Source organism: Sceloporus undulatus, chromosome 1 (genome assembly GCF_019175285.1).
Source record: "Sceloporus undulatus isolate JIND9_A2432 ecotype Alabama chromosome 1, SceUnd_v1.1, whole genome shotgun sequence".
Taxonomy (NCBI): domain Eukaryota; kingdom Metazoa; phylum Chordata; class Lepidosauria; order Squamata; family Phrynosomatidae; genus Sceloporus; species Sceloporus undulatus.
The window spans coordinates 156651067-156779668 of record NC_056522.1 but is presented as its reverse complement, the minus strand read 5'-3'; the positions used below and the strand labels follow the sequence as shown (position 1 = coordinate 156779668).

The 128602-nt window shown below is 40.6% G+C and overlaps 5 protein-coding genes across 11 annotated transcripts in view; 3 read left to right on the top strand and 2 right to left on the bottom strand.

Moving 5' to 3' along the window:
* Nucleotides 1-18782: 18782 nt before the first annotated feature.
* Nucleotides 18783-40041, bottom strand: RNASEH2B (ribonuclease H2 subunit B). 6 transcript variants are annotated; one of them, XM_042446323.1, is made up of 12 exons: nucleotides 39886-40040; nucleotides 38059-38130; nucleotides 36013-36120; nucleotides 32969-33045; nucleotides 31916-32033; nucleotides 31287-31351; nucleotides 29375-29480; nucleotides 28591-28672; nucleotides 27354-27396; nucleotides 23783-23863; nucleotides 22443-22504; nucleotides 21778-21864 (listed from the first exon to the last, which is right to left on the bottom strand). In XM_042446323.1, the coding sequence occupies exons 1-11, from the start codon at nucleotides 39965-39967 to the stop codon at nucleotides 22457-22459; spliced, it is 882 nt and encodes a 293-aa protein (XP_042302257.1). In that variant the 5' UTR covers nucleotides 39968-40040; the 3' UTR covers nucleotides 21778-21864; nucleotides 22443-22456. The 6 variants fall into 6 exon arrangements, 4 of the variants coding, with proteins under 4 accessions (XP_042302258.1, XP_042302256.1, XP_042302257.1 ...); XR_006101516.1 differs by lacking the exons at nucleotides 21778-21864; nucleotides 22443-22504; nucleotides 23783-23863 and adding exons at nucleotides 18785-19797; nucleotides 19916-20041; XM_042446322.1 differs by lacking the exon at nucleotides 22443-22504 and having other exon boundaries at nucleotides 21350-21864.
* Nucleotides 40042-41292: 1251 nt separating this feature from the next.
* SF3B6 (splicing factor 3b subunit 6) lies at nucleotides 41293-48362 on the top strand. The gene is made up of 4 exons (XM_042446436.1): nucleotides 41293-41459; nucleotides 43842-43960; nucleotides 45349-45487; nucleotides 47136-48362. Exons 1-4 carry the CDS (start codon nucleotides 41430-41432, stop codon nucleotides 47223-47225), a joined length of 378 nt encoding a protein of 125 aa, XP_042302370.1. The 5' UTR covers nucleotides 41293-41429; the 3' UTR covers nucleotides 47226-48362.
* Nucleotides 48363-50556: 2194 nt separating this feature from the next.
* Nucleotides 50557-77787, bottom strand: FKBP1B (FKBP prolyl isomerase 1B). 2 transcript variants are annotated; one of them, XM_042446740.1, is made up of 4 exons: nucleotides 77692-77787; nucleotides 71497-71544; nucleotides 52711-52823; nucleotides 50557-51249 (listed from the first exon to the last, which is right to left on the bottom strand). In XM_042446740.1, exons 1-4 carry the CDS (start codon nucleotides 77726-77728, stop codon nucleotides 51121-51123), a joined length of 327 nt encoding a protein of 108 aa, XP_042302674.1. In that variant the 5' UTR covers nucleotides 77729-77787; the 3' UTR covers nucleotides 50557-51120. The 2 variants fall into 2 exon arrangements, with proteins under 2 accessions (XP_042302674.1, XP_042302675.1); XM_042446741.1 differs by lacking the exons at nucleotides 71497-71544; nucleotides 77692-77787 and adding an exon at nucleotides 60205-60339.
* Nucleotides 77788-86546: 8759 nt separating this feature from the next.
* Nucleotides 86547-116667, top strand: LOC121919782 (WD repeat and coiled-coil-containing protein-like). The gene is made up of 3 exons (XM_042446687.1): nucleotides 86547-88451; nucleotides 106394-106514; nucleotides 116152-116667. Exons 1-3 carry the CDS (start codon nucleotides 86547-86549, stop codon nucleotides 116316-116318), a joined length of 2193 nt encoding a protein of 730 aa, XP_042302621.1. The 3' UTR covers nucleotides 116319-116667.
* A 9242-nt stretch (nucleotides 116668-125909) lies between these two features.
* Nucleotides 125910-128602, top strand: part of LOC121935602 (WD repeat and coiled-coil-containing protein-like) — a 14324-nt gene continuing 11631 nt past the window's right edge. The window contains exons 1-2 of the mRNA XM_042477310.1: nucleotides 125910-126086; nucleotides 127664-127789. The gene's annotated coding sequence lies outside the window, so the exon portion shown is untranslated. The remainder of the gene's footprint in view (nucleotides 126087-127663; nucleotides 127790-128602) is intronic.

Sequence of the window (128602 nt, the reverse complement as noted above, 5' to 3'; positions counted from 1 at the left end):
ACTAAAGATGGATAGGATGCGGCTATTCCAACCATTAGTACTGTAGCCACAAAAGATTATGGTGCATTTAGCCATTTCTGCCAAATTGCAGAGCAAGTGTACATTTTTAAAAAAAGGTTCGGGAGCACTCTGACTTGAGGGCCACTGGGACCACCCCAATTCGATCCAAGATGGCTCCCATATCCCCAACATTTCATCACAGATGGGAAAAGCAAGGCACATGTGGACAAACCAACACCAGAAGGTGGTGAGGATGGCCAGGTTTTTTAGGGAAGATTACACAAGCTAGGAAGGGCACAGCAGTTTGCTTTGCTTCAGTCTCCTGAGGCAAAAAACGAACACCCTCCGCAACATATCTCTCTCCTCCCATTGAGTTCGACGAATACAAACTCCTTGAAAGTCACTGTTGCCAAACCAAGAGACTGAGTAGAAGAGAGGAAAGTGGGAGGAGGAAAGAGAAACTGGACATTATCAAAGCCCTGAAAAGTGGGGGACAAGGGATTGACCAGGACGATTCTCTGCCAAATTGGGACAGTATGTTCTCTACTTGCTTTCATGAGCTGCCCCACAGTGACACAAATTAAACATAGTCAGGATGTCACAACTCACCAAAGAGTTGTTGTGTGCGACAGCCTCTTTCTCTGGAGCCCAACCCCTCGCTTGGCCTCTGTTTTGGCCATTAGGTGGGCGCGGCGGTGTGGTGTGTGTGTGTCCTGGTGGCCCTGCCTTGGGTCTCTTTTCAGCAATATGCCCAAAGCTGTGTACAATGAGCCGGAGGAAAGTTCCTAGAAAAGAGACTAGGTGGCTTGAATTTTGTCAAGAACCCTGCATCATTCAAGACACAGAGAAGAGCAGCTGCTGGTGAGATACGCAGGTGACATATGCCTCCTTTTGCGCAAGGCAGAATGGGCATCCCCTTCCTCCTCTGTCACCAAACAAGCCCCCTGTACATACATAGATCACTGCAGCTCCCCTACACACGATACTCCATGTTAAACGCTTTTGATGTTGCTATGTTACGCAGCACGTAAGGAAAACACTTAACGTATGGTGCAGAAGTCTCCACCTTGACTGTAGTCAGTAGCGTGTAGCTGGAGAAACACTGGTCGCTTTCTCAATGAGCAAAGAGACACGAGACTCCTCCTCCTCCAGATGAGTCTTTTATCATAAAGAAGCGTCCACTGTGTACAACACTATATAAATCGACCCATCCACCATCCAACCCAGTACAACCCCTTTGAGGAGCACAACGGTTTCACTCTTCCTCAGTGACAGTTGAAGAATGACAGTTGACGGTTCCATCAACATTCCAATGATGCACTGTTTAAATGCTGACAACATGTAACTGCCACTGAGCTGTCAATTGTCACAACAGCTCCACCTAGTGCCTGGCCCATCCATGTCACCCTCAACTGTTTCCCATGGTCCTGACCTCCCATACCTTGTGAGAGTGGGTGGGGGATCAGGGGATGGGAATTGGAGAGGACCCTGCTATGTTCCCAGTAGCTTAGATGTGAAATGAGTGAATCATCTCTGAAACTTCCAGAGGTCCCAGTAGCCCTGAGAGGAAAATGCCTCCCATTTTGATTCTGGCTAGAGAAACACAGCTGGATGCTTCTCCCATCCCCTCAACAACCCACACTCTCATCAGGCATGGAATGACAGTGCGGGATTCTTCCACAATTCCAATTTTTTTCATTTTGTTCCTCGCTAATTTCACATCTTTTTTAAACCTCTCCCTTATTTGACAATAAAGATACCAGTGACACTAGGCCAGATTTTTAAGTTCTTCGTGTGTTTTTACCTTATTCTAGCTATGGCCTAAATTATATTGTTTATTATATTTTATATTATTTTGAAAGGATTCAAGACAAACTGATCTCAAAGGCAGTAGCTTTTTGCTTGCTGACAGAATGTAAAGTTTATTTCCTGGACTGAATTCTGAAGTGATGAAATAATATTTGGATGAACCATGTGCTTTCCTCCCCTTTTGCTTAGTCACTCTCTGGATGAGGGCTATTTTCTATTCCAGGTGACCTTTGCAGATGTGGCAGTATATTTCACCAAAGAGGAATGGAATCTGTTGACGAATAAACAAAAGCTTTTGTACAATTATGTAATGATGGACAATTATGAGAATGTGGCTTCTGTAGGTAAGGAACTGAATCTGTTGCTCTTTCTATAAAGACTGGAGTCCCTTTCATACTATATTATTATGTCGCTATGGTTCCACTAGAATTATAGAATCATAGAGTTGGAATAGAGCACAAGGGCCATCCAGTTCAACCTCCTTCTGCCATGCAGGAATACACATTCAAATCACCCCCAAGAGATGGCCATCCAGCCTCTTTTTAAAGACCTCCAAAGAAGAGGACTCCACCAAACTCTAAGGGAGTATATTCCACTGTCAAAGAGCTCTTACTGTCACAAAGTTCCTCCTAATGTTTAGGTGGAACCTCTTTCCCTGTGGCTTGCATCCATTGTCATGTCTCCTTTTCTCTGTAGCATCAAAAAGTAAGCCTGCTCATTGCGCAACATGACACCCTTTCAAATATTTAAACATGGGTATCATATCCACTCTTTATCCTCTTTTCTCCAGGCTAAACATAACCACCTCTCTAAGCTGTTCCTCATAGAGCTTGATGGTTTCCAGACCCTTCACCACTTTGGTTGCCCTCCTTTGCACATGCTCCAATTTGTCAACATACTTTTTTAATTGTGGGGCCCAGACCTGGACACAGGATTATTCCAAGCGAGGCCTGACCAAAGCAGAACAGAGTGGCACTATTACTTCCCTTGATCTAGAAACTATTCTTGTATTGATGCAGCCTAGAATCACATGGGCCTTTGTAGCTGCCGCATCACACTGTTGGCCCATGTTCAACTTGTGATCTACTAGGAGTCCTAGAGCCCTTTCAAGCATAGTTTAATTGTGATAGCAACATCCTGTAGAATATTTGAATCTGTAGTTCAGTGGGGCATTATTGCTCTCCAGTTTCTAAGGATTCTAATTACCCCATCATAAACTGCCAATTCTAGGATTTTGTGGAAAGAAGCCATGGAGATTAATGCTTTTCACACCCAAAATGGTAGTCAGCACATCTCTGATCAAGTTTCCTACCTTTTTTGCCCCCTCTTCCATCCTTTTAAGGCTCTGGAGAGTCTTCTTGGGGGAAAGACCTTCCTTGGTCCTGCAATGGCTCAGAGAGGGCCCAACAGTGGCAAAATGGGCTCCACTTCCCCAAAGGGATGCTGTGGGATGTTAAGGGGCACAATATTATTTCATCTCCCCCCCCCAGCGAATACAATGTGGGGTTGCCCCTGAGATCTCCTCCAAACCCCATCAGTAGCCCATGCCTGTCATATAGAGGTTTTAAGGCTGTTTTAAGGCTGCTCCCTGGTGCTTGACCCTCACCAAAACTGGAGTCCAGGTCCCAGCCCCCTTGCTCTGCCTTTGCCAATGAGTTATTTGTATATTGATTATCCTGCCTTTCTCACCAAATGGGCCTAAAAGGGATGTCATACTGAGGAGGGAGCTAGCTTGTTTTCAGCTGCTCCAGAGACTAGGACCCAGAGCAATGGATGCAAGCCACAGGAAAAGAGATTCCTCCTCAACATTTGGAAGAACTTCCTCTTTTAAAAAAAAGAAAATTTTAATTATTAAAATTCCATAAACAAACATACAACAAAAACATACATATGTCTTACACTAATCACATTTAAATAAAAACAAGCACAAGAAACTTCCTTTCCTTTACAGTGATTATTTCTGGTCTCCAGTTACACTGGCTAATATGACCTTCATATTTCCCCTTTTTCTTGTCATCTCTTTGACTATATCCTACGTGAGGATATAGTCCCTCTTTTGTATTTCTAATTTGTTCTCTTACCATGATATATTTCCTGGCATCTCCTTTTATCCTTTTAATTTTAGGTACAGTAGTTCTCATTTGTTGTTGACTAATGCACAGATTTCATTTTTCAAAAGCTATTACACCATTCAGACCACTCTCTGTTTTCAGATGGTTAATGACTGGTTGCCATTCTATTCTGTATTTTAACATGTCAGCTTATCTAGTTCCATAATCTCATAGAGTTTCAAGAGCCATTCTTGTACTGTCAATTCATCCTTCCTTTTCCATTTTTTAGCAATTATAAATCTTGCAGCGGTTAATAAATAAAACATGATTTTCCCGTATTTTTTCCCCACATCGTCTTGCAAGATACCTAATAGAAATATTTTAGGGTCCATCTCAATCGTAATATTTAACATTATTTCCAGTTCTTTATGTATTTTTTCCCAGAATTTCTTAACCCGGTGACATTCCCACCACATATGAAACATATTACCTAAACTTTTATTACAATTCCAACAATCACCTTTACTGTTTTTATATATTTTAGATACTTTCTCTGGTGTCAAGTACCATCTAAATTGTATCTTATAGTATTGTTCTCTTATTCCGTAGCTTAAGGTATGTTTAATCCTTTTTTTCCCAATTTTGTCCCCATTCTTCCAGTAATATAGGCTGTCCCAAATCTCTTGCCCAATTTATCATATATTGTTTGATGGGTTCAGATTCCATTTCTATACTTAACAGTATTTTATAAAGTTTAGAAATAGTATGTTGGTTTTCTGGAATTAACACTTTCTCAAGCTCTGTTTCCTCCTTCTCAATTTGAAACAGCTTTTGATCCGTTCTGAACTTCTCATGCAGTTGTCTATATAAGAACCAGCTGTTTTCATATCTTTCCTGTATTAATTCCTCCATTGATTTGATTTTCTCTTCTCCTTTTTCTTTCTTTAGTAGGTCTTTGTATGTAGGCCAATTACCTTGCTTGATTCTTTCTCTGGCAAAGAAAGCTTCGTTCGTAGATGTCCATCCTCTTATCAATTTGTTTTTATATTTTAACCTTACCCTTAATAGATTTCTACAAATAAAGCGATCGTTGAATTGCTTATTTACTTTGACTTTATCATGCAGCATATATGCATGCCAACCGTAAATTAAATCGAATCCTTCCAATTGCAGTATTTTTTCCTCTTCCAATCTTATCCATTGTTTGACCCAATCGAGACAGCATGCATAATAGTAAATTCTTAAATTTGGTATACCCAGTCCTCCTTTATCTCTTGTTTCTTGCATAATTTTCATCCTAGTTCTGGGCTTCTTCTGGTTCCATATAAAATTTGTTAGATCTTTTTCCCATGCTTTAAAGGGAATGTCATTTTGGATTATTGGAAGTGATTGAAATAAGTACATTATTTTAGGTAGAACACTCATTTTTATGGTGGAGATTCTTCCCAGCCAAGATAGGTTCAGTTTCAACCATTTTCGTAATTCTATTTTAATTTCCTGCCACACTTTTTCATGATTGTTTTTAAATAATTCAGAATTTTTGTGGTTATATTTAGTCCTAAATATTTCACTTTTTTTTAATATTCAGACTTGATTTTTCTGTAAATTCTTCTTGTTGTTTTTTGTTCATATTCATTACTAAAACATTGGTGTTTTTTTTCATTAATTGTCAGACCTGCATAGTTTCCGAATTGTTTTATAGTTGTCAAAGGGATTAGATAGGGTTATAACCATGTCATTGGCATATGATTTGATTTTATGTTCAAACTTCTTGACTTTTATTCCAGTGATTTCATTTTCGAGTCTGATCATATTATTCAGTATTTCAGCTCTATAATGTACAAAAGAGGGGAGAGAGGGCAACCTTGTCTGGTTCCCTTTTGTATTGGGCAATTATCTGATTTACTTCCATTCACTAAAATTCTTGCATTCTGTATTTTATAGATTTCTGAGATCCATCCGATGAACTTTTGCCTAATTTTAATCTTTCTAAGGTTTCAATCAAAAAGTCCCAGTTAATGCTGTCAAATGCTTTTTCGCAATCCAAAAAGACAAAGGCTACTTGGCAATTTGGTTTTTTATCAAGATATTCTACCAAATCAATTATATTTCTTACATTTTGCTTCAAGTGTCTACCTGGTAAAAAACCAACTTGATCATCTTTTATCCATTGGGTTAAGATCTTTTTCAGTCTGTCGGCCAATATCATAGCGGAAATTTTATAGTCGTTGTTTAAAAGTGCAATTGGTCTGAAATTTTTGATTTCTTGAATTTCTGCTTCAGCTTTGGGAATTAAGGTGATGTATGATGATTGCCAAGACTCTGGTATTCCTTCTTTAAAAATTGCATTCATCACACAATATAATGGGTTGATAATTTCTGATTCTAATTTTTTATAGTACATTGTGGAAAGACCATCTGGTCCTGGATTTAGATTTGCCTAATTTCATTTTCCTGATTGCTTCTGAAATTTCATTGATAGTAATATCTTTATTTAATTCAGTTCTTTGTGTTTCAGTAATTGGTGTTATCTTCTGGTCTTTGAGAAAATCTCTGATTTCTTCCTTCTTTACTTTGGATTGTGTGAATAATTTTTGAAGATATTTCAAGAAAGCTTTTTTGATTTTTTGTTGGTCAGTTTGAATATCGTTCCCGTCCTTTATTTTCAAAATTGTTTTCTTTTCAGCGTTTTTCCTGAGTTTCCATGCAAACCACTTTCCTGGTTTATTAGCTGCTTCAAAAAAAAATTGTTTGGCATATCTGAGCTTCTTTTCCGTTTCTTCCACAAGAATTATAGAGATCTGTTTCTGCATCCTTTTTATATCTTCCAACACATCTTTTTTCTCGGGATTCTTTTTCAGTTGATTTTCTTTCTTCTTAATTTCTTGTAGTAATACCTTTAGTTTGTTTCCTTGTTTTTTTCTCTTCTCAATACTTTTTTGTGTGAAGAACCCTCGCATTACCGCCTTTGAAGCATCCCATACCGTTTGTATCCTGACTTCGTTGCCCATATTTTCTTTAAAATAAAATTTCAAGTGTTCTTGTGCTTCTTTTAATATGTTTGCATCTCTTAAGAGTGATTCTTCTAATCTCCAATTACGTTCTTTGGGTAAATTTTGAATTTCTAATATAATTGGATGGTGATCTGAAGTGATTTTTGGTAATATTTCTATTTTTTGGATCTTTGGAGTTAGTGATGTCGAAATCATAAAAAGATGAATTCTCGACCATGACTTTTGTACTTCAGAATAATACATTTATTCTTTTGCAGTCCCATTTCTCGTTCTCCATGTATCCATTAGTGACATAGTGTCTTTTAATTCAAAAAAGGACCTTGGAAGTTTACCTTGTGCTTTCCTTATTATTTTTGTAGATTTCCTGTCTATCTGCGGATCAATCACCCCATTGAAATCTCCCATCAAAATCATACGTTCGTAATCATATTGGGTCAAAATTTTTGTCAAATTAACAAAAATGTTATCTTTCTTCTCATTTGGTGCATATATTCCCTACTATTAAAGTTTTGCCAATTTGGTGTTCAATTTCTAAACCGATATAACGTCCTTGTGGGTCATTAAAGAGTTCTTTTGTTTTAATTTCATCTTTAACATAGATCACCACGCCTTTTTTTCTCTTGTTGCATGCCGAGATAAACTCTTTCCCTAATTTTGGTTGATGCAGTTATTTTAGTTCTGTATTTTTAATATGTGTTTCTTGTAGGCATAAAATGTCCATTTTCGTTTTGTTCAGGTAATGGTAGATTATCCTTCTCTTTTATGGACTGTTAAGTCCATTTACGTTCCAAGTCAAACATTTTATATTTCGGTTCATCTTTATTCTTTTTATAGTTTCATATATTTATATAAGGTGGAGGGGTTATTCTGTTTCTTATTCCGTCAGTTCCTCTCCTGTTGGCTTATCTTCCCCGTCATCCTCTTCTTCTGATTCTTCATCTTTCTATTGACAGTCTTCTTTTGTTTTTTGAAGTTTTGTCCTCAATTCCTCTAGTCTCTCTTTGGCAGACTGATCCGTTTCTACATTTAATTCTTCTAAAAACTTTTTCACATCCTGGACACTTGTTAGTTTGATTCTTCTCTGTTTGTAGTAAAAAGAAATTCCTTCGGGATTCTCCCATCTTTATCTTATCTCCATGTCTCTTAATCTTCTTGTTAAAAAAGCGTATTCCTTCCTTTTCCTCAAACCGTTCCTGGGACATCTTTCAACAGTTGCATCTCCTGTCCTTTCACTGTTATCGTAGTGTTGCAGTAGTATCTTTTCTTTTAAATGGGTCCTGACGAAGTAAACTACTACATCTCTAGGCAATTTCTTTTGCCTAGCAACCCAGGAATTAATTCTGAATGCTTTATCGATCTGTAGTTCCATTGTCGTTTTCTCCGTTTCCATAAAGTCTGCTAAGATTTCCGTCACTTTATCGTAGATATCTTCATTTTCTTCTTCAGGTAGACCTCGAATGTTTAGACATCTCTCTCTTTTCTTCTGTTCTTTATTCGTTCTTTCTTCTTGAAGTTCTTTTCTCTTCTCAGTTTCTTCTTTTAACTTCTCTTCAAATTCTGTATTTTTCCTTTCAAGGTCTTTAATTTTGGATTTAACCTGTTTGACATCAGTTGTTATTGTTTTAATTGATTTGGATATCTCCTGAAGATCCTGTCTCATTTCTAATTTAATTTCTCCCTTCATCCTCTCCATATCTTGTCTCAGATCATCTTTATCTTGTTTCATCTCTTGTCTCATTTGTCTTATCTCTTCCAACAGTACCATATTCATGTCTTGCGTTTTAATGGATTCTTGTGATAATTTCCTCTGTTGTTGTTGTTGCTGATTCTCAGTTTGTGATCCAATCGCCATTTTGTTCTTAAGTGGGGGGGGTAAACAGCCTTCAAATATATTATTGCGTTTAACTATTAGGCAAAGCTAATGTTAATATCAAATCTTGTTATTATATAACTTCTAAATTGATTAGAACAATTGTTTCAACCTTAATACAAATATAATATAGATTCTACGAAAATTCTTTCAAGCACCAATTTCCTTTTTAACATATAATAGTATTTCACTTACACTGTGCCACAATGTATTTGAGATTCCTTTCTTTCCCACCTCCCACCAATAGATGGGACTGTGGCTCAATTCCTGTGTCTCTCGTGTTCAGTCTTTAAACTTGGTGTTTGAACTTTTGTCTATTAAGAGTTAAAGAAGAAGACGTCTCCACATCCGGCTTCTTCTCCAAAGCCTCGTGTGAGATGACCTTGAAAACGCCAAGCATAAATATTTGTCCTTTTAACCTTATTTAGTCTCTGGTTGCCACAAATTCCTCCCCTTTCCTAAATGTTTCCACCTTCTGCAGCTTGCAAATCTTTCCTTCCCACCAAAGTCCCTTTCTTTCCCTTAATTTTCATCACACCCCAACCTCCTCACTTTTTCTGAAGTAGTCTCCTTCTCCAGCTTCCCACTCTCCAACCTTTTGTATTTTCTGGACACTTTCTCCCTTTTAAGACTCAATTCCACAGTCAGACCTCCAAAACTTTATCCACCGTCGCCTTCTCTTCCCTCTCCAACCTCTTCAGCTCTCCGACCTCCATCTCTTTCTTCAGACTCCCTGGTCTCCTGTCCTCCATTTCCTTCCCCAGCTTTCCTCCGCACTCCGACCTCTTAGATTCCCCGGCTTCCGTCTCCTTCCCAGGCTCTATTGTGCACTACGACCTCCTGGATTCCCCGGCCTCCGTCTCCTTCTCTGACTCTCCTCCACGTTTCGACCTCCTGGATTCCCCGTCCTCCATCTCTTTCCCTGGCTCTCCTCCGCACTACGACCCCCTGAACTTCCTGGCCTCCGTCTCCTTCCCCGACTCTCTTCTGCACCTTGATCTGTCTTTTCCCTCCTCTTTCTGCATTATTGCTCCTAAAGATCCAGATAATATTAGTTTACCGTCTCTGGTAGAGTTTACTGCAAAAGGTTAAAGCATCTACTGTAAAGATTTTCAGGATTACGTCGATTTCAAACACTTTAAAATAGTTGGATACGTCCTGTGGGCCGTAAAATGGCGGCACACGCTGCGGTTGTGTATTGCTCCACGGTCCCCTCCAGTACACCTTGGGAGAGAAATAGGTCTTCTTTTTTCTCAATCCTTGTGTTGCGAAATGAATTTCTGTGAGCACCTCTGATTCCCAAATATCAGGGGGAATTCTTGACTGCCTTTGGAAACTTCCAAAGAGCAGTCCTAACACCGCAACCGGCAGGTCCCTTCCAGCAGCTATCCTAGAAGAGACCTATTCAGACGCCATGCCAAACCGGAAGTCCAACATTTGGAAGAACTTCCTGACAGTAAGGGCTCTTTGACAGTGGAACAGACTCCTTCCTTGGAGTGTATTGGAGTCTCCTTCCTTGGAGGTCTTTAAGCAGAGGCTGGATGGCCATCTGTTGGGGATGCTTTGATTGAGAGTTCCTGCATGGCAGAATGGGGTTGGACTGGATGGCCCTTGCGGTTTCTTCAAACTCGATGATTCTATGATCCCTTTTATGCATCACACTCTGTGGGATTGTGTCTGCAATAGAGAGACGGAGGGAAAGTGAAAAATAGAAAGGAAGGGAAGAGATGCTGAAAATGAGATGCTGAAGCGGTGCAGAATGTTTCCTGGGTGGGGAAAATAGGGTCCAAAATCAAATTGAATGCAATGGGTGCTTGGTGCAAATACCTCAGACATAAGGAATTAGCACACCAGTCCTCAGGTCCTTGTTGGCTGTGAATTCCAGTCCCATTCACAAGACAATGTACAGCGCAATGTGAGCATGATGCTCTCAGATGCTCCCAGAAGCAGCTCAACCATACCATTGAACATGATGGAAACAAATTTCCAGATACACTGACCACTTTTCACATTTAAAAATAAGTTAAAGACACAGTTGATTTCATCCGAATCTTTGGAGGTTCTCTATCTTGAGTTGCAAAATAATAAAAATATTTGCAAGCTCTCCTCTCTGACTTCCATCATCTTCACCATCTCTTGTATACACAACTGCAATCCAATCCTATCCACAGCAATCCACATGTGACCTGTATTCTGTATTGGTTGTGATTCACTTCATGGTGCTACACAGCATGAAGTGACCTCTGCAGTTAGCTTGCATCATGCCATGTGCTCTGACTCAGCTCTCTCTGCCCATCTCACAGGATATGATGCCATTTTTCAATCAAAATATTTTTACACATGTTTAAAGGAATCTTTTTTCAACAGTCTGTATGGCTATCTGCTTCTATTGATTACCTCAAGGTAGTTGCCCCACAATCTCTTCTTTGCTAGCTCCTAATCGTTTCATGGATTTGGGGCATCTGCAATAGCATCAGCTCAGTCACCCACTCCAACTTTATTAATTTAATATCAAATACAGAGGTATAAACATAGGGCCAAATCTTGGACTAACACCTTCCTCTCTTAACTCTGATATTCGGTATTATCTGTCATTATCCTTCTTTACAGAAGAACTTGTCAGTCATGAGAGAGTCCACACATCAGAGAAGCCATACAACTGCCAGAATTGTGGGAAACATTTTGCATACAAGTCGATCCTTGTCATGCATCGGAGAGTCCATACAGGAGAGAAGCCATACAAATGCCAGCATTGTGGGAAATGTTTTTATTTGAGTACGTCCTAGTGAGACATCAGAATCACACCAGGAGAGAAGCCATACAAATGCCAGCATTGTGGGAAATGTTTTTCTTGAAGTCATCCTAGTGAACATCAGAGAGTCCACACAGGAGAGAAGCCATACAAATGCCAGCATTGTGGGAAATGTTTTTTTTGAAGTCAGTCCAGTGAGACATCAGAATCCACACAGAGAGAAGCCATACAAATGCCAGCATTGTGTGGGAAATGTTTTTTGAAGTCAGTCCTAGTGAACATCAGAGAGTCCACACAGGAGAGAAGCCATACAAATGCAGCATTGTGGGAAAGTTTTTTTTGAAGTCAGTCTAGTGACACATCAGAAATCCACACAGGAGAGAAGCCATACAAATGCCAGCAGTGTGGAAATGTTTTTCTTTGAAGTCATCCTAGTGACACATCAAGAGTCCACACAGGAGAGAAGCATACAAAGCCAGCATTGTGGAATGTTTTCTCAGAGTCAAACCTATGACACACAGAAAGTCCATCAGGAGAGAAGCCATACAAATGCAACATTGTGGGAAATGTTTTCTCGAAGTCAACCTAGTGACACACATCAGAGAGTCCACACAGGAGAGAAGCCATACAATGCCAGCATGTGGGGAAATGTTTTTCTCAGCAGTCAAACCTATGACACACCAGAAAGCCATGCAGGAGAGAGCCATACAATGTCAACATTGTGGGAAATGTTTCTCTCAGAAGTCAACCTAGTGACACATCACAGAGCCACACAGGAGAGAAGCCATACGAATGCCAGCATTGTGGGAAATGTTTTCTCGCAGTCAAACCTATTGACACACCAGAAGCCATGCAGGAGAGAAGCCAACAAATGCAACATTGTGGGAAATGTTTCTCAGAAGTCAACCTAGTGACACACACAGAGCCACACAGGAGAGAAGCCATAACAATGCCAGCATTGTGGGAAATGTTTTCCGGCAGTCAAACCTATTGACACACCAGAAAGCCATACAGCAAGATGCCATACAAATGCCAACAATGTGGAAATGCTTTCTACGAGGTCATGCCTATTCAATCACAGAGAGGCACACAGGAGAGAAGCCACACAAATCCAAGCAATGAATGAACTTTATTTTTGTAAAGAAAGAATACAAAAATATTTTTTCAATCCAGAGTGCTAAGAAAGGCCTTATGAATTCATTTGTACGGTTTTTCTGTCCGTATGTCTGTTAATGTTTTTAAGTTATGCTTTATTAAGTTTAAGTTTTAATTGCTATAGTATAGATAATTGCTTTGGTTTTCAATTTGCCTGGGGATTATGGGTCGTGGTATAGGTTATTAGATGGGGGGCTGGGATTTGTTGCAGCTAGCTAGAATAGCAATGCTAGCATTTGGAATTTGTGGGATGTTGCTGAAGTAAGTTGGGGATGGGTAGTAACACAAAGGGAGCCAGCTTCTTCAATGTCTGGGGCAGGGAGAGATTGTGTGTGAGAAGGATGGCAAGTGGGCTGGGTTAATAGGGGGGATAGATTCTGGGAATTGGAGGTGGAGGATATTTTTGGAAGAGGGTGGAGTTTTAGGTTTTGGGTTTTCAATACATTCTTTGGCTTGGGGAGGGCAGTTCTGCCTGAAACACTTAATTGCTGACTGTATTTTCATAAAGTTCTTTGCTATTGTTGTGAATTTGCACAAAATTGACACTTTCCTCTCTCTTCAGTCCTCACCTCCATTCCCAGCCATAGGAACAGCGGAGGCAACACGCATACATCTGTATATATCTATAACATAGTATACACAGAGAGACTATTCCAAAGCAGAGCCTTCATTTCCTGCTTTCCTGGGCTCCATTGTGGCCTCTTCAAAATCTCCTCAAAGGAAGGAAGGAAGGAAAGAAAGAAAGAAAGAAAGAGGGGAAGCTGCTGAATTCCTGGTGCACTCCTTCCCTTTCTTCAAAGGCCGCCATTGCAAGAAACAGGCAGCAGCATAAGGCCCTTTGATGTATGTGCGCATGTGCTGCCAAGACGAAGCCATTGCTGCTTTCACAGTCTGTTCTGAGGGAGGGAGGGAAGGGGGGGGAGCCCTCGTTCTCGAGGAATGCTGGATGGTCCTCTGGGGGTCCCTTGGGGGGTTATATAAGGAAGGAAGGCCCTCTTCTCTTCTCCCCCAAAGAAGGCAGAGGGCCTGCCAGGCCTTCTCTCCCTCTTTCCTTCCCTGCCTCTCCTCGGGGGATTCCTTGGGGCCCAGCTACTGGGGGTTATTATGAGAAAATGGGGCGGGGGATCCTTGGAGAGAGGCAGGTCATGGAGGGGATCGGATCCAAATGTAAAAAGGGCTTTAAGGAGCCCCTCCCTCCTGAAGTGGGCAAGGAAGCCCTCAGTAGTGATGATGCCTTGCATTTGCAGAATATTTCTGTGCCAATAAAGAGCATCACACAGTATGCATTGGAACAACATTTTACGGGTGGAAGAGTTTTCCCGGGTTTTGGGGAGGGGGGTCTGTCTGGGCAAGAGGAAAGAGCCCCAATTGGGGACACAGCCAAGAGAAGGCAGGCGAAGGACCACAGCCCCTTCTGGGGAGAGGGACACCTCCCTGGAACCTGGGAACTAGGCTTAGAGGCCCCCAAGAACTGGATTTATCTTCACAACAATTCTGCAAAGGAGGACCAGCAGAAGCCCTCAGCCCAGAAAGATTACCCCCCCCCGGTTCTGGAAAATGTTAAAGGGCCTTGGACCCCCTTGAAGGGATGTAGGTTAAACAATGAGAAGGAAGGAAGGGAGGGAGGGAGGGAGGGAGGGAAAGTGGCCAAGGGAAGAGAAGCAAAAGGGACTGCTGAAGTGGGGAGGGGAGCATGTGGGACCTGATCCAGAAATCCACCCCTGGAATGCATATTAGAGCCGACCACAGCTCATTATGATGCTTTAAATGACCATTTCTCAGAGCCAACTTGGATGCCGGCCTAAATAATAATAATAATAATAATAATAATAAATAATAAATAATTTATTTCTAGCCTTCCCCACATGGAAAAACCAACAATAAAACACAGCGAGGTACATAAAATCCCAAAGAAATGAATCCCTAGGCCCACCCCCGATACCAAACTAAAACTGGATTAAATAATGATGGTATAAAAACAGGAAACAGTAAAACATTTGATTAAAATGCAGAGGCTATAGGTGAGGTGTCCAGTGACTCTGTGAATAAGATCATATGGACCAATTTGAATCTGTGAGTATTGAGGATGTGGACAAGTGAAGAAGACAACTTGCCCTCTGGACCTTCCCTCATGGCAGGTGTCCTCCAAGGAGGAGATGCACTAGGATTCACCTGAGATATATCATAGATGCACTCTCTTAGGGAGGGCTATTTTCCATCTTGCTTAAAGTAGTGGTGGTAAGGCTCTTCTGAAAAAGCCTTCCTAGATCCTTGGACATGAACAATTAAAGACCGGTCCCCCATCTTAAATTTCTAAAGAAGGTGATTGAGAGGACAGTTGCTCTTCAGCTCCAAGTAGTCTTGGAAGAAACAGATTATCTAGACCCATTTCAAACTGGCTTCAGATGGGACAGTGGATCAAGATTGCTATGCTCCCCTTAGATGATCTCCGCTGCATAATGTGTCTACATAGGGCTACCCTTGTATCAAGTCTGGAAATCAACTAACCAAAATATGCGGACGAGTGTTCATGGAAAATCAAGAGGTGACAATCACACCTATACAACCTCTCTTCACTAGCTGCCCATTAAAGAAAACATGGTCAATGGCCAAGAAATCTAGGACCCAATATTGAGATGGAAGAGTGGGAGTTAACTTGGAAAGGAGGATAAAATACACAGCTTCCCAAGCCTAAGGGAAAACTACTGCAAAGTGTTTTTCCAAAGGTATTTAATAATACGTTAAATATCTAAGAATATTTCACATAGGTGCTGGATGTGCAGAAATGAAAAGGGCACATTTTTCCATCTCGGCTGGTCCTGTGTCAAAGTGTCAAAGAATACGGGAATGTAGTACATTGTATAATAAGACTGGTAGAAGACTGGAATAAAGTGATGGACATATCAAAATGATGGAAGATTTAAGGAGATTCATAGAGTCATAGAGTTGGAAGAGACCACAGTGCCACCTAGTCCAACCCCATCTGCCATGCAGGAAATCACATTAAAGCACCCTGACAGATGGCCATCCAGCCTCTGTTTAAAGCCCTCAAAGGAAGGAGACTCCACTGCACCTGAGGAAGGAGTGTGTTCCACACTGTCGAACAGCCTTACTGTCAGGAAGTTCCTCCTAATGTTGAGGTGGAATATCTTTTCCGGGAGCTTGCATCCATTGCTCCGGATCTGGTTCTCTGGAGCAGCAGAAACTAACCTTGCTCCTCCTCAGTATGAAATCCCTTCAAATATTTAAACAAGGCTATCATATCACTCTTAACCTTCTCTCTCCAGGCTAAACATCCCCAGCTCCTTCAGTAGGGCATGGTTTCCAGACCCTTCACCATTTTTGGTTGCCTCCTTTGGACATGCTCCAGTTTCTCCACATCCTTTTTGAATTGTGGTGCCCAGAACTGGACACAAATATTAGGTGGGACTTACCAAAGCAGAATAGAGTGGCTCAATTGCTTCCCTTGACTAGACCAGGTTGGGAACCCCCGGCGCGCGAGGCGACAGGACCGGCCTAGCCAAGGCTACCACCCGCTTAGGGATGGCATATCACTAATTGGAGAGAGAGGCCTGGGGCTGCAAGGGCCCTGGGGGAGCCCGCGGAGGCGTCAGGCCACTTCCGCAGGTTCCTTCTCGGCCCATCACGACCCAGGCCTCCCTCCGGAGAGACAGGCCTGGGGCTGCAAGGCCATGGGGGAGCCCAGGAGGCGGCCTGCCCAAGCTCTTCCCTCGGCCGAAAGGCCCCTTGGAGCCCTTTCAGCCGAAGAGAAGGGCCTGGGACGGGTGCCCAAGCCCTTCCCTTAGCCTCCCTCCCTTCGGCCAAAGGGGCCCCTTGGACCCCTTTTGGCCGAAGGAAAGTCCGAAGGGAAGGGCCTGGGATGGGTGCCCAAGCCCTTCCCTTCAGCCAAAGGGGCCCTTGGAGCCCTTTTGGCCGAAGGGAAGAGCCGAAGGGACAGGCCTGGGGCAGGTGCCCAAGCCCTTCCCTTCGTCGAAAATGCCCTTGGAGCCCTTTCAGCCTCAGGGAAGAGCTGAAGGGAAGGGCCTGGACAGGTGCCCAAGCCCTTCCCTTCGGTGAAAGCTCCGCCCCCGCATGCAGCTCCACCCTGGAGGGTGGAAGCTCACCCAAACGTCTGGGCAGCCCCCCAGTTGTCTGAGGGACAGCAACCCGGCCCCTGGCCTACCCCTGATCTAGACACTATACTTCTATTGATGCAGCCTAAAGTTGCATTGGCCTTTTTAGCTGCGACATCACACTGTTGACTCATGTGCAACTTATGGTCTACTTGGACTCCTAGACCCATTTCTCACGTAGTTTCATTAATCCAGGTGTCCCCCATCCTATATCTGTGCATTTCATTTTTCCACCGTAAGTGTAGTATCTTACCTTCTCCGTGTTGAGAAATGTAAGGTAGTACACTTGTCAACAAATATCAACACGGTTAGGAGGCAGGTGTCAGCCATCACGTCGGTTATGCCCCATAAGAGCAACTAGAATGGCGGCCCATCCTCACATTAACAGGCTGTTGAGGGGAGTTTCCAACAGGGCCCAACCCACCCGACATCGTTTTCCAACTTGAGACTTGCACACGGTCTTAAAGGCGCTGACCGTTGGGCCGTTCAAGTCCCTTCGGGAGGCCTCCCTCAAACACCTCTTCCTCGAAGGCCTCGCTGGGGCCCGGGAAGGAGCGTCTCCGCGGCTGGAGCTCCAACCGCGGAGAGCCTTCCCAGGGATCAGCAAGGCCTTGGAGCCGCCGCAGGGGCTGAGGTGGCCGCGGTGGGCGGGGCCGTCCCGGTTTGGGCGCCAACCCGGACCGGGACCGGGTTGATCCCTCCCAAACCGGGATTGTCCCGTCCCCCGGCGGGATATGGCAACCCTAGGCAAGAGTGAGTTTTTGTGTATTTTGGCGACTGTTTGTACTTTGGGTTTTTGTTTGCTTGCAAAATCCTGTGTAAAGAAACTTGAATATTGCTACAGTAACATTTTTGCAGAGAAACCAGTGTATTTTGTACAAAACAGCCTGTTTTCTGTTTTTAAAAATATGGGTTTGCATGTTTTGATGAACGTACCTGCCAAATCCAGGAAAATGTTTTTTGCACAAAAGTCATTTTTGTGAGCCACAGGTGTTTTTCCCCCCACAAAAAAAGTCCCACGTTCCAAAATGTGAAAAAGCTCATAGGAAGTGATGGGGTATCTCAGTGTGCTCTGGATGGGAAATGTGTGAGTATTTTCATCTCTAGATTTTAGAGCTTGAAGAGCTCAATACTGGAAACTTTTGCTTGGTTATTATACACTTAAGATTAAAACATATCTATACTGTTATCTATGCAGTACTCATTATTTTAAGTTATTGCATTCGTTGAAAAAGTGAAATACAGAGTTTAAAGTGAAATTATTTTAATTTACATTTTATTAAACATATAATGAACAACAAACTTAGACCACCACCAGAAATTGTAAGAATATAATCCTTCTCCATAACCATTTCAGTCAGTGCACAACACAACTACAGCTACCTTGCTCAATATCCTTTTTCAGTGGCAGTATCCTGTTATCTCAATTGCAACGAATAGCTTTTTGGGACAGGTAGAGGAAGGGAGCAAAACTGCAGCCAGAAATAGCTGCACTGCCATTTCATCATGTGCTTCCTAGGTGAGATATGGGGAAAAAACGGTGTTGCAGCATGACTCTGGGAATGGCAGAGTGAAGATGGGGCAAACGTTAGAAAGGATGCTTTGAAAATTAATTTGTTGTCCTACTTCATTAACTATTTTAACAATGTTTTTAAAAGTTATTTAGATTGCTAAATGCTGACTTCAGTGGGTAGGACACTGATTACAGTATTTTAATTTCAAAACAAGCTATTGTTTCAAATAGTGGTTTAAATTTAAAAAGTAATTTGGAAATCCTTGGTGCCAATTTTGGTTATTTTCATAATTGTAATTATTTATCTATGTATTTATTGGATTTATATCTTGCTTTTCTCCCAAATGGATTTAAAGCATATTATTATTATTATTATTATTATTATTATTATTAATGGTATTTATACCTCGCCCTTCAGCCCTAAAGGCTCTCAGAGCGGCTTACAATTATTATTTTTAATAAGACGGTTCTCTGCCCTCAGGCTTACAATCTAATTAAAACAGAACAATATAGAATATAAAAGTTTAAAAAGTATTATATCATACATCCAGTTAAGACACGACTTTTCAAATATTAACATTGAAACACTTAAAATACATATTACTTACTTTTAAAAAAAAACTCAAACAGCAAACCTAACTGAATATAATTCTACTCTATATTTTATTTAAAATAGAATTTATTTATTTTTTAAAGTTTAAAACTATCATGTCAACAACACATCATTAACAATCAATATAAAATCGCATGATGTTCACAAATATAATCAATGTTAACTAATAAATTTCTGAATTGACATCAACAAATTCCAAAGCTGTAAAGGCTGTTAATGCATATTTTGACAGAAATATGGCTCAGTATTGGACTCTGCTGGACACAGAGGGAAAATATACAGCCAGGAGAGAAACCCATTTTCCACAGATAATGTTGTAAATCAAATGCTGCGGGAAAGTGCAGTATGTCCCTCACAATAAAACACATCTTTTGAAAGAAGACAGGGATTTTGTGCAATCTATGACAGACAAGCACACATGTGGACAGGAACCTTTGATAGTCACTGGATACTGTAATTTATTTTTAAAAATGTCACCCCCATCTTTCAATCAAGTGTAAATATTTAATATTTTTAAAAAGTCTGAAAGACACAGATGATACAAGTGTAATGGAACAGCAAGAAACACCAGAATAAAACCCGTCATCAATCAAATGCCCCAATTATTAAAAGCATATTTACTTAGTGCTAAAAAAGCTGGGCATTCTCCAACCAGGGAGTCATCAGTGAAAAGGTCCTTTCTTTGATCATCTTCTGTCCCATGCGGATGGCAGCCACAGAGCTAAGTTTACTGAGGAAAATTCCTATATAATTTCTGCCATTCTTTTTCCTCCCACATCCACAAATGCTAGCTTTAAACACACACACACACACACACACAATTTCAGATTATACAACACCACTTAGATACGTATGACAGGTGGCAAGCTAAATCAAGTCAAAACTGCCTGCAGAACAAAGAGTAAGAATAATAAAAAGATTAAGTAACTGAAAAGACTAGCACTTCAAGCTGCCACAATTCTGCAAAGTGTCAAAAAGATGACCTTATTCCTCACCTACTCTCACCTGGATAATAGATTCTTACAGGATAAGTCACACTTCTTTAAAACAGTGCTGATATTCCATGTTAAACTAAGGAATCCAAATTTCATTTTATCCCCTTCATCTCTTCCTTTGGTGACGTACTGACATCTAGTGAGAGAGAGAAAAAGGAGCACATCTATAAATATCATTATCCAACTAATACAGTGGCACTCAAATTTTATACCTTGGGACCCCCCCCCTTTATATTTCGTTGTTGTGCCCCCCCCCCCGATGTAATATATGTGTAAAAATATTTTATTTAGAGTGTGTATTTTCATTAGCACATTCATATATATTCCTATTTTATATTTATAAGGAAATAACTTTGTTCAAATTGGAATAGCTTTATTTAAGTAAATTCAGTATTTAACTCAACGCATGTGTAAAAAGTTTGGGGAGAGGAGGAGTCTCCAAGTTTCACATGCCCCTTGACCAACTCTCATGCCTCCCCAGGGGTCCGACCCTACCATTTGAGAACCACTGAGCTAATGTAACGTAGTTTATTTCACAAGGATGGGTGGGATAATTTATCCACGGCAAGGGCACTATTCCTGACTCCTATTGATAATGGGTTTTCCATCTTTCCTGGGGAATTTATTACAGCACAAGCATTTGATCCCTTCAGGCTGATGAGAGTCTTATAAATGGTACCCTGCTATATAATGTGTCAGTTGGAGATGGGGCTACAAAAACTGTTCAACCTTTAGCAAACTGTGACATACACACACACACCTGGTTATTATAACAGTCTGCAAAGCCATCCAACCTCTCCTTTTGACATAATCACCATCTGAAGAACCATTTGCTTTAAGATATACCCTTGCTGAAACTAGTTTTCCATTCTGTATAATGAGGAGCTCTTTGTAACTTAAGATAGCAGACAGGCCCATCATTTTATCCCATACTGAGGCCCTCCAGATGTGTTGTCGATCTCTTCTGTCATGGTGGCTAGAGATGATAATAGGATTTGCCATCAAGCACATCTTGAAGGCACAAAGTTGAAGAAAGGCTTCTGTATCTCAAGAATCTTGGATCTGATATGACAGCCCTGCTCTTTCTGTCTCAGATTAAAAAGGTAACACTTATATCTGAAACAAGCAGCCCCCTTTTTATCACACAAAAATGTCTTATTTGCAACAGGAACCACTAAATTCTTCAAGTAAGCATCACTCAAGGCATATGTAGAACAAACACATTTGGCCATAGGAAACATATTCAGGGGTAGCTGGGTTGACCATGCAGTAAAATGCAGCTATCTTATTTGAATATAATATCACTTCGTGAACCTGGAGAGTCAGAGGTACCACAAAGAGAAATTCCAAATCTGTTTTCAATATTAAGAAGGAAAGACAGAGGAAGAAACATATTGCATCCCCCTCACCTCTATCAATCAAAAAGACAAGAAACACAAGCAGCTGTTTTAGAAATACATTTATTATATTGCATTATATTATGACGTAATAACAAAGTGAATAAAGCAAGCATGTTGCCTGGAGTATCTGGAATGGTAAATGACCCAAATCAGTTCTTTTCCCACTGTGGTCTATAGAAAGTTGCTCTTAACTTCACTTTTATACATCAATAGCTTACATGATCCATTTTGTGCTTTTTAGTTGGCTCTATACAGCTATCTATTTGGATACAATATCACTTCATGAACCTGGAGAGTCTAAGGCAAACATGGGAACCAAACGACAATTATTTTGATAAGCCCTAATTATAAGTTGACTAAAATACTTATCTGGACACTGGGGTGGAAGGTATAAAAAAAGTTGGTTTTTAACAAGGAAATTCATGACCAATTATTGTACCAAATCTTAATCTCATTTTGTAGCTTTATTTTTTGAACTAAAGAAAGAAGAAATAGCTTTCATGCCACTTTTGTCAACTTTTGCTAGAGCTTTTTGAGCAGATGACATCTTACTGTTTGCCTAAAAGAAAACGAGAAAGGAAAAAGTTAGGGGATTCAGTGTTCATGTTGTTTTATAGAAATATTGAGCACACACACGCACATATCGATATACACATACATGCATTCATGCATGCATGCATGCACACACAGGAATGAGCACAGTGTAGTGGTTTTAGTATTGGACAGGGATTTCAGTAGGCCAGGATGTGAATCTGCATATAGCCATGAAAACCCACTGAGCGACGTCACATTCTTTCAGCCACAGAGGAACAGTGTTCAAACAAAAAGGCTCAGAGTCATGATATGAATCACTGCACAGTCAGGAAAGAAAGAAAGAAAGAAAGAAAGAAAGAAGAAAGAAAGAAAGAGCAAGCTAACTAACTGGAGAAGCCACACACTTGGAGACACTTGGGGCCATGAAATGGGACTGGTGTATAAATGTTCTATGCTGACTTGAAATGGCTAGCCAGGTATTTGGTTGATGGTTGCCTTTATATTTCTGTCATGCTACAAATCAAGCCATTCTCAATTGTTTTTGTATCATCACAGCCATTTGCACCAAACTGTTAATACTTACGTATTGCAACCTTCACTTACATTTATATATTTAGTTAGAGCAGATAATGTGTACTTGGGAATTTAAAAGCTACAAATATTTTCTGTGTAGGAAAGAAAACATCAGAATATAGCCATGTGGAGGGAAAACCTTCAGCTCTGCCTCCTGAGTACCAGGAAGGAGGAATGCAGTAAGAGTCAGAACATGCCCCAGATATCAGCAGTGAGCAACACTTCCTGTTTTAGCCCCTAAACCAGGCAAAATCCAGTCCCAGAAGTGACAGGGCAGAAAATCTGCTTCTAGTTTTGTCTTCTGGAGTTTGGGGCCAATTTTGGGGGATTTTCAGAGAGTACTTTGAGTCATGCTTCTGCTCCAGATAACATTTTGGGGTGAATTTTGCACATACACTTAAATGGGAGGGGAGGTGTGGTATTTAGGGGGAGCACAAAAAGGTGCTGAGAACCACACAATGCTCATGGCCTGTATTTTCCTCACCTCTGCTTTATACCAGGCAGGTACTGGTAGTGATGTTTTCATGAACTGCCCAACCCTGAACTGACTCAGCATCATCACAACACTCTTATTTGGGAGTAAACTTAAAGGAACTTATTGCATGAAGTTTAATACTGGAACACACAATTCTTAAAACTTTCATTTAACTGTGGTACTCTTGCAATTATTGTTGTGAGCCTTTAAAGTCACTTCTGACTTATGGCACCCCTAAGATGACCCTATCACACTGTTTTCTGAGGCTGAGGGTATGTGACTTGCTCGACGTCATCCAGTGGGCTTTCATGACTGGACAAGGATTTGAACCGTGTTTCCAGAGTCACAGTCCAACACTCAAAACCACTACACCATGCTGGCTCCCACACAATCAGTATGTGGCATGATTTTGAACTATAAGACAATGTAAAAGAAACCTGCAAAGTGCCTGAATGGCAGATAAGCACATATTAATGCTACATGACAATTCATGGCAAAACTCATCAGTTAAAAATAATAACAAACAGTAGATATCATGCACTTAATGTTCCAGCAGTGACCACCAAAGCAGTTTCATGAAACTCAAACCTCTCTTTAATAAGATATATACATACCTACCAAAGATATTTGTCTACTTGTTTTGCTATGTGATGTCCTATAAAAAATGGAATTTTACTCCTCGAAAAGATACTGAAATTGCTTAAAATCCCTATGGCCTGAGCAGGGATATTGATGACAGGCTGACTTGGAGGTCTTTCATTCATAAGGTCGCCATAAGTCGAAGCTGACTCGAAGGCAGCTAGCAACAAATCTTTTCCTCATTAGAGAAGCATCCTAGAACAACATCAGACTCTTAGCCAAAAAGTTAGGTAGGAAGGGAAAAAAAGTCACTTACCTTTTTGTTTTTTAGGTCACTTGTATTAAACTTAGTATAATCTTCCTCTGCCTCCACAGGTGCGTCTGACAATTTCCTTTTCTGCAATGTTAGAGTGATGATTTGCTCCATAAATCACACATTGTAGTTTTGCCCACACTGAATTTCAGCCAAAAACCTTCCAACTCAGAGGAAGTCGGTATGAAAGAAGTAATAAAGGCATGTGAAGTGACATGGTGCGTTTCAACCCCTGTAGTTATAGTCAAGCTAATGCCAGAAAATGAAAAAAATATTGAAAAGGGGGCAGAGATGTTTGCATTTTAGGCTGACATATTTCTAGAGGTTGAGTCTCCTTTATCCAGAATGCCAAAATGTGAAATATTCCAAAAACCTAAACCTTTTTCACTGGCTGAGATAGTGGCACCTTTGCTTTTAGATGGTTCAGTGTACACAGATATTCTTTCACACACAAAATTATTTAAAATATTGTATAAAATTACCTCCAGGCTATGTATAAGGTATATATGGAACATAGATGAATTTTGTGTTTAGACTTGAATCCCTTCTCCAAGATATCTCATTATGTACATATGAGCAAATACAGGTATTCCAAAATAAAATGAAAAACCCAAATTCAAAACACCTCTGGTCCCAAGTATTTTGGATAAGGGAGATTCAACTTGTGCAATTAAACTAGAACTTGTCTTACTTTAATTTGAAACATGCTGAAATTCCAGGGAACAGCCAACATGCAGGTCACATATGCCTCCACTGGCCATTTTTGCTGAATGAAATTTGGTGACATAGCACCACAATAAGTTGTGTTTTTGCCTTAAAACAAGACATGGTGGGAGCATGCAACATGTTTTAAAGGCTAATGAAAAGTGATAATCAAAACCCCATATGAGCCTGCTGAAGTTTTAAGAGCCTTGGGACAGAGCTTTTGTTCAGTGTCACCACTTTTACATGGACGTTTAGTGAGGATGTGGGAGAGTCTTCTTGGTCATTGTTCCCAGACGATGGAACTCTCATATTGTATTAAAGAATGATGTTTTAATATAGTAGCTTATTTAATTTTTTAAAAAATATCACTAATTTTTAATCAATGTACCTTGTTTCAATTCATGTTGTGAACCGCCTTGAGTCCCATTCAGGAGACAGGCAGAATATAAATTAAATAACCAAATAAATAACTGCACTCCCAGGACTCTCCTGGTAGCAGAAGTCTCCTTGAAAACAAGGTTTCTGTTCTGGTGATGCTACACTATGAAATGGCTATGGGCATTGGGTACAAAGTTCAGCAGAAGGTTTTGGGGTGTGCCTGTTGTCCATTACTTTGTTGTCAAAGTTGTTCAACTGTTTTCAATGCATAAACGTAACTGCCTGATGAACACACAAGAAGCAGTTCAGAAAGACTCTTGCCTAATGCCACTGTCCTCTTAGGGTATATTTTTCAACTTATAGGATAATGCTCCAATGCAGATGGCCACTCTCCGAAGACTAGTTGGGAATCTTATCTGTGTTCGAAGCTCTGAAAACAAGTCTTTACTTAAAAACTTTAATACATGGAGATTTCTCATCTCTTCTTGGAGCTATATGAAATTCAAGAGAATCTAGAAACTTTAACTCTGTTATGCTAGAACTTTTTTCAGAAGGTTTCAGTTCACATTTCCTGATATTTTGTACAAAACCAGGAGAATGAACTTTCTAATTTATTCTGTCAATTTGTAGCCTGTTCTAATCCGGCAGGATACAGTATGTTAATAACAGAAAACCCTTCCAAAGTTCTTTCAAAGAATAAAATTTCCTATCAGAAGATATTGGCAAAGGATACTTTGAACGATAAAAATAACACATTTAACCATTGCTACAAATAGTTATGCAACCACATCTGATGGGAACATTCATGCACCCATGCTACTGAAATACTGTATCAAGTTTGCAAAAATAATGATAGGGAACTGGAAATTTATGCCAGAGAGTATGGCAGAAAAAGATGACACAGTACTTAATCCAATGCAGGACAACTAGTCACTGTATGTGACAGTAGTCTCTTGGCCATCAGTAGAAAAATGTTCTGCCTTTCTGTATTGGATTCAAAAGGGAAATACAAAGTGGATGATGAAAAGGGCACTACTTGCTGTTTCTGGGTATTAAACAGTGTAGTCCAATGCTTTTTAAGATATCTGATGTCAGGAAACAGTAAGGTTTTTCCCCCAGTGTGGCAGAGACTGGCATCAATTTTTCTTTCTTTTTTGGAAATCATCACAGACTAAGAGCCAACAGCTCACAGACTGGCATTGGTCCACAGATGATCACTTCAAGTAGCATTAATCCATTATGTTGAAAGTCATATACGGAGGTAGGTATTTCAGAACCTGGGGAGTCTGGATATGAGCAATGCTGTGTGATCTGCTGTGAGTGGAGGGAGGAGTCCTCATTTGGACATTCTGCACAATCACCCATGATAGAATGGAATGATGAAGCATTCCTTTTCAAGAACAGCAGTGGCACTTGGGTTATTATGACACCCATTTTGGCCTTTGGAAATGGGTGCATCGGCAATTCCACTGGAGATAAGCAAGCTAAATGCTACCCTCCTCCAGAGACATAGGAGTATCAAGCAAGGAATATGGTTTTGGGAGAAGAAAGGGTCAGTCTCCCTCCACATCACCATAAAGATTCCTTTAATGATCTATTATACGAAACTGCACACACCAACTGCACTGTTAAGTTGTAGTAAGAACAGCACAAGCAGCTCATATTATCCACTGCCTTCTGTTCCTCTTTCTCCCTTGAGAATCCTAAAGATGGACTGAATTAGCTTCCCACAGTCAGAAGTTGTAGACATGTATCCACTTTAAACTAGATGCATGAAAGTGGCAGACAATTAGTGTTGCAGCATCATTCAATCTCAGTTTGGTCCAACACCAGCACTTTAATTCCATTCCTTCTTGTTACAGGCATTAATTCGTCCTTTACTCTGAAATGTGACCTTTGAAAGATTCAAATCATCCCTCACATGTTCTTCAAAGAACTGGACTGGAGGGAGCTGAAGCAATGTATGATAGTGAGGTAGTCTTCAATTTTTACTTCCACATTAAAAAAACAAAACACTCACACATTCTGCTTCAGTACTTTCAAACACTGTGGACGTTATCAGACAAGGAAAATTGGAAGTATAATCCTATGGCAATCCGAATGCAATCATGGGATTTATCGTTATTGTGTGATAGACTGCCACACGCAATTTCGGGCAATGGCAAGCTATTTTCAGGCAATGGGAAGTCAGTTCAAACACAATTCAAATTCACGTGAATGCATTCTGGCCCCACTTTCTTTTCATTCGAAATTCCTCCCGTATGATAAACCTCTGTGACAATTCATTCCTTCAGGTTGATATTGGGAAAAAGAAAGCCACTTTTATTTGTTATAAATTATGGACAAAAGTATTTTGAGAGTTGATTGCCTTCCCTCCCTAATGATTTTGCAGTTCTACCTCACCGTGTTTTAGCACCCTCTGTTGAGTGCTAGGGTTGCATGAAACTATCCAGCAACATATACAACCATTACCATCATGTTGGCTTCTTACCTTTGAGGCTGGTTCTGCTGGAGGAGATGAAATTTGTGGAAGTCTGAAAGGTAAAATTTAAAAAAAATTATATACAAAAAGAAAGAAAAAACGTTCAGGCAGTCAAACTCTAAGAAACACCTAACTAAAAATGCTTAATCAGTATTGAATCCAGAGCTCCTACATGAAGAACAGATGGGGGAGAGCTATGTTCACCAATTCCTCTTTCTTCCAGAAGCCTTCATGTCCCTTGAGATGCTGCTCTGAAAGGCTGGGGGATCCTCCAGAATTAATGGACAATACACAACAAGGTGCAGCATATCAGCACTTACAACAAACCAAAAGCGATAATATGACATGACAAACTACAGTGCATATAAATGGGTGCATTGCTTGTAAGCCACTTCGCCTCAAAAAGCACCAATTTCTTTAACCATCCAAATTAAGTTACCCACCCACTAACAAGGCAACACGTAACGCTCTCAACATGTTGCTTTTCCAACACATTATATAAAGACTGGATATTATGATTTCATAAGCTCTTTTGGTGTCACTTTGAGGCTGCATCACCACATTATATTAAGCCTTCAAGAAGAGCAAAAAAGATTGAGCTTTCCTCCCAAATAATAGAAAGACTGAGAGCAAATGCATGGGAATCAGAGCTTGATCTAACAAAAATTGGGCAGAACCTGGCAGAGGCAATGCCTACAAGTGGAAGTTCTACCTGCAGAAATAGCCTGTGCCTAGTTTCATGGGATCCTTCCTCACATTCAGTTTCCACTCTTGTTTTATAGCATTCCCAATCAGTGCACTCCTAAACAAGCTATCCAATTCAGCAGGATCTCCTAAATCCTCAAGCAAAACTGGGAGGAGCTGGGGGAGCCAGCAGGGGTGGAGTGAGGGAAGGATTCATCTTCCACCAAGATGTTAAGTGTACCTTTTATCTCAGTCCAGACTATTATCTTTCATTGCATCCATGTCAGGAAAATTCTCTTTTAGATCAGACAGCTAATACAGTAGGCCCCTGGTATACTGTGATTTGGTTCCAGGATCCCCGTGGATACCAGAATCCATGGATGCTCAAGCCCTGTTATATACAATGGTGTAGTAAAATGGTGTCCCTTATATAAAATTGTAAAAGAAAGTCTGCTTTTTGGAATATATATATATTTTAAAATATTAAGCCATGGAATGTTGAATCCATGCGTAAGGAATTCATGGATGTAGAGGGCTGACTGTATATTTTTTAAACACTCACCGTAAGTATTTAGCTAATGCAGCACTCAGGTCTTCAGTGATATATTCTGATATTAAGCCATGGGCATAGCGAATATAGTCCTCTGAAAAATGAAATAAATACCATATATTATTCAAACCTCTCTCAAACAGCAGCCATCACCAACTCAATGCTATCCTAGATGTATCAGTCCAATTTCTCCCTCTCTTAATCAGAAGTTTCTCCTCCCAGATCGTAGTGATATTGCCAATCTCCCTTAAAAGTGATCCAGAGCCAAAATGTTTTACCTTTAAGGAACGAGATTTCTTTAGTGCTTAAGTACACAGTAAGTTGAACCTCTCCATGCACCTTTTTTACAAGCAGTCCAGGATTTCTGAGAGGCTCTCAGATGTGCAAATCTATCCATAAACAAGGCACACAGAGAACGGGCGCCTTGTTTTAAAGAAAATATGGCTTCTTTAAAGGTAAAACATTGGGTGTGTTTTGTTTTTGTTATGTGGAGAATAACAGGTGACAGCAACAGGTGACAGCAACGAAGCCAACAGCTTTTCCTTTACAACAAAGTATGCACTCCCTGTGTGCTTTATTTACAAGTGGAATCATGCTTTTCAAAAACATGACTCTACTTGTAAACAAAGTACATGGATGTGTTCTGAGTAACCATGCATTAAACTGAACCGCGTTTAATATTCTTGGTCAGAAAATACTAAAATGATACAAGATGGAACACAACTTTAATAACCATAATGCCAATTTTTATATTTTACTCTGCAGATTACTTCCAAAGCTAATTTAATTCCCCTACCTTCTGTGGCATCAGTCAGCTGTTTACCAGTGATAAATGTAGCAGACTGCACTCTTGCACCTACGTGAACATCATGTTCTTTTAATACTTTCACAGTCTGGTCAACCTGGTTAGTAAGAAATTTTGTATTACTGTTGTAGTTCATCGATAGAATATCACCACAACCAAAGTTTTAAGCTATGAACTGAAATACAATACCTATTTATAACAGCTAACATAAATCTTTGTCATACTGATAAGGGATGCAAACTCTCACCTTTGCTTGAACCCTCTGTGAAAAAAATGTGGATTGTGTAAGAACAAAACTATATTCTTACAACATTTCTGTTCATTTAAACTTTACTGTTAAGAAAAGAGCCTGAACGATTGTGTTCATAGCAAGGAACCTTCTGTTCCTGTAGTTAAAATTTTGGTAAATAGTTGATAAAATTTAGTGATCTTACACAACATTTTCTTCCCTTTTGACCCCATTACATTTATACAGAAATCACATTGAAAATAGGGAGAAAACTGTTAAAACTTATAACAGTATCTGGCAAAAAACAAGTTTTTTCCTCAAGAACTGTGCACATTTCTTAAAGTTGCAAGAAAATTGTACATGACATTAAAGTCTGACAAATGCCAAACCTTCTTGATAGTGGAGTAAAGCACATAACTAAGCAAATAGTATCTATTAAAACTAGTGAGTTTGGTAGGGATCCTAATGACACACGAGGAACATTTTGATTGCCTATGAATGATTTCTCCTTCCCTCAAGGATTCTAAATCTGTTCTATCCAGGTCCTCACTTCTCTCCATGTCTTTTAACATTTAAAACATTTTGGGATTCTACAAAACATCTACTATTATGCAACCAAGAAGATGCTATTGGAGACATAGTCCTTGGCATAGTACTGAACCTTGTACAGATTTTTAGTGCAAAATAATAATAATAATAATAATAATAATAATAATAATAATAATAATACCATCCTAACAGCAATAAAGAACAACTGCAGTGTATATATTCACTGCACTTCTGCTGGTGACATATTACACTGCCATAAATTAATTTTTGAGTAAGGTGTATGACCGCAGAGGATAGCAGCAAGAACCACTAGAGGAAGCTAGCAGGTCAGCTTTATCTTTTCATGGAGGTAGTTTTTGCTTCCATTCCCCATCATCCCCAAACCTGTGGCTGCTACATCTCTGCTGTACCGCCACCTCCATCTCCTCCTATGCCAATGGCATAATGACTGTAGACCAAACCAATATTGGTTACTATTGCAATTTTTATAGCATTCTTTGCACCTTGTATACCCACTAAATCAAGCCACACTTATAGAGGGATGTTTCTAAGTGATCTGCAGTATTTATTAATTTGGTTTATTTTATATTCATTTTTATTATTTATCTTTCCTCTCTCAGCCCAGGATTTAAGTCGGCTCAGTCAGATTTTTCAGTTTTGGCTATATGCCTTGGCTAGTTCTGTGCAACGTTATCATAGAACCTACAGCATTCCCCTTTGTTGCCCTCAACCCCCATAATCACTTACCTCTGGCCATGTTGTCTAGGGCTGATGGGAGCTTAGCTCAGAACAGCTGGAGTGGATCAGGCTGGGAAAAGTGAGTCATATAGCACTTAGCATGCAGCACTATGGGTATATCCACTCTGCAGAATTAAAGCAGTTTTATACCACTTTAACTGCCATGGTTCTAGCCTAAAGAATCCTGGGATTTGTAATTTGATGAGGCACCAGAGGTCTCTGACAGACCAGACTGAATACCTCACCAAATTACAAATTCTAGGATTCTGTAGGACAGAGGCGTGGCACTTAAATCATGTCAAACATCTTTAATTCTTCAGTATGGATATACCCTTTAGCAAAAATGCTTGAGTGTCCAAAGTCAAACTGAAGAGAAAGATACAGTACCTTCTTCTCTAGCCACTTCAGTGTTTTCTCCTCACTAAATTTGTAAAATTTCTCGCCACTGATTCCTGACATTGAAAAAAGGAGAAGTTATGTTACGTTTAGTTTGTATTTGCAGGCCATGAAATAAAATATTAGAATGAAGATGTAACATCAGCATCTAATATCAGGCGACTGCCAAGATTATTCACACACACATTTCTCTGTGATGGAACAAGAGAGGTGCTCGTTTTTGCTTATCTCCTCTACAGCCTCCAATGCCTGCTTCCACATCTACTCCAGAGCTTGAATGACACTCCTTAACAACACAGGAAATGGTGCAGTGGGAATTTGAAAAATAGCTCTTCCATTGCCTTTTCTGGCCAGCTAGAGCATCATGAACGGAATTTCATTCAAGAAATGCTCCTGCTGGCAGAAGCAAAGACCAAATTTAACCTGCCACATGTATCTTCAGCAGTTAGTCTTTAAAGAACTCCTTGTGGCTTCATGTGGCCCACTGGGGTTATGGTACCCTTTTTTAAAAATTCTTTGAATAATTTGTAAGGCCCATCTGGCTGAAAAAAACCAGATAACACAGGCGTGCAAATCTGCATTTAGTGCTACTTTTTCCATTTACTTCCCAAATCTTTTACCTTTTTCTTCTACTATATGGTGAAGGGACTGTAAGACACTTGTGCACTGTAGCAACATTGCACAGGAAGGAAATTCTTCATCTACCAAAATCTGATCCAGTGGCTGAAACTTCCCATGCTGGAGTGAAGGGAAAAAGCAAACAATGGAAAATCAAAGTGATTCAAAGAACTGTTTACAAAACAGAAAATTTTTAAACTAAGATTGTCAGAAAAAGCATTGTTTTATTGGTTGGTGAAAACCTTGCTAACAAATTAAATAGTATCAAGTAAGCCAGTAACAGCAATTTCAGATTTATTAAACAAAGTCTATCAAAGTTTTTTAAAGTTTAGTTGTATTAAAATTCTATTGAACAATGTGGATAAACATAAGGCACAAACACAGAATTTGGCATAAAGACTTACTGAAGAACCCCCACCTTTTCAGGACTGAGTTTCAAACTATAGCATCAGTTTAGTAAGTTTTCTCAGTCTTAAGCATCCTGGAATACTAGAGTGTGTGTGTGGAAGTATGATAATTGCTAGACTGCCATAAAATCTCATTGTGAGATAAACACACACACACACACACACACACACACATATGCCCCTCAGGGTACATGAGGTCCCAGTTATTGATCTGCAGGCCAAAGACACCTCAGAATATTCCTCAACATCTCAGATCTTCCCATTAAAAATGAGAGCAAATTTTCAATCCCGCAAATGCACAAACCTCAAAAAGCAAAAAATGGCCAAAAATGAAACCGCAAGTGATTTTCTGTAATTCTTGGTTTCTGTTTGGCGTATCTCTATGGACAACCGTCTGTTCAGAGCAGATTGGTCTGCACCCCTAATTTTAACCAATGCCCTCTACAAGGAGAGCTGTACTCAGCCTGGGTTAAAAATTCCAGCTCAGTCACAGATATTTCAGAAGAGCCTTGAAAGAAGTAAATTTTTCAGCTATAATGAAAATGTGTGGCCTACATCAAGCATGAAACAAAGAGATTGACCTCTGAGCAGTAATCATACTTATGAGGGGAATAATGCCATATTTCTTTCAACATCCTAGTTACCTACCTCTTTCTCTGCCTTGATAAGGTACAGTAACACAAGAAATAATGGATCCATCGGTGTAGCAAAGAACAGACGTCCATCTGAAGGCAAAATAATAAGATGTATCATCAAGACTGAATATTGATTATAGTATCATAGAATTATAGAGTTGGAAGAGACCTCCAGGGCTATCCAGTACAACCTTCCTGCCATGCAAGAACTTACAATCAAAGTATCCCTGACAGATGGCCATCCAGCCTCTGCTTAAAGACCTACAAAGAAGGAGACTCTACCACATCATCCTCAGGCCCAGTACAGATGGGCAGGAAGTGCCATCCTCCGGCCAATTCTAGGGTTCTGGAATGCACAGCAACCACACGCTCTGGAACCCTAGGATGTGTGGGTGCCAGCATCATGGTGCCCTCCTAGCCATCGTGACGTAAGTAATGCACAGCAAATAGACGCTGTGTGATGCTTACATCACGAGTGCGCCAATGGCATGCGTGCAGCATCTCAAGAAGAACCCGGTTTTTCTGGGTTCTTTTTGAGGCGGAGGGACACCGCACAGTTAGACTGCTATGGTGTCCCTCTGCAGGAAAACCGGACCCCTCCAGCCCAGATTTTGGGGGAAGTATGTACTGGGCCTCAGTTATTAACTTGCAATTTAGCAGTGGCAGGTTACAAACCGCCACTTGGGACGTCCTCAGGGCGTCCCAGTTTAAAAAGGGGGCGTCTCTTCCAGACGCCCCTCTTCCTGTTATGGACTCTGTCCGTAACAAATGGCGACGGCTGTTCCACACGGCCGCCGCTATCTAGATGTAACGGACACTGTGCGTCCGCACATCACGCAGCGCTAATGACGCCATGAGTGTGCCATTGGCGCCTCGCGGTGTCATGAGCACGACGCCAGAAGAAGCTCCATTTTGGAGCTTCTTTTTTGCTCCGTAAGGGAGCCGCATGGTTTGGCTGCGGCGGCTCCCTTATGGAGCAAACAGCAGCGCCGGGAAACCACCGCAAAGCGGCGGTTTGTAACGCCTCAATGAACATTACAATGGCTCGCAGACAAGATTAGGGGCTTCCAATCCCATCCAATGCGTGTTAACCAAGAAAACTTAGTTCTTGAAAACAAAGGAGATCACTTTTGCCCATTGTGATGGGACCTCCTCTCAAACCTTAGGTTACCTTTATCTCCCATTCACAGAAGGCCTCTAGTCACTGACACTTGCTCAGCATTTACCTTATTAATACTATTTTGAAGTGTATAAGGGCCAGGGTCCCATGTCCCACAAACCAGTTCAGTGCGCTTGCCTTTGTTTATAGTTTATATAAATCGCTCAGACAGAAAGATATGCTGTAAAAAATGAACAGTGACTTTATTAAATAATATTAAGAAAATAAATATCTTATCTTCAAGCTTAGTGTGGTTACATTAACATCAATTGCAATCTTTTAAATAATCTGTTCCCTACTCTCTCATTCTCAGTAGCAATACCAACTAGACCTGATCTTAACTGAAAACCGTTTGTCTCTGAGCCTCCTCCTCAGACTGACACCCTGGGTTTTATACATTCCCACACGCCACACTCCGGTGTCTCTGAACTGTGAGTAGCTGCCAGGAAGCCAGGTCTGCCTAGCAATTGACAATAACAATAACTTAATACTTCACAAGAGCCAGGAAATAAGGCATAATATCCTCAAATTAGGCAACAACTAGGAAATTGCCAATTTCTCAATGGTTTCTGAATTTTCATTTCTGGTTCAAGTGCAGTTCTTATATGAACAGAAGCATTAATAAAGGAGGGTAATCCTCTTATGTGTGTGGGGATTAGAATATTTGAATGGAACAAATGTGTCTCTCGAAAGTGCTGCCAAAAGAGACAGTGGCCCACTGAGCAGTCCACTTGGCAACACAATCACCTGCCTGAGATTTTGCTCAACAAAAGAGATTTCACTTAAACATCAGGAAGAACCTCCTAACAGTAAGTGCTGTTCAACAATGGCACATGCTGCCTCTGAGAGTGGTGGAGTCTCCTTCTTTGGAGGTATTTAAACAGTGGTTGTTGAGAGTGCTTTGATTGTGTCTTCCTGCCTGATAGGGGGTTGGACTGGATGGCCCTTGTGGTCTCTTCCAACACTTATGATTCTATGATTTTCCCATAACATTCAAGAAAATGCGGAATGAATTAAACTCAGAGAATTGAGCTAATTTCTACCATTCCAAAAATAAAAACAGGTTAGTAGCACATAGATTTCCGCTGAAATCAATGTGAAAACCTAGCCATGGCGAAGTCCTATTATAAATAAACTTTATTAACTTAATATGGATTCATTCCAATGTCTGCCCCATGGAAGGTACTTGAAGTAGTCACAGCTGGTGGCTTCCATGTCAGGAAAGCTGTAAATCTGCTCTAGTTTTTTCATCAAAATTTCAAAAAAAGTTATACAAGGTCCTGAACCCTATTTCTCCAAGGTCTGCTGCCCTGAATTAGCTCCTTTGAAGTGCAGAGTACAGTGGGCCCTTGGTATCTCTAGGGTCTGGTTCCAGGTCAGGCCATGGATACTAAAGTTTGTGGATGCTCAAGTCCCATTAAATACAATGGTGTCATAAAATGGGATTCCTATGTACAAAATGGCAAAATCAAGTTTTGCTTTTTGGAATATATATATATATATATATATATTCAAACTGTGGATGGTTGAATCAGTGGATAAGGAATTGGTGGATACAGAGGTCTGACTGTAAAACCTAGAGTAGATTCACTGCTCCACTGATGTCAAGTGCCAGCTGCCACTGGGTTGAAGAAAACTTTGGGGGAAATGGATAAGAAATCTCTTATGGAAAATAACAGTGATGATCTCTTCCCCCTGGCCCCCATAGGATTAGGGGGCAGACAACCCAGGATCTACCATAGAATGGATTCTGAATCTTACGGATAACATATATGTGATCCCCACACCAACTAAAGTGCAGCAGCTCAGAAATTTCTGTTCATGTAAAGTGATGAGGAAAATGCAGTTGAACAGCAGTTGAAGATAGAGCCGAAGAAAGAGTGTGGCACTTTACTTACCATGCTGAACAGCCTGACCTATAAACCACGACCGGTACTCTTCATGAAAGGCTTTCAATTCAAATAGCTGTCGAGCATCACCACCGAACAAGTACAGAGCTCCCTGCCCTGTTAGGGAAACCAGAACAAAGATCATGTTTAGCATTTGTAAAGCTTTCACTGCTTCCTTCAAATCAGAAAAACCAAGCAATCTTTCATAAGAACATCTATATTTAGATGTTTAGACAATGTTTACACAAAAGGAGTAGCAGTGGGAAGTGGGTGGGTCTCAATTCGGGCCTCAAATCAAACCTTGATTTGCTGCCTGAGTTTTGACATGAGTTGACATGATGTTTGGCACCACAGTTTGCAATGTGCAAAGAAGGGCTAGTAACAATGAAATAATTGGATTTCATAGGATTTATAAACCACAGTTTATACTAATTATATGTTGGTATGTATGGGCACACCTCAGTTAACAAAGCCTCTGAGAAAGAAGATCCTTTTACAAGTCTTTTTATGCCAGCCTAGCTCCATTTTCCCTTCTCATCCTCTGTTTAGGTGGAGGTTTTTAGCACCACTGGCATTGGGAGGATGGTGTAGGAAAGCTGCAGAAACACAAGCTTTTGTTGTTAGTGTGCAATAAATAATGTAATAAAGCTTGAGCTGGGAAAAATGGGATTCTGTTTTAGCTGATCCTCTTGTAGCAGTATGTGTCTTCCTACAACAGGCAAGTTAAACAGCAGCCGTTGCCAGAATCCCTTACTGAGCATGCAGCAATAGCAAGACTGAAAAAGGGGGAAAGTAGAAAAGCCTGCCTCACCAGCTCCCCCAAATATGTTGAAGCATAGATCTGTAAGTTTGGCCACCAAAATGGAAATTATATCTTTGTCTTTTGACCTGAATGCACTTTGGAAGAAGCCTCTAGACAGGTCTCTGGAGAGTTCAAAAAGCTTCTGTTTACTGATGCAAGGCTTATCTGATCCTGTTGCTCATTTCACATGTCCACACTATTAGCTCTGAAGAACAAATGTACTGAAACATGTTTATCTTATTTATTTATTTCCAGGATTTATATCCCACCTTCCTCCCACAATGGGAAACATGTTGAACTACTCTTTTTTCTTGTGGTTTAGGAACCTATCCCTACTCTTTCCATATTATTTCTGCCTCTGGTGCCAAATTTTCTTTTACAGAAGTAATGCCCCAGAAGACATTTACTGTACTTCATTACCAGAAATGAGCCTATAGGATATAGCAAAAGAAGGTATTTTTCAAACCCTGCTGTTGAGTCAAAATTAATTTAAAATAAATGACCAATGATGTTTAAAAATATTCAGCCTTTCAATTCCACTCCATATCATGGGGTACCCATGACATGGGTAGTCATGTTCTGTTTCCAAAAGAATGGAAGATGGAGGATCTCACTGTCTTGTGACACTTGAAGACACATAAGGCAATTGTCTACCTATCTTTTTGCTCTCTAGGGACATAAAACCAGCTGTATCAGAAGAGGTTAAGGAATACTGTACCAGCAGAGACTACACTAATGTTAACACGCAGTTGCATAGATATATTTGGTCCACATGGCTGACATGGAATAGTTTTGTAGCTGTGTGAATCACAGAGACTGCTGCAACACTGCAGAAATAAAGCAGTTTAATACCACTTTAACTTCCATGGCTTGATGCTACAGAATTTTAGGATTTGTAGTTTGGTGGGGTACCAGAACTCTGGCAGGGAGGGCTAAATGTTTCACAAAACTACCACTTTAACTTTACCTGAAGGTAGGCTACTTCTCAGAAGACATACAATACTGAACTGAAGTATTTTTATTTGCTCAGGTAACAACAACTTGCAGGTTGGCCCAGCTACCCAGAATCTCTAGTAAAACACAGGAGAATATAATTTGCAGTATAGAGACAGAATTTACAAGGTTTTAAAAAATGAAAAAGGAAAAGACAAATATTTAAATAAGCATTCTTCTTTCTTTAAACCTTTGCAGATTAAAAATTAGGAATTAGATGGAGGAATGTAACATATTGTATGTTATGATTTTCGACTTGCCTGTGTTTGGATTACGCAGTCTTGTAAACAGAGGCCCAGAGCTTGGCTTCTTTGGGAGATCAGTCACTGATGCTGAAAAATTTTAAATTCTAATGTGAGAGACATCCTACATACTTTTTAAATATTGTATTTTAAAAACAATGATTATAAATAGAGATTAGGCTTGCCTAGTCACTTATGGAAAATCAGATTTGCTTCCAAATGAACCCTTCTGTAAAAAACTGGGTTGGGAATCATGTCACTTCATATGTTGATGGACTACAACTCCCAGCAGCCGAACTATTCCAAAATGCAAAATTGTCCACTTGGTGTGGCTGAAATTGTGACACGTTTGCTTTCTGACCGTTCATGCGCAAAATTATTTAAAAATATTGTGCATAAAATTGCCTTCAGGCTATGTGTATAATAAGGTGTACACAAATTAATTTCATGTTTAGACTTTGGCCGCATCTCTTAGGTATCTCCTTATTATACACAGTACAAATAATTCCACTAATCCAAAGATCTCCAAAATCCAAAATATGGTCCCTGGCATTTTGGGTAAGGGAGACTCAACCTGTATTTGCCCACCTGCAGAAATTAGAAGAGGAGGAGTAGGAAGCAGTGTTGCCAATTTCTGGGGATTCTGGCTGAATAATAATAATAATAATAATAATAATAAATATTGGGGGATTCTGGGGATTTTGGTAAAACATTCCAGGGAATATCTTCAAGGCTTATTGGCAATTAGAGTAGTCTTATTTAATCAGTGAAACTTACTTAAATCTTGACTTTGTTGTTAACTGCTGTCAAGTCAGCCTTGACTTATGGCAACCTTTTGAATAAGGGGCCTGAAAACATGCGCAATTAAGAATAATGTTCAGACAGGGAAGTGTTCAAGAAGTGACTTTCACTTCCATTTCTGCCTTCAGGAACAAGTCTCATCCCTAGAGTACTTAATTACAGGTCTAGAAATGTTTTCGTAACCGCACAATCAGGGCTAGATCTGACAAAACACTTCCCCATTCCTTCCTCATTCCTCCATTATTAATGTGCTACTTCAGCTACAGAGCTTAAGTATTAAACCTCCATCATTGTTGGTCACAACACATTGACAAGCATAACTGTGTCTTCAGTCAAAAATGACACATGGTAGATCTTATACATGAAATTGCAGGCCACCACTCCATTCATTTTTGTTGTGGTTGTGTCTCTTCAAGTCATTTCCAATTTATGGTGACTGTAAGGGGAATCTGTAATAGGGTTTTCTTGGCAAGATTTGTTCAGAAGAGGTTTGCCTTTGTCTCCCTCTGAGGCTGAGAGAGTGTGACTTGCCCAAAGTCACCCAGTAGGTTTCCATGGCTAAGCTGAGGTTTGAACCCTGGGCTTCAAAGTCATCATAGTCCATAGAGTGTAGTGCAGTAATCTCCTTATAGTGCTGCTATTCCACTTTTCCTGCTCTGGCTGCCTCCTGTTGCATTCTGGGGTTTGTAGTTCAGTGAGGCCTAAGAATTCTCTGGCTGAGAATTCTAAGTGTCTCCCCTTGAACTACAAAACCCAGAATGCAACAGGAGGCAGCCAGAGCTTACCACACTACTGTACTCTCTTATTAGTGCTGCTCTTCCACTTTGACTGCTCTGGCTGCCTCCTGTTGCATTGTGGGATTTGAAGTTTAAGGAGGAGGCACTTAGAATCCTCAGCCAGAGGGCTCTTAGGCATCACTGGACTACAAATCCCACAATGCAACGGGAGGCAGCCAGAACAATTATAGTGGAACAGCAGCACTGTAATCTAGGAAGAGTCTTTCCTTCCTTCCCTCTCTCCCGCCCCAAGCGGCCTCCTCCTTACCAGGGACCACCATCACCCACTGGCCGCCTTCCTCCCCGGCCTCGGAGGGGCCTTGAGGCGGCAGGCGCCGCTCCCTGGGCATCTTCCTCGGTCTGGCCTCACAGCAGAGGCCGCCCCTTGTTCTTCTTCTTCCCAGGCGCCAAAGTGTTAAACCCTCCCTTGCTCCGCCTCCACTATGATTTGCTTTGGAGCAATGGTGGCCCCTTGTGGTGCTCAGTGGCTTTAGTTTTGGGTGCATCCACACTGGAGAAATAATCCAGTTTGAGACCGCTTTAACTGCCCTGGCTCAGTGCTAGGGGATCCTGGGAAATGTAGTTTGTTCTGACAGAAAAGGCTCAAAATGCCTCACAAAACTCCAGATACTAAACATTTCCCTAGCATTGAGCCAAGGCAGTTAAAGCGGTCTCAAGCTGGATTATTTCTGCAGTGTGTCTTGGACCAAGGTCTCCAAAGCCCCTAGAAGCTGCATCCGAACTGCATAAAAATAATCTGTTTTGACAACTTTTTAATTTCTATCCCTCAGTGCTATGGGATTCTGGGATCTGTAGTTTTCTGAGCCTTCTCTGACAGGGGGTGCTACAAGAAACTACAGACCCCAGAATTCCCTAGCATTGAGCCAGGGCAGTTAAAGTGGTGTCAAACTGGGTTATTCCAGCAGTGTGTTTTGGACCTAAGTCAGAGAGCTCTGGGGCCACAACAAACTATTATTCCCAGTGAATATAGAATTAAACTTTTGTTGTTGTTGTTGTTGTTTATATTACAGTATAAGGAACCAGTGAGTTTCCCAGCCTTTGTTCCTATGGATGTATCCGCACTGCAGAAATAATCCAGTTTGGCACCACTTTAATTGCCAATGGCTCAGCGCTATGGAATCCTGGGAATTGTAGTTGGTTGTGGTGGCACCAGAGCTCTCTGACAGAGAAGGCTAAGTGCCTTTACAAAACTACAATTCCCAGAATTCCACAGCAATGAGCCATGGCAGTTAAAGTGGTGTCAAACTGGGTTATTCCTGCAGTGTGGATACAGCCTGTGTGGACAATCTGGGCGAAAAAGTCAAATTTCCCGCGCAGCTCTTGGGAATCAGAAATCACTGGAGGAGGAGGCAGTCAAAGGGAGATCTCTGTCCTGGCAGAGAGGGCTTCCAGTGCAGGGCAGATTCCTTCACCAGCCACGACTGAGCATGCGTCTAACCCAATAACACATCTACTGAGCATGCGCCGAATCTAGTAAAAAAAAACGCGCGACTACTGAGCATGCGTCAAATCCGATAACAGTGCGCGGCCACGGCGCATGCGTCAAAGCCAATCACACTACTGCATGACGACTGAGCATGCGCCGAATCCTTTCACAATGCGTCACGGCGGCGCATGCGTCCAAGCTAATCCTACTGCGCGACAGGCCAGGCTTAATAAACCGGAAGTGGCGTTGGTCTATTTCCGGCAGAGGAAGGCGAGGCGGTGAATCGGGAGTCTTCTGTGTCTGAGGACCCTTTGGGAAGGAACCCTTTTTTCTGAGGAAGCAGGAAGCCCCCTTGAGCCTCCGCCATGGCGATGCAAGCGGCGAAACGCGCCAACGTGAGTCCCAAGGCCTCCCTCCCCTCCCTGGGGCCGCCATTTTGTGGGGTCACCCTCCCTGGCCCCCCTTCTCATCCTGCCAACTCTGTAGAGATAATGCAGCTCATTGGCACCGCCTTAACTGCTGTGGATCAGTGGTATGGAATCCTGGGATTGGTGGTTGTGTGAGGCAGCAGCACTCTTTGGCAGAGGAAGTGAAAGGCCTTGGTAAAACTACACATCCCAGAGTTCCACAGTACTTAAAATGGAGGTCTTAACAGCGTCGTTTCTACAGTATAGAGACCAAGGGGACCCCAAAATGTGATCCTTTTAAAAGAGATTTTTGACTCCAGCTCCCAGAAGCCTCAGCCACGTTGGCCAATAGTCTGGGAGCTGGGGTCCAAAACCCCTTAAATTAGGGCATAGTTTGGGGACCACTAGTGTAGCTGAACCCTCTTGTGAAACTACACATCCCAGAATTGCATAGGGTGGAACCACAGCACTTGAAGTGGGGTAGAACTGCATCCTTTCACCAGTGTAGACACTTCCCTTGTGAAACTACACATCCCAGGGTTCCACAGGACTGGGCCACGGCACTTAAAGTGGGGTCAGGCTGCACTACTTCTGCAATGTAGATGAACCCTCTTCTAAATCTATAGGTCCCAGCATTGCAGAGGATGAGTCTACAGCACTTAAAGTGGGGTCACACTGCATTTTGGGGGGGGGGGTAGTGTAGATGCACCCTTGGGTTCTCCTAGTAGCAGGTAGGCTACTAGGTGTTTGCCCTTTTGTGGGAATGGGTTTCCCATCCATCCTGAGCAGTGGGGCCATGTTCAGTTTGGCCCTCTACCTCACTTTACCACATGGAAGGATGACGCCTAGGTCCTTAGTATTTGTTAAGCTCCTTTAGACTTTTAAGAGAGTTCAGCCCCACACTTCAGCAAAGAAGATCCACTTTGATGTTGCTGTTATTACCATATATACTCGTCTATAAGTCCGAAAACGTATGCCCAAAATTTGACACCTAAATCCCAAGTTGACTTATTTACAGGTCACTATGGTAATGTGATAGCAGCAGCTCCTTCAGGTTTCCTTATGCAGCGGGGAGAGCCCTTTATTTCTCTCTGGAGCCAAGCAGAAAGAGTCCTGGGTAATTGATTGACATTGCTCTTTGTTTAACAGGCAATCTCCCATGGCGAATCATCTGAAACGAAAGCTGAAATGATTAAGCAGACAGCTCCAATGAGAGTCTCTCTGGCCATACACACACTGAAGGAGCCTCCAAATTTTACCCTCGATCTATCCATGGGTCATAGCAAACCCCATAATTTTGGCCCCAGAAGCTGACCTCAGCTTATACATGAGGTCGACGTATAGTTGAATACACATGGTATGTGCCTTCCAGTTGTTTCCAGCTTATGGCAACCCTAAGGCAAACCTATCATGAAATTTTCTTGGCAGGATTTATTCACAGGAGGCTTGGCATTGATATCCTCTGAGGCTGAGAGAGTGTGACTCACCCAAGGCCACCCAGTGGGTTTGTGTGGCCGAGCTGCGATCCAAACACTACTTTGGAGAAGAATACACTACAGTGTCTTTAAACACTACCCCATGCCTGTATAAAACCTGGAAGTGGGTTAAAGCATTAAATTCCAGCATGGTGTAGTGGTTTGAGCGTTGGACTGCAACTGTGGAGATCAGAGTTCAATTGCCTGCTCAAATATAAAAACTGGGTGAACTTGGGCAAGTCACACTCTCTCAGCCTCAGAGGATGGCGATGGCAAACCCCCTTTGAAGAAAATTGCCAATAAAACCCCAGGATAAGGTTGTCTTAGGGTTGCCATAAGTCAGAAACGACTTGGAGACACACATCGATGACTATGTTCCCCTGCAAGCTTTCCTTCTCCAAGTCTTTACGTTCTTTATTCCTAGAAAACTCAGCCGGGACAAAAGTTTTTGGAAGAGTCAACAATATCAGCAAGATCAGCAATGCTCCCCACCCCCTCTATCTATTTACTCAGATGTTTCTTTAAACTGGAACCTTGAATGTACACATTGAAATCTCAGTTGTTCTGCCATTGTATAAACTGTATTGAACTGTACAGTTTCAGCTTCTTCTGGTCCTATGCAGTTAGGCAGTCCTAGCCCACTGAGGTCATGTATTAACATTTTGCTCTTTGGGGGACTTATAGAGCTGTGCATGGCTGAACCCAATCATAACGTTGCTCAAGTCAGAACTATCCTATTTCTTCCTTTAAAATAGTTACATTAAGAACTTGGCAATGGGGGGGGGGGGGGGAGTTGTTGCAGGGATGCCTCAATAATAATAATAATAGGGCACTTTCAGATAATTTACAAATGTTTACATTTCTGTTGCTAAATTGCATATTTTACCAAATCTAGATCCGTCTGCCCCCAGAAGTCAACCGAATTTTGTATATCAGAAACTTGCCGTATAAAATTACAGCTGAAGAAATGTATGATATATTTGGAAAATACGGACCTATTCGACAAATCAGAGTGTAAGTCTCTTTTGTATTTCAGAAATCTGTTTTGAATAGGGATTGTAATTATGTAGAGCAGCCTTCTAGCCAACGAGGATATCACTGTTAACAGGTTTTCATGTAAAGTAATGAAACACCCTAAAGCAGCCAGATCCTGTCTGATCCTGGAAGCTAAGCAGGGTCAGCTTAGGGTAGTATTTGAGTATATCTTGCCTGCAAAACCCTATGAAACTCATGGAGTAGCCATAAGTTGACAAGTGACTTGAAGGCACGTGCGCGCGCACGCGCGCACACACACACACACACACACACAGAGTCAAAGAGATGATCTAATCACTCAGTTTTATGTAAATTTTATGCAGGAAAGATGTTGTGGTACACAGCTACTGTACTATAGACAGTACACATCCAGATATATGTAGAATAACCCCCACTGCAGTGATGACAGTATTGAACTAAGGTGGAGCATTCCATAATGTAGCCAGTTGTTTAGTGGAAATTATCATGCTAAAACAGTGTTCAAAGGTTTTCATAGAAAAGGTAGCTACAAACATTTGATAAAATGGTAGGAAGCAAATGATAAACTGGGAAAAAAATGAGTCTGGGACATTTTGGTATTCCCAGTATCATCATCCAGTTATTAAACTATGAACAACACAGGAGAATGAGCCAAAGGAAAATTTCCCCAAATCACAACAGCACTAATTCAGAGTGTCAGTTCAACATACTGTGTTATATCAAGTTAATGGAGTAAAGAAAAAACATTAAACGCAATATTACATTTTAATAGTTCCTTTTTATTTGCAGCTCATTCAGCATAAACAGCCTCTTCCAGTACTTTGTTGAAGATAGTACTATACAGGCATGCTGGCAAGCTGTCTTTTGACAAATTATTGAGTGGACAGTCACACATGTTATAATTATCTGTAAGCATGCATTGCACTACAACCAGCCCTGGGTTTGTTTGGAGGGCATTTTGGCACCAGATCTGTACTTTTTGAATCTTGAAGCTTATGCTGACAAAAGCGATGTAATTTATAACGTAGGTCAGTTCTTTTAAGACACTTTATTTTGTGCTATAATGAAGTTTCTCGGTTGGTATATTAAACATGGGTTTAGTAGGGACCCAAACAGTGTTTTTGGACTGGATCCACAATTGCTTGTTCCTATGATTTTGATCTCCTGCAGCCCAGTCCTACATATATTTAGTCTGAAAATTGGTTTACTCCCGTGTAAGAGTGCATAGGATTGAAGCCAATGTTGCTAATTGGTTTCAGGAAACCAAAAATTTCCACTCATTTGCTTCAAAGGGCTGAACTTTGTGACAATTTCCTTTTGTAAGAGCTGAATACTAACAAATCTGTTCTAATCTTCTGCTAATATTAAAAAGTGTTCTTATTCTACAGAGGAAACACCCCAGAGACCAGAGGAACAGCCTATGTTGTCTATGAAGATATCTTTGATGCCAAAAATGCTTGTGATCATCTGTCGGGGTTCAACGTGTGCAACAGATACCTGGTCGTCTTGTACTATAACGCAAACAGGGCAAGTACCTGTAATTTTGCTAAAACAGTTCAGCTCTTGCTAGAAATAAGGGGAGCCTTTTTTCTTTCTTTTGAGAGAGCACCAGCACAATGGGCCTTTCTTCTTCAGAAATTGATTTTGAGGCTGGTGCAGGGGCTGAGTCATGATGGAACCTCTTTCATCAGCAGAACTAAACTGTTGGATTTTAGGCAATGTGATAATCTTTATAGCTTAGTTAGAAATGATTTTGTCATACGTCTTCAACTTTTTAAACCAGTGAAGTTTTCAGATGATAGCCTGTTATATGAAGCATACCTAAGTTATTGTATTTTGAGTTGACTTTTTGTATTGTCATTGTTTGATTCTGTGGAAAAGATCTTTCACCATAGATATAGAGGAAAATATGTTGAGAATGAAGATTAACAACACATGCGTCTCTTATTCTGTGTTGGATGTGTTTACAGCTGTGTGATCCTTTGTTTCATTTTCCAGATTACCTCTGCAGTGCTGGGGTATAACTGTGTAACAATGTCTATAGCTGTTAAAATTGTTGGTTTTTTTACCCATACTTTTGATTTGGATGTCAATTTATACATCAAACCTTCTAAAGAGGCTGCAAAAAGATATTAGCCCATTGGGAGCTAGGAGTGGTTTGATGGAGAGCTATATTTCAAAGCTGAGTGCAGAGGAGTAGACCATTCTAGCAGTTCACTTTTTATGCAGAAAAGGGGAATCTCTCTATCCTTTCTCCTCGATCCATAAATAAATAAATAAATCTTGGTTACCTGTGGCTGCCAGCTAAATAGCAAGTTCCCTTCCAGACAGGTTCCATTCTGCACTAGCTGAGCTTATGGATCTTGTTTCCATTGTCTGTATTTCAGATTTATGTCTAATCCTTAGCTGTACTACTCTTAATTTCCACTGCCAAATTTTGCAAATCCATAGTGTAGTGAAACTATTGAGAATTGGCAGAAGTGTGTTATCTGAACCTTTATTGTCCAGAACCAGAGCTGAAGTGCAACAGCTTTGGTTACTTGAACCTGTATAGTTCCCCAGACAAGAGTCTTGCTGCTGTCCTGTTTTGACCAGTGACAACTGATGCGTATCCCTGTAGTGTAATGTAAGATACTCCTAAAATCATATTATTTTAGAAGAGAGCCAGAGGTAAAGTGTATAATGTATGAGTACAAGTCTCTAAAGGCTTAGCACAGTCGCAAAGAATACAGAGGGTTTGTGTGCACCTGTGGGTCTTGCTTCAGTCCATTCTTTCCTGTGTAGTCTTTTCCCAGAGTTTTAGGGTCTTAATGCAGCCTCCTGCTGCCACTACCTAAAAGGTGTCTTAACTGTATGAATAATGGGTGCAGTGAAACCCATGAAATAAGTCTTTAAAGAAAGGCTAGCATGTCCACACGGTTATTTGAGTGAGACTGATTATCTGATACAGCAGCAATAAAGAAAACAGGGTTTTCCCCATTTTTATTCACAAAGCTTGGCTGCATGGAGGTGATTTTTAGCACAGATCAGCAGTGGGCCCTGAGAAACCTCTCCATTGCCCTGCTATCTCTGGAAGCACCACAGAACAGCTAGATAGTAGGAAGTTTATTGAGCAACACTTTAAAAAAACTGGTTAGTATTGCTCTATTAAATGTTTTTGTCTTGTTTATTACAGGCATTCCAAAAGATGGATACAAAGAAGAAAGAGGAACAGCTCAAACTTCTGAAGGAGAAATATGGAATAAACACAGACCCACCAAAATGAGACTCTTAGCCTTCATGAGCAACTGGGTCTTTTGGACACTTAAAATAAAATCCCATGGTTTTTTCTCTAGACCAATAATGAGGATATCTCCATATGTGCATACCTAGTTTGAAACACTGGTATTTCTAGTTGTTAAATTTAACTCTTATACTACTTGGTAATCCCAGGTTTGAAAAGACTTGTCACTGGTATGTAAATACAGTGACCAGGACACTGAAATTAAGAATTGCCATGGTGTTTGGTACCCTTCTGTTGAAATGCTCAATATTTCAAAAGTTTATCAAATGCTTTGTAAATCTTTAATGATATAATCGTTTAACCATTACAGTCAGGAGAATGTGTAAAATATATTGGCATTAAATGCTATATTAAATCAGTTAAGGAAAACATACATTTTAAAATGCTGTTTTGGTATCTCTGCAAATGTATCCTAAGTGTATCCTTATTTGTCTTCTCTAAATGTGTGTTGTGGGGGGGAACCATCTAATGTACCTTCAGAGAATTGTAAATGGGATAATTTCATGTTAATAAAAATGAGGTGCGGAAGTAGGAAATTCTGTTAATTTTCCTTACACCTATTTTGTGCAAGGACAAAATTCATCTCAATAATAGATGACCAAATAAGGCTGCTTCATCCCAACTTGCTAGAAGCTCTTGTATTTTCAGGAGTTCTGATGCTAAAAAGAACTACCAGCACTAGATTTTACTGCAATGGTCCAGTTTGTTGTGTTCTGCTTCTGTTCTGATGTTGCTTCCAGACCACAAGAGCAAGGGAGGTCACAAGTTACAAAGCTCTTCATATTCAAGCTCTCAAAAAAAAATGTTGTGGCAACGTTGAGAAAACTGAATCTTTATTAGCATCAATTTGGTCATTCGGTATTAAAGCAGGTCTGATTTTTCCATTTTGATAGTAGATAGTTTGCTTTTCTAAATGATGGTGTTGTTTTGCAATCAAATCCCTTAGATGTTAAGGCTTCAGTTAATTATTCTGTATTCTTCCCTATTAATAGTTTAAAAATGACCATCTTCTGTTATTAAAATTGACCTTTTTTGGACTTTAGGAATGTTGCTAAATGCTACCAAATGTGTGTTTGTGTTTAGTTGATGTCTTAGAATGAACTAATACTTTTGATGCAACTGTTTCTTTTTACTTACCACTTCTTGTGTTGTTTATACATGTTATTTAATATATTATATTTAGTTAAATACACAGACCCAACTCAAGTCATGTCATAACATTTTTGTATTGCAGATGTACTGAATTTTCATTTGGACAATTTCAGGCTGGATGTTATGTTTTTTGACCTTTGAAAAAGGCAGTTCATGGCTGTTCACAGCTATGAATTTCTTTCTAATCATACCACGTGGGGAAAAATTCCATAGTAGAATTTCAGTTTTGTATTGACTGGTGCATATGCATACATGCATGCATGTGCACGTGTGCAGATGCACACAAATACCATAGCGGTTGATGAAAGCCTGTTGAAAGACATTTTAATTTTTAAATTAGTCATCCTGCTCCAAGTGGTTATGTGCATCAGTTAGTAGCACGCAAAGGGAATGTATGTCTCTTTCAGCACCAAAAGATGCATTCCACCTCAGAAATGGTGCCTTGATGAGTTCTGTAGTGCAAATGTGCAGCCTTTTATGTGCAGTAGTAGCTCCAGATAATGCCCTCACTACTTTTTCTTTACATAATTAAGTGACCTTGTCTGTCTTTAACTGTTTAAAGGCTTCTTTTGGTAATATAACCTCATAAAGCAACCGTTTTTATTTCACTGAAAAAAGTTAATGTCAATCAAACTCTTTTCCTAGAGCCTGCCTGGGGATTTGTTGCTCTGTGTAGGTGAAGTGAAACAGTTCATGCTTACCATAGTGTAATATGGAAAATAAACACCTGGAGAATGAAGTCACTGTTCACGACTTTAAAATACAATATCAAAGTACAGAGACGGAGGTCAATTGAATTGGAAGGAACAAAGGAAAGGGTAGCTTGCAAAAGTAGATAATATTGACATGATTCTTGTGTGGTTCAGTGTTGATACTTTTGTGTTTTCAGTTACAATAGCTCAAAATTAAGCCCCCAAAGTTGTTTATCCATCTTATTTTTTTAATATTGGGAATGGAATAGGTTTATTTTTGTTAATTCCATCATATTGACATAATTATGTAGTTTTCCACCCAGGATGCAGACTGGGTGCCAAAATTACACTAGCAACCTATGCTTAATGAGCAAGACTCAAATTACAAATTTAATGTAGCTTCTGATCCTCATGACTGAAGGCTGGGAGGGAACAAAATCTGGGTGTGCTGAACGTTCAGAAGTGGCAGGTTCTGAGCAGCATTTTTAGGTCTTAACTTTTTGATTGAAAACGATTTTCCCGATTTGAACTTCTGTGTTCTCTGATAAACTACTCCTGCTCTGTCCCTTTTGTTTCTCCTAACATGGCAAAATACTATGATCAGAATAACCTGGATTATGGAGTGTAGTTGGAATGGAAGACAGTGTTCACATGTAAAAACAAAGCAGCTGTATCCAGTTGGCTGAGAGACTTATGAGTGTCCAAGAAAAGAAATACCTGTATAAACACAAGAGCAGATCACTGCTCAGATTTAGAGCTGCTACTCTGCCTGTTAGCCATCCAATGGATACTCCATTTACAGTGGTACCCCGGGTTACGAAATTAATTCGTTCCGCCGCCGCTTTCGTAACCCGAAATACTTCGCAAGCCGAAAAACCCATAGGCGCTAATGGGGAAAAGCCGCGATTTCGTGTGAAATAGCGCCGAAAAGCACCAAAAAATTTTTCGTAACCCGAAAAAACCTTCGTAACCCGGAACAGTTTTTTTAAATGGATTTTTTTCGTAACCCGGAAATTTCGTAAGGCGGCGCATTCGTATCCCGGGGTACCACTGTACTTTCATTTAAAGAGATCACATAACCAAGTGTTGGATTGACTCATTGCAGTGCTGTTGTGAGTTAAGCATACATAACAGCGGGCTACATGGATAAATAATCTGACTTGGTATAAACCAGCTTCCTGTTTCCAAATATTTTAATATACCTATGAAATTATTTGTATACTGCATTCCAAGTACAGATCATGATGTTCTCAGGCATGGGATCCCAAATCTTTCACTCAGTGTGTGCAATATTCTTGTTAAACCTATAGTGCATGTATTCTATTATTACAGATGTGTGGTTGTCCCCATTACTAAGACAGAACCATTCAATAACCACAGTAATGCAGACTATGGATTCAAAAATATCTTCTGCTTGGCTCTGTAACTACTTAAAGCAAAGATGGGCAGAGAGATAGCCAGAGAAACAATGAAGTATCAAGCTTTTATTTTTCTTGAAAAGTTTTCATATGAGACATTTTCTTTAAAACAGCAGCAAGCAGAACATACAAGTTGAAGAAAAAGTGGCAGCGCAGGTAACTTGGTTTGGCTAATGCCCACATGTGTACAAGATGTACACCTGCTGTCAGAGCACCCTGGTATGTTTTATTTTTTTAAGTGTATAGTAAGGCAGTGGTTTTTCAATCAGTCATCTCTATTTATAGTGTATATATATATATATATGTATGTATATATAGTTTTAATCACAATTTTGAAGCTTTACATGCAAATCAAAATAAAATATACAACTGAAAAATGTTACAGCCATTCCCCCCCATCTCCATTGCAAGGAACCATCTAAAGAAAGACAAATGCACCAATAACCACATTTTTAAAAAAAGGTGGGAGAGGAAATAGAAATACAACTTCAAGACAGGCATTGTTAGGATGATATGTTGAGTAAAGATGCCAGAAATTTGAAAGTGGTTCCATTGAAAGGAAAGGGGGAAAGCATGGGTGGTGTTGAACAGATGCTTTCAGTTAGTCACACCATTTTACTCTATTCTAAGCAGCTCCACATCAAAAATTAGAGTAGCATTTGGTGGGATGACTCCAGGATGTCCTGTGGTTCCATATGCCATGTCAGGTGTACAGGTTAGCTTTGCTCTTTGTCCCAGGCTCATCTGGCATACAGGATTGTAGCAAAGAGAAACAACAGAAAACATCAGAAAATATGACCTCAATAGTTCAACATGAGCCTAGTTTTTAAGGGTTCTCCTGCACACATTATAATTGTTACCTTCAAAACAAATAATGGGTCAAAGATACTGAGTCCTAACAGCGCAAGAAGAATATGGGAATCAAAAATAGTGCAATGAGAAAGGAAATGTTTGCCTACAGTGGTAATTATGTGGCAACACTGTAGTAATGTAATCGTTTGTTGAAATGATGCAGCTGTTATTATAGCTTGCTGATATAAACATTTACTTGCTGGCACAAGAATTTGACTTGGAATGCCAAGAAAGCAGCAGTAAGATTGTATCTCCAATTGCTGCGCTTGCATGAAACGTATTCACTACAGTACTGTATTAACATTTAATTCTCAATGCAACAAGCCACTAGGTGGAGCAAGCAGATAGTTGACAGAGGCAAGGAATTAATTAACCATGAGGTTTGGACATTGTGGGAATGGTGCATGCTTGAAGATGGAGCTGTTGGGAGCGGGTGAAACTAATTTGCAAGTAAATATGATTGTGCCATGCACTGCCAATATATGAAAAACTGCATCATAGGTTATTTTATTATTAATTGCCAGAAACCTGTTGGGCGGTTTCAACTGGATAACCTAGGACCATTACTGTTTTGTATTCAAAATCCTGCTGTAGCCCCTAGGGACTGTGAAATCTCCATTAACCGGGAAGTAGCTGCAGCAATTGATGAGGGTCTGTTCCTGTCAATTGGGAAGCAGCTTATTGATGATCAGTCTCCAGCATGAGAGGGAATTGTCACACTGGAGATTGATTAAAGGATGCTGCTTCCCAATTGCCAGGGGAACAGACCCCTGTCTATCGCAGTGGCTGTTTCCCAGTAAGTGGGAATTGGGGAAGATTGGGATGGGATTCATTGTATCTACCACCGTTGTTAACTGCCCTTGACCAATGGTGACCCCATGGATGAGACATCTCCAAGACTCCCTGTCCTCCATTGTTCTGCTTTGGTCCTGTACACTCATATCCATGATCTCCTTTAAAAAGTCCATCTATCTAGCATGTGGCCTTCCTCTCTTTCTACTTCATCTTTCCTACCATTATTGTTTTTCCCAGTGAGTCCTCCATCTATAAATCCACAAAGGGTTCCAACCATTATCACTTTGAAAAAGGAAACAGCAGTCCAAGGAAGTGAAAAGAGACTGTGTTTAGCATGGAAGATTTTACTTCCCAAGATTATGACATAGAGATTACAAAAAGGTGCCTGCACATCTATTTACGTTATTTTGAGCACAGCACACAATGTTTTCAGTAAATTTACTCTAGGTATGGCTATATCTGGATCTGACCCTACAAATTTATATTCTTTTCTTTATCATCCACTATGTTGTTATCCATTCATTATCATACTTGCTGTTGTGGAAATAGACAATATACCTGTGTAGCTCCCTCCTCAAATCCTTTAATGACTTCTTGTCTACCAATCTTGAACCTGAAGGGCTTGTTTCGATCTCTGGAGGAATCAAACTTCTTTCCATTTTGTAGCATCCCTGTCAAGACAACACAAGCAATTCATGTTCCAGTCAAATCTGCTGTTATTCTCTGGGATGGCAACAAACTAAAGAAGGCTTACTAAGGGCTCAAACATCACTAGGAGGCAGTGCTACCTCTGGTTACGAAATTAATTCGTTCCGCCACTCCGTTCGTAACCCGATAATTTCACAACCCGAAAAGGCTTTCCGTTAGCGCTGGAAAGCCGCTAGCCGCGCTTTGCGTTTGAATTTCGCGCCGAAATAATTAATAATTATAATAATTTGTTTTATTTATATACCGCTATTCCAAAGATCATAGCGGTGAACAGCAAGTAAGCTTATTAGCAAGTAAGCTAATTTGCCCCCAACAGTCTGGGTACTCATTTTAGCGACCTTGGGAGGATGCAAGCCTGAGTCAAGCTTGGGCCCTTTTGCTGGTCTTGAACTCGCAACCTTGTGGTTTCGAGTGAATGGCTGCAGTACAGGCATTTAACCACTGCGCCACCAGGGCTCCATAAAATAAATTTCGTAACCCGAAAAAAACATCGTAACCCGGAACAGTTTTTTCCAATCTAACTTTTTCGTACCCCGGAAATTTCGTAACGCGATCATTTCGTATCCCGGGGCACCACTGTACTGCTATTCTTTAAAGGTCAAGTAGGAAACAATCATAGATCAAGGGTCCTAGTTAACTTCAGTAACTTGTTACTCCAGTGGTGATGGTAAGGCCTAGAAACTGAGTTTGGAAATTTTCCTTTTTGGTCTACTTCCAGAATTTTCCAGCCAACAGAGCCTGTGGAGTTCTCTAAGTTATAACCCCCAAACTATCTTTTCCAAGTTCTTCCCAGAATCTCTACTGAGCCTTGAACCATTTAATAGTGGGCACTGTAGAAAGCAGGTATTCACAATTTCATTTTTTCTTCTTCTGTGACTTACCTGACGCTCTGTTGCAAGACACTTCCTGCTGCACTATAATAGGACTGCATTGATCCTGCAAATCCCAGACTATGAATGGGTGACAAATTTCTTGCAATTACGTAACCGTCCCAGCAATGCCGTTGCCTGCTAAGACCCCAGAGAGTCATCCAGACACATTGGCAACTAGGGCAGCCTTCACAAGGCTATCCAGTTACAGACCAACAAGTTGCTCTTTATATATTTAAGGGAAACGATGACACAAGCAAGCAAGTAAATAAATAGATAAATTAATAAAGAGATGCCCCCAGTGCCAAAGAAATATGTTCAAATGGGAGTGTATTTTTGGTTTGTCATTTACTTATTTGGAAGTAAAATTGTATCCACTTCTTCTTCTCCACTTGACCCAGATACACTGCAAATCAAGAAGATTTAATTGAGTCATAACTAACTTCAGTTTCTGTAGCTCTAAGTGATGCATCATCCATCATCCACCACTATTCACTATGCTGACTAGGGTTAGAGGTCAAAAAACACCTGTACTGCAAACGTTGTCAATCCAAAGAGATCAGGACAATAATTAAATCTGGTTTTGCTCTCTGTCCAAGTAATGATCGATATGAACTACATTATACTGAGACTGGGCCAAAGCCACACTGGACCAACGCCACTCTATACAGTAATTCCATGAAGAACAGGAAGTACTTTATGAAGAGTTTCAGAATGCAGACATATGACCCTAGTTACTAGACCATTGTCCTTATTTGATAGAGTTAGGTGCGTTACAGACCACCGGAAAGCGGTGGTCTGCTTGCGCTGTCATTAGCTGCGCCGAGAAGCCCCAGCAGCCAAACCACAAGGCTTCCCGGCGCATCTAAAAAGAAGCACCAAAGTGGCGCTTCTTGTTGCGTTGCAGCTATGATGCCGCGAGGCGCCAATGGCGCACTCGCGGCATCATATGCGACATCTGACGTGCGACGTGCGGACGCAGCACATCCGCTACATCAAGATGGCAGCCCCCACGTGGAATGGGTGCCACCATTTTGTACGGACTCGGTCTGTATTAGGGTAGGGGCGTCCGGAAGGGATGCCCCTTTCTAACCCTAGTACGGACTGAGTCCATACTTTACGCCTGTTTGTAACGGGCCTAAGAAACTCAAATGTATCTGTATGATTTTGCTCTTCAGTTATCCTACTGCTGCCTTGAGAGATTTTTGTCTTATGCCCATCAGCAACTTGCTTTGCAAACTTATGTCAGGGTAATTGCTGCCAACCTTTTATTACATAAAAACACATAAACGATCTACATAAGCAAATAAATAAAATACCTAAACAGTATATAACGTATAAAAACTAAAACTCCATCCCTCTTCCCTTAACTAAAATACAACCATCATTAAACATTAAACAAAATTACATAAACAGTTACATAAAATACATAAACAATTTGCATAAGCAAATTAATAAATACCTAAACAAAACATAATATATACAACTAAAATTCCATCCCTCATCCTTTAACTACAATACAGTCATCATTGTATAATGCAATAATTGTTGCTGATACGTATTTAAATGGTAGTAAATTCCACAACTTTGCCTATTGTATTTCAGAAATTTTAGTATTCATTTCCCTACCACTTTCAGTCCTGTCACATGACATTTTTATGAGATTTATATAAGAAAATTTCATCTAGGAGGCAGAATTCTTGTAGGAGTGCAATGATCTCATTTTGCCTCCCCCTGTAGCGATACCTCTGCTCAAACTGAAACCACCCAAAGCTGCTTTACCTAATTTTTTAAAAGCCCTTGCGAACTAGAGCTGCAACCTGAGGCATGCACTCCAAAGCTTGGAAAGGTTATTCTGTTGAACTCCCAACTGGTCATGCCTCAATGCTATGGAATTCTGGGATTTGTAGTTTGTGACAGTGGCATCACTGAGGTTGGCATCACCTAGTATGGGTCCTGTAAAGGACTGCGGAGGTGGGACTGGCCCTCTCTCCCTCCCTCCACGTTGTTTGCCTACCTTCCCAGACAGTTGGCCACCACCTGGCCAGAATGCTGCAACGTCCGGATGGCCTGTTCAGAGTCTGGCATGGCTGTTCGCTCAGCAGCCATGCCAGACTCCAAATGCAATGCACCACTTTCCATTATTTCTCCAGTGCAGATTAGACCAAAGAGTGTAGTAACACCACAGTAGTTCTGAGCATTTTGTCTCTATTCTGGGTACACATGCTTCAAGCAAAAGAAGCTGTCCATTTCTGATTTTTCCATCCAGAACTTTCATTTTCCTGCAACTCCTGACTGGGCCTCCTCCATGCAACTGAATACACTGTACCTTTTGGTTTTGGAGCAGACGATTCTGCCACCTGCTATAAATAGCTCTCACTGTGAGCCAATCAGGATTTTTTACAGCCCAATATGGTTTCAGCTTCAGACTTGCATGTCATCTCCAGCACAGGCTGGCACTAATGGGTGCTGTTTTTGTTTTTGTTTTTGTTTTTTGCAAGGCTAGCAAGTAAAATGCTCCTCCTCATGTCCTCTTTTGATCCATACAGCATGCAGGGACTTAACATTGTGGCTGCAGCAGTGACTGCTTAGTTGACACCATTTGCTGCAGAGATGTCAGTCTGTGGGATAGTGTCTCTGGAATTAACATTACAAGTGTTCTGTGAGACGTCTCGGTACTGGAAGGATATGTGATCAAATTTGTTGGGGGCACTTTCAGAACAGAACGGTAAAAAAAAATACACCCAGTGTATTTCAAATTATGTATAGTCACTGCTTTTTGTGCACTGATGTCACTTGCCCTTGGGCCTCGGAGAGGGTATGCATTAGCGTCTTCATTTTGTTTGAGTGTTCATAAATGTGCAAATATAATCAGTAAACATAATGTGTAAAATATTTTCTCTTAACCCTACAGCCAGAAAAAAAAAAAAAAGGAGAAGGCATAAAAAGGAAGCGGGGAAAAATCACAGGAAAAGGGGTTGCAAATACCATGCAAAGAGCAACTTTCTTCACTTTTACATCCTAAGCAAGTGGCACAAGTAAAGTTGAGCAGACAGGTCTTCCTCTGTAACATTCCTGTGTTCAGCCGCAGAAACAACTCAGATCTGCCTCCCACAGTTGATAATCCTTACTTTAGCTGTGTGGATTACATGTCTTTATTTAATTTTTAAAAATATATTCCATCTATTCTATACTATTTAATCTAAGTTAGCTCCCCCTCCCCAAAAGACAGTAATAAATGAATCCAGATGTAGAGTAGGGAGGTGATGGTCAGATGAAGCCCTCACAGATAGTACGCATTAAGAAGAGAGGCTGTCCATTCAGTTCATGTGAAAAATGTTCCTATATATTTACTATCTTCCCTCTAAAAGGCATGGTCCTCATAGAGCTCAAAAAGTGCCTCTTCGACACTATTCCTGTTGATCTTAAGACAAATTCTGTGGCAACACTTTTATTAGGTCAACCAAAAAGACACAAAATTCTCTATGCAAGCTTTTGAAACCACCCATTTCTTCAGGTGAAGTTGCAGGAGAAAAGAGGGGAGTGTCAAGGCGAGAGTCATGTAGTCTGCCTGTTTTCAAATGGTGTGGAAGGAGGTATAGCAGACGCCTATCGGTGTGGCCCCAGGCCACATTCCCAAGGGCCCTGGGTCACTGGGGAAAGCAAAACTAGTAAAAGAAGAGCAACACACTGACTTTCCATTTGAAGTTTGATGTTGTTGCTGTATGCTTTCCAGTCATTTCCGATTTATGGTGATTTTAAGACGAATATGTCCAGGGGTTTTCTTGGCAAGTTTTGTTCAGAGGGTTTGTTTTTGCCAGTGATGTAGAGTCAACTGATGTTAAAAAGTTGCTTCTATGACTCGACTGGACTTGCCTCAGCAATAAATGATGCACTGACTCAATTCAACTCATGATTGTATATTTTTAGCAACCAATGTGCTGGTGTCATCACTTTGAGTAGCAGGCAAGACCTGCCCCCAAAGTGGGGGGCGCATTTCTCAGAGGGAAACAGCAAATGCATTAGTCAACAGGCTTGGGGCAGAAGGATTCTTCTAAAGGTTTTGAAAATCTTTAAAAGGCTTCTCTGATGTGCAGCAGAGACAGTGCTTAATGTGTTTGCTGTTCCCTTCCAAGAAATCCGCCTCCTCATTTCTTTTTCTTCTTTTAAAAGTTGGCTCCCAGACTAGAGATTTGACTTGCAAGTATATTATAAAGACTTGAGACTTGAAGGTAAAGACTTGAGACTTGTCTCATGACTTGGAGTAAACAAGTATTTTACATTATTGGCCTTTGTCTTCCTCTGATGCGGAGTACAGTATGACTTGCCCAAGGTCACCCAGTGAGTTTCCATGCCAGTGAGACTTGCACCCCGGTCTCCCAGGGTCCTATTTTTCTTGCACATACATAATGATGCTTGCTAGAACTTGAGTGCCAGTCATGTGCCTCTTCCCCATCTCTCTCCCTCCTTCCCTGCAGTCTCACGTCATTTAGAAGTAATTGTAGTACTATCTGTGTTTTGTTGTTCTTATCCACCCTTGAGTCGATCTCGACCCATGGCAACCCTGTAGATGAGACGTCTCCAAGTCTCCCTATGGTCCACTGCTCTGCTCAGGTCTTGCAAACTCATACCCATGACATAGGGTCCATCCATCTAGCGTGTGGCCTTCCTCTCTTTCTGCTTCCCTCCACCTTTCTTAGCATTATTGTTTTTTTTTCAGTGAGTTGTGCATTCTCATGATGTGGCCAAAGTACAACAGCCTCAGTCCAGTCATCTTGGCTTCCAGGGAGATTGCTGGTTTGATCTGCTCTAGAACCCATTTGTTTGACATCTTGGCTGTCCGTGGTAAAGACATACAACTCAGTACTCTTCTCCAGCACCACATCTCAAATGAATTAATTCTCTTCCTATCTGCTTTCTTAACTGTCCAGCTCTCACATCCATACTTGGTAATAGGGAAAACAATGGCTTGTATTATTCTAACTTTTGTGCTTAGTTGTATGCCTTTACATTTTAGGTTATTTTCTGGTTCTCTCATAGTGGTCCTCACCATTCTTAGTCTTCTTATGATTTCTTAACTGCATTTCCCACTCTGATCAATATTTGATCCCAGGTATGAAAATGTTGAACAATAAGCCTGCCTTTGCACTTTCCTCCTTGGTCTTCTTTAGTAGTTGTTCCAAGTCTGTGAGGTGTTTAGCTAGTATTATGGTGTCGTCTGCGTATCTTAGATTGTTGATATTCCTTCCTCCTATTTTCACTCCTCCTTCTTCTGTGTCCAAGCCTGCTTATTGTATAATATGTTCTGCATACAAGTTGAATAGATAGGGTGAGAGGATGCAGCCTTTTCTGACCCCTTTGCCATTTGGGAACCATTCTGTTTCTCTGTGTTCTGTTCTGACAGTAGCCTCTTGTACAGATTCCTTATCAGGGCTATCAGATGTGTTGGTACTCCCATATCTTTAAGGGCATTCCATAGTCTTTCGTGATATATGCAGTCAAATGCGTTGCTACAGTCTATAAAGCACATCATGATTTTCCTTTGGAATTCCTTGGTGCGCTCCATTAGCCACTGTATGTTTGCAATGCGGTCCTAGTGCTTTCCTGAATCCTGCTTGCACCTCTGGGATTTCTGTCTTCATGTATGGTTGGAGTCTATGTTGCAGAATTTTGAGCATGATTTTGCTTGCATGAGAGATCAGAGGTATGGTCCTATAGTTGCTGCAGTCTTTTGTATCTCCTTTTCTATGGATAGGGATGTATATTGATCATTTCCAATCTGTTGGCCATTGCTTTATTTTCCATATTTGTTGACATATGTTGGTTAGCACTGGTGTTAATTCTGTTAGTGTGGATTGAAGCAATTTGATTGGAATAACATCTGTTCCTAGTGATTTATTTTTTCCATTTCTCTAATTGCAACTTCCACCTCTGTTTGTTGAATTTGGGGTTCATCTTCATATGACTCTTCAAGCCATATGTCATTCATTCTGTTATCCCTTTTAGGGATAGGTAGAGGGTAAGTAGCGGGCCTAAATAAGTAGGACTAGCCCCAGACAATAAATGAACAGCATTTGAGGGCTGGAGGACGAGGAATGAAACTGGCTGTCATCCCTGTCAGGGCTGGGCACTGAAGAGGCTACAGCAATTGCAAGCAGAGATTCAAGCAGGCTCCTCTAGTATCAGTTGCTCTGTCTCTGAATCAAGGGAAGAGGAAAGGAGAGAGAAGGGGCAGGGTGTAGGGGAGATTGCAAGAAAATGAAGGGAGCAAGCACAGCTCAAACCACTTGCTGAGCTCTGCATGATCTGGCTTCAAAAGGCAGGGGAAGCCTGAAGAGAGTAACCACAAACTAGGCCCCTTGCTGAGCTCCATATGCTGTCAGGAACAGAGCCTCCAGAGAGTCACCAGCAGCCACCCAGCAAGAGGCTGCTATACAAACAATTTAAAGAGATTTTGAAATTGAGATCTCCTCACCTTTGAAGTCAGTAGCATGCAGAGTCCACCAAGGCAGCATGCATTCCCTTTCTTTTCTCTCTGTCGCCCCTCTGCCGCTCCTTCTTGTTTGAGAATGATTTTGCTTGCATGAGAGATTAGAGCTATGGTCCTATAGTTGTTTCCTACTTTGACATTCCAGTCACCTATGATTTCTGAACGCAGCCACAATTATTTGTTAAGGTATCTAATAGATAGATAGATAGATAGAACCAAGTGTACACCAAGAGACCCAAATGCAATTATTTATCCCAACTAGACTAGAACCACTGAATCAATGGAACTTACATAAATGTTGCCTTGCCAAATTTCCCCTTTATTATAGTGTATCCCTATTAGGACTAACAACTAAATTCAGGTTGCAAAACTACTGAAACTATAATTTCTTAAAATTCTCTGAATGAAATGCCACTTTTAAAACCATCTTTCTATTTACTTACTGCACTTTCAGACTACCCAAGAACTAAAGGTTTTACTACATTATCTAAACTATATTTATGATCAGCGCATACAATAGTTACCCTTTTGGACTACAAACTCCAGAAAGACATAGCCAGTATGGCCACATGGATAGTGACTATGCTGGTCAGGGATTCTGGAAGTTTTAGTCAGATGAGTAAGGGGCTGTACATAAAGCCCTGAAGGGGTGGCATGCAGCCGCCCCTTCTTCAGCCGGATTGGGGCCGTGGCAACCTCACGTCACAGCCCCGATCCGGTCTCTACAGGGCGCAAAAGGGAGCTGAAAAAGTCCTTTGGATGCAGCATCAGAGGTGCATCATGATGTTGTGTGCTGTATGGAGTGGTGCACAGTGTCAGAGCACCCTGGGGGAGTGGAGTCAGGCATGCATCATCAAGACGCTGTGCCCCGACTCTGCCCCCAGGCCGGCCTTTGAGGCTGGTCTGGATAGCCCCTGTTTACAACCTTATCTTATGATGTTATCTAAAAGTCTGCATGTACTGGTTAAAGCAGCCTCCTGGAGCACAAACTCCCCTGTTCTAGGGTAAAAACAGAGAAGGTCCAGAGATACACCTCAGACAACTAAATGAGTGTGGTATGCAAAACCCTTGGAATATCATTGCTAAGTTAGGACTGACTTGTTCGGCATTTAACAAGCAGCAGCACCAAGCTGCTGGCCAGAATGATCTCCTTTCTGCAGCTACAGAACCCAAACCCAGGCATGATGCACTGTAATGTTTTTTTTAAAAAAAAATACGGCTGGAACACTTTATTATGGTGACCACTGCAAGATTATGATGATGAAATGCTAAAGTGTATTATTTGGTAGATGAGCTCTTTGACAGAAAAGCCAAACTCCTTCAGCCAAGAATAAAACACCCCAAACATCCTAGAAACTAATTGAAAAGAAAAACCAAATTAATAATGAAAAGTATACAATATACTGTCTGCCTACCAGTTGTCCTTCATCTAATATGTCGGGGAGGCCATCTTTCTCTGGCCACTGGATGGTTGCAGACAGTAGAGAGAGAAGCCATCTTTGTCTGGTCACTGAAAGCTCCTACACTTTGTTTAACAGCAGGGATCTTAGTGGGTAGTGGGATGCTCCTTCTCAGTGCCTGGAAAATGTCATGGATTTTCCTGTGAATCCTCCAGTAAGCATGGCCAATAGATATGAGGTCTAAGAGATTGTAATACTGTAACTGTAGTCCAAAAAAGTAACATTCCCAAATCCGGATCTTTCTCACTTTGCTTGAGGCAATTGGGTCTAGATGCTATGCTCTGTAATCAAAGCTACATTAACATTAATGAATCCAATAGCATCAACAATCCATCAAATCTTGATAGTTTTATTGGGCCAACCAAAATGCACAATACTGTATACATGTTGCAAGCTTTTGAAGCTCTACTGGCTTTGTCATCAGAAAAAGTGTTAAAAACCATACTGGGGGGGGGGGGGTTGTTGAAGATGTTAGTTATAGGCCTGCATTTTGCTGTTTTTGTTGTTAGTTTAGATGTTATGGAGGGGTATCTCTTGCAGGCTGGTACCTCCTCCTTCTGGCCATGTGGTTGTTGGGAAAGTCCAGGAAATTTAACATCCATTAATGATGTTTATTGATCATCCCTTGTCCCAAAGCTTCTGCTTGACTATGGCAAGCATAGCTAATGTTCTCAACCACATAAATGAAGATATACATTACTAACATCCAGATAGATTAACATCTTCCTGGCTTGTTCTCCGTGAAAATTATTTTACGAGAAATGTTGTCAGACAACAGCTGCATGTAATGATCCCATCTGAGGAACTAGTTACCGTATATGGCTATACCGTATATGGTATAGGCTCTACCAGAAGGTGAACACAGGAATATAGATTAGTGAAGTAGCAAGAGTAAGAGTGGCTTATATACTAATATATTATAGCATCATGTGGTCACTCTGTAATAAAGTAACTGGCAGTACAGACTGCCCCAAAATGGTGGGCTGGAGTTGCCTGCTTTAACTGTGGAAGGATGCCGCAGCCGCCAAACTGTGCGGCATCCTTCCACAGTAAAAAGAACCTGGTTCTTCTGGATTCTTTTTGTGGTGTGTTGCGTACATCACAAGTGTGCCATCGGCACACTCATGACACACACAACAGAGCAACATGCACATGCTATGCGTCATCATCGTCATCATGGCAGCACCCATGTGGACAGGATGCCGCCGCCATCCATAAGGACTAAGGTTCTGGAGCTGCCGCCCATATAGACTAGGGTTCTTGAGTGTGCAGTTGCCACATGCTCTGGAACCCTAGTTTTGTGCTGGCCGCTTTTGGCTGGTGTGTCTCGGGCCTAAGATTCCCTCTGAGATGTGTAAAGTCTATACTGTATGATGGAATGAGGAATGTTTTTTGGCCTAGGGGCCAAATTCAAATTCAGGAAGGATCTTGGGGCCACATAACAACAGTGCACAGGACAAGAAGCGTTGGCCAAAATGAAGCAGACAGAATTCTATTCAGTTCTTACCCATCTGGAAATTTTCCCACCAAACATACAAAGCACAGCTCATTCCATGCCTATCTCCACAGGAGTAAAACTCAGTGTTGCAGCACTGCTGCCTGCCATACACAAGTGATATCTATTCACGGCATTTCATTACTGGACTTTATCACACAGTCAAAAAAGACAAGAGTATAGCGGGATTTCACACAATTCACACGGGAAAATCCATGAATAACAAGTGGCATTAGAATTCCTATTTATTCACACGATAATGTGGGATAATTGTGATATCGTGCAATGCCATGTGAAAATCTTCGCACTATTGCGCAACATTGACAGGAGCATCCCACTATGCTCCTGTCTTTTTTGTCCATGTGATAAAAGTCCTTACTTATGTTTAAATGCTCTCTTATTTTTGATCACTGATACAATGTAAGAGCATTTGATCACTGGTCACAAGTAGAGGGGGCTGCATTCACCTGGATGTTCCTCAGCTGTGACTCTGTCATACTGAACATGCTCAGTGACTTTAGCCAGCTCATTGCCAATCTCTTTCTGCAATAAATTAACAAAGCTGCTGTAAGTACAACTAAGATCACATATGGAAAGTATTATGAAAAACTGTTTTTATTTTGTGGTTGTTTCATTACATTTCATTATATTTGTGTGTGTCTTGTTTCATTTGTGAACATCCGAGTGAGATTTGTCAATTGCTTGGCATGAACATATAGGCAATAAAACTCAAATAAATGCAATATAAATATAGAAAATATTATTCATTTGTCACTGAATCCTGCTTCTGGAGTGCTTCAGATATGCCATGCAACCTTTGTGACAGTTTGCCTCCATGTGATCTTTATTTTCATTTTTGTGGTTGTGAGCAGCTGCTGCTTGGTTAGTTATTTATCAGTCTAAGAGATTCCCATATGCGGAGGAGGCCAGTACAGTGCCAAATGAGACACAGGTCCTGTGTTGTTATTTTCCTTTCTATCTTTTCAATTTCTGAACCAATTCAAAGGTTATGGATTAGCTGAATTAACTTCCTAGCTTTGTTAAAACTTTGGACATGTTCGTATCCATCCATATTACCAGACATATATCTATACACCTGACACATGTTTATAATTTCCTTTACCCCTACAAATAACCATGCTATACTGAGGTAGCTTGATCATTTGTGGGTGGGTAAAAGATTAATAAAAGTTGAGTAGCTATGTTATGGAAACATTTTGACCAACAGACATAATTCTCTCCAGGGCTAAAACCTGGGATATTAGTCCTGCTGCTTTACAGTGCTGATTGGCTGTCGTCACTGATGTCAAAATCCTTTTCTCCACTCCCTCAGCCAAGCATTAAAGATTTATTTTACAATAAAATAAGCATGTAGTGTTATGTGATTCCACACACAGCACATGTTAACACCCCAGTTTCTAACAAAGAACAGTTCTTCCTGAGCTGTTTGCACACTCTTACCTCCCAAAACCCTTATCATTTTTATTTTATACTTCACTGTATGACTGTTTTAATTTAATAATTAACAGGGAGAACCAGTCACACTTTACCACACTGAACCAGCACTTATCCATTATAGCAGTCACTTTGAGGCCTGTTGTTAAGGATAAAATGCCAAGTTGAGAGATAGGAGCCCAAAAGTCTGCAGGGTCAACCTGGATAGCAGTTCCATCACAATGACAAATTCATATCTTATTCCTTAAAGGCAGAGGTGTCATTTTAAGGATATGTCTATATGAATGTTGTACAGACACCAAGCGACACTAGCAGAGTGAATGTCTTACTTTTGGATTGACAAAGGAGAATGTTTCATTATCTGCGAAAAGTCAGTATAGTGTACTGGTTAGTGTTGGATTAGGATTTAGAAATCCAGGTTCAAGTTCTTCACTAAACACCAAAGCTCACTGTGTGATGAGAACCTATCCCCCACCCCCTAATTTCAGGGTTTTAAACCTCACCAATATTATCAGAAGTACCTCCAAGTTCAATGTCCCATTTTCCTCCCTTCAAGACAACCAGAATACAAAGCCAATCCCAAATGTCAATGATTTCCCAAAACAAGTGTACAAATATTTATAGTGAGAAGACAGCAAATGCCGAATTGTTGGTAGTGAAACAATAATTTCTGGCTGCATTCAGTGTACTAGCATAAGCAGTTGTATGTCTTTTTTTTCCCCATTTCACAGAAATATTCTGGCAGACTTAACAGGAATCTGTGAATGCACGCCATTCCTGTTAATTCTTTAATTAGGGACCTGAATCACTGTTGCCATTCTTCCTGGCACATCCACGATACACAGTTTTGTCCAGCTTGTCAATTGTCATTTCAAATTTTGCAGGAAGCTCAAGAGGGTAACTGTAAAACTCTGAAACACCACCTGCCAATTATATGGCAGATAAATGTTTTAAAGGATTTAAAGGAAGCCACTTCATGCTGGGAAACTTGGCACACCTGCTGATGACAATCCATAACACATTAAACAAATCTGCATTGTGTATGGATTAACTAAAGAGGAAAGATTTGGAAAGTGGGGGATGGAATAAAAGAATGGAAACCAAGGCACCGTCGCGCCAGAGTGACAGGAGAAGAGAAATGTACCATTTCTCATTAACAGTGGCACAAGTCCATTTGGCTGAAAACTGTCCTCAGAAAATTCCTGACTTTCTTAAAGAAAAACATCACTTATTAATGAAGTAATAATTGGCCCTCAAGCAGCAAAAAAAAAAGGGCTGACATGCCTGGATCTAGCTTTTGCTGGCAGGGAGCCATCCGTGCAATGAAAGGCTTAAGAGAAATTTCAGCTGGTGTCTCTGTACCGACAATAGATATGAACAGCAACAATATTTACAGAACGAAAGTGAGTTGAGACCAGAAAGTGAGAAGTCAGGCCAGTGCTTAATATAAACATGGAATTGCAATTAGAGAACCTAGTGACCTGCATCGGCTTAGCTCAACCTGCAGAGAAGACGGTCCGTGGGAAGGGGACACTGACAGACAGGGGAAAATGACTTAATTCAAAATTCATCCTCCTGCGAGCACAAGATCTCTTTTCACACATGTTGTTCAGCCCAGTCTCTCTTCCTACAAGGAATATATTAATAGCAGCACACTCATACTGTACATACTGTAAGAACACAAGCATTTCCACAGCAAGGGTGAGGTTGGAGCTGGGGGGGGGACCAAGGCACGCATACAAACACACACAGATAGTCCTTTCAGAATCTCCCACTCTACCCCCTTCAAAATATCAATGAAATCCTGAGCTTTCTCTGAACTGGTCTTTCATAAGAAGACAGTCCAGAAAACTCAGTAATGCCCTGCTCTGAAAAAAGCAAGAAGGTGGAAAAGTTAGTTGTCGAGCAAGCAATGTCCCTTACAGACAAATTATTAATTTCATTCTCTCTCTCTGACTTAAATACAGGCACACCTCAGTTAACAAAGCCTCTGATAAAGCAGTGTCTTTTTTATATCACCTGAGTCCCTCTTTTCTTCCTCTTCCTCTGCCTAGTTAGAAGATTTTTAGCAGCATTGGCACTGAGTGAAGGATGAAGGAAGGGTGGAGAAAGAGAGACTTTTAGTATACGTTTGCAGTAGTGTCTGCAGTTAAAAAAAAGCAATAAAGTTTGAAGTTGGCAAAAATGGGATTACAGTATTCTCTGTTTGATCCTAGTATAACTGAAAGTGTCTTCCCACAACAGGAAAGGTAAACAGCCACTGCCTCCAGAATACTGACCATGTGTGAAGAGCAAATCAGAAAGAAATGATAAATTAGATAAGCTTGTCTCACTGGCCGTCCCCAATAGCTAAAAAGGCATAGATCTGACACCAAAATGGAAATCATAAGAAAAGTGGAGGTTGATAAAAAGGAGGAAATAATCCCTGGATGCATTTTGGAAGAAGCTTCCAAGTGGTCTCTAGAAGATTGTTTAAAAAAACATTTTTTTACTTGTGCAATACTTACCTGACCTGGTTGATTCATTTTACATGAACATAGTTGGTTTTGGATAACATTGCTGAAACCTGAACTGCTTTCCCGGCCTTTCTTTTGTAATGTAGGAATATATCCCTATTATTTCCATGTTATTTATGTTATTTCTGCCCCTGATACCAAATTTTCGATTAAAGAAGTAATGCCCAGGAACACCTTTACTTTGTTAACAGGTATACCTGTAATTTTATTTTTAGTGCAAGCACATACCACAACATGTCAATCTTTTACCTGCAACAGGAAGCCCATGCTACCCTCACAAATGCAAAGTTGCTGGTCCTTCTCCAACTACACATGCTCCAAAGAAGAACCTCTTTTATGTACACAAATGGCAAGGCTCAGGCTAATGTGTCTATACACTTGGCAGGTAATAAGTGATGCTTTGTTGAACAATGTGAGAGGCAAATCAACAGGGCTAAAGTGATCTTTCAAAAACCCAGAGGAGAAAAAAGGCTGATCCCCTTCTTCCCTCATCCCTGAGTGGTGAAAACTATTAGAATATGGGAAGAGATGGGTTATCCACTTCTTCAGCCCCACACTCTGCCCTACATAGCTTTGCATTGACAGATCCTGCAAGAATGCAGAACACTGGTTAATATGATGCTGAAAATATCTGAGCACCTCCTAGATTATTGAATATCCACTAGGTCCCATTAAAGCACTGGGCACCTAGGCAAACCTGCCACTGATTGTAGAACAGATTTCCATTTTAATTAACAATATTGGCTTTTAGTGGCAATTGTGTTATATAAACATATGTTTCATGAGTGTCTAAGATCACATGCATTCCTTCAGCAGTCAGATATAATACAAGCAGATAACCCCTAATATAAGAAGCAGGATTTTGCTCACATATCTGTTATGAGATATGGAGGGAGGAAGAGAATAGCAACTAATATTGAGTACTATCCAGTCCCCAAATATACTCTGCCATCTTTCTTAATGGAAGAAAGTACTCTAAACATAGCAATTAAAAAAAACCACAAGCATAATGTAACAAAATCACAGCAGCAGAGCACAGTATGAAATGCAAGGAAATCCCCAAAGGATCACAAAAAATAACACTTTGAGCTTTAAAAAAAATGCAATATACGGCTTTCCAAACCTAGATATTCTGAGAAACATTCTGGCTCATTTAAAAACATTTTTTTAAAAAAAAGATGTTGTTATGATTTCCTAGCAGAAGGAATAATTCCAAGAATACACAGAACAAGATAAGTTGTACTGACATTTTTATATGTTCGGCCCTGTGGATGATAAAACTCCTCTTGTGAAATATTAAGCCCCAATAAGACTAGTTCCCCATGGAAAATAGAACAGTGCATGCATGGCAAGACTTCCAAGCCATCACAGGTTACAGACTCCAAGCACTGAGAATTGGGAGAGACTGGGACAAACTGGTAACACAAGTCCCTTTCCCACATGGACACTGGAATCCTGTTTTCCAAATTCACAATCTCACGACCCATGAAATGTTTTCATGTTTGTTTTTTCATTCTGAAATTACTGTAACACCCAACCTATTACTCTATAACAAACTATTTTGCAGCTTAAGATATCTAGTCATTTTATTATCATTCTAATGGACCAATACGGCTGGAAACACTAAGCCAATTCACTTCTAAAACTTTATTTTTCTGGCTTTCTCATTGCAAAATTATGAATCAGTCCCTCAAATTCCATTTTCTTTTCTAAGGGCATGCTCAATAAACAAAACGTTATTGCTAAATCGCTGCCTTCTGCTGTTCTTAGAGCAGTAAGGCCTCTGCCAAAAAAAGAGAGGCAGCAGCTTTCTCTGTAGGAAAATGCAACAAAATTCAAAATCCAAGTTAGTACTTAGTTGTCCCTCACTATGACTCATATTTCATGCTAGAAATGTGAGTAAAATCCTGTCAATTGAAGTTATCTGTTTGCTTGTACATCTACCTTGAGCATCTTCTCTGTAAGGATATCCTTCCAAATATGTTCCTCCTTATGGCAGCATTGGAACTGACTCCTCAGCACTCTCTTGTTCATCTACAGTATCTAACAAGGCCTCCTTATCTAAAAAAGACCATGGTTAATCACCCAGACACAGTCAAAGAGCCAAAAGGTATATAACCTACAGAAAGACAGAAATCCTTTGCCTTTCAGAAAAGTCAAAGAGATCTAGGATACTTTCAGATGAGGTGGCTTTCTTCCAACCATCATGCCTCATTCACAGAAATCATGCATAATTTTGTCTTGCAAATCTCCTGTCTTATCTCACCTCTTCTTTCTCTTTTTAAAAAATTGTCATAGAAAATTCATTATAGAGAGAAAGGCAAAACAACTGCACAATGCCTTTTGTTCTGTAGAACTAGAAGCACCTGGAAACAGTCCTAATCCAGACCAAAGAAATTACTTTCCTGGAGTCTGGTTCAGATAGTGGAGCCTTAATAATGTGCTAAAGATGGTGTTGTTTTTTTGAGGGGGGGAAGATAAGTAGATTTACATGTATTTTCTATGTTGCCTAAATAATTCTGGGAAATACATTTTCCTTACCCAATTTGCTAAAATTTGAATGAGTTTTGTACAAATCCAACCAAGTTTAAATGTGAGGTTTCCACAGTTTCCACATAGGCAACTAACAGGTATAGGGGTCAGTTTTCTTTCCTTGGGAGATCTTTGGAGCTACAAGGGTTCAAAACGCAAAACAAAACAAAACAAACCCCCCAACCACAAAACCCAAAACTGAAAGTGGCCAATGATCCACATCTACTTAAGAAAGCATTGCCTTCCAGATGTTTTGAACTACCACCTCCTCTTATTGCTAGGCATGCTGACATGAGTTATAGGCCAAAACATCTCAGGAGCCAAAGGTTCCACACCCTTGCAATAAAATTACTGGTCCTTTACATTTTCAGTAAGCACAGCAAACTCATATGTTTTATGAGTGATTTGAGCATTGTACTATGACTCTGGAAAATAGGGCTCAAATCCCTGCTCAGCCATGGAAACTCATTGGGTGTCCTTGGGCAAGTCGCTCTCCCTCAGCCTCAGAGGAAGGAAAACACAACCTCCCTCTGGACAAATCTTACCAAGAAAACTCTGACAGGGTCGCCTTAGGGTTGCCACAAGTCAGAAATGACTTGAAGGCACACAACAGCAGCAGCAGCAACAATAACAACAATCTTTCATAGCAGCCAGAAAGATGGACGTAATATGGGGGGAAAGAAATCATCATCAGAAAGTATTTCCCTTGATAGCAAGACCAGCAAGTGGAGATTATTTTTTTCATCTCATTATCTATTTCTGACTTAAATCTCCGTTAATAAATTCCCACAAAGTACTAGTGCATGCTTAATAAACAAAATGGGAAATTTGACTGACTCTACCAGAGACTGTGAAGCCAACAAATTGCTTCTATGGGGTCTCAGAGGATCATGTTTCTCACTGAGCAGGCAAATAGAAAACAGGCTAATGTATATTCAGAAGTGATTAGCTGCCACTAAAATTCTCACAGAAGTAGGAAGTCTTCCAACTTTCAAGACATGACACTTTAAAGAGACTGATAACTTAGTAAATGGAAAAACCTCAGGGAAACTCTGCTGTTATCTCCCTCCCACAAATCCCTCCTGGGAGTTAAAAGATGTCTCAAAATAATATTTCATAAAAGAAAGAAAAAACCATGAAAAACAAATCTTTTGCAGCTAGGGTACAATTATAAAGTCTGTGGTGGTATAATTTTCATTAATGTTACTTCCTGCTGTAGTTTTCACTACCTTGTTACACCCATCAAACAACTAGGAGACTCTGAAATGTTATTAAATCCATAGTTTAACACATTTACGGAGATAATATACTTTCTGCAAAGACAAAACTCTGTACAGCATGATCAGACCAGGAGAACTATTCATCATGGAATTCATTATTAATGGAAGACATTCAGGGTTCTTTTGGCAGCATCTTCAGTAGCATGAGCCATTTGTACTCAATCTAAGCAACAAAACACCTGTGTGTGTGTGTGTGTGTGTGTGTGTGTGTGCAGTTTAAAAAGCTGCAATGACAAAATGCAACCTTCATACTGTACAATCCATCCTCTATTCAATATCTTTCTTATGGAAGGAGATGGTAATGGTGATAGGTTGGGAGAGCCAGCACAGTTCACACCTAAGAGCACATTAACAAACAAAACAAAACAAAATTACCTAAATTCACATCAATAAACAGTATTCCTGCTTACTCAAATATTAATAATTCTGAGATCTGGGAGACTGCCAACCAGTGTGAATAAACATCTGCTGTTTGACTTAAAAATGTAAACTAACATGCTGCAGAAAGCACAGACCGGGCCATTTGTAATGGATCTTACCTGTGTAATGGACTACACATGTCTGGCCTTTCTTTGGGAATGTCCTTCCTGTAAAAATATAAAAAGCACATGTTTATTTCAAATATATTAAACATCTACTTAGAAATGACATTTCCCGCACTAGAGGGACAAAATGCAGGAGCCACAAGCTCATACCCAATTGCACAAGAAACTGATAAAATAACAGGTGAATAGGTCTGGCTTTGTTAAAAACAAACTGTCCGATTTCAGGTTGGAGAAATATGGCACAAAAGGTCAAAGGTCCAGATGTGTGGAGGAGGGCTGCATCTCCTACAACTATTGTTTCTAGCAGTGTTAGTGTTACCCACCTACGCTGCTCAGAGAAAACAAGGAAATCAAGTATAATTTTTAAAGGCCATCATTTAAAATAACGCTGTATATGTCCAGCTCTCTTCTATGCCAACCTTCTCTGAAGATGCCAGCCACAGATGCTGGAGAAATGTCAGGAATAAACTCCTGTAGAACATGGCCACATAGCCCGAAAAATGCACAAAAATCTATGGATGCCGGCCATGAAAGCCTTCAATTTCACATAACACTGTTGGTCTTAGTTTCCTAAGAGGGGCTGAATGCAAACTGTAATTTTCAAGCTTCTTCCCCTCCAGGGACTTTCTGTGTCTGTCTGGAAATCTATCTGCATGCCCATCTTCTGCTGACTCTGCTGGGACACATTCCAGGAGTCACTCTCGTTGCACTGGATACCATAGGGGTGCGTAAAAGTGTGCCCTGGAACACAGCCAACCGTATCTGTAATTACATTTTGCAAAGGAAGATTGGTAAGGCTAGACAAGCTGTTATTCAGAAAGCTTGTCCAGAATGCTTGATCTTCTAATCAGGAAACTCCTAATAAGCTTCCAAAGTAATCCCAGAGTTCGCCATAACACAGACTGAAAAACACCGTTATGAAGAATAATCTACCAGGGGGAGGAGGGGGGGTTAAAAAGAGAAGCACGACTAATGAAACTCAAAGCAACAAGAACCACAACTGAACCTATACACAAACAAAGTCCACAAGTTTCCAGTGTCATTAATGATAATTGAAAGTTGAACTCAGACAAGTTGAACTCTCCTTTTGGATTTCACCACTGGAATAACAGTTTTTGTTCATGACTGTATGTACTATACTCACATAGAAGTCGACCTCATGTATAAGTCGAGGGAAAGTTTTAGGGCCAAAATCATGGATTTTGATATGATCCATGGATAAGTTGAGAGTAAAATTTAGGGCCATGTAACAAAAGGGGAAAACACCACCTCCCTTCCTCCTTCTCTGATCCTCTCCCAACCACCTATCATCATTTCCCTGGTGATGGAGGAAAAGGTTTTAACATCAGATTGAGAAGGGAAGGAACTGGAAGGAAGTGGGGTATTTGGTGGGGAGATGTTTTAGCATTGGATTGGGAAGGTGTAGGAAGTGGAGTTTAATGGGGTGTTCGGTGGGCAGAGAGAGATCCAGAGGAGGAAGATGGCGAGAGAAGGTTTTAACATCAGATTGAGAAGGGAATCTTTCTTTCTCTCTCTCTCTCTCTCTCTCTCTCACACACACACACACACTTCTTTCTGAAATTACTGCTGAGGCAGTGTTTCTTTCAGGACTTTCTTGAACAGCAGTACTGTACTGATTCATATATAAGTCGACCCAGGATTATAGAGTCAATTTTGGGCATAATTTTTTTCAACTTATAGTCAAGTATATATGGTAATCAAGCATAGGAAGATAGAAAACACCTCTTTTCAAGTGGTGGAAGACAACATCTTTGGCTAAGGGGTAGTATGCTACAGACAGTCCCTGAGGACATCTGGAGAGGCTCTTCTTATGGTGCCCCAGGCTCAGGAGCTCCTTCATTTGGGCTTTTAGCATTGTGGAATACCTCTCACAGTAGACATACTCAGACAATGCTTAATTTTAGGTGCATGTTGAAGACATAACTATTTTTGCAAGCTTGCCCATCATAGCTCAGCCTATCATGCATATTACCCTTATGGGTAATGTAGATACTTTACACTGATTTTATGTATTTTTTAATATTATACATTTTATTATTATTGTATACTACTTGGAAACCATTAGATGTACAGTAAATGACTTAAAATAGTCATAAATAAATAATTACATAAAACACTCATTCTTGGTGGGCAGGTGGCACAAAAATGCACATACAGTAAGCCCTCCTTGTCCATGGATTTTTTTATTCATGGGTTTAACTATAACTTGAAAATACTCCAAAAATATATAAATTCCAAAAAGCAAGCCTTGATTTTGTTATTTTATATAAGGGACACCACTTCACAATGTCATTTTATATAACGGGATTTGAGCATCCACAGATTTTGGTATCTACAGAGATCCTGGAAACAAACCCCAGGGGATGCCAAGGGCCCACTGTACCTTTTTTCACTGAGAAAACTGAATGCTGCTTGGTTATCAGAAAGTACAGAAGAAAAATCTCTCTCGATCTGACCCATGGACTGCTTAATCCAGCATCCTGTTTCCCAACTAGATACTTTCTGGAAGCACAGAGTGCAAATGCAATAAAGCTCCCCCATTGTTATCCCCCAACTGTTATTTACAGGTATGCTACCTCTGAACCGATCACATACAGCTATCAAGACTACTAGTTAGTGATAGCCCTTTTCTCCTGCTAGTCTACACACTGCTAAATGTATTTAAAAAATCACAGACTGTGAATTCAAGCCAAAGACCGGTGAGAGAACATATTATGACTATTTGAGAAGGAGCAAAGTATTTGTTGTTTCACAGGATCTTTCCTCTGTGCCAGGAACTGGGTTAAATCAGCACATGGCATTTACCAGTTTGGAATTCACCAAGATACTCTAAAACTAAGATGCATACATGAGAAGAATTTGATCCGCATCAATAAAGTGGCCACCACTTACGAATGAAGTGTCTCCTTTATGACAACAATTGAAACAACCAGCCACTATGCACTACCATGGAGGTTCACATACACCACAGGACTTTGTCCTGTTCCCGCAAGTCATTCATCATCATCATCATCATCTCCTCCCCTAGTGTTTCCCCCCAAAAATGCCCCACTGCTTTGACAGTGCAGCAGTTGCAACATTGGCAGCTTCAGCAGAAGCGAGCCGGCTCTGTCTGCAGAATGGTGCCGATCACATTGGAAGCAGGGAGGTGCAGAGTGTACTATAATTTGCTCTTGCTACTAAATTACTTCACCCCACTTGGATTTATGCAGCTGTCAGCAAATGCCATTTAAATATCCCTAATGGCTCGGGGCTGCCGATGCTGCTGCTGCTAAAGAAGCAGAAGACTGCAGCCTCTTGATCCCTCCAGGGTTTTTTCCTTCATTTAGGTTGGTTACTTTGGACAGATTGCAGCCCCTCATATGCACACATTTCCTACACCAGGAAGAGATTTTCAAGTTTTCCTCTGACCTGACAGCAAAGGGGTTTTCCCCCCATTCCTGCTCCCACCTGCTGCTTTGGTACAGTTCCATTGTTATTCATTAAAAAATGTTATCTTTAGTTGATCCTCCAAATATCTGGGGAGTCACTAACCCATGATGAATTTGAGGGCTAAAGCACAGTGCGAATTAACTCAACATATATGTAATAATGAGAGCCAGCATGGCATAGTGGTTTGAGTGTTGGACTATTACTCTGGAGACCAAGGTTCAATTCCCACCTCGACCATGAAACCCACTGGAAGACCTTGGGTGAGTCACATGCTCTCAGCCTCAGGGGAAGGCAAGGGAAAACCTCTTCTGAGCAAATCTTGCCAAGAAAACCCCAGGATAAGTTTGCCTTCGGGTCGCCATAAGTCAGAAACAACTTGAGTGCACACAACAACAACACACAAACACACACATATAAAACACTACTGTATATACTCATGAATAAGTCTAGAAAGTACTGTATCCTAACTCTTACTTAAAAGAAGGAACCATCTCCTGATGAAAAGCAAGAGTTTACTCTATCCTGGAAGCACTGCCCCCTCTACTCTCTCATCCATCCAGCCTTAAGGGTAAGCACAAAGAGTTATATCTGCTGGAATTTGTAAGTCCTTCGACGCTGTTTTGTTTTGCTCCATCCTTTAGATCCTTTGCTATATGCCCCTAAATTTTACCTTCGACTTATCCATGGGTCATAGCAAAATCCATAATTTTGGCGCCAAAACTTGCCCTTGACTTACATGAAGTTGACTTATAGTCGAGTATATACGGTATATTATGCAATTATATTCAACATTTACATATATTTACACAATATAGTGCTATATATATATATACACACACATACATATTAAGTAATTCTCACGGTGGTTTAGCCCTCATATTTATCACTAGGCATACAGTGGGGCGGATTCTGGGGTTTTGTTTCTTCAGAATCATTAACCCAATCACGGAGCCAGTGTGGTTTGAGTGGTTTGAGCGGTGGACTGTGACTCGAGACAAAGGTTTGCTTCCCAACTCAGCCATGAGACCCACAGGGTGACTTTGAGCGAGTCACACTCTCTCAGCCTCCGTGGACGGCAACAGCAGACCTTTCCAATGTCCTCCATTCCGAACACAACGAAGAAGCATGAGTTTACGTTTACAAGCATGTTTTTAAGCTCTTCTTTGGCCATGTCCTACCTGTCTCTCAAATGTCCTCTGTTTGACAGTGCCTTGTCCTCCTTTGTGGTGAGGAGATCTTGCCACCTTGCTGCCAGTACATTCGGGGTGACCTGATGTTTTCACTGCAAAGGAGAGCAAGGCACCGCAAAATGGAGGGCGCTCAAGAAAGATGGAGGACATGACAGAATAAAAAGGTCACAATATACAATATAAAAAAGGTCACTCGTATAAAAAATAAATCCATGCTTCTCAGTCGTGCTCCAAATGGAGGGCATTTTGGAATCCCACCTGAAGAGAAGGCTGAAATGGAGGACAGGCTCTGAGGGGGGGGGAGGACCTCTGGTCGCCCTGTTCCCTCCTCCTTGGCATGTAGGACAGTCAAGAAAAATGGAGGCCATGACCAAATAAAATTTCAAAACATTCTATAAATCTAAATCCCTGCTTCTCAGTCCTGCTCCAAATGGAGGACATTTTGGAATTTCCTCCTGGAGAGAGGGCTGAAATGGAGGACAGGTTCTGAGGCAGAAAAGGAGGCTGCCTGGTTACTCTTTTCCCTCCCCATCCTTGGTAGGCATTGAAGGAAAATGTAGGGCATGGCAGAACAAAAACTCAAGACACTCCTATAAAGTATAAATCTATGCTTCTGAGACATGCTCCAAATGGAGGACTTTTTGGAATTCCCTCCAGGATAGGTAAAAGCCTAAAGCAGTTCTATAAAATACAAAGCCATGCTTCTGAGTCAGGCTCCAAATGGAGGACATTTGAGAATCCCTGCTGGAGAGGAGGCTGGGATGGAAGAGGGGGGGTCAGGTCCACGCTGCTTCAAGGGTCCCCCATCCACAGACCCACAGACCCTGGGGGGGCCCCCTGTGGAGCCAGATCCAAGGGGTCAGGGGAAGGAGGGAGGGAGGGGAGGGAAGGAGGGAAGAAGGCAGGCAGGAAAGAAGGAAGGAAGGAAGAAGGCAGGCAGGCAGGCAGGAGGGAAGGGAAGGGAAGGGAAGGAAGGAGAAAGAAAGAAGGAATGAAAGAAGGAAGGAGAAGAAAGAGGGAGGAAGGAAGGAAAGAAGGAGAAGGAAAGAAGGCAGCCAGGAGGGAAGGGAAGGAAGGAAGGAGGGAGGGAGGGAGGGAAGAAGAAGGCAGGCAGGAGGGAAGGGAAGGGAAGGAAGGAAGGAGAAAGAAAGAAGGAAGGAAGGAAGGAAGGAGAAGAAAGAGGGAGGAAGGAAGGAAGGAAAAAAGGGAAGGAAGGAGAAGGAAAGAAGGCAGGCAGGAGGGAAGGGAAGGAAGGAAGGAAGGAGAGAGAAAGAAAGAAAGAAGGAAAGAAGGAAGGAAGGAGAAGAAAGAGAAGGGAAGAAGGAAGGAAGGAGAAGGAAAGAAGGCAAGCAGGAGGGAAGGAAGGAAAGAAGGAAAGAAGAAAAGGAAGGAAAGGTGGGAGGGAGGGAAGGGAGGGAGGGAGGAAACAAGGAAAGGAAAGGAAAGAGAAAGAAAGAGAAGGGAGGGAGGAAGGAAAGGAAGGAAGGAAGGAAGGAAGGAAGGAAGGAAGGAAGGGGAAGGGAAGGCAGGGTCTGGGCCCCCTCACCGTCTCCCGGCGTGATGGTCTCCACTTCCACTCCCATGGCGGCGGCGGTGGCAGCAGCCTTGGGGCTGGGGTGGCTGGTCTCTCCCGGCCCTCAGCCTGGCTCTCTCTCTCTCTCTCTCTCTCTCTCTCTCTCTGCCTGGGAGCTGTCCGTCAGGCGCCAGGGCCAATGGCAGGGGGAGTGGGGAGGGGGCTGCCTACCCTGGCGCCCATCCCTCCCTCTCTCCCTTGGGGCAGAAAGAGAGACCGGGAGGGAGGAGGAGGAGGAACCCCCGCCCTCCCTCCAGCAGGGAGGGAAGATTAAGAAGAAGCACTGCAGAAAGACATAGTCATCCAGGTTGGCCCCACAAAGGACAGGACTTGCCCATAGGGCATCACTGGAGAATAGTTGCCCCTAGAGAAACAGAGGGGACACACAATAGCCATGAAGCTATGGATCCCTATGGGTGGGCAAGGATCCTCCTAGGTCTCCCTAGGAACAAGTTTCCCCCCATGTTTCCCCATGGGCCAATATTCCCCCCCCCCAATGAATCCCCATGGGCTTCTATTCTCCTAGCTTTCCCTATGGGCAAGGCTTCCCTCATTGATCTTTAGAGGCCACTGTTCTCCAATGATTCCCTATGGGCAAGGAATTCCCAAATGTTTCCTTATGGACAAGGGTTCTCCAATGATTCCTAGGGGCATGTATTCTCCTAGGTTTCCCTACGGGCAGATTTTATCCTATGTTTCCCTAAGGCCAAGTATCATCCAACGTTTCCCTCTGGACAAGTATTCTCCAATGATTCCCTATGGGCGAGTGTTCTGCTATGTTTCCCTATGAGCAAGTATTAACCTATATTTACCTATGGGAAAGTATTCTCCTGTAATTCCCAATGGGCAACTATTGTCCTATGTTTCCCTATGAGCAAGTATTCTCTAATGTTTCCCTATGGGGAAGTATTTTCCCATGCTTCCCTATGCACAAGTATGGTTTCCCTATGGGCAAGTACAGTCTGCCCTCCTTATACACAGTTTTTTTTATCCACGGCTTCAAGCATCCATGGCTTGAAAATATTCAGGAAAAGCATAAACTCCAAATAGCAAACCTTGATTTTTCATTTTATATAAGATACACCATTTTGTTCTGCCATTGGATTGAATGCAACTTGAGTATCCACAGATTTTGTTATCCACAGAGAGCTCCTGGAACCAAACCCCAGCGGATAACAAGGGTCCACTGTATTGGCATTTGTTTTAATACATCCCTGCTTTGAACTGCCATGGCTGAATGCTAGGGAATCCTGGGATTTGTAGTTTTGGGAGGGATTTAGCCATCCCTGTCAGTAGCGCTCTAGTGACACAGCGAACAAATCCCATGATTTCCTAGCCTCGAGGCATGGCAGTTACAGCGGCATGAAACTGCTTTATTTTTGCAGTGTGGATTCAGAGAGATCTGGTGCCACGCTAAACTACAAAGCCCATGATTCTGTAGCATCAAGCCATGACAGTTACAGCAGTATCAAACTGGGTTATTTCTGCAGTATAGATGCAGCCTGGGGAAATCTTGCAGTAGTCCTGCTCCCAGCAGCCTCCGAAAAAGCTGCAGCTGGCTATGATCATAATTGGGCCTAATTAGGCCGACTATATCTCTGTGAGACAAAACGAGGACATCGGGATGGCAAAAACAAGACTGGGTTATGTAATATCCCATACTCATGAAAAAGTAAGACGATAACAAAAGTTTTATTACACAAACGTATTGAGCTGACAATTATTCTTCAGTGACAGAACTCATACAAACATTTGACTGGAGGGACTGTATTTCACCACAAGTATGCCATGAATATTTCTCCAGTGAAGTCATCTTATGCAGCAAAGTTTGGTCTTTCAACCCCTTATCATAAAACTTCTCATGCTCCATGACACAATTTGTTTTTGGTTTTATTTGGGTTTGTTTGTTTTTTAACAACCACAATTCCCAACAAAGATCTTCAAACCATTTTCGCAACGTAACACGGCATTTTTCTTGGAAACGGGACAAAATTGACACATATTAAAATGACGGGATGGTCTGGAAATATGAGAGGGGAAACGGTATTGTCCCATTTAAATCCATACATATGGTCAGCCTACCTGCCATCCATTCCCTTGCCCTGATTTCGACGAGCAGCCCATAGTGGCTAGCCAAGGGGCCTTCCAAGGGTGCATCTGCACTGCAGAAATAATGCAGTTTGACACCACTTTGGCCATGGGGGCCCAAGCCTGGAGCAATTTGGCTAAAGGCAGGTTTTTAAAAATGTAATCCACTAGTCCCCCCCTTCCTTTCAAGATATTTATGATTCTCAAAGTGTCAGTAACTAATTAGTCCAAGATTGCTAAATATAAAAGTGGCAATGATCCCAAAGAACCCACAAAGGAAAGCTGCTTATTGAAGATGATGACATCTGGACCTTTCATGAATGAGGCCATGTGATAGGAAAAGCTGCATGTGGAGGCACCTTCCCACCCTCAAATGGTTCCTCTAACACTTCCTCTTCAAAAAATTTCTAAACCTGTCAGGTTCACAACATCTCAGGGGTTGGTTATTCAGATGGCGTAAATAATCTGGGTAGAATGTGGGTTGAATCTGTGTTGTTCACATGAATTTTGAATGTATCTGATGGGGGGATGGAAAAAAAAGACAAACCACCACACACACATACAAAGCAGGATATTCGATCTTGGGTTTTGTTTTGTTTTTAGCTTTCCTGAAAGATTCGCATCGTCAGCTGTGTGAATAACCAATGCAAATAGGGCAACCAGACTTGCAGAGATGAGCATCAATGTGAATCGATGTGGTTCCACAGTGTGAATAACAGCATCAACAACAAAAGACATCTGAATGACCCTTAGGTTGCCTAGGGCTGATGGGAGCTGTAGTCACAACAACCTCAACCAGAGATAGACTGGGGTAATCACAGAATACAGTAGATCTCAAGATGCAGTGTTTAAAGAAAGAATTACATCTGGGTACGCAACTGCTAACCAGGTCCCCCCAACCCCATAATACAGAATAGGAATACAGAAAGGTTATAGTTTCCTACAGGACAGACTGATGTGGGAGCACTTTCAGATATTAATATTCTGTGGTTTCAGGGAACTCACTCTATCACTTTGGTCATGGCCCCATGCTCAGACCATAGACCACCTCTGCTTTCATACTAATGACTCCTCAATACAATCTGAAATGCTACACTTGATATTGGCAGGAAAGCATTTGAATACCTTTAGAATCCTGGAGTAATTGGTGTACCAAGACTATTTGTTTATTTGTTGTACAGTCCTGTTTTCGCAAGAGAAGAAGCTAGTAGTTCTCTCTGTTTGGGTTGGATTTCTCCCAGCATGTCTAGTCTATGACACACCACCGGCCCAAGGATAAAAATGTTAGAAAAGAATGTGGACATGAGAAATCTTTAAAGTATTACATTGCTGCAATACTGTAGAAGCATGACCTTCTACACAGTGATCCTGTTTTGATCCCACATTCTGCGCCCACACAATTAGTGTGTATGTGTGGAAGCTTGAACAAAATGTTTATTTGATTTTAAACTTGAATGCGTTTGATTTGCTTGGTACTCTGTGTCCAACTTGTCAAAAACTGTCCATTTTTGTATTTCAGAAGACTCAATGTCTGCGTAATCCGATGCAGGTCAAGGTCCAACTATGGAAAGCATTGTAAGAGGAAACTGACTAGCTGATTTTCATAAACATAATTACAAGGTTTTATATTCACTTGTTTATAATGGAATATAAACCAAATATTCAGTGTAATATATGTGAATTCTGTATCAACAATAAATAAAAATTTGGAATTGGTATCATCTTTATGAAGTCAGTGTGGTTTGAGTTCAGGACTAGGATGACCAAGGTTTGAATCCCAGTTTAGCCATGGAAACCCACTAGGTGACTTTGAGCAAATCACACTCTCTCAGCCTCAGAGGAAGGAAATGGGAGGCCTCCTCTGAAGAAATCTTGGCAAGAAAACTCTACGATACAGTTATCTTCAAGTCAGAATTATTATTATTATTATTATTATTATTATTAGAATTGTCTTAAGGGCCCAAACAAAAAAGAACAATAATTGTCTTTATATAAACTCTAGATAAACAGAATATTAGTTAAGGAATTATATTTACTGTAGATACTGTAGATATATGAATCTGCATACATTATACAGTACTCTATTTTGGGTTATAATTTATTAATTTGGTGGTTTTTCTGTAAATAAAACACCACCCACTTACACTCTAGAAATGTTTGGAGACAGAAAATTACTATAAATCTTCACTTATAGGAACCAGAACCTGAACCTGAATTCACCACTGCAAGGTTTATGAAATCTGAACCTGACTTCTACCACAGTGAAATTATTATAAACATGAGGAAATCGGGCTCTTTTCTCTTTCAGGTCCTTCATCTAACCTGCGTTTTTACCTTCTTTTATCTTTTATCCTATAGCCACCTTTTTACTTGTGCTGGTCTATGACCGTAATAAAAATGACATGACATGACAGGTCCTTCATATATGCTACAAATAAATTAAAGAATGTTTTGTGGGTGGGGTGGCTATGACAATATTTTGTGAGCTACTAACTTTTGCAGACTTATCAGTATGGCTGTTTTAAATGTCATATGCACTCATGTATAATTCTAGAAATTTTAGTCACAACCTTGACCGAAAAAACTTGAGTCGACTTATCCACAGGTCAATGTAAATAATATGCTTTATCTCTTATTTAAAAAGGAACCATTCGTTGGAAAAAAGAGTGCAATCTGTTCTGGAAGCTCTGACTCCGCTCAGCTTTCTCATCCATCCAACCTTTAGGGTGAGCACAAACAGTTATGCTTACTAGAATTTGATAAGTTATTTGGCATTGTTTTCCTTTGCTTCATCCTTTACATCATTTGTTACATGCCCCTATGTTTTACCCTCAACTTATTTACGGGTCATATCAAAAACCATCATTTTGGCACCAAAACGTGCTCTCAATTTCTACATGAGGTCAATTTATAGGCCTGTTACAGACTGCCAAAATAAAGCTGCTTCGGGTCTCTTTGGAGGTATGCTATTTAAATGATGCATGGGTCCTAAGAGTCCGGAGGTCGCGCCAAAGCCACACTCCATTCCTAAGCACTCGAGTGCAGCTTTGGTGCAGCTTCCGGATTCTTAGGATGCATGCATCATTTAAAAAGCATACCTCCAAAGAGACCCGAAGCAGCTTTATTTTGGCAGTCTGTAACAGGCCATAGTCAAATATATACTGTACAGTAGTTTCAATAGTGTGCAGTAGTGTGGAATTAGTTAAAGCACCATCTGGTGGTAGTTTTTAGCATTTAGTTGTTGTGCAAGTCAGAATATGGATGGAGCTTCACATGAAGGCCATTTAAATGAACCCCTGTAGTAGCATTCCTTCTGTTTTGTTCTGTGGATACACAAGGGATTCTGCCCAAATAAAAAAATGAATACCGCAGGCTTATGCGTGCCAATTCAGAGATAAGCTGCATTAAATTCAATAGGACACTGCACCAGATAAGTATGTAGAGAATCTCAGGCTGTGTCCGTATGTTACAACCCAGTGTGACACTGCTTTAAGTATCACAGCTCAATGCTATGGAATTCTGGGAACTGTAGTTCACTGAGACACCAGAGCTCTCTGACAGAGAAGGCTAAATGTCTAACAAAACTACAGTTCTCAGAATTCCATAGCATTGAGCCATGGCAGTTAAATTGGTGTCAAACTGAATTACTTCTGTAGTAGAGATGCAGCCTAGTCTTGTTTATATCCTTGCATGTGTAGCACTGCAGTGATCTCTCTTGAATACCTACAGTTGTCTGCATTGTTGCTCCACTGCTGCTGCTGCTTCTATTCTTTTAGGATTTTAGTCTTCCGATCTCCTTCTCTATGATCTGATTAAAATATTGTAATGGTTGATAAGGGGTTTTTTTTGGTTTATTAATATTTCAGAATTTTGTATCAATCTGTTTCAAAATGGGATAAAAAAATTGTTATGTTCAAAAGTGACTGTTAAGTTAAAAACTCTTGCTCTACTAATGTCCAGGAATATGGATAATAACTGTCCCTAATGGTGCATTTGGCTAAGGAGAACTTTCATATAAATCCTAAGATGGAGGATGGCAATTTGCAGTCCATGGATTTCCTCTGACCCCTCAAGGCTGTTTTAATGTCTGCAGCATGTTGCTTTGCTGCAGTGCTGCTGTGGCCAAAACCTCATCATAAGATTTCTAACTGCATCTGCTTCTTGCTCTCCTTTTATTCCTTCTTCCTAATTTTTTCATTCTTGCCTATCCTCTTTTTGAGTCATTCACGTCTCCTGCTACTGCAGTCACTGGTGAAATTCAGCTAAACAATTGGCAGCTGCAAAATTTCAGCAGTAGTTTGCCTCCAAACCATAGAGGTTGCCAATCCCTGTTCGGTGGAAAGGGCACTACCTAAAAGGAGCTGAAAGACTCAAGAAGTAGAAAGACTAATGAGGCAAGAAGAACTTGGGGAGAAAATGGAGTAAGCCATGGACAAAAGATGAACGTAATCCTTTGTGGTAGAATTCAAAGACATAGCCGTGTTAGTCTGTAAAATCGGTATGCAGCACCTTTGAGACTAATGAAAGAAAGAAGTTGCTGCATGAGTTTTTATAGACTCCATTCTACTTCCTCAGATGATTTTGGTGAAGTGGAAGCCAGGGACAGACATATATATGCCATATGTATATGAGAATGTCAATTAAAATTAAAAATCCTTTGGGTATGGAAATGAAGAAGCTAGTCCAGTTTTAATGATGATCATTAGTGAACAAAGACAAAGCCACAGGATATGGAAATGAGATGGCAAGTCCAATTTGGCTTTGGAAACTAGCCTGCAGGTTGGGAGAATAGAAGAGTGTAGGGTGGCGTGTAGGATGCCCCCCTGAGAATTGGATCAGATAGTGTTGAAATGTGTGTGGTGTGGTGAGCCAAGAAGCCATTGTCCCTGTTCAATCCATTGCTGAGGAGTTGTAGTTTATGGATGAATTCCAATTTTGCTGTTTCTCTTCCCAATCTACCTTTATAATTCTTTTGTTCAAGGATGGCTGTTCTGAGATCTGAGATGGAATGCTCAGGGAGATTGAAGTGTTCTGCCATTTGTGTATTCCCATTCCTAATGTCTGATTTATGTCCATTTATCCTCTGGAGCAGGGACTGGCCTCTTTGCTCTTTGTAGAGTGCTGATGGACACTAGTATGGTATAAATCCCATTGGAGGATAAGCATGTGAAAGCCCACCTAATATTTTGGGTGATGTCATTAGGTCTTGTGATGACATTTCCTGGGTAAATGTGCAGGCAGAGTTGGCATCTTGGTTTGTGGCACGGCTTAGTACCTGTGTCCCCATCTGCATTCTTTGTGTCCTTTGCTTTTCTCTTAATATCCTGTTAGATGAGAAATAGATTGTAAAAGTACTTATCCCATGTATTTTAATGATACTGTGAACATCCAGACACAGCGCTTGTTTCCAGTACAGTGGTACCCCGGGTTACGAATTTAATTCGTTCCGCCGCCGCGTTCGTAACCCGAAATCCTTTGTAAGCCGAAAAAGCCATAGGCGCTAATAGCGAAAGCCGCGATTTCGTGCGAAAAAGCGCCGAAAAGCACCAAAAAATTTTTCGTAACCCGAAATAACCTTCGTAACCCGGAACAGTTTTTTTCAATGGATTTTTTTCGTAACCCGGAAATTTCGTAAGGCGGCGCATTCGTATCCCGGGGAACCACTGTACTAGGGAACAACTCTCAAGTGCTTAAAATAAAAACAATACAGATAGGTTTGCTTCTGAGTACAGGGAGGGCACTTCCCATTCACCACAGATTAACCGCTTAAGTAACGTATATATTTTAATGTTATTGCGAACATCCAGATGCAACACTTGTTTCCAATAGTACGGTTCAACTCTCAAATATGTGAAATAAAAGCATTAAAAATAAGTTTGCTGCTGAGTAGAAGGAGAGCACTTTCCATCCATCACAGAGTAATCACTGGTAGCCTACATACATCAGATCTTAGAGGTCAGTTCTTCAAGACAACATCACACTCAGACAGGCTTAAAGCCCAGATTGTTCTATTTCTAGGATTGAGGCATGGAATTACTTGTGTATTCCCCCTCAATTTGGACTGCTAGATACAGTAATAAGGAAATACATGCAGAAGAAGGAAAGTCTGTCAATCAGTCTGTCATCCACCCACAGAACAGCACCTGTTTTGTATTGCTTTCCTTTTTTTTCCTTTCCCTGTCACTTTCACCATGTGCATGGAAAGCCTAACAAAAGTGAGTATTGCTAGCCTTTTCTCCTCCTTCAAGGATATGATTAAGTGTCTTTAGTCTTCTCTCCAAAGGCTGTCAGAGCAGAAGTGTCAGGTCATTATTTCATGCTGCAGCCAAAAGGACTCCCTGGCTTTCCTCCATTAAGTGAAGAAAGGGCCTTTATTCACCAAAGGTATTAGTCTGCTATTTTTAAAAGCAAGCCTTGCCCTTAAGAGTTAAAAATAGGCTTCCAAGTAAATGTCATTGAAGAGAAACGGTAATTAGTTAAACCTCATTAGACATCACATGAGAGAGTGAAGGCTCCACCCAGGGAAGGGTTTAGGATGAGCAGCCCTGATACAGATCTATCCTTAGATCAGCACCAGACTTATGCAGCGGAGGAGGCAGTGTGCTGGGAAGAAAAGAAAACTTGCCATCAAGCAGAGTGGACTTCAGTCAAAAGACTATTTGCTTTATCAAGATGATCTGATGAATCCCGCAGAGCTTCTGTTTTGGAGCAAACGGCACTAAACAAAGGAAGTTTATAGAATGGAATTAGGAAAGGCTAAACTTCTGAGAAGTGGTCTTAATGCTTTATATCAAGCCATTCACCCTGTGCATGGGATTGCGTGGACAGATGGCAAACAAGTGGTGCTGACAGCATTGCATTATCATAACAAGGAATTGAAGTTTGGAGACCCAACTATTATTGGTCAGTTTGAACACGTCTATGGGCTATACTGGAGCCCGTACCATTCTACCAACACACCAGCACTGCTTGCGGTTCAACATAAAAAGCACGTGAGTGTCTGGCAGCTGAGCCACAGTGTCTCAGAAAAGAATAAGCTTCTGGTTTCTCAGACCTGTGAAGTTGGTGAGCCATTCCAGTTGCTTCCTCAGGGCTGTGTGTGGCATCCAAAGAGGGACATTTTGTCTGTACTTACCAAAAGGGATGCTTCTGTTTTATATGCAGTTCGTTCAGACAACTCTCGGGTTAAAGCAGATATCAAAAGCAGTGGTCTCATCCACTGTGCCTGCTGGACTAAGGATGGCAATCGCTTGGTTGTTGCCATAAGCACTGCTCTTCATTCCTATATATGGGATGATGCCAAGAAAACATTAAATGCATGTTCCTTTTGCCCAATATTTGATGTTGGGGGCTATATCTGTGCTATTGAAGCCACTCTGGATTTCCAGATTGCTGTGGCTACTGAGCTTCCTCTTGATAAGATATGTGGCTTAAATGCAGGTATTACATTTGAATTGCCAGTAGGCACTGAAACAGGTTCTCTAACTTCACAGTCTACGCTGGTGCTTGGGGATGAGGAATATTCTATGGATTTGAGGCGAAAGTCTATAGATTCTGACAAATCAGTAACAATTGATTCAGTAGCTTCATCCTCATCAGGCCCAGTTGATTTAACTCATGTCCTTGCAAACCATTGGAGATCAGATACCAGTCCTCTCATTACTTTGAGAAGGAAGGATTATACTTCAGGGACTGGACAAGATTCGTCACACTTGATTTTAGTGACTTTTGAAGGAAAGGTAACCACAACCAGAAAAGTCAGTGTTCCAGGTATTTTGGTTCCTGATATAATTGCCTTTGACCATAAAGGTCAAACTGTGGCAATAGCATCTAATACCTGTAACATTGTTTTGGTCTATTCTGTAACCTCATCCTGCATGCCCAACATTCAACAAATCCAGCTGGAAAAAAGTGAACGACCCAAAGGTCTAACCTTTTTGACAGATAATCTCTTACTGATTTTGATTGGCAAGCAAAAGTTCACTGATCCTGCACTTATTCCATCATCTAATTCAGACAGATATACCATCCGTCTGATGATCAAAGAATTAGCATTTGAAGATGAATCCTCAGCAAAATCTAATACTTCTCAAAGTCTTTCATTTTGTGTTGAGTCCTCAGTCAACCTTCCTGGGAAAAGAAAATATTTTGAGAATCTTGCCTCAGAGGATCATGTTGTAGGCCGGGAACTCTTAATGCCAAGTATTATCCAGTCTCCCAGTGGAAGGAGACGCATGTTGGAAGAAGTGAAAAGTCCTAGTTATGAACAAAGTTCATCATCCAGTGTGAGTGATTTTGAGGAGAGAAGAGTCTTGGGAGAGCCATCCATTGCTCTAGAAATGTTGGATACTGAACCAGTGAATCGCTCAGTGGCCCTGTTTGGCCTTGGAACATCTACTAGGTTTTGCCATAGATCTGTTTCTCCTAAAGCGATACAGGAAACTTTAAATTCCCCTAAAAACAACACCTTGGCTAACGAAAAGGGGGCGAATCAGATATCCAGAAATCTGGAAAGATTGTGCGGAAGTTTCAATGACTTACAACTGCGACTTCTGGAAATAACAGAATTCACTAAAAATGGGAAGAGATTATCTGTAACCTACCCATCTTCTCAAGAACCACCTTTTGTTCACATCACTTGCCAGGTAACTATAAAATATTTATTCTGAGTAATCTTAGAAACTTTGTAATATAAAACAATACTTTAGTATTCAGTTTAATTTTCTTAGGGGCACCACTCTGTGCTTGATTTAAATAGAAATTACTTTTTCTGGGAAATGGTACTTATTGTGTTTGATTATTCACATAATAATAAAAAACCAGATCTGTTATTCATCTGCTACTCAGCTTAATTGCTGTTAATTCATTATATATGCAGCTGCTTTCAAACTGGAAAGCATTATTTACTATAACAGATACATGGAATTCAATATATGTGGTTTTAAAATGCTTTAATTATTTGGAGAGACAAACTGTTGGGCCAACATCTGTTAAAAGGAATATACATACTTCAAAGATTAATAGATATTTCAGCATATAAGTAGTTTGGAAATGTAGCATATCATATTTACTCATGTAATTCAGGAATTTTAAAAATAAAAATGCATGGATCAGGATTTATATTCCCTTACATGTACACAAATGAGATAAAATATTTCCCTATGTACTCTTTAAGACACTAATTTCTCATGTTTTGTCACTATTTTGTTTATTTGCTTACATATTTGATTGCTTACTGACATTTTAATATTTTCTAGTGCATAAGCCATAAGGCAATACTAAGGACCATAAAAAACCTTTCCCCATGTTGTTTAGCCAACAATTTAGCTATGCTATATTAAACTAACTAGAGCATAAAAATACATTATTTCCATTTTGAATAATTCAGCAGAATTTTCACCACAAAATAAACTGATATATGTTATACTGTATAGGAAGGCATATATGTTTTCTTCTTTTGTCTGCCAAGAAACCTTTTGGTGAAATTATGCTGGTAGCATCCTAACATATTTTCTGGTTCTTAGACCATGCAGTGTGTGTGTGAGAGAGAAATGTATTTGTAAGACAATTAAGCAGAGGTGGACTCTGCACTCCTTGTTGCATTTTGAGTGGCGATACAGGAATAGAGTGTGCTTCTTTTACAGTGGATGTATTGATGCTAATCTTATCAGAGCCAGTCCATTCACAGAACACTTAGTCCTTTGGCCTGGGATCAATAGCTGCTGCTGCTACTACTGCTGCTGGTGCTATAATAACAACTTGCTGTACTACATCTTGAATATCCTTTGTCTGAAATGCTTGGGACCAGAAGTGTTTCAGATTTTTGAATATTTTCATATACATAATGATATATCTTGGAGATGGGACCCAAATCTAAACTTGAAATTCATTTATGTTTTTATATACATAGTTTGAAGGTAGTTTTATACAGTATTTTAATAGTATTGTGCATGAAACAAAATTTGTGTACATTGAACCATGAGAAAACAAAGGTGCCACTATCGTAGCCACCTGTGAAAAAAGGTTTTGGATTTTGGAGCATCTCAGATTTTTAATAAGGGATTCTAACCTGTATCTCTTCCTGTGCATGGCTTTCACGTTTCTATGACAAAGTTTAATGAGTTTTATACAGCTCCTTCCATCATTTTTCTATGTCTCTTCTCTCCCAAGCCCACACATTTGGAAGAGTTATTTTGAAAGACTACAACTCATAGTCACAGGCCGTGATGGGTGGGAGTTGAATATATGTTGAGTTTCCCTTGTCAAAATTGCTTGGGACCAGAATTGTTTTGGATTTTGGATTTTTTTTGAGATTTTGGAATATTTCTGTAAACATAATGAGATATCTTGGAGATGGGACCAAAGTTTAAACATGAAGTTAATTTATGTTTGATACCTTATACGTACAGTTGTATCCTTCCACAATGAGGAGGTGAGGGATTTTGGCCCCATACAGACTGGCATCTTTCGCTGGCTTGGGCCTGATTTTAGGGCTCATGAGAGCAGAGCGTCCGCACATTTCTGAGCCCTACCATGCGCCACGGGTACCATCATGGCTCGCCCCATCCACATGGGGGCCGTCATGATGACATAGGTGCAGCGCAGTGTCCAATTGGCACCATGCCGTGCGGACGCCATCAGTGTGCGCAAGGGCACCAATGGCGCCCCGCGCGTGCCTAGGCGGGGTTTTTAGGGCTCCCGGAAACTGCATCTTTTCATTGCTACGGCTACCATAGATGCCAACATCTGCTCATCATTTTGGCTGTATGTTCACTTCAAGATTAGAGATATTTTGCCTCTGGGTAGTAGTTGCCAAAAATCAACATAGGAAAAGGCAATGTCTTGGATACTGTGAAAGGAACACAGGGCAGGAGTTGATAGGCATCTGGCCTGATCAACTGAGAAGGGCTTATTATGTCCTCATATCTTACAGAAGAGCAGTTATTGGTGGGCCCAAACAGACAGGCCAAATAAAGCTGCTTCGGGTCACTTTGGAAGTATGCTGTTTAAATGATGCACATGCATCCTAAGAGACTAGTAGCTGCATCAAAGCTGCGCTCCAATCCTTAGGACTGGAGCATGGCTTTGGGGCAGCTTCCATCCTCTTAGGATGCATGTATCATTTAAACAGGATGCCTCCAAAGTGACCCGAAGCAGCTTTATTTTGGCCTCTTTGTTCAGGCCCGGTGTTAACATCTGCTTATTTGGATATGAACTCTTCCTCAAAAGGAAACCTTAAGTGTGCAACATTTTACAGTTTGTGTCTTTAAAATTATCTCAGTATTGTGCAAAGACTTTTTAATGTTTTTTTAAAAAATATTTTTGTTTGTTTGTTTTTGGCCAAACCAATTAAGTGGCAATGCTGCTAGTCTTGTATTCTGGTCTTCTTCAGAAAGAGAGAAAGACCTAGTTCAAGATGACATTGTCATGGCTGAATAGTTCTTGAAACCAGATCTCAGAGATCCGTGTCCAAAACTTCATCTTCTCCAACACAAGATGAATCAGATTATACAGAACTGATTAAATTCTTGCAAATACAGTGGATTCAGTGTTGTTGAAGTAACTTGAAATGTTGCTTGGTGGACTAATGTAGTAATGCCATTTTGTGTGCAAACTAAGACTCTTTTAACAATTTAAAAAGGAAATAGATGTTAGTATATAATATAAAGGAAAGGTGAGAGGGGGATTATGTTCAGGAGCACAACAATTACCGATGTATGTTTACCTGAGGTAACATGTAGAAGTGGTTGGGAAGAAACTGAACCATGCTTTGGACTTCAGTTAAAAGCAGCCAAAATCCTATTTCACCATGAACTCACAAGGTGGACAAGGGCTGCTGCCACAATGCAGAATTAATGCAGTTTGACACCACTGCCATGGCTTAATACTATGGAATTTTGGAATTTGTAATGTTGTGAGATATTTGGTCTTTTGTATCAGAGAGTCCTGGTGCCACAACGAACTACAGAGCCTAGGATTCCATAGGATGGAGCCATAACAGTATCAAACTGAATAAATTCTGCAGTGTGGCAGCAGCCTTAGACAAGCTACTATTTCTTAGCCTCACCCTCAGCCTGCAATTTGCAAACAGTGCATCCTACTTGGACAATTCACACTCTCTCAGCCTGTGAAGAAGGCAGTGGCAAAGTTTCTATGAATAAATGTTGCCAAGAAACCCCTAGGATACAGTGGTGTCATTAGGGTTGGCCACACACACACACACACACACACACACACACACACTTCATTGATTTTCTCCCATATCACATCATGCAGAATCCTTAGTAATGCTTTTGTAGTAATGTTATTCATAAATCGTAATCCCCATATATCACTGAATATAATGGCAAACATTCTGACATTAACAACTAGGGCCCCATTCACACTACAGGAATAAACCAATGTGGACATGGTTTGTTTCCATGAAGTTGACATTTACCCCGACTGCACTCAGTGCAGTTTGGGGGGGACCAAAAAGCTCACTTAAACCATTGTATTTGGCACCAGACCCCTTAGTGGTTATTTTTTTAAGCGCTGCAACGATCTGCATCTTATTGATTCGGATCGCATTGCATCATTCCCAGAAATGGAGGTGCCTCCATTTTAAATCAATATGGTGGCAAATGTGAACGGCAACAGGGTTAAAATGGCATGGAGATATTTGATCTTGGTAAATATAGTGGGAACACCGAACTGATTCTGAATCGGTTTTGAATCAGCACGGAGATGCAAATCCCTTCATTCAAAAAAGTAAGTGTGAATGACTCCTAGCAAAATTAAAATTGTATCTTTAAATCTGAAACAAAATACGCAGCCCTATTCTAGATTAGACTCTTTGTTTCTATACTGGCACACAGTGGCTGTCCAGGGATGTTTTTTGGAGATGCCAGAGATTTATTTACGTATCAGTTTACGTATCAGTTAAATAAATATCCAATTATATATCTCACACTTCTTCCAAAAATGGAACTAAAGTTGGCTCACAAACAAAATATAATTTAAAACAAAAAATAAGAGCATTTTTAATATAATTGGATTTCAAAATGTAACATAGAATACTTTCAAACACATCAATAAAGAAAAATTAAATACTCACATTGTAAAAAACAAAGAAAGAAACAAACCTTTGTCAGCAACAGTGAATTGCCAAAAGAATGGCTAAATAAAAGCATCTGCCTGATGCCAGAAGGACAACATGGTCAAGAGGTCAGCCTAGCTTGCCTTGGTAAGATTTTGCGATTGTGAGGGTGGTAAGACAGAGAAAAGACCCCTGACCCCAGCAGACTTATTTGGGAGAAAATGGTCCTCTAGATAGCTTGGACCCAATTCTTATAGGGCCGTGGTGGTGAACCTTTGGCATGTGTGACCTTTCTAGCACACGAATCCACCACTAAAGGCATGATGCTGCCACAGCAAGTAGGGGCAGAGGGTAGGGAGCATGGTTTGCCTTGGGAGAACTGAGCCACAACAAGGAGGGTGATGTGTGGCCTTTCCGGAAGGCCCACATCTAGCTATGCTATAGAATTCTGGGAATTGTGATTCAGTGAGGTGTAATGAGTCCATCCATGGAGTTTTCTTGGCAAGGTTTCTTCAGATGAGGTTTGCCATTGCTCTCCTCTGAGGCTGAGAGAGTGTGACTTGCCCAAGATCCCCAGATGGATTTCATGACCAAACTGTGATTTGAGCCCTGGTCTCAAGAGTTGCATGCTCAAACTGCTGACTCTCTTTGTTCTTCTTATTGTTCTGTGCCTTCTGTGCTTTATTATGCTTGTTGTGTGCCTCCGAGTTGTTTCCAACTTATGGATTCAGAGCATCCTCCCTTCCAAGAAGCGGTTTCTGGTGATCCTAAGGTGAAACTATCATGGGGCAATCTTTATCGGAGGAGGATTTCCATTGCCATCTTCTGAAGCTGAGAGAGCGTGATTTGCGTGTATGGTGCCTTCAAGTTTTTCTGACTTATGGTGAGATTAAGATGAAACTATCTTGGAGTTTTCTTGGCAGGTTTCGTCAGAGGGGGGTTTGCTATTGCTAGCCTGAGGCTGAGAGAGTGTGCCTTGAGTTTCCCCCCCTGGAAATCAACCTGGCAGAAGTCCCATCCCAGAAGTCCCACTCACCCCCTCCCAGCACCAGGTAACACCCAGTGCAGGAACGCCACTGAGTTTGGGCACTCATTCTTTAAAAGATTCGCATCATGAGCACTTTAGGTTGATCTTGGAAACAGACTGGTAAAACTGTTGTAAGAAGGAGGTTGTGGGCTGCAGCATTTTGGACCATGTGAAATTTGTCACTTTTGAAAGGCAGCCTGGCATGGAATATAGTTTGTTTGTTTGATTGTTATTTTACAGTTATCTAGATGGGTTATAATAAAACATATATCACTGAGGCCAGACCTGACATCTCAAAAAATGGGTACAGTTGGAACACTAGCTTCAACTGTGTGGATTCATTCCTGGCTACCAATGAAACACGAACATCTAGGTTCAGGGATGATTTCAAGACTACACTTCTGTCTTATGTGGAGTAAGCTGACATCAGATACTATGTTAGAACTCAAAACACGTGTTTGGATTTAGGTGGAAAGGAGACATTGAGATGGGTATCAATCATCCTGATCACACCAAATCCTAAAAATCCAGAAACTTCCCAGTAATTCCATGTGTATATTGAATAGCTTAGGGGAATTCAGACCAATGACCATGGCATTACACAGGAGTGTCCTATCCAATACCACTTTCTAGATTCATCTTTCAAGCATGGACAGGAGCAATTGTAAGACAATGTCTTGAAGACCAGTCCTAAAGAAATATCTCATAGGAATACAATGGTTGTGTCATGAAAAGCCGCTAAGAGGTCCTGCAGAAGTAATAGGAAATATCTTTCCACTATCTATTTCTTGATGTATATCATTCTCCCAATATGACCAAAGTTGTCTCTGTATCATAACCAAGTCTGAAGCCAAACTAAAATGGATCTAGAGAAGCATTCCCATCTAGGAACTCTTGAAACTGAGACACCACCACAGCTCCAACACCTTGCCCAAGAACTGACAATGGGGACTAGAAAATATGGCCACTATTCTGCATCTTTTAGGCACAGCGAAATCCAACCCTGCTACAATGCTTCCATCACTTCCTTTACTCATTTGACTAGTCTCCCCTGTCACTTTTATGAACCAGGATGGTCAACGATCCAGCACACGTGGTACTTCTTGCCTTCCAAGGACTGCATACACAATACAAATTGAAAAGTATAATTTCTCCCTAACCAGTTCACTGAGCCTATATCAACTACAATGTTCAAGTCAATTTTGTATGCCATGCAAGATCTGGCCAATTTTATTAGCCATGTGTCATGCAAGTTGCCCATATTTTGTCGGACTCCTGAATTTTTCCATCAATGGCATTCTATCTGCTCATTCCACAATTGCCAGATTCATAGAAAACCTGCCGCATGAGAAGCATGTACTCTATCACCAAATTGTGACCATCCCCAAAATTAATATATAATCAAAACGAAACAATCAATGCAGTGTAGACAGTATTATGAGAAAAAGTACACAGGATCAAGACAAAAAGCAAAAAGAAATACTGAGGAGATAAATACATTCAATATACTAACTAGAATCTTTAGTTCCATAACTATAAAATGATAATTTGTTCCCAGCATCAAAAGCAGATTAAAGTGAATAGGGAGGTAAGTTCAATAAAGCAAGATAGATGTAAGCAATAAAGTCAGGAAAGACAGAGAAAAATGTAGAGTCAAAAGAAATAGGATAGAGGGCAGAGAGAAGAATGAAATTGAAAAAAAGTCAGTTGACTGGCCCAAGAAGGAGGTGAACATTATAGTTCACAGGGGGTCATCTTTAATAAACCCACAAACCATTTTTATAATCAGGAAAACAATTTTGAACTGGATTGAAAACATAAAAGAAGTCGTGAAAACTGATGAAAGATATAGGTGATATGGTTTTCTTTTACAGTGTGATAAAACAGTCAAATTGTTTTGAAAGCCAAGATTTAGGAAGACTGTTAAGAAGAGGAAATGCAGTAGTCAAAACAGGAGGCGATTAATGCATGGATGAGTTAAAGCTCCAAAAGGACAGGGCAAAGATAGGATATATAGTGATGCTGCTCTGACAAGACTCAATAGAAATGAACAATTATGAATGTTTTTAAACATGTTGTTAGCTCCCTTGAGCCCCACTACTGGGGGAAAGGAGGGATATAAATGGATGATGATGATGATGATGATGATACAGAAAACAGCAGTGGATTTAGAAATATATGTTATACAGAATATTTCTTACCCACAGGTTTTCCAGAAAGGCAGGTGCTGCACCTATACTGTATAGGAAGGCAATATCTGTGAGTATTCCTTGCCTCTGAATACCCTAAGAAATTCACAAGGTCAATTGAAAAACGTGACTTGAAGGCACATATATGCACACACACACAAACACACATACACACACAGAGGTAGGGATTTGATGTGGAATTCTGTGAGGTCCTCTACAACATCCACATGACACCCTTGGTTTTCCAAATTCACATATCTTCTCCCATGGTCTTTTCATCTAGGGAAAAAAAATCAAAAATAAAATTCAGCTTGAGATGTTTTAGTGCCTTCCTGTTTGTTTCTGTACCCTGATGTCTTTCACCATAAGAGCGGGGAGTGCTTGTGTGAAACATTGCAATGCTGTCTCCTTCCTCTCATGAAGGCTGCTTTTCATCTGTCGCTTATGTGCCAGTTACCATTTCTTTTTATAGTGGTCAGAGCTGTCAAAGAATCATCACTAGGTAAATATGATTTTTTAAATAAACAATCAGCATGCATTTTAAGGCCTTGGAATACAGAGAATTGGATAAACTAAATGCCAGGATGGAAGAGTGGCATTATAGCATAGCACCACCACTTTGCCATTCCACCCATCTTTCTCTCCTTCTCTTTCTCTCTCTCTCTCTCACACACACACACACACACACACACAGAAGGCATTGCAGGTGACTCTGTACATGAATGTCCTACATTTGTGTCAGATTTCACATCTATAGGTATGATATTTCAATTGCAAATAGTCCCTATGTGACCTCTAGGGATCCATAAAAATTTCTGGGGACTATGATCACTAGTGAACCTTCCCTGAAAATGAGAAAGGAGGACTTTCAGTTTCCCTTTTGAACCAAGTGAAGACACACGGTGCCATGGTTAGCCAACCAAGCAATTTCTCCAAACTAGTTGGGAGATTATGAGTACAGCTCGTCTGCATCATATGCGGGTGCACCACATGCAGCTTTCAGCTTATGCTGAAAGCGGCGCACCAGTAGTTGCAATGGCATGTGCACCCATGGTATGCACGCTGCAGTGTTCTACATGCACGAGCCCCATTATTTTTGATGGGGCTTGAGCATTCACAGTATTTTCCTTATGCAGGAGGGTCCAGAACGGATCCCCTGCATGAGGGAAGGGCCCACTGTACTTCTGGTTTGGTGTGTGCAGCAGATATGTCACTAAGGGGTTGTGGAGGATGCAGAGTACACCAGATGACACTTCAGAAGGGGGTGTCACCCAGTGCACTGGTGAGAAAGGGTGCCTTCCATGTCTGGTGCCTCTGCTGGCTGGGCAGGAACATGAGTCGCTTCCCTTTCCTGCCCACCCAGCAGCTCTGGCGGACCTGGAAAAGGCTGTTGAAGAGAGAGGGGGTATTAAAAATAATGTGCACCGGGTGTCAAATATACTGTCAACCCTTGATATCAACAGATTCAACCATCCATGGCTTGAAAATATTTAAAAGAAATATAATTTCCAAAAAGCAAACTTTGATTTTGCCATTTTATATAAGAGCCACCATTTTACTATGCCATTGTATTCAATGGGACTTGAGCATCCACAGATTTTGGATCCTGGAACCAAACCCCAGTGGATACCAATAGCTCACTGTACTAGGTGTCACTGTGGTACAGGAAAGAAAAATTGCCCCATAACCTGTTTCAAGTATGGATGCTAGCATGCTCCTGCAGGCCCTTCCATGGAAAACAGCCATTAACCTCTATATTAGATCTCATTTGGTTATGGGTGTTGCTACACAGCATGGTATACAAGTTTGATCTCTGTCACTTTCTTCAGCCATTCTGGCTTGAAGGCCTTTCTTACTAATTCAGTGATGCTCATAAAAGTTCTTCTGTGGTTAATAACCTGATTAATAATTCAAGCATGTTGTCTCTTCAGGGGGTGTTAGCATTCATTTGGTAAATATCTTTTGTTACTATGATTTATGGATATGACTTAATAGTTTGCATTTGGAAACAGGAGAGAGATAGGGAGAAGGAGCATCTTGCCCTTGAAACCAAAACGATATAAAGGAGCAGGAGAGGTCATTTTTTGAAATTGACAGATCTGGCTTAGAATGGTCAGAATTGTCTGAAGATTTTAGGGTGGTGTGTTACCTTGAAAAGAGGTTTTCCTTAATCTGAAGTAATACAGAGATGTTTCTTTACAGAAAATGGAGGGATAATATATGTAGTCAATATAGGGTCTCCTCAAGACAGTACAGGATAAAATAGAAGTCAGCTACATCATAGTCATTGTAACATCTTTCTCTTGTTTTTCAAAATGTTATGTCGAAATAGAAATATGTTAAGAACAAAAATAAATTGGGTAGAATCCAGTTGGTGTAATAATACAAACAAGTGAAGACCGTGGTACTACCTGAATTAAAATAAGGCAGGCAGGCCGTTGCAAGAACGTCCGGTGTAACCATGTGGCTAAAGGAAATGGTGTGAGGTGGTGTTGATGGAAGTATGTTATTTGCAAAATATGTAATGAGCTATCATTCAATTTCAAGAGGTTTGCTGTTCATTTTTCAGCTTCTAAAAATGTTTAAAAGTGACACCCCTATAAATAAAGAATTATTACAGGGAGGGGGGGCAGCATAGCTAAAATAGGAGCCAAATTTACAAGTGAAGCTGGGTGGTGATCAAGAGAAGCAGGGCTAGCCAAAGCCTTTATTTATTTATGTATTTATTTATTTAATACATATATTAAAGATAGCTTATAACTGGAAGATAAAATCCCCTCGAATGCCCCAGAAAGCATTCTTATTCCCCTAAAAGAAACAGAAAAGAGTAATGAGAAAGTAAGAGGAAGAACTATTATCAATTGTTACTTTAGCTGCAAAAGGAATATTATGCCCTGTAATGTAGCCAGCAATGGCCGGCTTGTAACACTACATTACTTCCAAGCTCTGATTCTATCAGCTGTGATAGTATTGTATTTTACAAAAGGAGCAGCATCATTACAATGAATATGAGATGTGAGATAAGCTAATAAAAGATGCAGCCCATATTTACAAGGGAGTCAGCTGAGCACAATGCAACTAACCTCTGAGTAAACATGTACAGGATTGCATTGTAAATGTTAGCTCCTCACTTTCTCGTTTCTAACTGGCACAATGAATAATTCCTAGGACAATTTAAGTGTACTGACACTTCTTTATATTTAAAGACAGTCGGAGTGATATGGGTGGGGTAAAGTGGGAAACAACAATACAAGGGCAGTAAAGATGATGGTAAAATGGATAGACTGATTCAAAACAAAAATAAATATTACTAGTTTATTTCAAAGTAAATATTGATTGCTTGTTAGAAAAGAAAATATTCAGAAATTATACACTGACAGAACTATACTATAGACGCGTTGTTGTTGTTGTTGTTGTGTGCCTTCAAGTAGTTTTCAACTTATGGCAGCCCTATAGCAAATCTATCTTTTTTCCTTTTCTTTTTCTTTCATTTTTTTTGGCAAGATTTTGTTCAGAAGGGGTTTGCTCTTGCCTTCTTCTATGGCTGAGAGAGTGTGACTTGCCCAAGGTCACCCAGTAGGTTTTCCATGGTCAAGCAGGAATTCAAGCCCTGGGGCCTAGTCCAACACTCAAACCACTACCCCACTCTGTCTCTTGTATACTTACTCAGAGTAAGTATAGAATATAAGTTCAATGTTCAACCGAGCTTACTCCTATGTAAGTTGTTCTAGGATTGCAGCCTCAGAAATAGTTTGTGGGTTAATTTTGGTAATATTGAGATATCATGTCCTTTCCTTGGCCATTCTTTAGATTGGTGATTTCTTGCTCTTTCAGTCATTTATTAACTCCATTCTGCTGGCCGCAATGGTCAGTTATCTGCCATTTCTCTCAGAACCAGCTAGAGTCATCTTAATAAGAAGGGAGATCAATACCTTTCTTTGTCCATAATTGCTTTTGCTGAGTATAACAAGAGTATTGGTTCTAAAATAGATGGCAGATCTTATATTGACTGTGATTGTGTCACAATAATCAATCCATGGATGAATGGTTAAGCAAGTGGTTAAGGGACGGAGGCATTAAAAAGTGTTTTTCCTTTTTTGTAGAGAGCTGTTAGCTATTTGTTTTGTTCTGTAGATATAATACAAATCACATTGTTATTTTAATTTTTTGAAATTTAAAATGTATTGGTATAAAAGTCAAAGGGGTTTCCTGGTGATATGAGGTTCACACATGCTTTGCTACCTTGAGGTTTCAGTCTAAGATGCTCTCTGATCCAATTAGCCAATCCTTTTTTATTGAGGATTTCTTACAATTGCTTTGCTTTAGGAATCTTTTAAAAATATGTTAAAGCTACGTATTAACCATCTATAAAAATATTATACTATTCACTGATTTCTCCAGTTCACAAACACATTCTCAACACCTAACTCAAAAATTGTTTCTCTGTATTTAGTGAGGCTTGCTCTCAGGAAGATATCTAATCTTTTATGGTACAAAGACAGCAGCTTTATGAACATTTATATTCATTATTCTTTTTCTGTGAGCTACATGATATAGTTCAAAGTCCAGTAGATTGTCAGATACTCAATATCTCATGTGAAAATGCCACTGCATAATGCCCTGGGTTATTCCCCTTCTGTGAAATGCTCACTCTCTGCCTTTAGAAAAATGAGCATTTGTGCTCAGCTAATGGTTATTACCTGTCACATTCTCTCAACAAAAGAAGGACTGTCAGCTTTTCATAATAGTGTTCACCTCCCATTTCCTCTCTGTGTTGATTCACTCAGGGCATATATTGTGTGCTTACAGCTTCAGCCTATGCCATTAGGAAATGATTAGAATTTTGTTTGTTCATAGAAGCAAGACATTATCCTTGCTTTCAAACATTAGTTGAGGTGGTAAACCTCAACCTGCCAGGGTCTGCCAGGGTTTATATACCACAAAGATCCTGTCTGATCTTGGAAGCTAAGCAAGGTCAGCTCTGGTTTGTACATTGATGGGAGACTGCCAAAGGATACCAGGGGCTGTAGGTTGTATAGCAGGGCAAGGAACTGGCAAAACCACCTCTAAGTAGTCCTGGCCTAAGAAAACCCTGTAAAATTCATATTGCCAGATTGACAGGCACTTATACATACACACCTCAGTCTGTAGATAAGGGTCATATGATGGAATGGTTTGGCAGGGTGGGGGATTTCTACATATAGGCAACAAGCACATAAAGGCATAGGAGAGACTTTTGGACATTGAATTTCTATTATCAGGACATTAGAACGGAGCATTAAAACACAGGATCCCCCCCTCTCCCACTTCATCTGATGGGGTATATACCAGACAGAGATTCATTAATTTTTTTCTGTTGTTAGGAACTGAACCATTGTGAGTAGAAACCTCAAATTGTTGCTTTAGACTGAAAGAAAAGTGAACTGTGATGTCGACAAGGATTTTCATGCTTTATAGCACACTGATGCAGCAAAACTGCCTGAGAGAGCAAGTCAGGATGAGCAGAAACCAGCATCAGAGCACTAAAGGAGATTAGGAGACCTTAATTTGTGCTGAAGGTTAATTAAGATGTGGAGCAGACTACTAAAAACAGAAACAGACAATGCAGCTGTGCGTCTCTTGGTAGAAAAACTATAGCTACAAAATGTGTCAAATTTCAAAGAATAAAAATTACAGAAGATGAAAAAAAAAAGATCCAGATTGTTTTTATGGCTTTTTTTTTTTTTTTTGGTTGTTCAATTGTTATGACACTGTACTTTGCTTCTCATTTAACATGAGGAAGATTAAATAGGATGCTAACATGATTTAAAGATGGTGCTGAACTGAGAAGTCTTCCAAATACTTGAGGTATAAGATGCGGCTGGAACTATATAGAAGTAAGGAAATTAGCTTCAAACAGTTTGAGTTTCAGCTTGTTTAATGACAATAATAAACTCCTAGACAGTTCAACCGGGACTCGCCATCTTGTATTTAGGACAGCAGCCAAAATGATGAAACAAACCGTGAAAGGCAGGGAATGTAAACTATGAGCTGAAGTCAACTCAAAGGCAGCTAACAACAACCAACTTATGTCCAGCTCTGATTCCTTTGGAATAAAGAGAGAAAATAAACCCAGCATCTTAAAGATAGAATGGAGATGAACTCTTCTTGGGTAGTCTATGTCCCCCTTTTCTTTCTCCAGGGATGTAAGGTATGTGTTTGTCTCAGCTGGTCAGCCTTCTCCACTATCAGTTTCCTAAGCCTTTTCTTCTTTCTTTCCTCCCCTTCTCTAAATTACTAACTCCACTATTGCCCTGTTAGTCACAATGCCTACCTCCCTTTTTTTCTCTCTGTCCTATTAATATAGCACATTCTTAAAAACCCATTTTCATACACATCTCCCAATGATAGAGATGACCTGAAAGCACACCACAACAACTTTAAAAGTTCAGTTTCCCACTTACGGTGACCCTATGGTGAGCCTATCATGGGGTTTTCTGGCAATATTTGTTCGGAGGACTTTTGCCATTACCATCCCCTGAGGCTGACTTGCCCAAGGCAGTGGGTTTCATGGCTGAGTGGAGAATTGAACCCTGGTCTCCAGAGTCTCAGCCCAATATTCAGACCACTACACTGTGCTGGCTGTCTTAGATTTAATATGTGACCCCCAAATGGCTTGTTTCTACCATCGGACACATTTTGCAAAATATTGTGAAAGCACACTCCCCCCCCCCAGAAGCCCAGTTGCTTAACTTTTAGGCAGCTAATTGGATTTTTAACAGAAGCTCCTCAAAGGCTGTTTCAGGTGAGCATGAGCAGATGTGGTCTGTTCTTGGCCACTACCCTGCTTTCCATTCGTATGAAATACATGGTAGAAGGAGTAGAAAGCTTGAAATGCAAATTGTCCTCTTCTAATTTATAGGAAGCTCCAGACACAGTGAAACCTGCTTCAGCCTTAGATGTTATTAAAACATCAAGTAAAGTAATTGTCAGACTAGGATTTCTTGTAGGAATCATTTTAGATAGTGTGTGCTCTATACATGCTGGAGAAATATACAAAGGCATCAATAACTAAAACACAACTACCTACTTTTCAAGAGTATCCTGTTTTCTCTTTATGTTTCTTTGTTCTTTACTCTCCCTAACTTTCATTCTCCAAAGAAAGCTACAGTTCCAAGCCATACCACAGATCCATAGAATAATCATGCTTTGCAACCAAATTGTTGCTGTTACATGTCATCGAGCTTTGCCCTATGGTGACCTTATGAATCAGGGGTGAAACAGACAGGCCAAATAAAGTGGTTTCAAACCACTTTAAAGATGAGGCCTTTAGATGACGCACACCTCCAAAGCAGACAGAAACTGGAAGCCACATCATGAGGCTAAAAACTAGAGCAAAAAGAACACAGGACATTCTGACTTAATCTGGAAAATTCATACCTTCGACCCTGCACATAAACACCCCAAGTAGTTCTGAAGGAGCAATTCATCCTAACCCTAAAGATGTATATGAATGCATGGTACAGGTGCACATTTAAAAAGGATGGAGCTGGCATAACAGTTGGTAATGCAATGCAGAAAAGTGAAACTGTGACACCTCCAATGGATATGAGTACAACATAAACAAACCAGACAGTCCAAGAGCGGAATGGAATGAAGGAGGTATGTGTGTGTGTGTGTATGGTGTCTCCATCATTGTGCTTTGCCAGTGTTTTACTGGTCACGCCGATGCTTCAATGCCCTGTACCTGTGAAGGATTGTAGATGCAACTGTGTAGATGATCAGAGGGGTGGCCATCCAATGAGATGGCACCTAGATGTCAAGCAGTCACCAGCAGTGTGTTTGTGTGATGATGCGCATGGATAGAAAGGAGGTGACAAAAAAAGTACACAACTGTGTTGTTGGGCCATGTGCATTCAGGCCACCTTGGGAGTGGCTGGTATAGACAGTGGAGGTTCAACCCACTTCCGGAAAATGCAGGTTCCAGCCGTTTTTTGCTACCTGTCTGTTCCACGCTCCAGAGAGGTCCAAGAGCCCAGGTCAGCCATTGCCAACTGAGAGCTATGGTTTTCTTGGATGAATTAATTAATCAGTAATGCAGTCCTTTTTCCAACTGCCTCTCATTTTTCTCAACATCATTGTCTTTTCTTTCCCAGCGAGTCATGTTGTTTCCAAAGTACGATAGGCTGTTTAGTGATTTGGGGTTTTAGGGAGAATTCCAGCTCAATTCACACTTAACCCCATTTATTTGTTGTTTTGACTGTTCATTGTATTTGTAGAACTCTTATCCATCAACATATTTTAAGTGAGTTGATTAATTCATTATCCAGCCTTCACAGCAAATTCTTACTTTGGTATTTAATGACATATCTTTACACTTAAGGATTTTATAAAGTTCTTTCATGGCTTCCTTTCCAAGTCTTAGCCTTTTTTTGATTTCTTGACTAGTGTCCATTTTGATTAATGACTGAGCAGATATATAGAAATTTTAAAAGCTAATTTTATGTATTTATCATCTACTTTTTATGTGAATAATCTGTGGTCATAATTTTTGTTTTCTTAGTATTTAACTGTAACTATGTTTTTGCACTTTCTGCTTAACTTTCATCAGTACTTATTTCAAGTCTGCCATTTTCTGCTAGTAATATGATGTCACTGCATACCTTAAATTGTTCGTGGTCCTTCCCTGAATTTTCATACTACTTTCCTTTGAATCTAATCCCACTTTCTGTGTATGTTTGACATATCAGTTAAACTGACAGGGTAATAAAAAGCAGCCTTGTCTGACCCCTTAACAGCTGGACACCATTCCATCCAAAATATTGATTGCTATTAGTCATGAGCCATTTCAAAGAAAACCATTCTGTTTCTCCATATTTTGCCCTGACAGTGGACTCTTGCCAGAAAAAGGATGTAACAATAGTTGCATAGCAATTGGAGAATATTGTCCTGAAACACATTGCTCAGGGATTGGAAGAATGTCATCCCTAGTAACAAGACATTAGTTTTCCTGCATACTGTGTGAAGCTCCAAGGATTTTCTGAGCAAAGTAAGGCTAAGTTGTATGTGTGTATAGGGAAATGTCCAATTCTCTTACTCCTTATTTACAAGTCAGCAATCAAAGCTGCTGCCCCCTTCTTTTCTGATTTTTTTTTTCCAGTGATGCCTATGTTCCTGGCACCTATACTGGGACATTCAGTAAATAATACCTTGCAACATCCAACTTTCAAGCAAAAACTGTTTTTCTATTTTTTTAAGGACCCTGAACTTGCAGTGTGTTGCATTAGTGATGGTAATGCTACCATCCACTACAGGTTTACTCAATATTTTCACATTTTATGATACAGTAACCCAGGGATCTGTCATCTTTTTTTTTTTTTAGTCAATGGGGGCATCGGAAAATTTGAAAAGATGTGAGCACAACCAGAAATTGACTATCACAAATTAAATTCTTCAATGGCGAACACAGTGCCACATACAGTGTTTGGATCCATTCTGTCCAGTGCACTTTGTACATAATGTACACATGTTCAAAAGTTAGGTTTGTAAAGTTGTAAATATATAAGTATAGGCAGGAATCTTGAGAGCAGCATTGGATTCTGCAGGACTGCTGCTTTATTTCTGTCTACTGTTCTGCCTCCTGCTACTTGGACTCCCCTGCACCACTTCTGTACAAGTGGCCCATGTTAGTCTCATACTCCCAGCCTTTATATGTACTTTCTCAATGTCACTTGAATCAGAATTCTGAGATGACATAGGCTACATCTTCACTGCAGAATCAATACAGTTTGCTACCACTTTAACTGTCATGGCTCAATGCCATGGAATTCTGGGGTTTGTGTTTTTATGAGATATTTAGCCTTCTCTCTGAGAGACCTTTGGTGCCACAACAAACTACAAGCCCCAGGATTCCATAGGATAGAGCCATGACAGTTAAAACAGTGTGAAACTGCATTAATTCTGCAGTGTGGCAGCACTCTTGTACTCCAGTACTCAGACTGCAATTCTATGCCCACTTACCTAGGAATACTCCTTGTGAAAGGGACTTCTTTCTGAGTAGGGACATACTGTCAGAGACTCACAGTTTCCTTTCCTTTTAGCAACCAATCTTGCCTGCTGTGGGCCTTTTGATAACAAGAAAATTAAATGTTTTATGCGCTTTATCCCACAAAAACATTTTTGTGCATGTAAAAACAGAGGGAGAAGAAGCAATGAAAAACTGGGAGTGATTGATCTGTACAGATAGTTACTAATGTAGAAGAGTGGTCACCACTATTCTAAGAAGCATTTTCCTGTTTCTTTATGTTCCCAAAGAAGCATTTTTCGAATGGAGCTATAGCTGAAGAGACCAAAACTGTCCTCCTGTGTGACGGCAAGGTTCATCTGAGTTTAGTCCAGCAGCTGTTTGATCTGCCTATTGTTGAAATGAAATATGGTAAGTTCCCTTTATTACTTTATTACTCGTTCCCTTTCTTAAATGCAAGATTTATTTTACTAAGCAGGGTCTTTTTGGAATTATCAAGTATACCATGAAAAGTTATTTACATGTATACTTTCTAGTGTGACTTAAATTCATCTGATCTCCATCCCTTACCCCTTTGCTTTAGCTTGGTCTGACAAGCTGAGCTTGTTCTGTCAAGCTTAGTCTGAGTTCATAATTTTGCCTCATGACTAGCTGATGCCGATCAAACCCTCTCATCTATTTGACCCACAAGTACCATGGCCCTACCTACAGCTGCCCCATACCCTGTTTGTGGGTATGCTGTGATTTAGAAAAGGGATGGACAACTCTTCCAAACTCCCCCCACCCACACTGTTTATGCCCAATATCCAGAATGTGGATATAAATTAATAAGCACCCTAGATCAAATCAGTGGATGATCGTGTTGGCAGAGAAGTTGCTGTTATTGCTCTTAAAAATGACTGCTTATATAAAAGTCGTCAAGTCCTTTCACATGGCACAGTTATATTGCTATTATTCCACTTAGGACTTTATCACACCAGCCTGCTGTCTCGCCACAATTGTGCTGGTTTAAGAATGTAAGCATACTGGTTTGTCATCATTTCTTACCACACTTCCCCCTCAGATAGTGCTTTGGCGATTCATGGTTGTGTGATCTGTTTTCTGCACTGCCAAACACTGTGTTCTGGAAAGACGTGAGTTGGGGAGGCGGACAAGCAATCACAGCTGCCAACTGCCACCTAAAGCTGGTTGCTGAGTGAGTATGCACACAGCAGCTAGCTTCATGAAGGTGTTGGTTGCAGCGATTATTATAATAGGGAGGCGGAGAGGAGCAGAATCACAGCCGCTCACACCAATTGACTTCCTGAGAAGTGGAACTGCAGCAGAAGGGACCTATCGCATGAAAGCAGCAGTGGAATATTAGCGAGATTGAGAGCCTATTGAAAGGTTTTGCCTGTCAATGAAAAGATGTAGTAATTAATGGAATGCAAGGCAGCAGCAGGATGGACACAGCATTGTGTGATAAGTACCAGCCAAATACACTTTTATTATCTTAAAATTCTGCTTTTCTAGCCCCCTGTGATACAGTCTTTAAACTACTATGGTTACTTCCTGTGGGATCATGGCATTTGTAATTTTGTCGGAGGCCCCAGAGGAGCTCTCAGGTTGTGGATTCTAAACATGCCTCTGTGAACTTCTAGTCAAAGAATTCCACAATTCTGCAGTTAACTTGGAATCATAACATTATTATCGTGCAATTTGACAGGCCCTTAATCTTTATCAGGCTTGCATAAAAGCAATCTGCTTCCTGCCACTTCTGATGAAATTGAAAAACTGGAGAACACAAATAAAAGATTTCCTGCTATGTTTTCTGGCAATGTCATTCCTTTCTGATTCATACAAAACTATCAAGACATAGCAAGTCTTTCAAATGGTTATACTTCCAATGCTTTGGATTAGTTTAATCTATACTGAGAACAGAAGGAGCTCACCAATGTAATCTTTCAAATTCCTGTCTTTACCTGCCACCTTTGATTTACTTGTGAAAGGGGAAGCAATCAGAAAAGGCAATATCTTCCTTTCACATGGACCCCTACTTCATGTCTATACGTATACCATTATTATTTAATACCTTTAACAGAAAGTCAACCATTTTCTGCCCCATACTTTCCTGTGATGTCTTCACCATCATTCTGCGTGCGCACACACAATACACTAATGATAAATATGCCTTGGGAGATCTCGCTTCTATTTTACAGTTTACAGAATATGAAAATATGGAATATGCTAATCACTGTTGGCTAAGAAGATATGAAAACCTTACTATCTGTAGTTTGTTCATAACTCTCAACAACTGTATAATTTATTCATCCTTACATACCGTAATTAGCATGAGTGGCCTTGCTGTAGGGAGATAACCACAATAAATCATTTTTTAAAAAGAGTTTTGCATGCTGCAAGGGCTGAAGAAAGAAGGGAAGCATAACTAAATGGTGAAATGGAGGAAGATAACATCACCAATGCTGCTGCTTTCTACTATTTTCTAAAGGAGCTAAATAGAGGCCTCTGTCCTATATAGCCATAGTAGCGACACACTGCTTCTTAAGAGGTTTAAAACAAAATCAACTGCCTCACCAGCAGCAGCATCACCACTAGCAGCAGCATTAACAGAAGGAACAATAACAGCAATCAGAATATTATTTCAAAAACTGAACCATTTGTGAGGAAGGCGTCCTCATAGGTTACTACACTATTATCATGTGGCACATCAGCCATTAAAGGTCTGATTATCGAGGGTGCATCTACACTGTAGAAATAATGCAGTTTGACACCACTTTAACTGCTGTAGCGCCTACAGAATCCTGGGATTTGTAGTTTTCTGAGGCACCAGCACTTTGGCAGAGAAAGCTAAAAGTCTTGTAAAACTACAAACCAGAGAATGTAATTGGATAACACAGGGTGGAGCTGCATCACTTAAAATGTTGTCAAATTTCATTATTTCTAAACTGTACATATGCCCCCAGATTTGATGCATCATCTCATATTTCTGGATTTACTTACTGGGATAAGAACAGGATGTTCTAGAAATTCAGTAGAGTGCTCACTCTCAAGTATACAAATTGTTTTGCATATTGGGTCTCCACAAGTGGGTAACGTAAGAAAAAGTACTACATATTTGTTTTAATCAGATGGTAATCCACTTATCGCTAGCAGGCCAGGGGAAACCTCCAATATTCTTCTCATCAGGTCTTGGTAATAATAATAATAATAATAATAATAATAATAATAATAATAATAAATAATAATAATATTTCCCGCCTCTCCCAAGGATCGAAGGGGGATTACATCATTAAAATAATACAACACAATCCATATAGGCAATCTATAAAATACTAATACTGAATTACACATTCCTATTAGTTCCTTAAAATATACAATCATTAAATAGTTATACATTCACACAATTTTTATTTATTCCATTTCATTTTTGTATTTTTATTTTTATTTTTTACAGTCCCACTATTAAGCCCTCCTTCATTTAAAGTTGTTCTGATTCTGGATTTAATAGCTGTAAACCAAACAAGCCGAGGACTACTTGCTCTATACCAAAGCTTAATAGCTTATTCAAGAACTATAGGAACAGAAGGAGTTCCACTGAAGGTTTGCTCAGTGATCCTAAAGTATTTTCTAGAAATGTCTTTGCCTTTCAGAGAAAGGAGAGCTGGGGGCCTCCCATGGAATGGAGTTCCAGAGGGTGGGAACAGGCACCAAGAAGGCTCCCTCTCGTATCCCCACCAAGCAAGCCTGGGATGGTGGTGGGACTGAGAGAAAGCCTTCCCCTGAAGATTTTACTATTCTAGCAGGTTCATATGGAGAGATACGGCCTTTCAGATATAGAAACTGGGGGGTAAAAACGTCCCCCAGTGCATTCTCACGGGCGCAAGCACGGAGCGTGATGGGAACCCGATGGGGCCCAGAACGCTAATTTACTGCATGGTGGAATGCCGCCTCCAGGCGTTCCCATCGGGTTCCCAATGTGTTCCAAGAGATGTCATTTCTGGAGTCAGTTTCAAAGCGGTCCCAGAAATGGCGTCTCCTGGAACACATTGGGAACCCGATGGGAACGCTCAGCGGCAGTGTTCCGCTGTACAGTAAACTAGCGTTCTGGGCCCCATCGGGTTCCCATCACACTCCATGCTCACGCTCATGAGAACGCACTGGGGAACGTTTTTACCCCAGTGCGATAATCTTCATAGTGTTGTGTGCCTTCAAGTCACTTCTAACTTATGGTGACCCAAAAGTGATCCTATCATAGGGTTTTCTTGCCATGTTTCTTCAGAGGGGTTTGCCATGGCCATCCTGTGAAGCTGCATTCAGATAGTCTGGACGTAAGCCATATAGGACTTTATAGATCATGATCAGCACTTTTAATTGTGCCTGGAAATGAATCAGCAGCCAGTGAAACTATTTTAACAAGGGAGTTATATTCTCCTCCTTTCCAGCCAGCTGCTGGACAATAAGCTAACACAACTACTTAGAAATATGTAAATCAATAGAAAAATTTGAGGAAAGATTAGTTAAAAAATTTGAGGAAAGATTGGACAGTGAAAAAAGGGGATAAAAACCAAAATCAACTCATTTGAGATGTGATGTTGGAGAAGAGTGGTGAAGATACCTTGGAAGCCAAAAAGACGAACAGATGGGTCCTTGGATGGATCGTGCCTGAAATATCCCTAGAAGCCAAGTTGACTAAACTGAGGTTGTTGTACTTTGACCACATCATGAGAAGGCATAACTAATTAGAAAAGACAACAATGCCAGGAAAGCTAGAAGGTAGACGAAAGAGAGGAAGACCACACATCAGACGGTTGGACTCAATTAGGAAGACCATGGGCATGGGTCTGCAGGACTTGAGCAGAGCAGCGGAGGAAAGGGAGTATTGGAGATGTCTCATCCACAGGGTTGCCATGAGTCAAGGCCAACTTAAGGGAAACAAACAACAACAACAAATTGGCAATAGTTCTGACATAAACAATTAGCAAAATTAAAATTACACTTTTAAATTACAATAAGATATGCACAGCCAAAATGTATTTACATGCACATTGTTTCATGTGGTTAAGATGAAAATTTGGTAAGATGTGATGTTTTTAAGAAAATTTTGTAAGAATAATTTATAAATATTTTTTTCAATATTAAAATTTTAAAATGTAATTATCTGGGCCTTCTCCCCCCCCCCCTTAGAGTGTCATCTTGTGGGTCCCACAATTTTGGAAGTGTTTTTCATGTTTAAACTTTGAATAACATCCATTTACATATATGGTTAGCAGCTCAATTGTGCAAGTGTATATTTACGCATACCTGTATCCATATCCATACACATGCACGCACACAGAGTAGTTTATAGACTCCAAAGTCTATCCAGAATTAGAAAGAACGTATTAACTGGAAAAGATTAAAAGTTCATGGTTGGTAACAGCAATCTTCTTATGACGTGATAGACAACATGAAACAGCAAGGTAACATGTCACTGCTCAGTTAATAGATCTATCAAAAAGGAAGCTTTCTCTGCTTTCAAATATAAAGTTAAAGGAACAAGTTTGTTTTGTTTTAATTTTCTTGATAGTAATTGGAGAGCACCAATTCATTTTCCTCTTATTTGGTGCAATGTATCAATTTCTAAAAGAAGCCTGTTGTGAATATAGGCACACAGTAATAAACAGTTTCTGGTAGACAATTATTTTTTGGAGCTTTGATTTCTCTTTGTTTTAGATTCACATTTAAACTTAACTGTAGATTGGGAAGAGGTAAAAAAATGCATGATGCACAGTGTTGGAAGGTATTATGGTATTGTTAGGGTTGACTTATAATTCAATTAAATTATTGATTAAATTGATAAAGAAACTACTCTACATTTCTCCTAACAAAAAGAAATCTTTTCTGTAAGACTAAATTCAAAGGCTTAGATTTTGAGAGCTGTTTTGTTAATATCTAATACATTTGACTCCTCTCTCCACTTCACACCGATTGCGGAACCAATTGCATATCACAATTGCTTTTTAGGCTTCTTTTAATTTGAAAAGTACTTTGCCAAATTACAAATTGCTCAAGCATCAATAGGCCAAACAACATCTATAATTACATAGTTCTTCAGAAACTTGACATCTTCTAAATCTTCCATATCTTCTAAATATAAACTACCAAACAACATTATTTGAAGACCCCACAAAAAACTATTTACTTTATACAGCAAATTTCCATGTCATTTTACAATACTCTGTTTGAAAAATAACCATAATGTGACACAGGGAATTATTAATGAAGAGGCAGAAGAGGTCAGTGTGTTGATTTTGTAACCTCAACCAGTGTGTTTGAAACAGATTATACAGATTCTTGTGGTATGAGGACTGGTAAACAGATCTAGCTAAATGCATAGTTAAGTAGAAAACTAAAATGGAGCAAAATATGGAGCTCAATAACATCAATAACAGTGTCCATCTTCCATGAAGCCATGCACCCCTCACATCTGTACTTGAGGATTGAAGGGCTCTATGGGGCAAGTTGAATAGAAATTGCAGGAGGGAAGAAGAAGTCCTGCTATAACTTGAGTGAAAGCTCATTTTCATGATGTTTGATGTTGCCTTAATTTTTAGTATTAGGAAAAGTCAGTAGAAATTTATATTTACGATGAGACCTTTGTTCGGAATGAATAATCTTTCCCTGTGTAAGGCAATTCACATATGTAAACGATGTCTTTCACACACTGTGTGGTGTGAGAACCATGGGTATGGTTACAAGCATATTTGAGTGTAAACACAATTAATGCAACTCTGTCTCCACATGCTCATGCATTTATTTGCAGAGTCACATCTTTGTCAGATTTTTTTCATTGTCTTACACGTATATATGTTCCTGTATGAAAGTGGTTGGACATTTTTGCAGAAGAGCCATATCCATTTCAAGGCTGCTGAACTGTAATAGCAATAGCGGCAGCAACTACATCTCTATACCGATTATCAGTGCACTTAGGCACTCTCTAAGCAGTTTACAAAGCTGGTATTGAACTCACAACCTTGTGGTGAATTCTTCAGCCACTCAACTCAATAATGAGTGAGTGGCTGCAGTACAGGCATTTAATCACGCCACCACGGGGGCTTCATGTGTAGTTCCACATGTGGCAGCATGATGTGTCAGCACGCATATATGCATTTGGTTGTTCATGTGCACTTGGATAAATATGTGGTGTCTTGGTTTAATCGTGCCATATTGTCATTCAGCACAAGGATTGCATAAAACAACGTGTAACTCTGCATGCAGAGATTTATGACACACAGTCCCAGTGTAGTATCTTGGCCCTTGGTTACACTTAATGAAAAATAGATTGAAGCTAATGTCTTGAAACATATATAATATACATTGTGAATGTTTAGGGAATATCAGAACATGTTTTCACTTTCTTAGGACTTGTGGGAAAACACAAATTAATAAATAAAGTTCATTAATGCTAGAAACAAGTTCTAAATACTATACACAAGTTGAATATCCCTTTTCCAAATTTTGAAATCCAAAATACTCTAAAATCCAAAATTGTCCATATGAGTGGCTGAGATGGTGACATCTTTGACTTCTGATGGTATAAAGGACACAAATTTTGGTTCATGCACAAAATTATTTTTAAAATATAGTGTATAAAATTACCTTCAGGCTATGTGTACAAGGTGTATATGAAACATAAATGAATTCCATGTTTAGACCTGGGTCCCTTCTCTAAGATATCTCATTACGTATATGCAAAATATTCCAAAAACTGAAAAAATCCAAAAATCCTTAATACTTCTGGTCCCAAGAATTTAGCATAAGGGAGATTCAACCTGTATGATCATTTTAAATAGACCTTTTAGCTATGATAGTTTTGGTAAGCAAGATTTTCCTAATGATAAGATTAAAGCAGTTGCTGTCTTGAGAAAGCTCAAGCTGTAATAGCTGAAGTTGGAAATCTGCTTATGAGGGCCACTATTAACGTGTCTGTGAGTGGAAGATTAAAACCTACACATGCATATGTGCTACCTACAGGTGGCAAATAAGCTTTCACATTCACACTATATTGCCTAGCTGTAGCCTGATTCTGTTCGCACAAGGTTTGTACGTGAGAAAATATATTTCCATGCGCCAGCAATGATTTTGAGGGCTGAACATTGAGAAAATATAAACACTATACTGTGAATATACCAAACCAATTTCCCCGGAAGTAAAGCCACATTATTTGAAAGATATTGGGCTTCTCTTTCCACCAAGTAGAATAAAGCAGTTACTTTTTTTAAAAGATTTTTTAAAATCTCATTTTCATTGTCACAAAAAAGCAGCAAATTGTTATTTCATTTATTTTAATTGTGCTTTTATCGTGTTTTCACTTCTAAGAAGACCATATTACAGAATATTTTATTTCAAATTGTTAACTAAATTGTATTTCTTTGGCCTTGGATACTACGCACCATTGCCTTTTGGTGTAGAGGTGTTAGGCTACAGGGAGTGTACAACTTCTTTGTTGTCACAGCTCCACTATCTGCCAATCTGCTTCCAGTTTCAATTCAAAGTGCTTCTTATAACCAGAAAGTGCTGATATGACTGAGGTCCAGGCTATGAAGGATCACATCTTTGTGAGTCTGTTTGAGCTCTAAGATCTTCGGCAGAAGCTAGTGGCGTCACTAGGATTAGCATCATCCAGTAACTCATGGTGTTGCTCCCCCACATTGACCTCCTCTCATACCACACCACATACCTTGTAGAATCCTTAGTATTGTTTTTGTACTAACGTTACTCATAATGTTACTCATAAATCGTAATTCCTACAGATCACTGAATGTAATGGTAATAGTTGTGACATAAGCAACTCTCAAAATTAAAATTATATCTTTACATTACAATATCATATGCACAGCCGAAATGTATTTACCTGTACATAGTTTTGTGTGAGTAAAGTGAAAATTTGGTAAGATGTGATGTTTTCAAAGAACATTTTAAAAGAATAAAACACTACAATTTTAACATTTAAACTTTTATTTTTTTAAAAAAAATGAAAATGGGGCCTCACCTTTCTCTACCCACCGAGCCTTGCTCCACTCACACCATCTCTTCCACTGAGCTCCAGCATTTTAAAGGGATGCAGGCGAATGCCACAGCCTGTTTCCTACCAAAATGCAGATGTTTAGGGACCACTGGTGTCAACCTGCCTTACAGTGTCATTTGGTGTGGCCTGCATACCCCTAGTGACACCCCTGGTAGATGCTCTTCTCTCTTTCTCATCACCTTCTCGGGCTCCATTCAGTGGAACCATTGGAGGGGACCTTCCTGGTCGCTGCTCTCAGACTTTGCAACTTCCTTGATGGATAGACTAGGATGGTTCTCTCCTTGCATTCCTTTCTCTGGCCAGTAAAAACTTCCCTATACCATCATACTTTTGAGAACTGACTATGATTCACATTTAAAAGTGTGCTGTGCTGTTTTTTTGATTTTTTAATATTGTCTTTTAAATGAATTTTAAATTGTATTTAACACTATAGAGTCATCATCATCATTCTCATCATCATCATAATCATCATCATCCATATATACACACACACTTATGTCTTTGTATGGTTTTTAACTGTACTGTTTTTAATAATTTGGAAGCTACCTTGAATCCCTGTATTTGATGTCTCCCTTTATCCTTTTTGATCTCTTCCTATCTTATATTTTTGAACTGGTCAGGGATGAAATTGAATTTAGAAGATCTTTCTGTTCCTTGCAGCAAACTCCTTACTGTTCCTTACAAACTGGGTTAATAAACTATACATATTCAGTACAGTACTCTTGTTGGAAAATTGGCAATGAATACAAATTAATATGAAAATCTTTAGTTCCTCCTTGAAAAATCTAGAAATGAGTTAAAATCAACATTCTTCAGCACTGTTAAGCAATTAAGTGATGCTGCAGTAAGAACCTGATGTAAAAAAACCCCACGCAGTATTATTGTCTTGTGTTGCCCACTTAACACAGCTGATTACATTACTAATTTAGTAATGCTTATCACACAATTATATTTTGATGTCTTGTTTCCTTTCTCCTCTAGGTTCTTCTTGGATTGTTCTTGCTGCAGATGGTGAAGGTTTTATTCCGCTAACATTCAAAGCAAAGCAGGAGATAATCATAAGGGAAGGAAGGGATACTTTGGAAGCCTGTACAAGTCGTTCCTTCAAAAGAAAAAATTCTTCACAACCACCAAGTAGTGTAACATAAAAAAAACTTGTTTATAATATATAAACTGCATGGGTAGAAAGCTATCAGGAGGACATTCCATTGCATTTTTACTTGTAACTCATGTGGTTTGTATTCCACAATAGCTAGCCTTCACACACAGCCATTTTTCCACAAGATCGGATTCAGTACCTGTATGTCATATGTTCAATGAAAGTCTGATGGACTGATAAACATATGTTAATTATTGTGGGAATGAGATAAACATACATTGTTTCAAATCTATATAATACCAACATAATATAGCATCATTGTTTAGTCTGTTTCTATTCACCTTGTGGCACAACCCCTCCCTAGATGACACCATATAAAAAACACATTGAACACAAGAAAGAGGAACACAACTATATTGGTGGTTTGGATCCGAATTTTCTGTTGACAGAACTCCATTCACAGCATACTCCTGCCGGCAGAAATGAAAGAGGCAGGACAGAGCGCAGTTTTAATTTAGTCCTCTTTCTACCCAAAAATCTTCCCTGGTGAATTGTGGCTTGTGAGACCTTCGGGAACAGAATGGCAGATGGCCTTGCAGCCTGTCAGGGAAAGTGTTAAAAATGTCCCTCATTCCACCAGTGGAAGTGTCCACTGGAAGAAAGTCCCTTCTGTAAAAAGCAGCAGCTTTACCATCCATGGAAGATCAATTCAAAATCCAAGCCGTTGTTCACATTTCTTAACCTAATTATCATAGAGACATGTCCTGGGTCAGTAATCTGGGAATTGCATCATATTTATTACAGTGAACACAGACAAAGCAGAAGGCTCGCTCTACCTCCTGGATTCTTTTGGTGTGTTTGAGTGGGAGGACCTTAGACTAGATGTCATCTGCGGCAACGTGTGTTCTTCACAGGGACAAACACCTGCTATTTAAACTGGGAGAAGAGGCTCCCATTAGAACAGGTATTAGCAGGACGGGTGGCTCGGTTCAGATCAGGACTGCAGCAGGGGGCATGAGATTAAAGCCTTTACTCCCACTCCAGAGTTGTGGTTCAAGTCAGATCCTCTACTTCTGAACTGCACTTTTAAAGCTGTCCAACTGCTTGTTGCATGAAGGATCTTATCGAGTTTGGCTCCAAGGAAAAGGTGGAAGACAGCAATCTCCAATTTTGACTACAAGCCACCAGCTCAGGTGTGCTATAAGAAACTTTCCATAGCACACATCTTTGGATGTCTTCAATCTGGGAAGAAGAGGCAAAAAATAGTCTCATTTGTTAACTTTCTTGTCTAGATATATTATATCTTGATTTGTTTGAGGGCCATTCCACAAGCAGTGTTTTCTTCATGGGATATTGCTTCTTTGTAGGAAAGACCATTACAGTATGGACATAATATCATGTGAAGAGTGTGTGTGTGACAATAAAATAGACACAGACACACGGGATGTTTCAATCAGATGCCAGAATGCATGTGCTGTGTCTACATTTCCCCCATGCTTGAACATAAAGTGTGATATAGCACTTCCTAGAGTATAATAATTTGACATAATGCATTAATTTTATTTGTGATTATTTTTACTAAAGCTTTTTTTAAACAAACTATTTATATTCTGCAAACAAAACTGAACATTGTATGGGAGACTGGTGATCCAGGATTGCAGTCTGTTGGTGACATATGACAAACTTCTACTATTCTTGCATATGTGCTTTTTAGGTCATTGCCCAAGGAGGCACTCAATACATCCTTGCATAATGACCCCCATTCCAGACAACAAATCCTGTCCATATTGAAGCAGGCCCCTGGGATGAATGAGTGGCTGGGAGAGGACAAGGGGAATGGACAACATCCGACTATCATTCTGTAACCCAAAGAACATTGAGAATAGTGGCGGCTTGTGAAGGCTATGGCTCTCCATTATAACAGTCCCATTCTCAGGCTTCGGTGGTAGAAGCCAAGGCAGTTAAACAACATCAACCAGTCTGATGACTGTGCACCTTTATTCTTGAACACACGATTTCTGTAAATACCACTAAGAAATAATTTAGAAATATAGCTTAATTATTCTTCCTAAGAGGTTCTATTTTTGCACTTTTTATATGAGGGCAGCTTGTTGGGGTTTTTTAATTATTATTACTGAAGAAGAAAATGCACAAAGGTGGATCTAGTCTGGATATCAATGAACTGCCAAAATCTCCTCATTAGAAACTTCAGATATACAATAAAATATATGTATTTACCTAACTGGATTCTAATTTCTCTCTCTACCTGTGGTATATTTTTATAGTTAAAAAAAATTGCAAGAGACAGTGCTACATCTGTGTCAGCAAATGTATTTTTATAAACAGTTATATGTACCGACAAATATTCCAGTTTATTAAATGCATTTATGGATTCCATGGAGTTATGTTCATTATTTCAAAAACGTTTCCCCTTTTCTTATGAAAAAGCTTCTAGTTTGGGGCATTATGTATGATATTTCATCTTTGCTGTCTATCTGGAATACTTGTGTATACATGTGTTTATATGTTTAATTTATATGTTAATTCCAGCAAGTACTTAGTAACCTTTATTCACTAGTTGACCAACAATGCAGCTCTTGTAGATTGTTTTGTATTCCACATCTTAGTGTTGAATGCACTGATAGGGGAACCTATTCTGGCATTAACGTCGCACTCTGATGTTGCTTGGCCCAATGTGCCCCAATTTTTATCTTTAAATATTGAGGGGTATGGGTGGCAAAACAAGGAGCAAAAAGAAAGAAAATGCTCGAACACAAGAACTTGCAGTTTAGGATAAACGTAAAACGAAGAGCTTAAGATATCTCTTGAAAAGAGAGCCTTCACTTTATTGAAAACCTTGCCAGTGACTTAATTAGTCTTTGCCAAGTACAAAAGGAATTCTAGCTTGCACTGAAGGCTGCTGAGTCAAAACTGTTACCTAATATTTTGTAGGTTTAAAATCTAGCAGATTATTCATATTTGTTTCTAGTATTGACTGGAAGATGCAGATGCAACAAGTAAAAAGGAATAAATAAAACCAAATTGTGTACGTAACACCTAGAAACAAACGACTTATTGTCAGGTTGGACACGATCACCCCCCTGCTGTTTTAAGATCCCAGTCCTGGAAAACTAATGTTGGTAGTCTCAAAAACACAGAAAATATGTAAGTTACCATCTTGGATCATTAGGAAAAAGAAAGCACTCCAAACCACAGTAGAATCATACACATATTATGGGCAGCTAAATTGTTAAAACAGTGAACAAATTTTTTACTGTGTCCTAGGAAAGCCCTACTATGGCTTTGGAATTTTTCAACATCATTTACCTATTTTCCTCCCTGCTAGTGTTAGTGGTATTTTTTATATAATTAATGATCAATTTGGAGGTATGCTGTTTAAATGACAACATGCGTCCTAAGAGGCCAGAAGCTGCGCCAAAGCTGCCAACTCCAGTCCTTAGGAACTGGACTGCGGCTTTGGCGCGCTTCTAGCCTCTTAGGACGCATGCGTCATTTAAACAGCATACCTCCAAAATGACCCGAACCAGCTTTATTTTGGCCTATCTGTACGGGCTCTATATCACTTAAAGCACATTCTTCTTTATATAAAATCTGGAGGAATTCAGAAAGGGATAAGGTAAAGACATGAGGTTATAAAAGAGGAGGGAAATGAAAGCAAAAGGTGGGTTATTGGTGGTAAGATGTGAAATGAGACTTTCAAAAAGTGATACACTTGTTTCCTTGCCTCCAAAGCTCAAAACATAGATGGAGGTTCAATTAGCAGACATAAAACAGTGGGCAGTATTTCCCCCTTTCATTCTACAATTTATTATATAGATACACTAGTTACTCACCATATCCCAAAAGAACTGTAATGAATTAGATTTTAGTGCATTAATCACTATTTAAACATAGCCATTTCTCTACTAATTTTTCTGTCTCTGGTCACAAACTGTCAACTCTGTTATATATAATATGAAAGAAGTGACACAGATTAGGGCACTAATATCTGTAAAATAATGAAATCACTGGTTTTCAATAAAGCAAAGGCTCCGTTTTCTATAAAGCAAAGGCTCCCTTTTCAAGATGGAGCTTAAGCAGAAAGATAAAGCTCTTTGGCACTGTATTTTAAGATATCTCCAACTCTATAATCCCCTTGTCCACAGATTTTGTTATACTGGGGGTGGGGTCCTGGAACCAAACCCCAGCTCATACCAAGGGCTCACTCAGTATACCCAATGCTCCTGACATAAACATAGGCCAAAAGAGCATAATTCTTCTCTAAACTATCACCACAATGGAAGAGAATTATTTTTACCTTTCTGGTGTTGTTTTCAGAGTACCCACATTTCATTTCCTTAAAGGCTGCATCTACACTGCAGAATTAACACAGTTTGACACCACTTTAACTGCCATGGCTCCATGCTATGGAAGTCTGGGATCTGTGGTTTTGTGAGATACTTAGCCTTCTCTGTCAGAAAGCTCTGGTGCCCCATCAACTACAGATCCCAGGATTCCATAGGATGGAGCCATGACAGTTAAAGTGGTGTCAAACTGTATTAATTCTGCAGAGTGGCAGCCACTGAAGTCTCATTTCTTAAGGCGGTTTTGGTTTGAGACTGAAAGACAGAAGCAAAAGGGTTATCACAATATTTCTTTCACTTTAAATGAGAATAAATTCTGCCTGATTGTAGGATTAGAATATATAGGCATTGGATACTGTGGTTATTTTAATTCTTCACTGAGTTCTGAACCACACTGTCCTACTCTTGAATTTGCCCCTACGAAGCAGAGATCAGAGAATTAAGGATATGGAAGACCATCCTTAATTAATGCAGATTAACACTGTTCATATAAACTTAGTCTTTGCACAGAGTCCCTACATCCAAAGTACTATACAGAACTTAATCTTCCTTATACAATCCTCATAATCACTCTTTAGTAACTTCCACTCCTAATAATCACTTAGTGGGTGGTATCGTGGTGGTTGGTACCAACCAGAGTAGACCCATGTAATAAATTGCTGAATGATGAGTCAACACAGAGGTAAATCTCACTGATTCCATAGTTAGGACTTTTGTCAAGATTAACAACAGGATTTAGCCCAGTGCTGTTGAAAGTTCACATGAAAGTACATTTTACTGGATCAGTCCCTCCTATACAGTAATTGCAAGAGGAGCAGAAAGGAATCCTGCATATTGATCAAGCAGGTACCAAAGCGGTCCAGAGACAAGAACAAACCTGCCCCAAATATATAGAAAAATCATGTTTGAATACATAGCACTCTCCCAAGCCACCCAGAAGCCAAAGAATACAAAGGTATATTACCCTCTTTTCTCTGTTGCATTTATTTGCCACCTTTCCTCTGACCAATCAGGGTAGCACATGTTCTCTGCTTACTTGTTGTTTTCCTCATGGGAATCCACTGAAGGCACATCCAGACTGATTGAAAAATCCCAGATTTTGTTCCTGGTTTCTCCCCCACTCAACAATTTTATACCGGATTAAAATAAACCAATTTGAGGAGATGGAATAAAAACTCTCTCATTGTACTGTATACACAAAATATTCTGGGATAAACAAAATATGTATGACTGTCCACAAAGATCAGGAGCAAAATCTGCAACTTTCTGGTGTTTTAATCAGTCTAAATGTTCTCTGAGGTGGGTAAGACCAAGGAAAGGCCAATAGCAACTGATCCAAGGTCTTTGTTGTTGTTGTGTGACTTCATTTCCAATTTATTGCAACCCTATCACAGCATTTTCTTGCCAAGGCTTGTTCAGAAGGGATTTGTCCTTTGCCTTCCTGAGGCTGAGAGAGTGAGACTTGTCCAAGGTCACCCACTGAGTTTTGATGACTGAGCAGAGAGACATTTGGACTCAGGTTTCCAGATTCATAATCCAAATCTCAAACCTAGAGTATGGCCTTACAAGAATGGTGGTGAGTGGGTTGTAACCTAGGTCTATTATTTTTGCTCATGCATGGACACACCAGATGCTTGTGATTTGCACGAGGAACCATTTTATTGATACAGCAAAAAATTTATAACCAGATCAGTATGAGCTCATGGGAATCAATCACGCATGAGCAAATATAAGTTGATTGACAATTAACATGGATACAAACACTGTTCTGGTCAGCAAAAACAGTACAGGTTTGCACTTGTGAAATGTTACACTCTAGAAACAATGAGAGTCTGGAACACAACCAGCTAGGAGGCATTTGCAACATTTAGGTATAGCAGATTCTTTCTCATAACTGTCTTTTGCTTAACACACCTCATTTTATTTTATTTTATTATGTTTTATTTTATAGACTGCTTTTCGTCCAGAAAGGGACCCAAGGCAGCTCACAATTAAAATAGTTTTTAAAACTACAATAAAATTTTAAAACAATTAAAATCATCTTGCCAATACCATACAAAATAACATAAAACCTACAAAAGTTAAAGACATAAACAGAGCGCACACCCTGTATGAAAGTCTCCATGACAATGATTATATTAAAACCCTGCTTGAATAAAAACCTCTTTGCCTGCTGGTGAAAGGCAAGCAGGGAGAGGGTCAACCTAGCCTCCCATGGAAGGGAGCCCCAGAGAGTGGGAGCAACCACTGAAAAGGGTCTCTCTCATATTCTCACCAGTGAGACTGTGATGGTGGCAGGACCAAGACAAAGCCTTCCAGTGAACACTGTAGAATGCCTGCAAGCTGATATAGGGAGAGATGGTCCTTCAGACAAACTGGACCTAAGCCGTATAGGGCTTATAGGTTATGACCAGCACTTGGAATTGTGCCTGGAAATGAAATGGTAGCCAGTGGAGCTGTTTCAACAAGGGAGTTATATGAGCTCTATAACTTGCCCTGGCCAGCATTTTGGCTACCACATTTTCAAACTACTGAAGGTCCCAAACAATTACCAAAGGCAATCCGCTGGTGAAGTGCATCCAACCAGGAAGCAATCAAGGCATGTTTCACCGTAGCCAGATCTGACATCTCAAGGAAGGGGTGCATCTGGCACACTAGTTTTAGCTGTGCAAATGCACTCCTGGCTCAGTGTAGAATCCAGGAGCACACCCAAGCCCTGAGATTCAGGGGGAATGTAACACCATCTAGCACAGGCCAAGTCTGTATTCCCTAATCTGCCTTACGACAGACCAGGAGCACCTCTAGCTTGTCTGGATTAAGCTTCAATTTGTTTGTTTTCATCCAGTCTATTACTTACAGCAGACATTGGTTCAGTACAGAGACAGCTTCCTTAGAATCAGATGGAAAAGAGAGATTGAGTTGGGTGTCATCCATATACTAGTGAGACTTCACCCCAAAACTCTGGATGACCTCTCCCAGTGGTTTCATGTGGATGTTACATAACATGGGGGACAGAGCAGGATAGCAAGGGACCCCACAGGAAAAAGACCAGGGGTCAAACAGGAGTCCACCAACACCACCTTCTAAGTTTGCCTCTCCAAGCAAGATCAGGACCATTGCATAACAGTGTCTGCAAGTCCCATCTCAGAGAGGCGGCCCAGAAGTTTACCATGACTGATGGTATTGAAAGCCATGGAGAGACCCAGGAGGACCAACATGGACACATTCCCCCTGTCCAGTTCCCTGTATAAGTCATCCACCAAGCCAACCAAGACTGTCTCCATCCCATTGCCTTGAGAAATATGCTAGATGGGCTCTGGGGGAAAAGACTGGGGTTCAAGTTTCTTTTAATATGGTGTTACCATTGCTCTGCTGATTTTTGTTAGTTTTGTGGGTTTACAGTTTTCCAGATTATAGTTGATAAGTACCACTTGTGTTCTGTAAATAGGGTGACTTTTAGGAACAGAAGCAGTCAAAATCTTTTCCCTATATTTCTAGAATGACAACTGTGCAAGCCGTAGAAACTTCAATACCAAGGAGCGGGGTGGAGTCTCCTTCTTTGGAGGTCTTTAAACAGAGGCTGGATGGCTATCTGGTGGGAAATGCTTTGATTGAGAGTTCCTGCATGGCAGGGGGTTGGACTAGATGGCCCTTGTAGTCTCTTCTAAGTCTATGATAAACTGAAGGCAAACAAGCTTGCTCAAGCTCAAGCTCAATTCAGTTTCCAGGTGACCTGTCCAGGGTCCTGAATTTTTACCATGAACTAGCATGGGAGAAAGACCTTTTATAGCAATAGCAAGTACATTTCTATACCGCTTATCAGTGCACTTAAGTGCTCCCTAAAGCAGTTTAGAAAGTGTAAGCTAATTGCTGTCAACAAGCTGGGTACTCATTTTAGGATGCTAGGCTGAGTCGACCTTAAGACCTTGGCTGGGTACTGAACTCACAACCTTGTGCTTTGTGAGGGAGTGGCTGCAGTACAGGCATTGAACCAATGCAATTTAAATTTAAATTCACTTTTAAATGTAGTTCCTCCCCTCACTCTTCAATCGCCTCCAGTTGGAGGGACCTCACATCTATACTTGGGACCTCCAGACCATATACACGATTTGGGTGGGTTTTATATGCATCCAGCTGTACTGGGTCCATGTGCAATCTTGGAACCGCCGGCCCTTTTCTAAGCTAATACAGTACTCCTCTTATTTCTGGAAACAGCCATGGCCAATTCAAAGTCAGCATGGTGTAGAGGTTTGAGTGTTGAAGTACGGCTTTGGAGATCGGGGTTCGAGTCCTCAGCTTGGCCCTGGAAACCCGCAATGTGGCCTTAGGCAAGTCATAGGCTCTCTGCCTCAGAGGAAGGCAAAGGCCTGAAGAAATCTTGCCAAGAAAACCCCATGATAGGGTTGCCTTAGGCCGGTCGCCTTAAGTCGGAAACAACTTGAAGGCACAAAACAACAACAAATACACTACAAAAGTGTAGTGTAATGGTAGTTTGGACCTTTTATTTCTGTGTGTAGCATTCTGGGCATGCTAACTGTGGAAAGGCAGGAGAAAAACAATTCTTTCATGAAAAGACAGAATATAAATAAATTATAGTTATTATTATTATTATTAAAACAATTTAACAATGCATAACCTAGTTTGGGTATCTGTCAAGAGACAGCTTATGCAATCCCGGGATTTGTAGTTCGTTGAGGCTACAGAGCTCTCTTTAACAGGGAAAGCTAAACGCCTCGCAAAACTACAATTCCCAGAATTCCACAGCACTGAGGCACCAGGGCACTTAAAGCGTTAATTCTTTAGTTTTAGGTGCAGCCTGAGGCATTTTACTGGGCACAAGCTTTCGTGGAGGAAAAGTAATACATTTTATTCGCCTCTGAGGGGCCACCAGGCAGTGCTTGTGTGAACTACAAAGGAGTAACGGAGGCCTCATAAGTTATGACTATGAGCCATAATAACAGCCAACTGAGCTATTTAAACACACAAGCCCCGCCCTTTCCTCTCTCCTCAACCACGGACGCTTTCGTTACTGCGCACGCGCACACACTGCCCCCTCCCTCCCTCCCTCCCTCCCTCGTGCGCTCACACACGCGCGAGGCGACCAGCCCCAGAGCATTATGGGCCTTGGCCTGTGGGTGTGCGAGGCTTTTTGTTTTGTCTCAGTCTCAAGGGGAGGAGGAGGGGCTTTGTTCGGTCACCCGCGGACCAATAGGGAGCCAGGGCGCCGGTGACGTAGTTGAAAAAAATGACGCCCCTCCCCTTTTCGCTCCCAAAAGAGAAAGAGTCCGCTTGGTTTTCTTCGTCGTCCTCCCCACCCTCCGCAGACCAGCGCCCCTGGTGGCGGCTCGAGGGAAAAGCATGTTGCCCAGCAGCGGCGCCGCTGCTCCCTCGACACCTCCTCCTCCTTCTGGGCAGGCGCGGCCCTAAGGAAGGGACTGAGCGGCCAGGAGAAGGTAATGGCGCGCGGAGGGAGCCCCCCAGGAGGGCAAAGGGGGCGTGGCTAGTATCTGGGAGGGGGCGGGCCCGGGCCCCGCGGCGGGGTACCCGGATGCTGCGGTTGGGGCGCCCTCCATTTTAGAGATAGGGATGGCTGGGCCACAGCTCCCATCATCCCCCTGACCCTCCCTGGGGTCTCTGGGGATGATGTGAGGTGTAGTCCAACACTGTCATCTGGGGGGTGCGCCCCTTGTTGTTTTGTTGTGTGCCTTCAGGTCCTTTATGAATTATGCCCACCCTATTGCCTTGGCAAGGTTTGCCAGGTGTGTCTCCAGTGTAGAAATAACACACTTTTAACTTTGCCATGCCTCCATCCAACAGCATTAGGGTTTTGTGTCCTTTTGTGAAGCTTGTTGCAGCTGTTGTTGTTGCAATAACAACAACAACAATAAATGTATTTATACCCCGCCTCTCCAATGAGATCGAGGCGGCGTAGGGCAATATCAAAGTCCTTATAGAGACCCTAAAGTGCACCTGTTGTGGGGCTTTTGTGGCGACGTTTCTTCATCAGGGGGTTGGCATGACCTCCCTCTGAGGCTGAGAGAGTGTGACTTGACCAGTGGGTTTCCATGGGTGAAATTCAAACCCTGCTCTCCAGGGTCATAGTCTAATGCTGAAACGCCGCACTAGTTCCTAGGCTAGACTCTTACTGTGGTGTTTCCTTGGCAAGATTGGCTCAGAGAGGTTTCGCCATTGCCATCCTCTGAGGCCGAGAGAGTGTGACTTGACCAAGACCGCCCAGTGGGTTTCCGTGACCAAGCTGGGATTCGAACCCTGGCCTCCAGAGTCAGAGCCTAACACTTATGCTGGCTCTACGCCTTCTGAGGCACCAGCACTCTTTGGCAGAGAAGGTTAAAAGGCTTCATAACGCCACAAACCAATAGGATGAAGCCACAGCACTTAAAGCGGTGTCAAGATGCATTGTGACTACAATATAGATACACCTCGGGACCCCAGGGTTGAGGCCACCTAGGCAGCAATGTGGGCCACACCACAGGCAGCCATGGCTGGCATAAGGCAGTGGTTCTCAAATTAGGGGGCAGGACCCTGAAATAGGTGTGTGAGAGCTGCTGAAAGGAGTGGGGTGAGACTTGTAGCCTGATCCTCCTCCGCTTCCCAATTTTTTTCTGTCCTGGAGGGGAAAGGAAAGGCAAGAAGGGTGCTTGGAGCCTCTGCCTGAGTGAGGAGGAGGAGAGCTATTGCCTTAGAAAATGTAGAAGTATGAATACACTTCAGCATGTGGATGAAAATACAAACACCAAGCAAGTGCATATGCAGAAAGTAACTTGTGGGAGGAAGTCCAGCTGTGGACTACACACCGACTGTGCACATTTGCAGCTTTTTAGAGTGGCATCCCTCTTTGTTGTGCTACACCTCATAGAGCAGCCTCTGATGATCTGAAAAGGCCATGCTAGCATCTAATCGCTAATACATATATGTGGTATGTTTCATGTATTCCCATGTCTTTCTGAGTATGGTATCAATAAATTATGCATTTATAAAGCATTCTTGAAAATATTAACCTCTTTCACAGATCATCCAGGCTGACAAAGGCAAGAAGTGAATATCCATGACAGAGAATCAGAGACACATGCAGAACCAATCACTCAGAGAAGTTTGGCAACTCACAGACAGTCACAGCGTGGATTATTTAGTTGTGGTATGTTATTGTGTTTACCCATTTATCTCAATTAAGTACCAGTTTCACACATTTCCCATCTCTCTGTTGCCACAAAACACTTTCACATGCTTTCATACTAACATGACACATGTATCTGTCCTGACAGTTTCTCATACTGGTACCAAGTAGCAAAGACAGCTGAATTCCTACCTGCTGCATCTGCCAGCTTATTCCCCACTCCCTTCTCCAGTTCTTCAAGGACTCTCCTTGCTACCACATGCATCAGTGAAGCTCAAAAAATCAACAAAACATTTATCAGCTGGTTGAAGGCCACAGCAAAATGACCAGTAAAACATAATTTCTAGAATGTTAAATGAAGAGCAGCAGAATACCTTATTTTATAATACTGTGTTTTTCTTAGTGTGACATTTTCCTAGTTTTTAGGAGAAGACCTAAATGTAATTTAGTCAGTACACTAAATCCATTTGGTAGATATTTTATAATGATGGACCAACCTTTTATTTGGCTGCTGTACATTACAGTGGGCCCTTGGTATCTGCTGGTGTTTGGTTCTAGGACCTCCTGTAGATAACAAAATCCATAGATGCTTATGTCCCATTAAATACAGTGGCATAGGAAAATGGTGTCCCTTATATAAAATGGCAAAATCAAGTTCTGCTATTTGGAATTTATATATTTTAAAAATATTTTCTAGCCGTGGATGCTTGAATCCATGAATAAAATATGCATGGATACAGAGGGCTGACTGTATTGCTGTTTGTATGAGCTCCATGGACAATATGTGGAGCACAGTGGAAAATATGCAGTTCCATCTCATTAGCTTAGCCTTTT

Bases quoted from the DNA above. Each gene is read 5' to 3' on its own strand.
- RNASEH2B (XM_042446322.1), bottom strand. From the start codon at position 39,967: ATGCCCAGGGAGCGGCGCCTGCCGCCTCAAGGCCCCTCCGAGGCCGGG. The intron at 33,046-36,012 runs GTAAGTAAAGTG...TTTTGCCTTCAG, and splicing joins AGGTCAGGCTGTTCAGCATG to ATGGACGTCTGTTCTTTGCT. The intron at 32,034-32,968 runs GTAGGTAACTAG...CCTTCACTCCAG, and splicing joins TTATCAAGGCAGAGAAAGAG to CATGGGAAGTTTCAGCCACT.
- SF3B6 (XM_042446436.1), top strand. From the start codon at position 41,430: ATGGCGATGCAAGCGGCGAAACGCGCCAAC. The intron at 41,460-43,841 runs GTGAGTCCCAAG...TACCAAATCTAG, and splicing joins AAGCGGCGAAACGCGCCAAC to ATCCGTCTGCCCCCAGAAGT. The intron at 45,488-47,135 runs GCAAGTACCTGT...TGTTTATTACAG, and splicing joins TGTACTATAACGCAAACAGG to GCATTCCAAAAGATGGATAC.
- FKBP1B (XM_042446740.1), bottom strand. From the start codon at position 77,728: ATGGGAGTGGAAGTGGAGACCATCACGCCGGGAGACG. The intron at 71,545-77,691 runs GTGAGGGGGCCC...ATATTTTTACAG, and splicing joins GACCATCACGCCGGGAGACG to GAAGGACATTCCCAAAGAAA. The intron at 52,824-71,496 runs GTAAGATCCATT...TTGTCTTGACAG, and splicing joins ATGTGTAGTCCATTACACAG to GGATGCTACAAAATGGAAAG.
- LOC121919782 (XM_042446687.1), top strand. From the start codon at position 86,547: ATGGAATTAGGAAAGGCTAAACTTCTGAGAAGTGGTCTTAATGCTTTA. The intron at 88,452-106,393 runs GTAACTATAAAA...ATGTTCCCAAAG, and splicing joins TTGTTCACATCACTTGCCAG to AAGCATTTTTCGAATGGAGC. The intron at 106,515-116,151 runs GTAAGTTCCCTT...TTTCTCCTCTAG, and splicing joins TATTGTTGAAATGAAATATG to GTTCTTCTTGGATTGTTCTT.